This window comes from Sinohyriopsis cumingii, unplaced genomic scaffold (assembly GCF_028554795.1).
Source record: "Sinohyriopsis cumingii isolate HCF-2022 unplaced genomic scaffold, ASM2855479v2 utg001176l, whole genome shotgun sequence".
In the NCBI taxonomy this organism is placed as follows: domain Eukaryota; kingdom Metazoa; phylum Mollusca; class Bivalvia; order Unionida; family Unionidae; genus Sinohyriopsis; species Sinohyriopsis cumingii.
This window is the reverse complement of record NW_028315968.1, coordinates 2,156,908-2,258,283: the sequence shown is the minus strand read 5'-3', so window position 1 is coordinate 2,258,283 and position 101,376 is coordinate 2,156,908. Positions and strand designations below refer to the sequence as shown.

At 33.2% G+C, this 101,376-nt stretch overlaps 1 protein-coding gene and 1 long non-coding RNA gene across 2 annotated transcripts; both read right to left on the bottom strand.

The window, feature by feature from the left end:
- Window positions 1-2,603: 2,603 nt before the first annotated feature.
- On the bottom strand, window positions 2,604-5,396 carry LOC149772768 (uncharacterized). The gene is made up of 2 exons (XR_016417591.1): window positions 3,745-5,396; window positions 2,604-3,695 (listed from the first exon to the last, which is right to left on the bottom strand). It is a non-coding gene; the product is annotated as an uncharacterized LOC149772768 (long non-coding RNA).
- A 3,760-nt stretch (window positions 5,397-9,156) lies between these two features.
- LOC149772767 (solute carrier family 2, facilitated glucose transporter member 3-like) lies at window positions 9,157-82,988 on the bottom strand. The gene is made up of 12 exons (XM_089947306.1): window positions 82,886-82,988; window positions 77,356-77,454; window positions 72,651-72,811; window positions 62,125-62,249; window positions 59,477-59,647; window positions 41,244-41,351; window positions 36,892-36,980; window positions 34,911-35,009; window positions 31,494-31,706; window positions 17,839-17,914; window positions 14,414-14,541; window positions 9,157-10,496 (listed from the first exon to the last, which is right to left on the bottom strand). The coding sequence occupies exons 1-12, from the start codon at window positions 82,982-82,984 to the stop codon at window positions 10,314-10,316; spliced, it is 1,551 nt and encodes a 516-aa protein (XP_089803432.1). The 5' UTR covers window positions 82,985-82,988; the 3' UTR covers window positions 9,157-10,313.
- Window positions 82,989-101,376: the final 18,388 nt, after the last annotated feature.

Genomic DNA, 101,376 nt, shown 5'->3' with positions numbered 1-101,376 from the left:
GGTAATTTAGCATGCAGTCAATACATAAGGGAATTTTACCTGGGACTAGCACTCTGGATCCAAACAGGAATCTAACATGCAGTCAATACATAAGGGAATTTTGCCTGGGACTATCACTCTGGATCCAAACAGGAATTTAACATACAGTCAATGGGTTAAGGGACATTTAATCTCGGACTGGCACTATGGCTCCAAACGGGAATTTAACATGCAGTCAGTAGCTTAAGAGAATTTTATCTGGGACTAACACTCTGGATCCAAACGGAAATTTAACATGACTTCAAGGGCATAAGAGAATTTTAAACTGGGACTAACATTCTGGATCTAAACGGGAATTGAATATGTAGTCAAAGGCATAAGGGAATTTTACCTGTGACTAGCACTTTGGAGCCAAACATGAATTGAACATACAGTCAGGGGTATAAGGGACATTTTACCTGGGACTAGCATTCTGGATCCAAACAGAAATTTAACTTGCAGTTAAAGGCATAAGGGTATTTTACCTGTGACTAGCACTCTGGAAAAAAAACGGGAATTTAACATGCAGTTAGAGACATAAGGGTAATTTCACCTGTGACTAGCACTCTGAATCCAAACGGAAATTTTACATGCAGTCAGGGCCATAAGGGAATCCTACCTAAAACTAGCACTCTGGATACAAACGGGAATTTAACATGCAGTCAAGGCATAATGGAATTTTACCTGGGACGAGCACTCTGTATGCAAACGGGAACTTGAGAAACAGTACGGGGCATAAGATATATTTTACCAGGGACTAGCACTCTGGATCCAAACGGGAGTTTAACTGGTAGTTAAGGGCATAAGGGAATTTTACCTGGGACTAGCATTCTGGATCTAAGCGGGAATTTAACATGCAGATAATGGCATAAGGGAATTTTACTTGGGACCAGCACTCTGAATCAAAACGGAAATTTAACATGCAGTCAAGGGCATAAGGGAAATTTGACCTCATATATTTTACCGAATATACATTTTGTGTTAGCTGTGATATTTTCACCGATTTAGTAACTGTCAAACAGTTCGTCCAACATAATTTCAACCATCAGTATATCAAAAATATGTCTGAACCGTGTTGCGTAAAGGAATGGCTTTGTTTTTTTTCATCCTTTTACTACTTGCTACAGCGTGTTTTCAAATGATAGATTGCAATTTGCAGATTTTTCGTTCAGTGTTTTTTTTATTCTTTATAAAACATGAAGTGGAGCAGAAAGGACTATTTTTATACTACTTCCCTATCAATGAGTGCCTCTTTTTAGTATGTCTGTAAGGATGACTGTTGATCTATATGCATGTTGGTTTTGTTTGGTTTCTATGAAATAATCAATAACAAAAACTGATGTCATAACATAACCCCCACTTCTCTTCTCACTTTGCTGGTAAGTACTGGTGTTTGTAAAGATGAGTGTTGGTCTGTAAGAAAATGTATTGGTCTTGATGTGGGTATTGTTCTCTAAATGTGAGTACTTATACCTATGGATGTATAATGGCTTATAATGACAAGCATTTGTCCATCTCAACCTCCCCCAGCTCTTTTGGGGCCCTTTATCAAATATACAAAAATCCCCCTGGGCCCAAATGTTGCTAATTTTTTGGCCCACTTTGATGTCCTTTATCATTTACACAAAAATCCCATAAGCTCCAAAAGTGGATCAATTTGTCTTGCCATGTTTGGAGCATGTTTGAAAAACACATAAAATACCATTACACCTTAAAGTAGCCAATCCTGGCCCACAAACATGCCTAATTCAGGTGACTAAAAGGGCTTGGTGGACATGTAATCCATTATACAAATGATATGTAGAAGCAACAGATGCTAAAATATGAAAGCAACACTTTCAACCTCAAATAAAGCTAAGATTTATTTGTATAGTTTTGGCTATATTCGATGATGAACTGCAAAATTTTCTCAGAGATTCTGGACAACTCCATCAACACAAACCGATCATCAGGCAGGATTGCCCGACCCTGCATCACAAGAACCCTTGTAAGATTCTGGACAATTCCATCAACACAAATCGATCATCAGGCAGGACTGCCTGACCCTGCATCACAAGAACCCTTGTAAGATTCTGGACAACTCCATCAACACAAATCGATCATCAGGCAGGATTGCCTGACCCTGCATCACAAGCACCCTTGTAAGAGTCAGCTTAATTTCTTTCAGGGCAGTAGGCCAATGGCAAAGAACAAAAGGAAACTGTTAAATTAATCTAGCAAGCTCAATGAACCAACGTCAAATCTGGATGGTAGACCTCTTGTTAAATAGTTGGAAAAAATGACTGGTGTGACAGATTACTTTATGTTATGGGCTATACTCATAGATTTTTATTTTAACGTTTTTGATTTTAGCTTAAAAGTTGTGGATACATTACAAATGATTTGTTTCAAATTATAAATATAAGCTTGGGTGAAAAGCTCATTGTCTTTAATGTTTGATTATAAAATACTTTTGGTCAACCTATAGAGTAATCTTTCACCATAGATGTGTGTGTGTGAGATGATCATTTTTGCCAGAACACAAATGAAACTGTTTTCCAATCTGTGTACTTCTATTTAAAATAAGCAAAAGTAAAACGTTCATAAACATTTCACTGAGTTTAATTTGAATTTATCATGAAAGAATGGAAACCAATGAAGTGTTTACAATACTGCTACCTATCGCACAATAACAGTGATTTACCATATCATTAAATTGAAAATATCATTTTTGTTTGGCACAACACTAGACAAGGACAACAAAATGCAAATGCCTTTTGACCATCAACACAAACTATCTTTAAAATACCAGTAGTAAAGAAAAGTAATTCTGCAAACAAATCTGACAAAATATATAAAAATTCATTTATAAAACTGAAATAAAATTTGATAAGAGCTCAAATAAAATTGTCCAAAAACAACCATTTTCTCCTTCTGCATGAATGAAAATAATTCATTTTTATTGTGTGTATAAACATTATATGTCCATATCGCCATAATTAAAACAAATTTACAGCTTATAGGAATATCAAATATTGTCATAAAATGATTTTCAGTAAATGTGTGATTCACTATTACCGAGAAAAATGACTACTGAATCGTATTTTTATATATAGTGGCTCCTCATGAGAAGCCCCTCTCAAGACAGGGCACCCAATTATACCAGGGCACCCAATTATTACAGGGCACCCAATTATACTGGGGCACCCAATTATTACAGGGCACCCAATTATTACAGGGCATGTTAACATAAGTTTGTTATCAGCACTCCTCCTAAAATAATTCCACCAAAAATTGATATAGGTCTAAACCCTATATACAGACCATGGCAGTAATCAAATGATACTAATTTAGATACAGAAAGAATTCACTAACTTCACATGCATCAAATAATGGATTAAATCTATAATTATTGTCACTGTTGGCATAACTATAAAGATTCTCAGAGGTACATCTATGCAAGTGGGTAAATTCTTTCCTGCATTCTTCATACCCACTAAAGTGTAATGAAGGTTTTGTACATGTTCAAACCTTCTACATGAGTAACATCATGTTCTGTTCCTGTGGCAACATACATTAAATACATATCTATATTATGGTTTCAAATTGTTTCTTTTGTATACAATACATTTTCAATTAAAGACATGAATAATGGCACTATATTGCTGTAACTCACATATGAATTAAAGAGACATAACCTAAGGCACTATATTGCTGTAACTCATGTATGAATTAAAGAGACATAACCTAAGGCACTATATTGCTGTAACTCATAAATGATGGCACTATACTGCGGTGACTCACACATTAATTAAAGAGACATAACCTATGGCACTATATTGCTGTAACTCACACATCAGTTAAAAAGACATAATGGCACTATATTGCTGTAACTCACATGAATTAAAGAGATCTAACCCATGGCACTATATTGCTGTAACTCACACATCAGTTAAAGAGACACGACCCATGACACTATACTGCTGTAACTCACACATGAATTAAAGAGACATAACCCATGGCACTATATTGCTGTAACTCACACATCAGTTAAAGAGACAAAACCCATGACACTATTACTGTAACTCACACATGAATTAAAGAGACATGAATAATGGCACTATATTGCTGTAACTCAACAGAAGATTTAAAGAGACAAAACCTATGGCACTGTACTACTGTAACTCACATCATTACAGAGACATAACCCATTGCACTATATTGCTGGAACTTATAAATCAGTTAAAGAGACATAACCCATGGTACTATATTGCTGTAACTCAAACATCAGTTGAAGAGATATAACCCATGGCACTATAGTGCTGTAACTCACATATCAGTTACCAAGAAAAAACAGTGATACAAAATGTTGTTTCAAAATATCCCAAAAAATGAAAATTATGGTAAAGGAAGTTTATGTTTTATGCAAATTAATAGAGATATTCTAAATATTCTATAGATTAACAACAACACAATTAACTGTGATGCATCTCTGACAAGTGTAGATTATTGGAAATGATGAAAAACAAGCTCCTAATTATGAAGTGTAGCAGTTATAGCACTGGAGCAGAGACATTCAGTTGGTTGAGTATCTGATATGCAGCTGACAGTTCAATGTTGAGACCTTGGAAATGCTTGCTTATTTAAACCAACTCTAAATATGGTAACAAGTCCCAGCTTAACGCATTAGGTTGGTTGTTTAGAGCCAAATAACTAACTGATTACAGCTAATGTTACTTGTTAATAAATGAAATATCACATTAGGAAGATTAATAATTAGTAATATTACTAAAATAAAACCTTTTTAGTGGACACATCCATAAGAAAGACACATATTTCTTCATTTCACTTTCATACTCAACCGCTGCAAAAAGACATGTCCATAACAGACAAATGCTTCGCTTCCTAGAGTGCCATTAATAGACTGGTTCAGTGTGTTTATATTAGACTGTGATTAATTTTAATTTTATTATAGAGAATGAATGACAACAAGTCTTGCAGCAAATGATCAATAAACATTTACATCACATTTAACATATAAACAAGAGTTGTCTCCCTTTTATCACGTCTGTCTGTTATTTAGCCAGATATAAAACTTTTACACTGAACTTTGTCCAACAAAATTTAACATTGGTTTTAATTTATGATATTGACACAGATATACATTCATATGGATGTACAGAAATACAATCAAATGGCAAAATAACTGCCATATTGATCTTCTGCCAAAGCAGTTCTTGACCAAAACAGCAATTCTATTTTTAATTAAAACACTGTACAGTCGTCAGACTACCATTCTACATCTAATATTATACAAACTCAATGGCAGAATCAAAAACTGATTCAGACTATAAACAATGAAGCATAAATATCCATTTTGCAAAACTAAAAGAATTTTTAAGTTTGAATTTTGTTGAAAGTTTAAGGACACAACATAATACATACATACATAGATACATATATAGATACATACATACATATATTACATACATACATGCATACATATATATAAAGAAGAGAAACAAGCTAAAATACACATATTAATTAATTCTAGTACATAAATTTACAAGAAATTCCTAAGTAAATTTCTGATGAAATAAATAATTGAAGAAGGACAACAAAACATTTAACTGCATGGAATAAGTTTCATATAGCTTCAACTAATAATGGGGAACTGACCTCCCTGTTATAGCACACTCCATTATGACATGAATTTGGATATAACATGATCATGGCACAACTCAAAATGTCATATTTATGAATTTCTCTCTACATGAAAAAATATATTTTCCTTCTTAAAAGTATGAAAAATAATGTAAAAAGTTTATCATTTTGGGAAGAGACTGTGAATTCAGTCAATTGTGGTGTGGCTCCTGAAATTTCATATAGATGTATTTTTCTCATCGTGAAAAAATATTTGTTTCTTCTTAAAAGTGCAAAATAAAAGTACAAAAAGTTTATGTAATGAGAGTGCTGGGCTTTTTCAATGTCACAAATTAAGATTTGTTTCCTTCTTGCTGACAGAATATACCATCTGCCAATTTTTTTGGTGGCAACAATATTGAATGTTTAAACTTCTATATATAATATTGGATTTGGAGTGGAGAAATTCAAAGGCAACATGAAAGGAAGTGGCAAACATGGATATAAAATGCACTGGAATCTATCTATTGTTACATAAACAAATACTTTGCTCATACTGACAAACCATCTTAACTGTGCATTGTTATATCATAATCCACTTATGCCGACATCTGGCCTAGGTACTGCATGCTGTGGTACATTCAGACAGTCATGCTACCAGACTAGCTACAACTGACCAAATGATGACCAATTCATATATTTTTAAACATGCACCCTGAAAATATAATCCTGATGAAACTTCAAAGAAAACTGATTACCTTTGAAGCACCGATCATTCTGTTTAAGCACTAAGCAAATGGAAAAAGAGTCAGTTTCAATCAAAGTTCTACAATTATTTGATAATGCTGCCATAATAACAAATGGGCATTTGTTTGGTCCTCCAAAGTTGGCATTTTGTGGTGACTTTAATAACATATGCACTGTTCATCAAAGCAAGCCAACTACGATCTTCAATAAAAACAAAGCATCTTTCATCACTGGAAGTCAGCACCAAACTTAGATAAAAGCAATCAAATCTGATGGATTGTTGCAGTCTCAAAAGAGACTACAATATCTTTATTGTACAATGCAAGTTTCCTTTTTGCTGGAAAAACAATTTATGCTGAAGATTGCTACCAACACCGGTAGGAAACAAATTAAATTTTCAATATTTTAAAACCATAGATATCTACTGGCAATGATGAATATCACAGTAAATTGTGATATGTGTATTTTGACAATATGATACAGATCAAGCAAGGACCACCATTTTTTATACATGTGTTACTTGTGTTTTACAACAGGATGTGACTGATACATGAATTTTATAACACGTGAGCTATATTCAAATTCATGGGATTTTCACATACATGCACAGGACTTGAAACATGATGTATTGTACCACACAAATGTAATTTGTCAATATACAAGTGTACTTCAGACAAGTTTTGTCTATATTTAATCAAAAGTATATATTTTTGTGCCCAATTTTATGCCCCCAAGCAGCCATTCTTTTTGTACATGCATCATTTTCTTCAACTAACTGACTTGGTTGGTTATAACAAGGTTTGGTTTTGAACACGGTCAGGTTCTATGGACCCTAATCATTGTGTTATAGAGGGGTCACATTGTATATATATATATATATATTCAGTACAAGTTTTCTGAGACCTACAAAATAAATAATACTGTGTTAACATTTTATTAAACATGCCAGTTGACAAAAAAAACAACAAGTCAATTACTACAATATAAATATAATATAAGGAAGTTTAAAAACCGGAAACTTATTTATCAATAATTTCTGTAGAAGTTATATTTTGTATATAACTGCTGCTAATTTAACATAACCAACAAAACTAATTGCCTGTACATTCAATGGAAAACTAAAATAAGTAGTTGCCCTACACTTACTGTATATACTCACTTATAAGTCGAGTCCAACTGCAAAATGCACAGACCCATATCTGCCAACATATAATGTGCTGGCAGATCTGGGTCTGTGCAGTTTGTTAGGAGTAATCAGTAGAACAGACAATATATACCCTGGTCTGCAGGCACATAATGCTATGGCACATATGGGACTGTGGAGTTTGTTTGTTGGCAATTAGACTCCACTTATAAGCAAGTACGTACAGCATTACTGGCAAGGCATGCACACTTCTTTTGCATAAATAAACTAGTGTTCCTGAATATTAAATTATTTTCTCCATATTCATTTTGATTTTCATACAGAAGAAGAAAGTCAATCAGGATCACACAAAATGTTTTGAAAACTTCACCATGACCAATGCTACAACATAAATAAGCTTGTATTTCCAGACTGCTTGATTTAAGGAAGGCATGGTAGCTGAGCATTGTACTCATATTACATAGGTTGTGGGTTCAATACCCACCCTGGCCAAATTGAGCGTACTTGGGAATGGCACTTAGCTCCCATTCCTTTGCCATAATCTAGACAATTATGAGTTAAAAATGCCATTAAAACCAACAAAAACATAATTAAAACAAAACCAACAAAAAGCCCAAAGTACATGGTAAGATATATCACCATCTGGACAGTGGATACATAACTGGATCTATTTAAAGTATTCAACAATGTCAACAGTTAATCACCAGTTATGTCTTAAAGAAAACTCTAATGAAACAACAAAAACATTATTGGGTAAAAGTTAACTCAAACTTAACAACAGTGTCAATAAGCAAGTCTTGTGATGCAGTCTGTCAATGTGGCTAATTTCAATGATGATAGAAATAATGTGTTGATTACACATTAAATTAATGTGATTATCACACTTGATTAATGTGTTCATTACAATATAAATTAACGTGTTAATTACACTTAAATTATTGTGGCAATTACACTTAAATTAATGTGTTAATTATACTTTATTTAATGTGTTGATTAAACTAGATTAATGTGTTATTTAAACTAGATTAAGGTGTCGATCACACTATAAATCAATGTGTTGATTACAATATAAATTAATGAATTAATTACACTTAAATTAATGTGTGAATTAAGCTAGATTAATGTGTTAATTAAACTAGATTGATGTGTTGATCACACTATAAATTAATGTGTTAATTACACTGTAAATTAATGTATTGATTACAATATAAATTAATGTGTTAATTACACTTAAATTAACGTGTTAATTACACTTAAATTAATGTGTGAATTAAACTAGATTGATGTGTTGATCACACTATAAATTAATGTGTTAATTACACTGTAAATTAATGTATTGATTACAATATAAATTAATGTGTTAATTACACTTAAATTAATGTGTTAATTACACTTAAATTAATGTGTGAATTAAACTAGATTGATGTGTTGATCACACTATAAAATAATGTGTTAATTACACTGTAAATTAATGTATTGATTACAATATAAATTAATGTGTGAATTACACTTAAATTAATGTGTTAATTACACTTAAATTAATGTGTTTATTATAATGTAAATTAATGTGTTGATTACACTGTAAATTAATGTATTGATTACACCAGATTAATATATTGGTCACACTATAAATCAATGTGTTCATTAGACTGTAAATTAATGTGTTTGATTACAAAATAGATTAATGTGTTAATTACAATTAAATTAATGTGTTGACTATAATGTAAATCTGAGATGCAATAATTTATCAATGTCATCAGTATCAATATTTCTTTCTGTCAACACATTTACTGGCTTCAGTATGTAATGTTTTATTCATCGCAATGAGTTATAACAATGAAAATCATAAAATATCATGCACTATTTTTCTGTCCTTTTTTCATACAAGCAGAAAAATATAATAATGAGAACAAGCATACACTGTGAACATATCCAAATAATGTTAAATGAGGTATGAGACTGTGTTACAATGTGGAGTAAAGAAGTAAAACCTGCTCTCTGAAGATCATGTACCAGTCTAAGGTCTTCAAGTTTTTATTTGTCTTGGTCACTAAAACATTTGCCAAGCTTGCAAGCACAAAAGTCTTCTGCACTGTGACGTGCACCACACTGCAAGTTTACCACCACAGTGTACATCATGTTGAAGTCTCCAAACTAACACATATTGTGATATGTACTGTGTGTCATGATGCACATTGCACCTCAGCCTTTACAGATGTACTGTAAATATTTTAAGAAAATAAAATAAGTAATTTTTTTTAATGCTGGTTTGTACTTCATTTAATGGACTAGATAAAAAAAATATACAGTAAAGTTAGTCTTGAAAGACCACTCTTTCTGCTAACACAGAATGACCTCTCAAGACAAGTGGCTTCTCATTAGAGGTCTTCCTGAACAGTGGCATTTCAAGTTAGTTTTTACTGCAATAACTTCAACAATATTCAGATTTGGTAACGGTCAGTTTCATCATGTCCATCAAATTAGGCAGTAACCTCATTAGAAGACAGTCATTATATATACTAAATATACTCACTTATGAGTCCAACTTTAAAATGCACAGACTTGATTTTGATGTCCAATAATACACTGACAGATCTGGGTCTATGCAGTTTGTTAGGAGTAATTAACAGAACAAATTCAGACCCTGATTTGCCAGAGCATTATGTGACAACAGATCAGGATCTATGTTGTTTGCAGTTAGACTTGACTTTTATCAAGCAGATAAGGTTTCTGCACATTTTCTTTGCAGAGTTTAATGAAAGGTCAACAGCAGGTTAAAACTCTAGTTATTTATTGCTAGGGGTGAATAATTTATACATTTATTGTTAATTGCCTTTTCTTGGAATAAAGCAGTTATCTCCTCAATAGTCTTTCCTTTTGTCTCAGGTACCTTCAGTAGTGTGTACAACCAGAACACAGCCAGCAGCACCACAAATGGGATGAAGGAATACTGGGCATATATGTTCTGAAAGAAACTACATTATTTTAGACAAAGAATCAAAGCTGTAGATAAAGATTTATTAAACTGGGTATTTGACTCACTGGTTTGGAATTAATTGCAAATGTTTTTAATTCTAAGGGGTATTTTGTGAACACCACAAACCCCAAACTTGTAACACCAGACTGATAAATTCAGAACATGTAAATGACATAGTGACCCTTTATGACTCTATTTGAGTGAGTGTCCTCACAGTCATTGAGTACCATTTTTAGACATAACATCCAGAAATTGTCTAGAAAGCATATCAACTGAATGGGCTATTATAAAACATGGACAATCATTTTAACATGAGAAACAACCTGACAGCTTTGGACTAAATGCTTAATATAAAGTGTGTACTGTAATTTGGACTAATTATTTTTAAATGCATTTTTAATCACTATGTTTGTGTAAAATACACAAATATGTTGCTTAATGGAAGATCTGAAGGAAATATGAAAACCTCATTTTTATTCAACAAAGTAATGAAATATCATGAATCCAGTACTTAACTACACAATTTGTTTTCAGTCAATATAATAAACTTAGCTCAAGTTCTGCCATGAATGTAGATTGAATTTACTATAACTGGACATTTTGGGAATTTGAATAAATGGATATACTTCCTGCCATATCATTCATAAAAAAATTCCATTAGTTTCTAATTTAAATTATAAAGGACACCTTTAAGTATGCAATGTAGTCACAATAGCATCCCCAGATGACTTGTGGACCTACTTATAACGTAAAGGTAGGCGTGGATCCCATTTTTTCTTACAGAAAATGCCAACAAATTGCCCAGTTTGTTAAACATGAATAAAAATGTGATCAAAATTGGCAAACAAAACCTTGATCAATTGTTTATAGATAAAAATAGTAGCTAATGCCCAACAAAGATCATGAAATTCACAACTTTTAATAAGCAGTCATACAGTTGTTAAAGTTTCCTTAGAAAAACTCATTATACTGTAAATAACAATATATAATGAAATTCCAATCAATTAAAATGTAAGTAAGGCCTACTAATGGCAATACTTTAAGAAATAAATACAAATGAAATAAGTTTTGTCAATTAAATTTAATGTTTTATCTGTCTATCTTTTAATTCTATCTCAGCGTAATCATCATAAATGTGACATGCCCTCTTGTATTCAAAGGTGAAAATTTCAGTGGACTGCCCTAAGCATTTCTGTGAGGCCCTAATTAAGTACCAATGGTGTTCTGATTTCCAAAATGTTTTGGCTGTACTGTTACAATCAATTAAAAGTTAAGTGTGTTATGACAGTGATTACTTATTGTACAATGTTATGTTTAGGCTCTTACAAAACGCAACAAGAGTGAAGACTAGAAGCTTTGTAAAAGTCAACAAATAATTTATTTCCCTAGAAAAATAAGGTAAAAATGAGAAAAAGAATTTATGTTTCTATGAATGAAATCCAAAAATATTCCAAGAATTAAAAAATAGAAGTCCTAGTAATAAAAACTTCTAATGAAACTGAGTTTGAATCCTGATGAAATCCAAACTGGAAGGTGATGACGTATGCTGTGGTCAGGGTCATACTGATGTGTCAACAGTTCTTTGTTGAATCACAGAAAAAAATATTCCTGTGTTTGAATTCTACGTAAATTTTGATAACTGTCTTTGTCCAAGAATTAATTTAAAGCACAAGTATTTTCAGGGAAAAATAATCTCTTAGAATCCAAATAATTTGAAGAAAAATTACAAATTCGGCTCATACTGGTCACAACAAAACCCCTTTAAGTGTCAATGGTTTAAAGCCTGACTGCCCAAATTCTCTGTAGAAAACAGTTATACACTAATTTAAGACGCTAAACAGATTCATGTATGAGGGTCACATGATCATGTTTCTAGAACAACATAGAAGCTTTTACATGACTAACATACTCCCAGTATGGCCTTGACTAAAACCAATAATTTTTACTCTGGAAACGAATTTTTAAAAAAATTAACAAGTTGTTTACTTTAACTCTAACTGATTCTGAATTAAGGTCAGAAATTAGGTCAGCATTAAATACAAAATTTCTGTTATTATTTGTTTATGAAAAACAGTCAGGTCAAATAGAACTAAACAGAATTTCTGGAAAATGTCAAATCCAGTAAATAAAGTTACATTATAATAGCATGTAACGGAATATAAAATTTTTTTTTTTCCAAACAAACAATTATATTAAATCAAATATACAAAAAAAAATCAAATCAAATCAAGAGGGTAAAATAAAAACGTTGAAGGGCATGCAAAATCCTACCTTAGTAGGGCCAAGCAGTAATGACTGTGTTAAGTCAACTCAATTCAATTGAATATGTGAACACTGAAAACACTAAGCAATGTAAAAAATATCCAACATTAATTGGTATTTTATCATCCTCAATGAGAATGGCATCAGTGACTGCAAAGGAATCAAATGAAAGAACCATGAAAAACACAGATAAGATTCATTATGGAGAAATGAGTTCCAAAGTTTAAAGTGAACTTAAAATTCATGAAATGCTACCCCGAGGTTTGCTAATAGGCAGAAAGAAATTTCTCTGTAATTTGCAGTGAAATCAAAGCTTTAGTATTCTACTCCTAAACTAATTTAAAGAAATAAAGTTCTGATGTTATCATTTCTCTTAAAAATATCCCTCTTTTTAAATAAAGAATCTTATTTTAATCTGAGTCTACAGTATTACTAGAATGTATCCAATTCAGACGTATAAAGCAGTGAAGTAATCCACAACGTTTTTGCTGGTAGATGGTATGATGTGCTGGTACATGGTATGATGTGTGTAAAATTCACTTGGAGTTGTTTCAAGCAATCAATCTTTCAGTGATTTATGCAGAAAAGTGAAGAATGTCAATAGAAGAAGATAATTATTAAGAATTATTTACAATGCAATTATTAAACAAGTATTCAACCTCTTCCTGCCTCCCATTTCTTTATGTTCATGTCCATCACTTCATAGGTCCTGCAGAGGTTCTGCAGTGAGATTGCTAACTAGTGCTTTGCTTACACCATATTCTGTTCTGGACCCTGTTGTATTTGCAAGTTATTTAAACAGAGGTGTGCTCATTTCAAGATGAGGAAAATGGGGCAATGTCACTATATCGCCTGAACATAAGTGGTCAAATTTAACTCTTAAAGAAATTACTGTGCCACTTCTACTAGTGATCTGTTACCAGCAAGAAATCATAATGACAATATATCTCTCTGATTTGTTGAAAAGGTTCTTAACTTTTATATTTTTCAAAACAGATCTTGACAGTTTTCTTTTCTCATATCAACACACATAGCACTTTCTCACCATAATGCTTTTAGCAGACATAATCTACACCACCTTACAGCATAATGCACTAGCAGATCTGGGTCTGTGCAGTTTGTTAGGAGTAATCAGTAGAACAAACAACACAGACCCTGATCTGCGGACACATTATGCTATAGCATATCAGGGTCTATGTTGTGTGCAGTTTAACTCTACACGTGAGTATATACGGTATTAGTGCATGGCATTAAAAAAGATTCAAGTTCTTATAAAACAAATTTTGGTGTCTGTTAATACCTAGGCATAACTGTTTAAGTTTTGAAGCTGATAGGCTGCTATTAAATATTTCGTGCATTTTAAGATAAAGAGTCTGTTTAGAAAAGTTTAATTACTTTCAACTATCAGAATAGATAAGAAATACCATATCATTTTCAAGACTGAAATACCCTTAAAATCCATTGGAAATAAATAGCTTTTTTCTTCTTTGTTCTGAAGTTCTCTTACTTTAATAAAACTCTGTTAAGCAAAAGCACCTAATAAGAAACATTTATACTGAAACTATAGCAACCCTGATCAACTTGGTTACTTTGTGCATTAAAAAGAATGTATTCCATTTCTTCACATTTCTGAGTATTTTTACCTGCAGAATAGGGAAAACCAGTCCTACGATGAAGTTGGAAAACCAATTGACAAGGACTGCTACACTGACAGCTGCTGTTCTTGGACCCTGGGCAAACAACTCTGCCACAAAAAACCAAGGAATTGAACCTAGGAACAAAAAGCAAAGTTTCAATACTTAAACGCCTTCTGAAATAGGAGTACCACTGAAGTAAAATGATTAATTTTAATTCAAAAGTGAATAAGATGCAGGAATATTTCCTTTCATAAGGTTGAAAAAAAATCAAATGGTGTTACGACTCTAGGTCTTAAATTATATAACACAAAGAAGTGAAACCAACAATTCAAGTAAAATCAACAAGTTACATGTATTTATTTCTTTACAATACAAATTGAAAATTCAAGAGACATTTACTGTATTGTGCATCAAATCCCAAATAATTCTTAATGTCCTATCACAAGTCCAAAAAAAGAATGTTCTGAATGATTTCCAATAGTCTTGATTGTTCTGAAGTACCACAATCATACAATCCAAAATGTCTCTGAATAAGTTCGCAATAATTTAAAATAGTGTATTAATCCAATGGTCAATGAGAATTTAGTAATTCTAAGGAACATTTTAAACTGATAATTCCTCTTGAAAGGTTATCTGTAAACTAACAATAAAATAAATTTCAGAGACTGATCATAGATAGGAATTATTTATTTGTTTGTCAAGTCCCTATTCATACACATTTTCACTTGACAATGACACGAGTCATTCCAATGGAAAATTCCAATCAAATTGTTAAAAAGTTGTTTCTAGAATGTTCTGAATTCAAAAAACTATGTCAGCATCTTATTTAAAACATCTGTTCATTCATGGACAAATGCTAGCTATGTAAACAATTTGTTTACAAATGACCATTATCTTAAAGTACTATCTACAATCATGGACAAAAGTCAGGCACACAATATAGACATATATAACACAATCATGTCCATGATATTTAGAGCCATCTACATATCTTGACATGTCCATGATATTTAGAGCCATTTACATACCTTGACATGTCCATGATATTTACAGCCATCTACATATCTTGACATGTCCATGATATTTAGAGCCATCTACATACCTTGACATGTCCATGATAATTAAAGCCATCTACATACCTTGACATGTCCATGATATTTAGAGCCATTTACATACCTTGACATGTCCATGATATTTAGAACCATCTACATACCTTGACATGTCCATGATATTTAGAGCCATCTACATATATTGACATGTCCATGATATTTAGAGCCATTTACATACCTTGACATGTCCATGATATTTAGAGCCATCTACATACCTTGACATGTCCATGATATTTAGAGCCATCTACATACCTTGACGTGTCCATGATATTTAGAGCCATCTACATACCTTGACATGTCCATGATAATTAGAGCCATCTACATACCTTGACATGTCCATGATAATTAGAGCCATCTACATACCTTGACATGTCCATGATAATTAGAGCCATCTACATACCTTAACATGTCCAGGATATTTAGAGCCATTTACATACCTTGACATGCCCATGATATTTATGACTTTGTATGTCCATGATATTTAAAGTCACACTCATATTTTGACATGTCCATGATATTTAGAGCCATGTTCATATTTTGACATGCTCATGATATTTAGAGTCATATTCATTACTTGGCATGACCATGATATTTATAACAATATACCTACCTAGACATGTCCATGACATGTAGAGCCAAACATACCTCAACATGTCCACAATTTTTTACAATCCTATACACATCTTTACATGTCCTTGGCATTTAGAAATATATAGATACCATGGAATGTTGAGTACATTTAGAGCTATATATATATATATATATATATATATATATATATATATATATATATATATATATATATATATATATATATACATACATACATACACACTGACACATAAACATATGTAGAACCATATATAAATACACTGACACACAACCATATGTAGGGTCATATATATACATACATGCACTGACACATAACCATATGTGTGTGTGTGTGTGTGATTTGGATTTTTAACGTAGGTTTTTAAAAAAACGATGTCTTTGTGGCAGTTTATAGTGATGTCTAGCACTGGGGCATCATGCCGAGGACATATAGCATGATGTCCCACCCAGTCACATTATCCTGACACCAGGCCGACCAGTTCTAACACTAGCCTCTTAACGCTGAGCGCCAAGCGAGGCAGCTGTTAGTACCATTTTTGTAAGTCTTTGGTATGACTTGGCCGGGGATCAAACCCACGACCTCCCACATCCGAGGCATAACCATATGTAGAGTCATATATAAATAAACATGCACATCCACTATTATAAGCCATATTCATACCTTGCTAATATCAATAATATTTAGAGCCATATCTATTCCATGACATGTCCATAATATTTATAAACAAGAGTACTGTTAATGGTACATTATATGCCCTCACAAGTTTTAATATTTCTGTATGAAGACATGAACAGGACATGACTTGAACACTAAGCTGTCTAACCCAATATCTGAAGCTTATTTCCTTCCCATATCAGCAATTCATGTGCAAATTATGGTGACATTCAGTTGTGTGTAACTATAGTGGTTATTTTACGCTTCCCTTATCTGTTTCATAGTTATGTTGACAAATTGACCCAAAAATCAAGAGATTGTAGCTCTCAGTACCCGTAGAGCAACTCATCTAAAATTATGAAAGCTCGAGCAGTCTAGAACCAAATTTATTGTGCTGAAAGGGTTTTCATTTTAAGAGACACCGTGACTGTGATCTTGGACCTTTGCAAGTTTACTTTCCCCTTATTCAAAAGAGTTTGGCCATATTGTGTGGTTTAGACCAATGAAGAGCTTGACAACATCATTGTGATATAACATGCTTCTTGATGTGGAAATTCTTTTTGAATAAAATATTTTAAAAAATCCCTCCACTTTTCTAATGTTGTATAAATATATATACAATGTTAAAACATCAATAAACTTTACCAGCAATTTTGTAATTTTGAAAATTAAAAAAAAATATCTTTATTCTTGGTTTTAACTTGTCAGATTATGCAAATTAAATATAAGAATTATTGTATAATCAAGAAAGAAGTTAAAATCCTGTCACAGAAATCATGCATGGCATTAAAATTTACCTGGTCCTGAAGCAAAGATATCATGCATGACATTAAAATTTACCTGGTCCTGAAGCAAAGATTTCAAGCATGGCATTAAAATTTACCTGGTCCTGAAGCAAAGATTTCATGCATGGCATTAAAATTTACCTGGTCCTGTAGCAAAGATATCATGCATGGCATTAAAATTTACCTGGTCCTGTAGCAAAGATATCATGCATGGCATTAAAATTTACCTGGTCCTGTAGCAAAGATATCATGCATGGCATTAAAATTTACCTGGTCCTGAAGCAAAGAATATGATGTAGACTATGACAGCTACAATACAGACGTACTTGAACCATTCTACATCAGGCTGAAAGAAAGAAAGAAGGAAGACTATTTTGGTTTGTACTTTTCATCTGAACAAGCTATAATCACATAAAATAGTTTGATTTATAATGGCAAAAGCACCAACAAAATTCTGGTACTTTCGTCCATATAAAATTTGTACTATTAATTTTAATAGTAGCTCATTTAAATTCCTCTTTTGCTTGCAAATCATGGATGTAAAATGCACTATCTTTGAAACACAATATAACCAGAAAAAATGATTTAGCCTTACATGCAATAGAACTTCTCAATCGCAATCTTAACATGGCATTGTGTCTTATTTAAACTGAAAGAAGTAACTGCAAAATTCTTTCAGCATATAACCTTATAAACTGCAAAACTTTAATGCTGATCTCAGGAAGAGTTAGAACAATATTAGGCTGGGTTAAACTCTAAAGATATAATTACCAACAAAAAAAATCTCTTCTGTAGCTGAAAAAACTCTTGTCCTGCTGTTCATATTTAAAACACAAAAGACAAACAAACTTAGAAGCTATCTGTTAACTATATATTTTTATGTGACTGGGCATATCTGTAATTACATGCCAGCTACTCTAAGGTTCTATATGAGTGCTTAGATTAGGGTCTCATGTGAATGTAAAAAATAACTGTGCAGAAAAATTAACCAAATGAACAAAAATTTCACATTATATCTGAAAATACTACCTTTATGTCTTTATAAAATCTCTAGTTAGATAAATCCCCTCTTTGTAGCTCACCCCTATATTTACAACTTCACTGAACCTCATTGTTTCTCCTAGGTCCTTGGCAACAACTGGAGTGGATTTCTAAGCACCTACCCTCTTGTGGATAGGAGATAATACTTTATTTTCTTTTACATTTAGCTCAGTTTCGCATGGTTTAAAAACTGTTATAATAGAAACATACAACTTGACAAGGGTATGCATCTTAAAGAGTACTAAGCACTCACCACAAAATTAGGTAACTGTGATGCGTATTTCATGTTTTGCTGACCTGAGTTACATTGTGTGTTTTAAATTTAATTTTTGGAGATATATTCATGATAGGCTCATCCAATTAGATAACTGTATGCATCACTTCTAATACCATACTCCTTGCAAAAAGGTCACTATATGTCTATCTATCTATCTATCTATTTATCTATCTATTTATCTATCTATCTATCTATATATATATATATATATATATATATATATATATATATATATATATATATATATATATATATAGATAGATAGATAGATAGATAGATAGATAGATATAGATATATATCGATAGATAGATATAGATATAGATAGATATAGACATAGATATATAGATATATATATATATATATATATATATATATATATATATATATATATATATATATATATATATATATATATATATATATATATACTGTGGTACCATACATTATATACATTGTTACTACCATACATTGTATAGCAGAGATTGACGACGCGTCATATAATTTTGTTATGCGTATCACGTGATACAAAAAAGTGTAGGGCAAACAATGACAGCGGCTGGGAAGATATATTCAATAATGCTAGAGCAAAATGATGTCCCAGGAGCTAAATTTCGTTGTTCTGAAATATCAGAACATTCAGTTTGTGAGTTGAAGTGATGGCTTGAATGTCGTGGATTGGCAGTTGCCGGACAAAAAGAAGCAGGAATTAGTCAAAATGTAAATCGATTCTTCCTTACAATACTGCAATAATTACTGTAATGTTACTAGGAGTTTGTTATTTGAACATTCTTTTAAGGATAATAACAAACTGCAATCTTTAACCAACCATATTCACTGCACAAACAGCAAACTAAAACTATTCCAGTCCATGTTGACTTCTGTATGTATTTTGTCATGGGGGTGGGAGAAGTGTGCAAGGATAAGTGTCGCAGTGTCTTTGATTAACTACTGTACTAATATTACAGGTTCAATCATTTAGATATCTGTAATTTTCATAGAATATTTTATCACAGTATTGTTCATAAATATACAAATATACAGAAATATGTACATGCAAGTAAACAAAAAACAAAGACATCAATAATTACAAGGATATACACAATTATCCATCCTGGTACGAACACAGATGACATTACTCTAATTATTAACAGGTTCTAATATTCCTGGGGTCACAGTGTTTTGAAATGTTCAAAAGAAGTTTTGTTGTTTTAACAGCTTATTTTCTAAAACTTTTGTTACTGCACACAATTATTATTGTGCATTAATACCTGAAAACAATTTTATTTTAAGTATTTGGAGTGTATAGAATCAAACAACACATAGTTATTCATGTTGATGGAGGAAAATGATGTGAACAAAAAGTAAGTTAGGTGTTATCTTCTCTCAGGACCAAAAAGTCTACAAAAACTGTACCTTTTCTTCCTACATGCAGTTGGAATAGTTTCCCATCTGTTAATATTCCAAAATGATTTTGTTACAGGAAACTTATGAACATATTATTTCAACTGCTAAGGTGTACATTATTGTTTAAAATCATATGTAACAGCATCATACCTACAGCAAGTTGTGTATCATGTATATGTGACTCTAGCAACACTCTCAGGAAAAGTAAGGGATGCATCATGGGACTGTAAAGCATCCTCCACGGGCAGATGCACTCATATTGCTTCTTTACTTTTTGCCTTGGAAGATTATACTCTTTAGTTTGGATATAAGCCATGTGCATCTCCCATCAAACTTTGTACATGGAATGTTGGGAAGAAGTATAAATGACAGCCACAACCATGCCATTCAGCATCATATAGCAAGAAATTAAAAACATAGATTCAGAAACTATGATCAATTATGTGACATTAAAATTAATGAAACAAAGTTTGTTAACAACTTGATTGCTACATTACCCAATTCAGGTTCAGACAGCATGTTCCGCCAAATATTAGAGCAGACTACCCCGATTATGAAGTTGACATGGAAGTATTATAGGATAGAACTAAGTCTGCCTTACACTTAATGGAAGTATTATAGGATAGAACTAAGTCTGCCTTACACTTAATGGAAGTATTAAAGGATAGAACTAAGTCTGCCTTACACTTAATGGAAGTATTATAGGATAGAACTAAGTCTGCCTTACACTTAATGGAAGTATTATAGGATAGAACTAAGTCTGCCTTACACTTAATGGAAGTATTATAGGATAGAACTAAGTCTGCCTTACACTTAATGGAAGTATTATAGGATAGAACTAAGTCTGCCTTACACTTAATGGAAGTATTATAGGATAGAACTAAGTCTGCATAACACTTAATGCAATTCGACAAAAACACAGTCCCCTTTGAAATGCCAAAATAAATGATCAGACAGTCAGAAATGTGGCACAGTAGCAGATTCTATAGAATAATTGCTTTGGTAGCAAAGATGTAGCAGTTGTCCACAGTAAAAAGGGGAAATGTAATGTTCTGAACAAAATTCTATTGGGCACAACAACAAAAAATATGGAAGACAAAATGAAGAGAAAGCTTTTTGAAACATGGCTGAAAATACTGGAAAGATATTACATCACAAAAAGTAGATTTTGGATCAATCCTCTATATCCAAGACTTGGATGTAGTCCTGATGGCATTGTCTACAATCAAAACAACAAACTAATAGGCATAGTTGAGATAAAATGTCCATTTGTTTTAGCAGGAAAAGACCCATTATGTGTAGATGAACTTAGTGCAAAAAAAAGAAACAATCCTTGTTATAATGTTATGAATGGTAGGCCATTTTTAAAGAAATCACATAAATATTACTACCAGGTACAGATACAGATTGCACTTTGTGATGTAGACTTTTGTGACTTTGTCATTTGGTCCTCAAAAGGAATGACTGTAGAAAGAGTATTGCCTGATATTGAATTTTGGAAAGATTTATGCTCAAAACGGATAAACTTTCATCGTAATAATATTGATAGGTGACTTGTGCCAGTTGACATTTAGATTAAGGATTCCAAACATTGTCTGTGGTTATAATGGTGCTCCACATTTTCAATTTAACTTGTATTAATTGAGAAAGTAGGACAATAAAAAACATAATTATACAAATACTGAATGAACAATTTTACAATGACCTGTTTTATTTATAGTAGGTCCATGTATTGTAATGACTTGTTTAATTTATAGTAGGTCCATGTATTGTAATGACTTGTTTTATTTATAGTGGGTCCATGTATTGTAATGACTTGTTTTATTTATAGTGGGTCCATGTATTGTAATGACTTGTTTAATTTATAGTGGGTCCATGTATTCTAATGACTTGTTTAATTTATAGTGGGTCCATGTATTCTAATGACTTGTTTAATTTATAGTGGGTCCATGTATTCTAATGACTTGTTTTATTTATAGTGGGTCCATGTATTGTAATGACTTGTTTAATTTATAGTGGGTCCATGTATTGTAATGACTTGTTTAATTTATAGTGGGTCCATGTAGTCTAATGACTTGTTTAATTTATAGTGGGTCCATGTATTCTAATGACTTGTTTTATTTATAGTGGGTCCATGTATTACAATGACTTGTTTTATTTATAGTGGGTCCATGTATTCTAATGACATGTTTAATTTATAGTGGGTCCATGTATTCTAATGACATGTTTAATTTATAGTGGGTCCATGTATTCTAATGACTTGTTTAATTTATAGTGGGTCCATGTATTCTAATGACTTGTTTTATTTATAGTGGGTCCATGTATTCTAATGGCTTGTTTTATTTATAGTGGGTCCATGTATTCTAATGACTTGTTTTATTTATAGTGGGTCCATGTATTCTAATGACTTGTTTTATTTATAGTAGGTCCATGTATTACAATGACTTGTTTTATTTATAGTGGGTCCATGTATTACAATGACTTGTTTTATTTATAGTGGGTCCATGTATTACAATGACTTGTTTTATTTATAGTGGGTCCATGTATTACAATGACTTGTTTTATTTATAGTGGGTCCATGTATTACAATGACTTGTTTTATTTATAGTGGGTCCATGTATTACAATGACTTGTTTTATTTATAGTGGGTCCATGTATTACAATGACTTGTTTTATTTATAGTGGGTCCATGTATTCTAATGACTTTATTTATTTATAGTGGGTCCATATATTACAATGACTTGTTTTATTTATAGTAGGTCCATGTATTGGAATGACTTGTTTAATTTATAGTGGGTCCATGTATTGTAATGACTTGTTTTATTTATAGTGGGTCCATGTATTGTAATGACTTGTTTAATTTATAGTGGGTCCATGTATTCTAATGACTTGTTTAATTTATAGTGGGTCCATGTATTCTAATGACTTGTTTTATTTATAGTGGGTCCATGTATTCTAATGACTTGTTTTATTTATAGTGGGTCCATGTATTCTAATGACTTGTTTAATTTATAGTGGGTCCATGTATTCTAATGACTTGTTTAATTTATAGTGGGTCCATGTATTCTAATGACTTGTTTTATTTATAGTGGGTCCATGTATTCTAATGACTTGTTTTATTTATAGTGGGTCCATGTATTCTAATGACTTGTTTTATTTATAGTGGGTCCATGTATTCTAATGACTTGTTTTATTTATAGTAGGTCCATGTATTCTAATGACTTGTTTTATTTATAGTGGGTCCATGTATTACAATGACTTGTTTTATTTATAGTGGGTCCATGTATTCTAATGACTTGTTTTATTTATAGTGGGTCCATGTATTACAATGATTTGTTTTATTTATAGTGGGTCCATGTATTACAATGACTTGTTTTATTTATAGTGGGTCCATATATTCTAATGACTTGTTTTATTTATAGTGGGTCCATGTATTCTAATGACTTGTTTTATTTATAGTGGGTCCATGTATTCTAATGACTTGTTTAATTTATAGTGGGTCCATGTATTCTAATGACTTGTTTAATTTATAGTGGGTCCATGTATTCTAATGATTTGTTTTATTTATAGTGGGTCCATGTATTACAATGACTTGTTTTATTTATAGTGGGTCCATGTATTCTAATGACTTTTTTTATTTATAGTGGGTCCATGTATTACAATGATTTGTTTTATTTATAGTGGGTCCATGTATTACAATGACCTGTTTTATTTATAGTGGGTCCATGTATTCTAATGACTTGCTTTATTTATAGTGGGTCCATGTATTCTAATGACTTGTTTTATTTATAGTGGGTCCATGTATTATATAGTTTGCTGTCAGTTGTTCATGTTTATGAACAGTCATAAGAAAATAAGGTTCTTGATAATATAGCATGTGTAGGGAAATACAAAACAATGTTATGGAACTGCATATTTTTAATGCTTTTATCTTACAGCCTTCCACAATAGAAAATTGATATCCATAGTGTACAATATATATATATATATATATATATATATATATATATATATATATATATATATATATATATATATATATGACAGAAAAAGATATAAATATAATGAAGTAATTGACATGATTCTGTTTCGATTTAGTCTATACTGAAGACAGTTTTAATTCATGTTTTTCGAACATTTTGAGGAGTTAATCTACATGTATCATTTAAAATAATAAAGTTGTATATTCTTTTAGTGATAGTACACTTGTATACACAAGAAGTTTTAAAATTGATGACAATGTAGAAATTATTATCATTTAATAAATAACATGCCATCCTAAAATATTCATGAAACATTTTACTTTTAGATAAAATATCAAAATAAAATCTATTGGTGAAACAACTTTTGTCTTTTTTAAGGAAGTTTCCACCATTTTGGAATCATTTTTTTCTTTATAGTTTTATTGCCAAACACATCACTGCCATATTAGGTGGTTTGTGTCCCAGCATAACAAACGAGTTGCTCTATACATGATGGCCTCTTCTGGTATCTACAAAACAAATCAGAAGACATAAGTTAATATGTTACATGTCACAGCTGAATTTTAAAAGTGTGAGATTTATAAGTTTGTTTACTCTTGTTTTTATTTTTACCCATAAAAAGATATATCTGAATAAAGGTTCCTACATATTAAATAAGCTGCTATCTGAACATTAACATGGTCTTTCTATGTAATGTACAAACTGCAAATTTTGGTAATACATAATTTATGCCCCATGGGTCCCACTACTAGTTTATTTTTTTGTTGGACATAACAACCTTGTACAGTTTTGTATATCAAGCCTGTAGTAATATACCATTATTTAGACACTTGCAAGGATAACATCTGAAAATTTGTTGTTGTTGTTGTTGTAGGATTTAACGCCATTTTTCAGCACACGATAGGCTATACATGATGGCAAGTATTAATGATGGAGGAAGAACCTGGGAAAACCCTGGAAAGAACCACCGACCCACAAGAAGCTACTGGCAAGCTTTCTCACATACCCACATTGGCCGAATCTGAGATTTGAACCTATGCAGACAGAGGTGAGATGGCAGTGATCCATAATGGAGAGCGCTTTAGACCACTCGAGGCCCCGATCTGAAATTTTTTTGCAAAGATATTTTTTCTTCTTCTGATATATCAGTTGATGCAGGATGCTAAGTACACCCACTTGTATATAATTCTTAAGTATGCAAATGAGTGAGGATGGAAGACTCCACCCATATATATATATATATACTTTAAAGTTTGAGCTCTTGTGTACTTTTTTATTTATTTATTTATCTAGACTCCTTCTGTTTCATTCTCAAATCTTCCCCTATGTCATGGAACTGAAAGACTTTGCATTACTAGCACATCTATTGATTAAAAACATCCCGCACCCCGATGTTAATTGAACATGTTCTAGTTTCTAAATAGATGTAAATGACGAACCTGATTTGGCATAATTGTTGCTGGAATAGGGTTGGGATGATCCGTCGTCGGTCTATTCCCACCTATGAAATGTTTACTGCAGATATATGTCCATCTTGTGATTTCGTCAGTAGTAAAAGTTCCCCTTCCACAGGCACATACCTAACGCCTGCACTTCTTGAGATTTTTTTCAGTTTTGGAAATGGAATCCAAAATACACACGTCATATGATCACGATCTGAATATCTACCATCGCTGGTACAAAGTCAAAAGCAACAATGTCTTGTAGCACTGCAATTTTTTCGCTTTTCAGGGATAGATGCAATGTCCTCAGTATGTTCTGCCATTTATATTGTAGTTTATTTGTCCTACATTCTGCAGCTGAGTCTGCGAGCTATAAACAGGGGTGCTATTTTTAGCAATTAACAGTGTTAGTCAATCTCTGCTATATACTGTGATAGGCTATCATAAGAGGTTAACTGGAATTCTACATGTAAATGAGTACTGGAATTAGATAATTGGATTGCACTGGTCAACAGTGAAATCATTACTGACTTGAAAAGGCCCTAATCTGTAGTATTTTGGTGTGCCGAACACGAATATAACCGTGAAAAATTTGTATTGGCTCTCGTTTTGAAGATATTCATATACCTCATTTTCTATGTTTCACTGTGTAAATTTCTCCAGTAGGACTGCAGCAACATCCGGAATAATGATGTAACATTGCATAATACCATCATGCTCACATCATCCACAGTTGATTGCATCATTTTCTGATGCAATGCAATACTAATGCCATGCGGCTGCTGAAGTAAGTTGACGTCAGCAGTGTACTATACATGTGTAGGCCTATTATACTAATGCCAGGCGGCTGCTGAAGCTGACGTAAGCAGTGTACTATATAAAGCCCAATCAGATAGGTTCAGCATTTAAAATATTTTAGACGTTGTGCGAGACAGTTCAAGCTACTGTTACATAAAACTTATTATTTTATCCATTTACGTACAATAAAGAACAGTAATGCCTCGAAAGTGTGTTAATACCGCGGACAATTTTTGCTATATTTGTGGGGAAGTGACATTTGCCAACCAGAAGAAAAGTATCAATTCTCAAGTGAAGAAGGCATATCATCTTTACTTCGGATGCAAGGTTGGTGACCAAGACAAGCCTTGGGCTCCGCATATATGCTGTGCTACATGTACAACACAGCTTTCACAGTGGTTGAATTGCAAAAGGTCATCAATGCCGTTTGCAGTCCCAATGGTGTGGAGAGAGCCAAGCAACCACCTAAATGACTGTTACTTCTGCTTGGTTCCTCCTCTTTCCGGCGGAATAACGAAGCGAAAGAAGTCGAGAATAGTCTACCCAAACATTCCGTCTGCATTGAGACCAGTTCCACATGGTGAGGGACTTCCTATTCCAGAACCTCCAGCAGAATATTCTCTTGATTCATCTGACGAAGACAAAGGTGAGTCGACCTGTTCTTCTCCTGGTCCATCAGCATGCAGTGATCCAGATTTTCACTGTGGTGCATCATCAACCCCACACAGAATAACACAGGAAGAACTAAATGACCTGATTCGTGATTTGGACTTATCAAAGAACAAGGCAGAATTGCTAGGATCAAGACTCCAACAATGGAATCTTCTAGAAGAAGATGTCACAATTACTGCATATCGAAAGCGCCACCAGCAATTGGAGCCTTTCTTCAGAAAGGAAAGTAATCTGATATTCTGTTCCGATATTGAGGGCCTCATGAATGCTTTAAAAATCACTCATGACCCACAAGAATGGAGACTATTTGTGGACTCTTCGAAACTGAGTCTCAAGGCTGTGCTTTTGCACAATGGAAACATTCTTCCATCTATTCCAGTAGCGTATGCTGTCCACATGAAAGAGACATACGATAACTTAAGGCAGCTACTTAATTCCATTGAGTATAACAAGTACAGCTGGCACCTCTGTGGTGATTTGAAGGTAGTTGCCCCTTTAATGGGACTGCAGCAAGGATATACAAAATACATGTGTTTCTTATGCGAGTGGGATAGCCGAGCAAGGGAAATGCACTACATGAGGAAAGAATGGACTCACAGGCAGAATGTAGCCATTGGAGAGAAGAATATCCAACACCCAGCTCTGGTTGAGGCTCAGAAAATCTTGCTACCACCCCTTCACATCAAACTAGGTTTGATGAAGAACTTCGTGAAAGCCATTGACCGGACTTTGCCAGCATTCCGATACCTGCATGAAAAATTCCCTCGACTCAGCGAAGCAAAGATTAAAGAGGGAGTTTTTGTGGGTCCTCAGATTCGAGAGCTTTTCAAAGATGACCGGTTCAACAACTTGCTGGAAGGTGACGCGAAACAAGCATGGGATGCTTTTCGCCTAGTTTCTACAAACTTCCTCGGAAATGTTAGGGCAGAAAACTATAAGGAACTAGTAGAAGACATGTTGATGAAGTATAAGAAACTTGGCTGCAATATGTCTCTAAAGATTCACTTCCTTCATTCCCATTTGGATTTCTTTCCTAGCAACTGTGGTATTGTTAGTGATGAACACAGCGAACGTTTTCATCAAGATATCGCAACAATGGAACAAAGATACCAGGGAAAATGGTCCACTACAATGCTGGCTGACTACTGCTGGACACTCCTCAGAGATGCTCCCGAACAGCTGTACAAGAGACAGGCGAAGAAATCTAAGATGTAGTCAATGACTTGATTTTTTATAGGTAGGCTATTACAGTTGACCTTTTACTATTGGAATGCATTTCGTTATGTAAACATTAATTTCTTGCAGATTACAAAAAAACTAGAGCCAATTTTGCAATTTGACTGTCATATTCGTGTTCAGCACATAAAAATTGATAAGAATTGACTAATTTTATTTCAGTAACATGACTTTTGTAAAAATTTGTTGTCCAGTGTTGTAAGCTGCATGCTTTTTGTGTGATTAACATCTGTAGGGACTAGTCAATGTAATTATTGATGCATAAATAATTCTAGCATTAATGGCTGTCACTGTAAGGTTATGTGAGACCTAGGACTTTCACCCACTAAAATCTTGCTTCTAGGGGTGGGCAATAATAAGTGCCTCAGAACAAGGATTTTAAATATATTAATACAAAACAAAGAATATCAGCCTGTTATTTTACCTCCACTTTGATATCATAGAAAAGATTTTTTTTTAAAATAGCATGTATGAAGGTAAGTAGGTAGTTATTAATGTAAGCATGCATGTGATTCAAATGTATAATACTGGCTATATACTGCTGACTGAAAGTTAAAATTTTAAATTTTAAAATTATTAAAGGTTAAAATGAAATGAGGAAAAAAATATTTCATTAGAAAAGGAGCCAACATTTCATTTTCAAGACTGCTTTAGTCTAAACTTATTTTGTCACTGGTAACTAATGTTTACAATAGCTAGTGGAGACTGTAGAAGGGATCTACAAAAACATTGATTACACTCTGGTTTCAATGCAAGGGAGAATTTCCCACCCTCCACTTTTAATTCCTCCATTTTAAGTTCTAGAATATATCCTGCAATGGATGCATTGCATAGCAGCAACTGTGGTAAGTTTAAGAATATACCCTGCAAGGGATACATTGCATAACACCAACTGCAGGAAGTTCAAGAATATACCCTGCATGGGATACACTGCATAACACCAACTACAGTAAGTTCAATATACCCTGCAAGGGATACATTGCATAACACCAACTGCAGTAAGTTCAAGAATATACCCTGCAAGGGATACATTGCATAACACCAAATGCAGGAAGTTCAAGAATATACTCTGCAAGGGATACATTGCATAACACCAAATGCAGAAAGTTCAAGAATATACCCTGCAAGGGATACATTGCATAACACCAAATGCAGGAAGTTCAAGAATATACCCTGCAAGGGATACATTGCATAACACCAACTGCAGTAAGTTCAATATACCCTGCAAGGGATACACTGCGTAACACCAACTGCAGTAAGTTCAAGAATATACCCTGCATGGGATACACTGCATAACACCAACTACAGTAAGTTCAATATACCCTGCATGGGATACACTGCATAACACCAACTGCAGGAAGTTTAAGAATATACCCTGCAAGGGATACATTGCATAACACCAACTGCAGTAAGTTTAAGAATATACCCTGCAAGGGATACATTGCATAACACCAACTGCGGTAAGTTCAATATACCCTGCAAGGGATACACTGCGTAACACCAACTGCAGTAAGTTCAAGAATATACCCTGCAAGGGATACATTGCATAACACCAAATGCAGGAAGTTCAAGAATATACCCTGCAAGGGATATATTGCATAACACCAAATGCAGGAAGTTCAAGAATATACCCTGCAAGGGATACATTGCATAACACCAACTGCAGTAAGTTCAAGAATATACCCTGCATGGGATACACTGCATAACACCAACTACAGTAAGTTCAATATACCCTGCAAGGGATACATTGCATAACACCAACTGCAGTAAGTTCAAGAATATACCCTGCATGGGATACACTGCATAACACCAACTACAGTAAGTTCAATATACCCTGCAAGGGATACATTGCATAACACCAACTGCAGTAAGTTCAAGAATATACCCTGCAAGGGATACATTGCAGAACACCAACTGCGGTATTCACATTTGTAGTAGTTGTACTTGTCACTTCAGCTATAATGGTAATGATGGTCGTACTTACTGTACTATTGGTGATATAACTGTAGTAGTAATAGGTATATTAGCAGTAGTAATAGTACTTGCACTTGTTGTTGTTATTATGACAATAGGTATATTAGCAGTAGTAATAGTACTTGCACTTGTTGTTGTTATTATGACAATCATAGCGTTAGTAGTAGGAACACGAAAAAGAAGCATTACTATATATAAGTTATTTGAAACAAGTGAATAATGGATATATTTCATCGAGTGGGTGAAAAACTTAATATTTTCACAAGTGGTTATGCCATGAATGAAAATATTTAAGTTTTTCACCCATGAGAATTATACCCATTATTCACTCATAGCTAACAGATTTTCTTTTTATTTTATGCTTATTGTATTGGCTAGCAAGATGTACTGTATAACACATTTAAATAGAAGATTTCTTACTGGAACCTGCATGATGTCAGTGCTTTAACATCTATGTTCTGCTGTGTTTTGTGATTATTAACAAAGAAAATATAAACAGTTAAATACATCTCCTTCCCAATTTAAAGTAAAATAGCATGTTAAGAAAGAAAAAATGTGTGCCTTGTTGGATGTGAACTCAAAGTCATCCTTAATGGGTAGCGGTCATCTTGACCACTGGGCCCAGTAAGCATCATGGAATAAACTTCAAATTTCATGGTCATCTTGTTATCAACATAATAATAATAATAATAATAATGAGGACTTTGTATAGCGCCTAATCTTTAGAAGCTCTAAGCGCTTTACAACATTAGACAACACCTATAAGATAAAAAAACATATAATAATATTATTACAAAAACAAACACCATGAAATTAGAAACACATTAAAAAATAAAAAACATAATGAGAATATTTCAGGTAGGAAACATTATTAGGTCTTTAAGTTTGTTCTTGCAGTCGAAATAAGTGAGTTTTGGCAGTGAAATTAATTCACTCTAGTGAATTATCACAATTATATTACTTGGAAAATCTAGTAATAAAGTGATAGGAATAGTATCCATCATAGTAGTTATAACTAAGCAGCAGAAGCAGTAATAATAGTAATTGTACTGTAAGTATTAAGCAGTCTAGCAAAAGAACCAGCCAAAGCAGCAATACTTGGAATATTAATCCTAAAGCAAGAAAGCAGCTGCCAACAAACATCCCTCCCAGTCCGATCAGATGGAGTGATCTTCTACCTGCCCGATCCATTATTAACGCAGACACAAAAGTCATACACACATTGACGGCACCTGTTGTGACTGTAGCGATCTGAGCCAGACTTAGAGACAACCCAGCATGCTCAAATATACTTGTAGAATAATATACTACCTGAAACATGGAGAAATAATTTGTACATACCCTAGTTATATACAGCACTATTACAAGATATTTCAAACTGAATTTCCTCCTTGTTTAAGATAATCACAAAAACTGATAAGACAGGACATTTCATGGGATCCCATTTACATGTAAGCTGTCTTATAATATATTGAAAAGCATTAGTAGTTGCCATGATCAATGTAGAAACCACAATATGAAAGGTTAAAATGTAAAATTACATATTTCAATGAATTATCATAAATCAAGAAATAATTTAAGTGAAATTAATTAAGCAGCAATTTCAGAAAAGGGTAAAACGTAAAATTACATATTATAATGAATTGTCATAAATCAAGAAATAATTTCAGTGAAATTAATTAAGCAACAATTTTAGAAATGAAAATTAAATTACCTAGTCTCATGGAATCCATGACTGTGTTATATCATGGATCGAATCATAGTGACACAACTTAAAATAAAGACTTTTGCATTTGATTCACCTGGTATCACGGAATCCATGACAACATCTGTTCTCTCAGAGACTGCATTATTCTTAGGCATCTTACTTCAGATTTACCTGTTATCATGGACTCCATGAAAACATGAGTAATCTCAGGGACTAATTTATTCCAAGACAACTTAAAATGATGACCACTGTACTTCAGATTTACCTGTTATCATGGACTCCATGAAAACATGAGCAATCTCAGGGACTAATTTATTCCAAGACAACTTAAAATGATGACCACTGTACTTCAGATTTACCTGTTATCATGGACTCCATGAAAACATGAGTAATCTCAGGGACTAATTTATTCCAAGACAACTTAAAATGATGACCACTGTACTTCAGATTTACCTGTTATCATGGACTCCATGAAAACATGAGTGATCTCAGGGACTAATTTATTCCAAGACAACTTAAAATGATGACCACTGTACTTCAGATTTACCTGTTATCATGGACTCCATGAAAACATGTGTGATCTCGAGACTTAATTTATTCCAAGACAACTTAAAATGATGACCACTGTATTTCAGATTTACCTGTTATCATGGACTCCATGAAAACATGAGTGATCTCAGGGACTAATTTATTCCAAGACAACTTAAAATGATGACCACTGTACTTCAGATTTACCCGTTATCATGGACTCCATGAAAACATGAGTGATCTCAAGACTAATTTATTCCAAGACAACTTAAAATGATGACCACTGTACTTCAGATTTACCTGTTATCATGGACTCCATGAAAACATGAGTGATCTCAGGACTAATTTATTCCAAGACAACTTAAAATGATGACCACTGTACTTCAGATTTACCCGTTATCATGGACTCCATGAAAACATGAGTGATCTCAGGGACTAATTTATTCCAAGACAACTTAAAATGATGACCACTGTATTTCAGATTTACCTGTTATCATGGACTCCATGAAAACATGAGTGATCTCAGGGACTAATTTATTCCAAGACAACTTAAAATGATGACCACTGTACTTCAGATTTACCTGTTATCATGGACTCCATGAAAACATGAGTGATCTCAGGACTAATTTATTCCAAGACAACTTAAAATGATGACCACTGTACTTCAGATTTACCTGTTATCATGGACTCCATGAAAACATGAGTGATCTCAGGGACTAATTTATTCCAAGACAACTTAAAATGATGACCACTGTACTTCAGATTTACCTGTTATCATGGACTCCATGAAAACATGAGTGATCTCAGGGACTAATTTATTCCAAGACAACTTAAAATGATGACCACTGTATTTCAGATTTACCTGTTATCATGGACTCCATGAAAACATGAGTGATCTCAGGGACTAATTTATTCCAAGACAACTTAAAATGATGACCACTGTACTTCAATGAAAACATGTGTCATCTCAGGGACTAATTTATTCCAAGACAATTAAAATGATGACCACTGTACTTCAGATTCACCTGTTATCATGGACTCCATGAAAACATGTGTGTGATCTCAGGGACTGCATTATTATGAGGCATTTTAAAATGAGAACCTCTTTATTTCAAATGCAGAATAACAATACTCTAATATGTTTTGTATAATTAAGACAAGGAATTGTACATTTTGAGAACTAGATTTACATTTTTGTATAACATATATGCTTCAGTCAAAAACATCTGTGTGATCTGACGATCCTACAAGGTTTCAAATATACCTGAAAAAATCTGAATATTTGCTAATAAAGCCATGAAAATGTTAAACAGGTCATCGATAAATGCATGCCACATTTCATTATCTGCCTCATGTATTATCCTTCTAAATCATGCTAACAAGGTTTCTGTCAAAATTGTACCAGTCCAAAAAGTGACAAAATGTGAACAAAACTGTAAATATGCTTGCAACAGCCTGAAAATCTAAATTGTTCATTTACATATAAATATAAATAAGCCTACCCAAGTATAATTTATCTACCTGAATTGATTTTTGCTTAATAATGCTAAGAGTTTGTTTTTTTGTTTACAAAATAAGTACATCCCAAAAAGTTTTTTAGAAAATGTGTACAATAAATCTTCAAAACTGATGATACAGCCTGAAAATCTGATCAAGCCATCTATGTACGTATAAAAGCATGCTAAATATGATTTTTGTGGTTTTGTGCATTTTTGCTATAAAGTTTCTTTGGCTGGCTGGCTGGACAGACAGGATCAAATCATCAAGAAAACATATAAAAATGTATATATTAAAACACAGCCATCTACTGAAATAGATCTTTTACATACATGTTGCTTATGCTCAGTTCTGAAAAACTAATTAGTGCTAAGCTTGAATGTTTGCAGTAATTAATATTCAGCTGTTTGTCAGAGTAATAACTCAACACAGTAAATGCTACTAGTTTCAAATACCTCATTTTAAAAAAACATTTTTTTGTCTTATCTCATTTATTTTACAAGTCTTTATAAGGCAATGTTATAATCTGCAATGAACAATGCTAAACAAATTGGAGTAAACATTTTTCCATCTATATCTAACATAAAAAATCCCAAAGACTCAATAAACTTTATTTTATTTACAATAATGTCTGTGTTGTTGCATATTTACTTGCATATTTGGGCATAGTAGGGACTGTGTAAAAAGCCAGGCCTATAATGAAAACAAACAAACAAACAAACAAAAACAAACAAACAAACAAACAAACAAATAAATAAATGTACTGTTTGTTTCACACTTACAGCATTAATCCCTGAAAACTGATTGGATAACTGCATTACAAGACTGATAATCAGGGGGGCCTTTAATGATGGGTTTCTCAGTAAATCTCCAAAGGAAAACTGGAAAAGTAATATCACACATATTAATGATAGAAACAAGTACATGCAGATTCTGTGCTAAGCAAAAGCAATAAGAACAAAAGCAAACTTTTCTATCATGACACATTCATGATATTGTTTTATGCACAATTTACTTATGCTGATTAAATAATAGTAACAATAATAATAATATAAATAATTTTGATAAAAATAAAAGTTATTTTACAATGTTAGATCTCACTGAGGTCAACAAGATAAACAAACTATTTCCAGCACAAATTAATATAATGATAAATCACGCTTACATGATCCAGTAATACTATATATGATGTTTATTAACAAAATAAATGGAGTACATATTTACAGTGAAACTCTTATAATGGTCACTTTTGTTTCAATTTACATTTGTTTCTGATTGAAAGATTTGGAGTTCATTCCAAAAGAATAGCACACAGAAAAGACTGATGGTTTTTATAAAATAATTTCTTTCTGAAAGTGGTGTTCTGAAATGAACATTTGACTGATCACAACTTGGGTCTTTGGAACTGTTAATCTTCCTTGAAATGAAATATACCATGCAAATATTGTGGACAAAGTTCATTATTTACTTTCTACATTAATATGGACTTGGGTTAGGCTAATCCATATTTCAACCGCATAAAATCAAAGAATTAGAATTTTGAATACTCTAACTTGTTTATCATAAGGTAAATTGAGTATAGTTATTGCCCCCATTGTTTTAAAACTCATGTGGATCCTACCAGTATTGTTTTCAGTTATCTTTTCCCAAAACGTCCAGCAGCCATCTTAAAGAGGAAGCATGACTGCATTGTGAAATACTATTTGATTGGTAGATAAATTTTCATTCATTACAAAAGAGAAATTCCTGGTCTTAGACCAGATTAAGCCTGCTTCTTTTGCTTACACTAGTCTGGATGTGCAATCATGTCAACATCTTACAAAAGGATATGAGAGATGTTCACTTATCCTTTTTATCTGTTATTATGTAAACTGGCAAAATAGATGTTTAGGAATTTGGTAGCTTGATGAAAAGTTTTCTGACATCCTATAGTCCCCTCATTAACTTTATGTCTATCTTTAAGGCTGTTTTTAAGAGTTTTGTGGGTTTTAATGGTACTTTTAAAATATCACTGGCTATATCATGGTAAGTTGTTGTTGGGTTAACGCCATTTTTCAGCACATGATAGGCTATACATGGCGGCCAGTATTAATGGTGGAGGAAGAACCCGGGAAAACCCCGGAAAGAACCACCGACCCACGAGAAGCTACTGGCAAGATTTCTCACATACCCGCATTGGCTGAATCCGAGACTCGAACCGCGCCGCAGACAGAGGTGAGATGGCAGTGATCCATAACGGAGAGCACTTTAGACCACTCGGCCACTCGGGGCCCCTATCATGGTAAGGAAAAGGGAGCTAAGTGCCCTTCCTAAAGGACACATTGAGGCAGCTGACCTAGGACAATGTGAGTGGGTACTGAACTCACAACCCTTGGATTACACGTCTGATATGCTACCAAATGAGTTAGCTCTCCTGTTTCAAAAGCAGAAACAACAAAGTCCTTATGATCAGATGAAACTTATTTGTAAAATATACTGCTATCTTTATGTTAGTTGCTGACAAGTCAAATAACGAATGTAGTGGATTCTTCCAACCCCAAATATACCATTCTTTTATTTCTGAAATAACTCGTGTGTATAAGGACAACTCACTGTGATAATGACTATTTAATAGGTTAATTGAGTTATCTCCCTTCCACTTTGCAACATGCAAGCAGAGAACACAAATGTGTACCAAAATGAAGTGTATTTTAACACTTTACATACAGAAATGCATAACTTCTGTGACAAACACGGTGACAAATCAAAACAGAGTTGATTTACCTTTTTGGATTTACTCTGTGCTAGTTTTTCTGAAGCCATTTCATCGATTTCATCACTGACATCAACTGACTTTCTCAACCACTGCAAAGCTAAATGAATAATGATGTTATATGGAATCATGCATTTCAGGCAATTAATCAATGTTAAATAGTGGTACAATGTTGGACTTGGTTTTCAGTCAGAAACCTTTCAGTATGTATGTATTAGGGTTTTAAAAAATATCAGCAAAATGATAGCTACATGATGCCAATTAAAAGCAAAGTTTAAATCATGTAATATTAAATTCTATTATGTGTAATATTAAATTCTATTATGTAATATTAAATTCTATTATGTAATATTAAATTCAAAACTTTTACTGATAGTCTGACTTCCTCATATATAAAAACAAACATTAATATAATTTTATTATGAAGTATGAGATGTAATGGCTAATATTATTTATTTAATATTATTTATTAAGGTATAGGAAATGTAAAGACTAAAATTTTATTCCAAGGCATGTCAATTTAGAGGCTGATATTGTATTCCAAAGTATATGAGATGTAATTGCTAATAATGTATTCCAAAGTGTATGAGATGTAATTGCTAATAATGTATTCCAAGGTATATGAGATGTAATTGCTAATATTGTATTCCAAAGTATATGAGATGTAATTGCTAATAATGTATTCCAAGAGATGTAATGGTCAATATTATATTCCATGGTACAGGAGATGTAAAGGCTAATATTACAATAAGATAACAAGATCAGATTAGTAAGAAAGAGCAATTTTGATCATGACAACAAGTAAATAAGAGATAAATTTCACTATGGTAAGAACTGTGAGAAAAATGGGAACACATATGAAATCTTAAGTTTTGAAGTTTGGCCACTCTGAACATAAAAATAGGTTCCTTGTCTTAATCAAAATTTTCACACATAATTATAAATACCTTAACAATGATTTAAAAAAATAAATTCATGTTATAAGGAAAGCATCATCTAAACCATAAATGAAATGAATTTGCAGTGTGGAAAAATTCACATGCAAGTATTCTGTCAATACCATCAAATAAATCTTGAAAGTATTTATATTTTAAAAAATAAATCTCTTGCTTCAATCACAATAAATTTAAATATCATTAAAGTACATACTTCTTAAACCAAATGGGAATAAACTATTCAAAATTTATGCCATGGAACAAAATAAAAATCAGACACATTACTGTAGGTGCATTTTTACTCTTAAAGTATAGAAGCAATTACTGGAGACTAAAGGATGAGCAAAATGAAAAGCAACAAAGCATGTATTCTCTTTAAGCATGTTATGCCAAAAACCGTCAGATCAAAATAAGTCTTTAACTTCTTTTAAGACATTAATATGGTCTCCTCTTCAAGTGTTCATTCAAGAGCAGTGTAAATGCACACTACTTCTTCAAGTGTTCATTCAAGAGCAGTGTAAATGCACACTACTTCTTCAAGTGTTCATTCAAGAGCAGTGTAAATGCACACTACTTCTTCAAGTGTTCATTCAAGAGCAGTGTAAATGCACACTACTTCTTCAAGTGTTCATTCAAGAGCAGTGTAAATGCACACTACTTCTTCAAGTGTTCATTCAAGAGCAGTGTAAATGCACACTACTTCTTCAAGTGTTCATTCAAGAGCAGTGTAAATGCACACTACTTCTTCAAGTGTTCATTCAAGAGCAGTGTAAATGCACACTACTTCTTCAAGTGTTCATTCAAGAGCAGTGTAAATGCACACTACTTCTTCAAGTGTTCATTCAAGAGCAGTGTAAATGCACACTACTTCTTCAAGTGTTCATTCAAGAGCAGTGTAAATGCACACTACTTCTTCAAGTGTTCATTCAAGAGCAGTGTAAATGCACACTACTTCTTCAAGTGTTCATTCAAGAGCAGTGTAAATGCACACTACTTCTTCAAGTGTTCATTCAAGAGCAGTGTAAATGCACACTACTTCTTCAAGTGTTCATTCAAGAGCAGTGTAAATGCACACTACTTCTTCAAGTGTTCATTCAAGAGCAGTGTAAATGCACACTACTTCTTCAAGTGTTCATTCAAGAGCAGTGTAAATGCACACTACTTCTTCAAGTGTTCATTCAAGAGCAGTGTAAATGCACACTACTTCTTCAAGTGTTCATTCAAGAGCAGTGTAAATGCACACTACTTCTTCAAGTGTTCATTCAAGAGCAGTGTAAATGCACACTACTTCTTCAAGTGTTCATTCAAGAGCAGTGTAAATGCACACTACTTCTTCAAGTGTTCATTCAAGAGCAGTGTAAATGCACACTACTTCTTCAAGTGTTCATTCAAGAGCAGTGTAAATGCACACTACTTCTTCAAGTGTTCATTCAAGAGCAGTGTAAATGCACACTACTTCTTCAAGTGTTCATTCAAGAGCAGTGTAAATGCACACTACTTCTTCAAGTGTTCATTCAAGAGCAGTGTAAATGCACACTACTTCTTCAAGTGTTCATTCAAGAGCAGTGTAAATGCACACTACTTCTTCAAGTGTTCATTCAAGAGCAGTGTAAATGCACACTACTTCTTCAAGTGTTCATTCAAGAGCAGTGTAAATGCACACTACTTCTTCAAGTGTTCATTCAAGAGCAGTGTAAATGCACACTACTTCACAACATTTACACTACTCAAAGAAAATTTTTATCAAACACAGGCCATGGGCAAGTGACTTTAAAAAAGTCACAAACCCCAACTCAAATTCCATTAGCCCTAACAACAATTCTATCTGTCTCAAAGAGCCATATTTTTTACTCTAAAACTGACATAATGTTGACATTATTGTACTTTAAATATGAATGAAATAAACAAAACTCACATTTACTTGACTTGTGTTTATTCACCACTCAAAATATTTATAAAAAAGTAATGCTTTCCTCAAGATTCTGATGTCAACCATTGCCCAATTGCTCCAATGCTCAAAGAATTTTTCAGACAAAGGCCCATGACAATTCTTTAAAAAAATGATTACTTGCCTTGACTTCAATTCCACATCTACAAGAAGGGTATACTTGTTACTTTTATTTAACACACCCACCCATTAAAGAATAATTAAATAATTCGACACTTATGCTTCTGATATGATCAGTGAACATTTGTTCACATTCTGCTGAAGAGTGAACCAACCATAACCAACCAGGCTTCCATGTCACAATTTGAGCAGAGAATTCTGAATAAATGTGGTATAAATCTCTGCTCTTGTGATTTCTGACTGTATGCCTTCAGCTTTGCCTTTCTGTCAATGTACAGTTTGCATTTCATCATGACCTTGACAGATCCTTACAATGATTACTGTTTCTTGATCAAAGTTAAAAACATCACAGAAGCATTGATCTTTCTTTAAGATCATTAAAATATGTAACTTCAAGTTTGTAATTACTTCATTCAATAGCACTGTGAACATGTCTAGAATTACAGAAAACACTTAATTACTTCATTCAATAGCACTGTGAACATGTCCAGAATTACAGAAATCACTTAATTACTTCATTCAACAGCACTGTGAACATGTCTAGAATTACAGAAAACACTTAATTACTTCATTCAATAGCACTGTGAACATGTCTAGAATTACAGAAAACACTTAATTACTTCATACAATAGCACTGTGAACATGTCTAGAATTACAGAAAACATTTACTGCATGTCAATAAAATCAGTGACTACCAAGTCTATGAACTAAAAAGACTTTAATATAATGTAATTATCACAGTTTCTTAAGGTTGATAAGCACCATACAAGCAGCTAATCCCAATCTTAGCTTAACTGTCAAACAATCGCATAAATACTGCTTGATATATTTATCTAGCAATGCATTACCAAGCCTGTGTAAACAAGGGACAACTTATTCATACCATACAAATGAACACTAAATATCAACAACCAGCGAAATATGGAAAACAGAAATAGGTACTGCTCACCTTTTAAAGGTCATGTGCTTCACACTGAACACACAGTTGACAGCTTTTGATACATTTAAGCAGGCAATCTTCATTATGTAGGGGGATTTACATATGTAGTACTGCAGGGAGCTGAATATTAAATTATTATTAGCGACCTTCAAAACCTTCAAAATGAAAATGCAATATTTCATCAGCAGGCTGAAGGTCTCTTTCTGACAGGGCAGATTATATAAGTTTTTTGGGGGGACCAGGAGGATGGGCAACTCAAATGTAATACGAGAGGGACCCAAACTAGAATTAGAGGGGCCCTGGGCATTGGGTTATCTGATTTTTATAGCTGTGAGTCAGACATTTTACAAAGGTTAAAGGAATGCAAACAACCAGTCTACTAGAGGTTACTAATACCATCAGAACCATTCTAAACTCTACCTATCTCAGCATTGTCCACTTCATCTTTTGTTAAAAACAGATATCTGGGACTCTCAGGGCAACAGCTTAACATACACAGCTGAAATATCACTGGAATCACTGAGAAACCTGAAAATAAGTAAACATTGATATAACTATTTAAGGCAAACTTGCATTTGAATTGATTATGCTATGATGATTCCGGTGTACATCTACATCATTTTCTTTTTAGTCTTGTCTTATTCATCCTTTTCAACCACTGACAATTACCAATAGCCAAGTTAAATTTCATATGAATCCTCCCTATGTGTGTGTGTGTGTGTGTGTGTGTACATGTATGTATGCATGTGTGTGTGCATGTTAGAGATGAACAGGTAAGCAAATGTTGCCAGTTACTGGGCACCTGGCAGAGACAAATATCAATAGCCATGCTGAAAGTTAAATTAGATGATCAGACTAATGACTATTTAATATAAATCCTCCTTCTAACTCTGTGTGTGTGTTTGTGTGTGTGCATGCATTCATACATGTGTGTGTGTGTTACAGTTGAACAGGTAAGCAAATGCTGCCAGTTACTGGGCACCTGGCAGAGAGCTGCCCAGCCTGGATTCTCCTCTGCCATTTTGTCCAGCTGGAACCCTTCACCCCCATATCCGTTTTTAGGGTTTTTCTGTCAAGACCAAATTTTTAACTTAAAATATATGCAGTTCCAGGTAGTACAAATCCCCGCGGGGTCTAGGTACAAATCCACACACACACACACACACACACACACACACATATATATATATATATATATATATATATATATATATATATCTTTGGACATTCAATATATGGTCCCTTTAATATCCCATTCAATTATTAGATCATTTTGCTTTTATAAATGCAATGCAAAACACAACTGGGGTGTGAATGCTGATTTCACTGATTTATCAAAATCTTATAAGTAAACAATTTGTCCCCAGGGCTGTAGTGCAGACAAGTCTGAAATAAAAAATTCAGAATAACAATGTCATCAATACATGTACAAACTAGACCAGTTAGCTCCCATTGTCTATGTTGGGAACTATACACTCTGGAGGTTGTTTGTTTGTTATTTTTTTATACAAAGTACTTTCAACACCTTATTAACTACACCATCAGAGCTACAAGCCTTTCCTCTGACAGGACAAAAACAGGCAGGCAACCTGGGCTGGCCTGGGTGGGCAATGAACCTATAACCTTTAGATTAGGAGTTAAATCTTTACAAACTCATCTACCACACTCTATAGATTCAAATTCTCTCTCAAAATGTGGTTGCATCAAATAAAATACATAAAACATATATACCTGCCTATAAGTTGAGTCCAGCTGAAACTCCAACAAACAACAATGACCATCATCATCTGACAGCGCAAGAATGAAGACACCTGCAAGTCTAGAATGAAGACACTTGCATGTCTAGAATGAAGACACTTACAAGCCTAGAATGAAGACACTTGCTAGTGTAGAATGAAGACACTTGCTAGTTTAGAATGAAGACACTTGATAGTGTAGAATGAAGGCACTTGCAAGTCTAGAACGAAGACACTTGCTAGTCTAGAATGGACACTTGCTAGTCTAGAATGAAGACACTTGCAAGCCTAGAATGAAGACACTTACAAGCCCAGAATGAAGAAACTTGCTAGCCTAGAATGAAGACTTTGCTAGTCTAGAATGAAGACACTTACAAGTCTAGAATGAAGACACTTACAAGCCTAGAATGAAGACACCAACAGTCTAGGGCAGCAATTCAAGACCTGAAAAACGAATTGGAATTAATTGATCCCTGGCGAAATTCCAACCAAGACTTAAAGATGTATACCTGGAGGCAAAAATCTCCCTTGAAACAAAGTAGACTAGATTACTTTCTTGTATCAGATGACATTCATATGAATACAGCAGATGCATGTATCTTACCAGGGTACAAGACTGATCATTCAGCTATTGTTTTGAGTGTGGCGTTTTCAACTTCAGATTTTCAGACTCAAGGAGTCATCACCTGTCTACCAAAGGAGGAAAAAGACAGAAGATATTTTAAAAACTGGAGACCTATATCACTTTTAAATACTGATTATAAGATTGCTTCGGGAGCAATTGCAGCTAGGATTAAAAAGGTTCTTCCATCAATAATCAGCGATACTCAGAAAGGATATATGAAGGGTAGATTCATTGGAGAAAACACCAGACTATTATATGATATCATGGACCAACTTGAGAATGAAAACAGATATGGTTTATTATTGTTAATAGATTTCGAAAAAGCCTTTGACTCAATTAACTGGATCTTTGTAGAAGAAGCTCTACAATCTTTTAATTTTGGTGATTCCGTTTGTAAGTGGTTTAAACTGTTTTGTAATGACTCTAATAGTTGTGTTATAAATAATGGACATATGTCATCTTTTTTCAGACTTGAAAGAGGATGTCGTCAAGGAGATCCCCTTGCACCTTATTTGTTTATCATTGGAGTTGAGATTTTAGCTATAACTTTAAAGCAAAACGTGGATGTACAGGGAGTAATCTTTGACGCCAGTGAATATAAATTGGGTCAGTATGCCGATGACGCTTTTATTCTTCTTGATGGATCTAGTTTTTCTCTTGAAGCAACTATGAATATCTTGCAAGGTTTTTCTCTATTATCGGGACTTAAATGTAACATAACAAAAACAAAAGCTATTTGGATTGGAAACAGGAAATTTTCTAATGAAAGAATATGTCCCGAAATGGGCCTAATTTGGTCCTCTTCTAACTTTACACTCCTTGGCATAGAATTTTCTCCAGATTTACAACAGATGGTGGAAATCAATTATATGAAGAAACTAACAAAGGCAAAACGAATACTGGCAAGCTGGAGTCAAAGACATCTATCAATAGTTGGTAAAGTAATTGTTGTAAAGACTCTTGTTCTGCCCATATTCATACATCTTTTTTCAGCACTTCCTAACCCATCAGCAAAAGTTGAAGCAGAACTAAATCGCATGTTATTTAAATTTGTATGGGGTGGAAAAGTAGAGAGAATAAAATGTGATATACTAGTTTCCCCAGAAAACGAGGGAGGACTAAATATGATACACATATTTTCATTCATTAGGTATATTAAGATAAGATGGGTTAAAAGATTGCTGGAAAAGGAAAATGGAACGTGGCAGAACTTAGTCAATACAACTATACTCAGAAATAAAAAGGATATTTGGAATTTAGGGAGAAGGAAATTAGAAGAATTTTGTAAGTTCATTAAAAACAGTTTTTGGAGAGATGTAATTTTGGCAGTATCTAAATGGAAAGAAGAACCGCAAAATCCTAACGAGTATCTATCCATGAGTATTTTAAATTTTGTCCCCCCTAAAATGATCTATCATTACAAATCCTGGACAGAAGCTGGTTTTGAAATTCTGAACGATCTAGTAGATGTTCACGGTAATTTAATACCTTTTGAGATAATAAAACAAAAAACTGGAAGCGATGATTTCTTGAAATACTTCTCCTTAATATCCAGAATTCCTAAAGCATGGAAAGATGCCATAAAAAACCACCTAGTACATAATAATTTTGATAAGCAGGAGGATAAAATAACGAACTTGCGAAAACAAGATTCACTCAAGTTTATTTACAAAGATCTTTTACAGGAAGCTAAAAGGCAACACACTGCGAAGCAAGAAACTTGGATGCAAGTATTAAATAAAAATATAAGTAGTGAGGAGTGGTCTGATATATATAGCCGGGCAAAATGCTGTACCAAGGATACCAAGTTGATCTCTTTTAACTTTAAATTAATCCATAGAATAATCGCTACTAATGATTTTCTTAAAAGAATTAACATATTTGATGACAACAAATGTACTTTCTGTAAGAGTGAAACTGAAAGTATTGAGCATCTCTTTTATGACTGCAGTATTACTTCACAGTTTTGGTACCATTTTATTGAAGTTTTTGCACCTTTTTGCCCAAATATTGTACATCTGTCCAAAAAAGAAACATTTTTAGGAAGTGAACAACTGGACAGTTTGGGTAATTTTCTGCTTATTTTGGCAAAATATTATATTTATACTTGCAGATTCAATAGGGGCCCCGAGTGGCCGAGTGGTCTAAAGCGATCTTCGTTACGGATCACTGCCATCTCACCTCTGTCTGCGGCGGTTCGAGTCTAAGATTCAGCCAATGTGGGCATGTGAGAAAGCCTGCCAGTAGCTTCTCGTGGGTCGGTGGTTCTTTCCGGGGTTTTCCGGGTTCTTCCTCCACCATTAATACTGGCCGCCATGTATAGCCTATCGTGCTGAAAAATGGCGTTAAACCCCACAACAACAACAACAACAAAAAGCAGATTCAATATGAAAAATCCTTCTATTTTTGCTTTTAAGCAAATAGTTGCAATGCATACGAACATTGAAAATTACACTGCCAAGGTAAATAAAAAAGAGGACCAATTTCTTCAAAAATGGACCTCAACAATGAACATTTAACTTGTCTCTGACTTGAGGGTAAACAGGAACAAAATACTGTAATATCACAAAAGCCATGTCACCTAGATTTTGTGCCATATGCATGTGTATATGCGTGTGTGTGTGTGTGTGTTTTTCTTTTTTACTTTCTCTGTAGATTATATTTATTATCCCTAGATTATCTGATAACCAGAAATGTTTGATTGTAAGGTGATCCTGGGATGGTTCCCCGACCCAGTGGTCAACCTATTACGGGGTTAATAAAAAAAAAAAAAAAAAAAAAAAAAAAGTCTAGAATGAAGACACTTGCATGTCTAGAATGAAGACACTTACAAGCCTAGAATGAAGACACTTGCTAGTGTAGAATGAAGACACTTGCTAGTTTAGAATGAAGACACTTGATAGTGTAGAATGAAGGCACTTGCAAGTCTAGAACGAAGACACTTGCTAGTCTAGAATGGACACTTGCTAGTCTAGAATGAAGACACTTGCAAGCCTAGAATGAAGACACTTACAAGCCCAGAATGAAGAAACTTGCTAGCCTAGAATGAAGACTTTGCTAGTCTAGAATGAAGACACTTACAAGTCTAGAATGAAGACACTTACAAGCCTAGAATGAAGACACTTGTTAGTGTAGAATGAAGACACTTACTAGTGTAGAATGAAGACATTGCAAGTCTAGATTGAAGACATTACTAGTCTAGAATGAAGACACTTAGAAGCCTAGAATGAAGACATTGCTAGTCTAGAATGAAGACACTTACAAGCCAAAAAATGAAGACAATTGCTAGTGTAGAATGAAGACACTTGCTAGTCTAGAATGAAAACACTTGCTAGTGTAGAATGAAGACACATGCAAGTCTAGAACGAAGACATTGCTAGTCCAGAATGAAGACACCTGCTTGTCTAGAATGAAGACTTTGCTAGTCTAGAATGAAGATGATTACAATTCTAGAATGAAGACACTTACAAGCCTAGAATGAAGACACTTGCTAGTGTAGAATGAAGACCCTTGCAAGTCTAGAATGAAGACACTACTAGTCTAGAATGAAGACACTTACAAGCCTAGAATGAAGACACTTGCTAGTGTAGAATGAAGACACTGCTAGTCTAGAATGAAGACACTTGCTAGTCTAGGATGAAGACACTTGCTAGTGTAGAATGAAGACACTTACAAGTCTAGAATGAAGACACTTACAAGCCTAGAATGAAGACACTTGCTAGTGTGGAATGAAGACACATGCTAGTGTAGAATGAAGGCACTTGCTAGTCTAGAATGAAGACACTTGCTAGTGTAGAATGAAGACACAAGTCTATAATGAAGACACAAGTCTAGAATGAAGACACTTGCTAGTCTAGAATGAAGACACTTGCTAGTGTAGAATGAAGACACTTGCAAGTCTAGAATGAAGACACTTACTAGTCTAGAAGGAAGACATTTGCTAGTCTAGAATGAAGACACTTACAAGTCTAGAATGAAGACACTTTCTAGTCTAGAATGAAGACACTTACTAGTCTAGAAGGAAGACACTTGCTAGTCTAGAATGAAGACACGAACAAGTCTAGAATGAAGACACAAGTCTACAATGAAGACATTTGCTAGTCTAGAATGAAGACACTTACAAGTCTAGAATGAAGACATTACTAGTCCAGAATGAAGACACTTGCTAGTCTAGAATGAAGACACTTGCTAGTGTAGAATGAAGACACTTGCAAGTCTAGAATGAAGACATTGCTAGTCCAGAATGAAGACACTTGCTAGTCTAGAATGAAGACACTTACTAGTCTAGAATGAAGACACTTGCTAGTCTAGAATGAAGACACCTACTAGTCTAGAATGAAGACACTTGCTAGTTTAGAAAGAAGACACTTGCAAGTCTAGAATCCAGACACGTGCTACAGTTAAGACACTTGATAGTCAAGAACAAAGACATCTAGTCTAGAATCAGGACACATGCTACAAAAAAGACACTTACTTGCCTATAATCAAGACAATTGCTACTATCAAGACACTTACTAGCCTAGAACCAAGACACTTACTAGACTAGAATCCAGACAAATGCAACAATCAAGACACATGCTAGTCTAGAATCAAGACGCTTGCAGGAATCATAGACACTTGTTAGTCTCAAATTCAGACACTTGCTACTCTAGAATCAAGACACTTGCAGGAATCATAGACACTTGTTAGTCTCAAATTAAGACACTTGCTAGTCTAGACTCAAGAAACCTGCTAGTCTAGAATCAAGACACATACTATAATCAAGAAACCTGCAAGTCTAGAATCAAGACACATACTATAATCAAGACACATGCTAGTCTAGAATCAAAACATGTGCTAGTCTAGAATCAAGACACATACTATAATCAAGACACATGCTAGTCTATAATCAAGACACATGCTAGTCTAGAATCAAGACACATACTATAATCAAGAAACCTGCAAGTCTAGAATCAAGACACATACTATAATCAAGACACATGCTAGTCTATAATCAAGACACGTGCTAGTCTAGAATCAAGACACATACTATAATCAAGACACATGCTAGTCTATAATCAAGACACGTGCTAGTCTAGAATCAAGACACATGCTAGTCTAGAATCAAGACACATGCTAGTCTAGAATTAAGACACACACTATAATCAAGACACATGCTAGTCTAGAATCAAGACACATGCTATTCTAGAATCAAGACACGTGCTAGTCTAGAATCAAGACACATGCTAGTCTAGAATCAAGACACATACTATAATCAAGAAACCTGCAAGTCTAGAATCAAGACACATACTATAATCAAGACATGCTAGTCTAGAATCAAGACACATGCTAGACTAGAATCAAGACACGTGCTAGTCTAGAATCAAGACACATACTATAATCAAGACACATGCTAGTCTAGAATCAAGACACATGCTAGTCTAGAATCAAGACATGTGCTAGTCTAGAATCAAGACACATACTATAATCAAGACACATGCTAGTCTAGAATCAAGACACATACTATAATCAAGAAACCTGCAAGTCTAGAATCAAGACACATAATATAATCAAGACACATGCTAGTCTAGAATCAAGACACGTGCTAGTCTAGAATCAAGACACATACGATAATCAAGACACATGCTAGTCTAGAATCAAGACACATGCTAGTCTAGAATCAAGACACGTTCTAGTCTAGAATCAAGACACATACTATAATCAAGACACATGCTAGTCTAGAATCAAGACACATACTATAATCAACAAACCTGCAAGTCTAGAATCAAGACACATACTATAATCAAGACACATGCTAGTCTAGAATCAAGACATGTGCTAGTCTAGAATCAAGACACATACTATAATCAAGACACATGCTAGTCTAGAATCAAGACACATGCTAGTCTAGAATCAAGACGTGCTAGTCTAGAATCAAGACACATACTATAATCAAGACACATGCTAGTCTATAATCAAGACACATGCTAGTCTAGAATCAAGACACATGCTAGTCTAGAATCAAGACACATACTATAATCAAGACACATGCTAGTCTAGAATCAAGACACGTGCTAGTCTAGAATCAAGACACATACTATAATCAAGACACATGCTAGTCTAGAATCAAGACACATGCTAGTCTAGAATCAAGACACGTGCTAGTCTAGAATCAAGACACATACTATAATCAAGACACATGCTAGTCTAGAATCAAGACACGTGCTAGTCTAGAATCAAGACACATGCTAGTCTAGAATCAAGACACATACTATAATCAAGACACATGCTAGTCTAGAATCAAGACACATGCTAGTCTAGAATCAAGACACATACTATAATCAAGACACATGCTAGTCTAGAATCAAGACACATGCTAGTCTAGAATCAAGACACGTGCTAGTCTAGAATCAAGACACATACTATAATCAAGACACATGTTAGTCTATAATCAAGACACATGCTAGTCAAGAATCAAGACACATACTATAATCAAGACACATGCTAGTCTAGAATCAAGATGCACACTATAATCAAGACACTTGCTAGTCTAGAATCAAGACACGTGCTATAATAAAGACACCTGCTAGCCTAGAATCTAGACACTTGCAGGAATCATAGACTCTTGCTAGTCTCAAATTAAGGCAATTGCTAGTCTAGAATCAAGACACTTGTTAGTCAAGAAAAAAGATATGGACTGGTCTAGAATCAAGACACATACTATAATCAAGACACCTGCTAGTCTAGAATCAAGACACATGCTATAATCAAGACACCTGCTAGCCTAGAATCAAGACACATGCTATAATCAAGACACCTGCTAGTCTAGAATCAAGACACATACTATAATCAAGACACATGCTAGTCTAGAATCAAGACACATACTATAATCAAGACACCTGCACATCTAGAATCAAGACACATACTATAATCAAGACACCTACTAGTCTAGAATCAAGACACATGCTGTAATCAAGACACCTGCTAGTCTAGAATCAAGACACATGCTAGCCTAGAATCAAGACACTGGCAGGAATTATAGACACGTGTTACTCTCGAATTAGGGCACTGGCTAGTCTAGAATAAAGATGCACGCTAGTATAGAATCATGACACATGCTACAATCAAGACACTTGCTAGTTGGATCAAGACACTTGCTAGGCTAACTTCAAGACATGCTACAATCAATAAAATTGCTAGTCTAGACTCAAGACTATTGCAACAATCAAGGCACTTGCTAATCTAGAATCAAGACACACGCTACAATTAAGACTCTTTTCAGCCTAGAATCAAGACACTTGCCAGTCTAGAATCAAGACACATGCAACAATCAAGACACTTGATAGTCAAGAACAAAGATACCTGCTAGTCTAGAATTAGGACACATGCTAGAATCAGGACACATTCTAGTCTAGACTCCAGACACATGCTAGAATCAGGACACATTCTAGTCTAGACTCAAGACACATGCTAGAATCAGGACACATTCTAGTCTAGACTCCAGACACATGCTAGAATCAGGACACATTCTAGTCTAGACTCAAGACACATGCTAGAATCAAGAAATTTGCTAGTCTGAATCAAGACACATGACAGAATCAAGACATTTGCTAGTCTTGAATCAAGACACTTGCCAGTCTAGAATCAAGACATGTGAAAGTCTTCAATCAAGAGCTAGAATCAAGGCAAATGCTAGAATCAAGACACATGTTGCAATCAAGAAATATGCACTAAAATAAAAAAGAAGCTGGGATCAATGCTAGAATTAGAACAAATGTTAGAATCAAGACACATGCTAGAATTAAGATACATGCTGGAATCAAGAGGCATTCTATAATTAAGAAATATGCTAGAAGCAATGTTAGAATCAAGACACTTGCTAGGATTAAGATACATGCTGGAATAAAGAGGATTTCTAACATTAACAACTATGCTAGAAAGCAGTGTTAGAATAAAGACACATGCTAGAATTAAGATACATGCTGGAATCAAGAGGCATTCTATAATTAAGAACTATGCTAGAAGCAGTGTTAGCATCAAGACACTTGCTAGGATTAAGACACATACTAGAATCAAAACACATGCTTAAATCTATGATATAGGCAAGACACATGACAGAATTAAGACACATACAAGAAACAAAAGCCATGATAGGAGACAGATAAAGGCTGCAATGAAGAGATATGCTATAAGTAAGACACATCCTAGAATCAAGATATATGCTAGATTCTGTATTAGAATCAAAAACACTAAAATAAAGATACATGACTGAACCAAGACCACTGCAAAAATCAAGACACATGTTAAAATCACAATACATACTAGAATCTATGACACACTCTAGAATCAAGACAAATGCTTAGCAATCTATGCTAGAATAAAAAATAGTACAATCAAGACACATTACAATCTATGCTTGAATCAAAACACATACTAGAACCTATGACAGATACTAGAATCAAGACATACTTAAATCAAGACACATGCTAAATTCCATGCTAAAATCAAGGCATGTTAAAACATGACACATGTTATGATCTATACTTGAATCAGGACACATACAAGAATCAAAACACATACTAGAATCTATGAATAAATGACACATACTTAAGTCAAGACACATGCTAGGATCTATACTAGAATCAATGACATATACTTAAGTCAAGACACATGTTAGAATCTATAGTAGAATCAATGACATATACTTAAGTCAAGACACATGCTAGGATCTATAGTAGAATCAATGACACATACTTAAGTCAAGACACATGCTAGAATCTATACTAGAATCAATGACATATACTTAAGTCAAGACACATGTTAGAATCTATAGTAGAATCAATGACATATACTTAAGTCAAGACACATGCTAGAATCTATAGTAGAATCAATGACACATACTTAAGTCAAGACACATGCTAGGATCTATACTAGAATCAATGATACATACTTAAGTCAAGACACATGTTAGAATCTATAGTAGAATCAATGACATATACTTAAGTCAAGACACATGCTAGAATCTATACTAGAATCAATGATATATACTTAAGTCAAGACACATGCTAGGATCTATAGTAGAATCAATGACATATACTTAAGTCAAGACACATGCTAGAATCTATACTAGAATCAATGACATATACTTAAGTCAAGACACATGCTAGAATCTATAGTAGAATCAATGACACATACTTAAGTCAAGACACATGCTAGGATCTATACTAGAATCAATGATACATACTTAAGTCAAGACACATGCTAGAATCTATAGTAGAATCAATGACACATACTTAAGTCAAGACACATGCTAGAATCTATAGTAGAATCAATGACATATACTTAAGTCAAGACACATGCTAGGATCTATACTAGAATCAATGACATATACTTAAGTCAAGACACATGCTAGGATCTATAGTAGAATCAATGACATATACTTAAGTCAAGACACATGCTAGAATCTATACTAGAATCAATGACATATACTTAAGTCAAGACACATGCTAGGATCTATACTAGAATCAATGACATATACTTAAGTCAAGACACATGTTAGAATCTATAGTAGAATCAATGACACATACTTAAGTCAAGACACATGCTAGAATCTATAGTAGAATCAATGACATATACTTAAGTCAAGACACATGCTAGGATCTATACTAGAATCAATGACATATACTTAAGTCAAGACACATGCTAGGATCTATAGTAGAATCAATGACACATACTTAAGTCAAGACACATGCTAGGATCTATACTAGAATCAATGACATATACTTAAGTCAAGACACATGCTAGGATCTATAGTAGAATCAATGACATATACTTAAGTCAAGACACATGCTAGGATCTATACTAGAATCAATGACATATACTTAAGTCAAGACACATGTTAGAATCTATAGTAGAATCAATGACACATACTTAAGTCAAGACACATGCTAGGATCTATACTAGAATCAATGATACATACTTAAGTCAAGACACATGTTAGAATCTATAGTAGAATCAATGACATATACTTAAGTCAAGACACATGCTAGGATCTATAGTAGAATCAATGACATATACTTAAGTCAAGACACATGCTAGAATCTATAGTAGAATCAATGACATATACTTAAGTCAAGACACATGCTAGGATCTATACTAGAATCAATGACACATACTTAAGTCAAGACACATGCTAGGATCTATACTAGAATCAATGATACATACTTAAGTCAAGACACATGTTAGAATCTATAGTAGAATCAATGATATATACTTAAGTCAAGACACATGCTAGAATCTATACTAGAATCAATGATACATACTTAAGTCAAGACACATGCTAGAATCTATACTAGAATCAATGACACATACTTAAGTCAAGACACATGCTAGGATCTATACTAGAATCAATGACACATACTTAAGTCAAGACACATGTTAGAATCTATAGTAGAATCAATGACATATACTTAAGTCAAGACACATGCTAGAATCTATACTAGAATCAATGACACATACTTAAGTCAAGACACATGCTAGGATCTATAGTAGAATCAATGACATATACTTAAGTCAAGACACATGCTAGAATCTATACTAGAATCAATGACATATACTTAAGTCAAGACACATGCTAGGATCTATAGTAGAATCAATGACATATACTTAAGTCAAGACACATGCTAGAATCTATAGTAGAATCAATGACATATACTTAAGTCAAGACACATGCTAGGATCTATACTAGAATCAATGACACATACTTAAGTCAAGACACATGCTAGGATCTATACTAGAATCAATGATACATACTTAAGTCAAGACACATGTTAGAATCTATAGTAGAATCAATGATATATACTTAAGTCAAGACACATGCTAGGATCTATAGTAGAATCAATGACATATACTTAAGTCAAGACACATGCTAGAATCTATAGTAGAATCAATGACATATACTTAAGTCAAGACACATGCTAGGATCTATACTAGAATCAATGACACATACTTAAGTCAAGACACATGTTAGAATCTATACTAGAATCAATGACACATACTTAAGTCAAGACACATGCTAGGATCTATACTAGAATCAATGACACATACTTAAGTCAAGACACATGTTAGAATCTATAGTAGAATCAATGACATATACTTAAGTCAAGACACATGCTAGAATCTATACTAGAATCAATGACACATACTTAAGTCAAGACACATGCTAGGATCTATAGTAGAATCAATGACATATACTTAAGTCAAGACACATGCTAGAATCTATAGTAGAATCAATGACATATACTTAAGTCAAGACACTTGCTAGGATCTATACTAGAATCAATGACATATACTTAAGTCAAGACACATGCTAGAATCTATACTAGAATCAATGATATATACTTAAGTCAAGACACATGCTAGGATCTATAGTAGAATCAATGACATATACTTAAGTCAAGACACATGCTAGAATCTATAGTAGAATCAATGACATATACTTAAGTCAAGACACATGCTAGGATCTATACTAGAATCAATGATATATACTTAAGTCAAGACACATGCTAGAATCTATAGTAGAATCAATGACACATACTTAAGTCAAGACACATGCTAGGATCTATACTAGAATCAATGACACATACTTAAGTCAAGACACATGTTAGAATCTATAGTAGAATCAATGACATATACTTAAGTCAAGACACATGCTAGGATCTATAGTAGAATCAATGACATATACTTAAGTCAAGACACATGTTAGAATCTATAGTAGAATCAATGACATATACTTAAGTCAAGACACATGCTAGGATCTATACTAGAATCAATGACATATACTTAAGTCAAGACACATGCTAGAATCTATAGTAGAATCAATGACATATACTTAAGTCAAGACACATGCTAGGATCTATACTAGAATCAATGACATATACTTAAGTCAAGACACATGTTAGAATCTATACTAGAATCAATGACATATACTTAAGTCAAGACACATGTTAGAATCTATAGTAGAATCAATGACATATACTTAAGTCAAGACACATGCTAGAATCTATACTAGAATCAATGACATATACTTAAGTCAAGACACATGCTAGGATCTATACTAGAATCAATGACATATACTTAAGTCAAGACACATGCTAGGATCTATACTAGAATCAATGACATATACTTAAGTCAAGACACATGCTAGGATCTATACTAGAATCAATGATACATACTTAAGTCAAGACACATGCTAGGATCTATAGTAGAATCAATGACATATACTTAAGTCAAGACACATGTTAGAATCTATAGTAGAATCAATGACATATACTTAAGTCAAGACACATGCTAGAATCTATACTAGAATCAATGACATATACTTAAGTCAAGACACATGCTAGGATCTATACTAGAATCAATGATACATACTTAAGTCAAGACACATGCTAGAATCTATACTAGAATCAATGACATATACTTAAGTCAAGACACATGCTAGAATCTATAGTAGAATCAATGATACATACTTAAGTCAAGACACATGCTAGAATCTATACTAGAATCAATGACATATACTTAAGTCAAGACACATGCTAGAATCTATACTAGAATCAATGATACATACTTAAGTCAAGACACATGCTAGGATCTATACTAGAATCAATGACATATACTTAAGTCAAGACACATGCTAGAATCTATACTAGAATCAATGATACATACTTAAGTCAAGACACATGCTAGAATCTATACTAGAATCAATGACATATACTTAAGTCAAGACACATGCTAGAATCTATACTAGAATCAATGATACATACTTAAGTCAAGACACATGCTAGGATCTATACTAGAATCAATGACATATACTTAAGTCAAGACACATGCTAGAATCTATAGTAGAATCAATGATACATACTTAAGTCAAGACACATGCTAGGATCTATACTAGAATCAATGACACATACTTAAGTCAAGACACATGCTAGAATCTATAGTAGAATCAATGACATATACTTAAGTCAAGACACATGCTAGGATCTATAGTAGAATCAATGACATATACTTAAGTCAAGACACATGCTAGGATCTATACTAGAATCAATGACACATACTTAAGTCAAGACACATGCTAGGATCTATACTAGAATCAATGACACATACTTAAGTCAAGACACATGCTAGAATCTATACTAGAATCAATGACACATACTTAAGTCAAGACACATGCTAGGATCTATAGTAGAATCAATGACATATACTTAAGTCAAGACACATGCTAGAATCTATAGTAGAATCAATGACATATACTTAAGTCAAGACACATGCTAGGATCTATACTAGAATCAATGATATATACTTAAGTCAAGACACATGCTAGAATCTATAGTAGAATCAATGACACATACTTAAGTCAAGACACATGCTAGGATCTATACTAGAATCAATGACACATACTTAAGTCAAGACACATGTTAGAATCTATACTAGAATCAATGACACATACTTAAGTCAAGACACATGCTAGGATCTATACTAGAATCAATGACACATACTTAAGTCAAGACACATGCTAGAATCTATAGTAGAATCAATGACACATACTTAAGTCAAGACACATGCTAGGATCTATAGTAGAATCAATGACATATACTTAAGTCAAGACACATGCTAGAATCTATAGTAGAATCAATGACATATACTTAAGTCAAGACACATGCTAGGATCTATACTAGAATCAATGACATATACTTAAGTCAAGACACATGCTAGGATCTATACTAGAATCAATGACATATACTTAAGTCAAGACACATGCTAGAATCTATACTAGAATCAATGATATATACTTAAGTCAAGACACATGCTAGGATCTATAGTAGAATCAATGACATATACTTAAGTCAAGACACATGCTAGAATCTATAGTAGAATCAATGACATATACTTAAGTCAAGACACATGCTAGGATCTATACTAGAATCAATGATATATACTTAAGTCAAGACACATGCTAGAATCTATAGTAGAATCAATGACACATACTTAAGTCAAGACACATGCTAGGATCTATACTAGAATCAATGACACATACTTAAGTCAAGACACATGTTAGAATCTATAGTAGAATCAATGACATATACTTAAGTCAAGACACATGCTAGGATCTATACTAGAATCAATGATACATACTTAAGTCAAGACACATGCTAGAATCTATACTAGAATCAATGACACATACTTAAGTCAAGACACATGTTAGAATCTATAGTAGAATCAATGACATATACTTAAGTCAAGACACATGCTAGGATCTATACTAGAATCAATGATACATACTTAAGTCAAGACACATGCTAGGATCTATACTAGAATCAATGACATATACTTAAGTCAAGACACATGCTAGAATCTATAGTAGAATCAATGATACATACTTAAGTCAAGACACATGCTAGGATCTATACTAGAATCAATGACACATACTTAAGTCAAGACACATGCTAGAATCTATACTAGAATCAATGACACATACTTAAGTCAAGACACATGTTAGAATCTATAGTAGAATCAATGACACATACTTAAGTCAAGACACATGCTAGGATCTATACTAGAATCAATGATATATACTTAAGTCAAGACACATGCTAGAATCTATGGTACATACTAGAATCAAGACATTACAAAATCTATGCTAGAATCAAGACAAATGAAAATCATGACATATATAACAATCAAGACATGTGAAGGAAATCAAGACATGCAAAACACAAGACACATGTTACAATCTATGCTATAATCAAGACATGTAATGGAATCAAGACATGTGATGGAATCTAGACATGCAAAACTCAAGACACATGCTACAATCTATGCTATAATCAAGACGTGATGGAATCTAGACATGCAAAACTCAAGACACATGTTACAATCTATGCTATAATCAAGACGTTATGGAATCTAGACATGCAAAACTCAAGATATATGTTACAATCTATGCTATAATCAAGACGTGATGGAATCAAGACACATGATGTTATCAATATGCACAGAATCAAGACACATGCTGGAATCTATGCTAGAATGAAGACAAGCCAGAATCAAACTAAAGGACAGAATAAGGACAAACTAGAATCAAGATGTGAACTAGAATCAAGAAACAAACTAGAATCAAGATACAAACTAGAATCAAGATACAAACTAGAATCAAGACAAAACTTGAATCAAGACACAAACTTGAATCAAGACAACTAGAATCAAGACAGACTAGAATCAAGACAAACTAGAATCAAGACACAAACTTGAATCAAGACAACTAGAATCAAGACAAACTAGAATCAAGACAAAAACTTGAATCAAGACAACTAGAATCAAGACAAACTAGAATCAAGATACAAATTATAATCAAGGCAAACCATATTAATGACAAACTAGAATCAACAGAATCAAGACAAACTATAACGAAGATATATGTTAGAATCAAGCCATGTACTAACATGAAGACAAGCCAGAATCAAACTACATGCTAGAATGAAGACAAACTAGAATCAAGACAAAACTAGAATCAAGATAAAACTAGAATCAAGATACAAACTAGAATCAAGATATTAACTAGAATCAAGACTCACTAGAATCAAGACTCACTAGAATTAAGACAAAACTAGAATCAAGATACAAACTAGAATCAAGACATTAATTAGAATCAAGACTCACTAGAATTAAGACAAAACTAGAATCATAACAGACTAGAATCAAGATACAAGCTAGAATCAAGGCAGACTAGAATCAAGATACATGCTAGAATCAAGAAAAAAACTAGAATCATGACAAAACTAGAATCAAGACTAGAATCAAGATACAAACTAGAACCAAGACAAACCAGAATCAAGATACTAGAATCAAGAATACTAGAATAAAGACATGTACTACAATCAAGTCACAATGTTAGAAGTGGTTATTTTTATTCAATTTTTAACCCAAGTGAAAAAAATGTGCTTATTAAAGTGTGTACTGATATTACACTAAATATAGTAACTACTGTAAAGTAAGGTATTTGACTAAAAGTCTGAATCATTTAACTTTCTCAAAACTGTCTTTGGCTTTCCTTTCCGCAACCAAGCTCAGCAACCTTCCTGAGAAAATTTTTCTATTTGATGGATACATACATCCTAATTTCATATGCACCAAATACTTTCCAACTAATAAATTTACACTTAATTAACGCATGCATCAGTGAGATTGCATAATCCCCCATTTCCTAGAAAAAAGCAGAATAGTTATGATTACAATACATGTTTATAACGACATACCAACAGCAAACTGCCACAGATCATCAGTCCCCAGGACATAACTCAGGCCAAGAATTTGTGATATCATAACTCCAGAACAGATTGCTAACTGGTTTAATGTCCCACAAAATCCACGCAGAGAAAGAGGTGCAATTTCTGATAAATACAGTGGTGCAATCCCAGTGTTAATACCTGAAAGGTGATACAAATATTTTATCATAACTGTTAACTTCATTTACAATACATTCATCTATAATACTGCAAATTGCCATACACATCATATGGTAACTTTCAGTGTTTTATACATCTCCCCAGTTATAATTAAATTCACATATAACAAAAAGGTCTTTTCTCCTTGTGTTCCTTTATACAAAGCTTCTAATGTACTCTATATACTCGCATATAAGACAAGTCCAACTGCAAACTGCACTGACCAAGATCTTCTGGTGTATTATGGTTCTGTGCAGTTTGTTAGGAGTTGTCAGTAGAACAAATAATACAGACCCTGATCTACAGGTGTATTATGATATGGCAGGTCAGGATCTTTGTTGTTTGCAATTTGACTTGACTTATAAGTGAGTATATATGGATATGTTACAAGTGCTGTCTGGGGACAGCAAAAAACTCACCTGTACGGGGTGGCCAGACTAAATGGTGGAGGAAGAACCCAGGAAAACCAAGAACCACTGACCAATGGCAAGCTTCATCACATGCTTACATTGGCTGAGCCTGAGACTCAGACACACATGGACAGAGAAGAGATGGCAGTGGTTGGTAAAGGCAAACACTTTAGTTAGTCTCCACTATGAAGAGTATTCAAAGGAGTAATAGAAGGCATAAAACTATTGGAAGACTGATCTTTCATGGGTGTATATTGACCAATCAGTAAATACCTTGAAAAAGCAACAATTCACACTTAAGTTAACAAGGGTGATAAAACAGAGATTGTCCATATTTTCAGTCTAAAAGAATCAAAATCTTCCCTGTTGGGCCATTTCAGAAACACAGTATATAACCTGACCAAAGTCCAAGATTCATTAAAAATGAAAATATGCGAAGTCCTTAGATCTCTCCTTATCCATACTGAGAACACAACAATTATGCATACCCATGTTACTTGATGTCACACTAAAAGTTTAAACTTAAAGTGAAGTTAAGATCTGAAACATATTAACACATCAGACCTAGTCAAACTAAAACAGCTTAAATATCTGGAAGTTAAATAAATATCCAGCTAACTCCCAACAAGCTCAGCTAATTAAATGCTAGTGAGGAATTTTCAATGCTTCTGATGAGGCTTCTATCAACAGTTGATCACAGTACTTCGTACAATGCATTTCTCTAAGCACTACTTCTCAGCTTAGAAGTATTAGTTTGTTTAAGCTGACTAAACAAGTGAACTATTAAGTTGATAACTAGTCTTACTCTTCATTAAACACCTGTAGTTCTTTTGTTCCCATTGTTTGACATTTTCTAGACAGTAATCAGCAAATGAATTCCACTAGATTTCACACTCCTACTTGTATATTTGATCTAGTCATGAGTCTATATATTGACTGTAGCTTAGATGAAGTTTACTCTCTCACAAAGATATACATTGTAATTGGATTAAATTCAATGCATTATCATGAATATAACTGGAAGTGCCAAATACATGCAACAAGTGTGGTACCCACCATGAGAAAATGCCAAATTTACAGTGCTGAAAAAATTGAGAAATAAAAAGTCTAACTGTCCTAAACTAGTGGGTTACAAATGTTCCAACTGTTGAGTGTAACAAATAAATTAAACTTTATCAATTGGGCATATATATGTTAAGTATATCTATACTGTATTCTTAACTTTTGTCCATGAGTAAATAATGTAATTTAAAATAATGGTCTTCTGTAAACGTGTTTAGATGACTAACTTTTGTTCATGTCTGTAAATAATATGATGATAAAGCTTTTTGATTTCATAATATTCTAGAAACAGACTTACTTGCAATTTGATTGGAATTTGTCTTTGGAATGACTCACATCTAAGTCAAGTGAAATAGGGATTTGATAAACTGGGATTTGATAAACAAATAATTCATTACTCTTTTAAGATCAGTCTGTGCAAATCCTTTACAGTTGTGACTTGAGTGGAATTATTTATTTAATTACTCACTGGAACTACTAAGTGCCCACTGAGTTTGGATTAACACAATGTTTTGAAATTATTGTGAACTCATTCCAAAACATTCTTGATTATATCATTGTCATACATCAGGACATTCAAGACTACTGAAATTTATTTGGAACATTCTAAACTTCTGGACAAGTGATATGACATTTAGGATTATTTGGGATTTAATTCACACTACTATAAGTGTCTCTTAAATATTTGCTTTGTATTGCAGAGAAATAAATAACTTGTTGATTTAACTTAAATTGTTTGTTTCTGTCATGTGTATTAAGACCACAAGTCATAATAATATCTTTCCCTAGCCTAAATTTTACCTTCAAATATACTTATTTCATAAAAGATACATGAAAACCACTGAATACCTTCAATATTTTATTTTTCAAGGTATGTAGAATATAAAAATCATTTGGAATGATTAACCGTGACATGGGTCTTTTTTTCCTTCTTATGAAGTCCTGAAACCCAAGTGCAATGTTTTCAATTGTCCATTATAGTGTTACCTGCATTCAGACCAATGATGAATCTCCCTCCAATCAGCATTTCATAGGACTTGGCATACTTGGAAGAAAACAAGACCATGGCTCCAATCACAGCCAGGACATTGTTCCTCAGCAAAGCTCCACGCCTAACACCATCCAAAACAAATTAATAAACAGAAACAAATAAAAACTAGTCAATATTCAAACACAAAATAATCATAACTGAAAAATGGTCTCATTTTAATAATTTAGTTTTATGTAGATGACTTCTCAAGGAATGATATTTCATTTATCTTCACTCACATGTTGCATGTTTCTTTCATTCTTTGCTGTAAACAGTGTAAACACAATTAAATGTCAAAGAGTCATCACATAGAAAAATTCCCATCATCACTCTGTTAGACAGACAAATTCCCATCAACATTCTATTAGACATAGACAAGTTCCCACCAACACTCTGTTAGACATAGATAAGTTCTTATCATCACTATGTTAGATATAGACATATTCCCATCAACACTCTATTAGACAAAGACAAGTTCTCAACATCACTCTATTAGACAAAGACAAGTTCTCAACATCACTCTGTTAGACATAGACAAGTTCTCATCATCACTCTGATAGACATATGCAAGTTCTCAACATCACTCTGATAGACAAAGACAAGTTCTCATCATCACTCTGATAGACAGACAATTTCTCATTATCACTCTGTTAGACCTAGACAAGTTCTCATCATCACTGTTAGACATAGACAAGTTCTCATCATTACTACGTTAGACAGAGAAAAGTTCTCAGTATCACTCTGTTAGACATAGACATATTCCCATCAACACTCTATTAGACAAAGACAAGTTCTCAACATCACTCTGTTAGACAAAGACAAATTCCCATCATCACTGAGTTAGACAAAGACAAGTACTAACCATCACTCTGTTAGACAAAGACAAGTTATAACCATCACTGGTAGACACAGACAAGTTCTCATAATGACTCTGTTAGACATAGACAAGTTCTCATCATCACTCTGTTAGACATAGTCATGTTCTTATCATCACTCTGTTAGACACAGACAAGTTCTCATCATTACAATGTTAGACTGAGAAAAGTTCTCATCATCACTCTGTTAGACATAGACAAGTTCTCATCATCACTCTATTAGACAAAGACAAGTTTTCATCATCACTCTGTTAGACATAGACAAGTTCTTATCATTACTATGTTAGACATAAATATTCTCATCATCACTCTGTTAGACATAGACAAGTTCTCATCATCACTGTTAGACAGACAAATTCCCATCATCACTCTGTTAGACACAGACAAATTCCCATCATTACTCTGTTGGACATAGACAAATTCACATCATCACTCTGTTACACATAGACGAGTTCTCATCATCATTCATTAGAAATTTAAAAAAATCCCATCATCACTCTGTTAGACACAGGCAAATTCCCATCATCACTCTGTTAGACATAGACAAGTTCTCATCATCACTATGTGTGACAAATTCCCATCATCACTGTTAGACATAGACAAGTTCTCATCATCACTCTGTTAGACATGCTCTCATCACTCTGTCACAAATAAAAAAGTTCTCATCATCACTGTTAGACACATAAATATTCTCTTCATGACTCTGTAAGATATGGACAAGTTCTCATCATCACTGGTTAGACATAAAGTATGAACTGATGAATAAAATATGTTTGCCATCAAATCTGCACAGTAAATGTTCTCAAATCATAACCACTTAGGAGATAGGGAATCAACCAAAACCTAGTTAATTTTAAGGCATGTTTTTTGCAGTATGGACACTGGATGTATTTTATTACCCATCATGCTTATTATGTGTACCAATTAGATACTGGATGTATTTTATTACCATTATGCATATTCTGTGAACACTGGATGTATTTTATTATCCATCATGCTAATTCTATATACTGGTAGGATAGTTATTCTGAATACTAATTGAACACAGGATATATTTTATTACCCACCATGTTTATTTGGTGTACCAGTTGGGTTCTCATGTATTTTATTACTCATCACGCTTATTCTGTCGTTGTTGTTGTTGTTGAAAGGTTTAATGCCATTTTTCAGCACATGATAGGCTATACATGGTGGCCAGTATTAATGGTGGAGAAAGAACACGGGAAATCCCCGGAAAGAACCACCGACCCTCGAGAAGCTACTGGCAAGCTTTCTCACATACCCACATTGGCTTAATCCGAGACTCGAACCCACGCAGACAGAGGTGAGATGGCAGTGATCCATAACGGACAGCGCTTTAGATCACTCGGCCACTCAGGGCCCCCTTATTCTGTCTAAATTTTGGATACTTGATGATTTTATTACCAATCATGCTTATTCTGTGTACCAATTGGTCATTGGATGTATTTTATTACCCATCATGCTTATCCTGTGTACAGGTCGGATACTGGATGTATTTTATTATGCATGTCACTGAATAAGACAAGAAATAACTTGGTTTTGCCTTAAAACGATTTGATCATTTTTTTGTCGTACATGCGTAAAACATTAGCTAAAGTGGATAATTGTTTTTCTAGCTAAGCAACTGAACTAGCATGTATCTTGTTGTAGATCACTTGCAGCGAGACACAAAAAGCACGGTATGCACGGGTATTTTACCCTTACTAATACTCATTCTCCTGTAGATTTAAGACAAGTTTCTTCTCTAATGGTCTTTTGGATCTTGTCAAGGAGTGTACATTCTCCTTTTTTGTTCTACTGCCATAGGGGTAAGTATTACATTTTTATTTTATTTGATATGTGAAGCATATTCAGTTTTTAATTGTTGTAGGGTGAAATGTTGCCTTTTTGGAAATGTTACAAGTTGCTATTAAGAGTTTAATTTAGTAGCATGTACCTATAGATTTTAATCCTGTACCTGTTATTACGACCAGTTTGGTTTTATTGTAGCTATATGTGCATCATGTGTGTACTGATATATCAAGCTGTGGGCCTGGCTGTCTGTATGTCTGTATGGGGTAGCAAGCTGGTGTGACCATCAAGGCCATACAAGGACGGAACTGCTGATTTGTAAACTTGTGCACATGGTGGATCCATGAAGGGTGTCTGTGGCCAATACAAGTGTGAGCCAACCCAAGAATTCAGGAGAACTGTATGATTTGACAATGGACACGTTTGCAAGTTTTTACAAGTATTGAGTGATACAGCTCTACAAATCACTGAATCACAAGTCAAATGTTTGTCAAGAGTCATATGTTTGTTTCAACTGATCGTTTCAATTGAGTACAATTGAGTCATTTTCATTACACGAGATTATTTGAATTTTAATTTCATTACATGAGATTATGTGAATCTTACTTTCATTACATGAGATTATGTGAATCTTACTTTCATTACATGAGATTATATGAATCTTACTTTCAATACATGAGATTATGTGAATCTTACTTTCATTACATGAGATTATTTGAATCTTACTTTCATTACATGAGATTATATGAATCTTACTTTCATTACATGAGATTATATGAACCTTACTTTCATTACATGAGATTATTTGAAACTTACTTTCATTACATGAGATTATGTGAATCTTACTTTCATTACATGAGATTATTTGAATCTTACTTTCATTACATGAGATTATATGAATCTTACTTTCATTACATGAGATTATATGAATGTTACTTTCATTACATGAGATTATTTGAATCTTACTTTCATTACATGAGATTATATGAATCTTACTTTCATTACATGAGATTATATGAATCTTACTTTCATTACATGAGATTATGTGAATCTTACTTTCATTACATGAGATTATGTGAATCTTACTTTCATTACATGAGATTATATGAATCTTACTTTCATTACATGAGATTATGTGAATCTTACTTTCACTACATGAGATTATGTGAATCTTACTTTCATTACATGAGATTATTTGAATCTTACTTTCACTACATGAGATTATATTAATCTTACTTTCATTACATGAGATTGTATGAATCTTACTTTCACTACATGAGATTATATTAATCTTACTTTCATTACATGAGATTGTATGAATCTTACTTTCATTACATGAGATTATATTAATCTTACTTTCATTACACGAGATTGTATGAATCTTACTTTCATTACATGAGATTGTATGAATCTTACTTTCATTACATGAGATTATATTAATCTTACTTTCATTACATGAGATTATATGAACCTTACTTTCATTACATGAGATTATTTGAAACTTACTTTCATTACATGAGATTATGTGAATCTTACTTTCACTACATGAGATTATATTAATCTTACGTTCATTACATGAGATTATATGAATCTTACTTTCACTACATGAGATTATATTAATCTTACTTTCATTACATGAGATTGTATGAATCTTACTTTCATTACATGAGATTATATTAATCTTACTTTCATTACACGAGATTGTATGAATCTTACTTTCATTACATGAGATTGTATGAATCTTACTTTCATTACATGAGATTATATGAATCTTACTTTCATTACATGAGATTATATGAACCTTACTTTCATTACATGAGATTATTTGAAACTTACTTTCATTACATGAGATTATGTGAACGTTACTTTCATTACATGAGATTATACGAATCTTACTTTCATTACATGAGATTATATGAATGTTACTTTCATTACATGAGATTATTTGAATCTTACTTTCATTACATGAGATTATATGAATCTTACCTTCATTACATGAGATTATATGAATCTTACTTTCATTACATGAGATTATGTGAATCTTACTTTCATTACATGAGATTATGTGAATCTTACTTTCATTACATGAGATTATGTGAATCTTACTTTCACTACATGAGATTATGTGAATCTTACTTTCATTACATGAGATTATTTGAATCTTACCTTCACTACATGAGATTATATTAATCTTACTTTCATTACATGAGATTATATGAATCTTACTTTCACTACATGAGATTATATTAATCTTACTTTCATTACATGAGATTGTATGAATCTTACTTTCATTACATGAGATTATATTAATCTTACTTTCATTACACGAGATTGTATGAATCTTACTTTCATTACATGAGATTGTATGAATCTTACTTTCATTACATGAGATTATATTAATCTTACTTTCATTACATGAGATTGTATGAATCTTACTTTCATTACATGAGATTATATTAATCTTACTTTCATTACATGAGATTGTATGAATCTTACTTTCATTACATGAGATTATGTGAATCTTACTTTCATTACATGAGATTATATGAATCTTACTTTCATTACATGAGATTATGTGAATCTTACTTTCATTACATGAGATTATGTGAATCTTACTTTCATTACATGAGATTATGTGAATCTTACTTTCATTACATGAGATTATGTGTGAATCTTACTTTCATTACATGAGATTATGTGAATCTTACTTTCACTACATGAGATTATGTGAATCTTACTTTCATTACATGAGATTATGTGAATCTTACTTTCATTACATGAGATTATATTAATCTTACTTTCATTACATGAGATTATGTGAATCTTACTTTCATTACATGAGATTATATTAATCTTACTTTCATTACATGAGATTATATGAATCTTACTTTCATTACATGAGTTTATATGAATCTTACTTTCATTACATGAGATTATATGAATCTTACTTTCATTACATGAGCTTATATGAATCTTACTTTCATTACATGAGATTATATGAATCTTACTTTCATTACATGAGATTGTATGAATCTTACTTTCATTACATGAGATTGTATGAATCTTACTTTCATTACATGAGATTATATTAATCTTACTTTCATTACATGAGATTATATTAATCTTACTTTCATTACATGAGATTATATTAATCTTACTTTCATTACATGAGATTGTATGAATCTTACTTTCATTACATGAGACTGTATGAATCTTACTTTCATTACATGAGATTATATGAATCTTACTTTCATTACACGAGATTATGTGAATCTTACTTTCATTACATGAGATTATATGAATCTTACTTTCATTACATGAGATTATATGAATCTTACTTTCATTACATGAGATTATGTGAATCTTACTTTCATTACACGAGATTATGTGAATCTTACTTTCATTACATGAGATTATATGAATCTTACTTTCATTACACGAGATTATGTGAATCTTACTTTCATTACATGAGATTATATGAATCTTACTTTCATTACATGAGATTATATGAATCTTACTTTCATTACATGAGATTATATGAATCTTACTTTCATTACATGAGATTATATTAATCTTACTTTCATTACATGAGATTGTATGAATCTTACTTTCATTACATGAGATTATGTGAATCTTACTTTCATTACATGAGATTATGTGTGAATCTTACTTTCATTACATGAGATTATGTGAATCTTACTTTCAATACATGAGATTATGTGAATCTTACTTTCATTACATGAGATTATGTGAATCTTACTTTCATTACATGAGATTATATTAATCTTACTTTCATTACATGAGATTATGTGAATCTTACTTTCATTACATGAGATTATATTAATCTTACTTTCATTACATGAGATTATATGAATCTTACTTTCATTACATGAGTTTATATGAATCTTACTTTCATTACATGAGATTATATGAATCTTACTTTCATTACATGAGCTTATATGAATCTTACTTTCATTACATGAGATTATATGAATCTTACTTTCATTACATGAGATTGTATGAATCTTACTTTCATTACATGAGATTGTATGAATCTTACTTTCATTACATGAGATTATATTAATCTTACTTTCATTACATGAGATTATATTAATCTTACTTTCATTACATGAGATTATATTAATCTTACTTTCATTACATGAGATTGTATGAATCTTACTTTCATTACATGAGACTGTATGAATCTTACTTTCATTACATGAGATTATATGAATCTTACTTTCATTACACGAGATTATGTGAATCTTACTTTCATTACATGAGATTATATGAATCTTACTTTCATTACATGAGATTATATGAATCTTACTTTCATTACATGAGATTATGTGAATCTTACTTTCATTACACGAGATTATGTGAATCTTACTTTCATTACATGAGATTATATGAATCTTACTTTCATTACACGAGATTATGTGAATCTTACTTTCATTACATGAGATTATATGAATCTTACTTTCATTACATGAGATTATATGAATCTTACTTTCATTACATGAGATTATATTAATCTTACTTTCATTACATGAGATTGTATGAATCTTACTTTCATTACAAGAGATTATATTAATCTTACTTTCATTACATGAGATTGTATGAATCTTACTTTCATTACATGAGATTATATTAATCTTACTTTCATTACATGAGATTGTATGAATCTTACTTTCATTACATGAGATTATATTAATCTTACTTTCATTACATGAGATTATATTAATCTTACTTTCATTACATGAGATTGTATGAATCTTACTTTCATTACATGAGATTATATTAATCTTACTTTCATTACATGAGATTGTATGAATCTTACTTTCATTACATGAGACTGTATGAATCTTACTTTCATTACATGAGATTATATGAATCTTACTTTCATTACACGAGATTATGTGAATCTTACTTTCATTACATGAGATTATATGAATCTTACTTTCATTACATGAGATTATGTGAATTTTACTTTCATTACATGAGATTATGTGAATCTTACTTTCATTACACGAGATTATGTGAATTTTACTTTCATTACATGAGATTATGTGAATCTTACTTTCATTACACGAGATTATGTGAATCTTACTTTCATTACATGAGATTATATGAATCTTACTTTCATTACATGAGATTATATGAATCTTACTTTCATTACATGAGATTATATGAATCTTACTTTCATTACATGAGATTATATTAATCTTACTTTCATTACATGAGATTGTATGAATCTTACTTTCATTACAAGAGATTATATTAATCTTACTTTCATTACATGAGATTGTATGAATCTTACTTTCATTACATGAGATTATATTAATCTTACTTTCATTACATGAGATTGTATGAATCTTACTTTCATTACATGAGATTATATTAATCTTACTTTCATTACATGAGATTATGTGTGAATCTTACTTTCATTACATGAGATTATGTGAATCTTACTTTCAATACATGAGATTATGTGAATCTTACTTTCATTACATGAGATTATGTGAATCTTACTTTCATTACATGAGATTATATTAATCTTACTTTCATTACATGAGATTATGTGAATCTTACTTTCATTACATGAGATTATATTAATCTTACTTTCATTACATGAGATTATATGAATCTTACTTTCATTACATGAGTTTATATGAATCTTACTTTCATTACATGAGATTATATGAATCTTACTTTCATTACATGAGCTTATATGAATCTTACTTTCATTACATGAGATTATATGAATCTTACTTTCATTACATGAGATTGTATGAATCTTACTTTCATTACATGAGATTGTATGAATCTTACTTTCATTACATGAGATTATATTAATCTTACTTTCATTACATGAGATTATATTAATCTTACTTTCATTACATGAGATTATATTAATCTTACTTTCATTACATGAGATTGTATGAATCTTACTTTCATTACATGAGACTGTATGAATCTTACTTTCATTACATGAGATTATATGAATCTTACTTTCATTACACGAGATTATGTGAATCTTACTTTCATTACATGAGATTATATGAATCTTACTTTCATTACATGAGATTATATGAATCTTACTTTCATTACATGAGATTATGTGAATCTTACTTTCATTACACGAGATTATGTGAATCTTACTTTCATTACATGAGATTATATGAATCTTACTTTCATTACACGAGATTATGTGAATCTTACTTTCATTACATGAGATTATATGAATCTTACTTTCATTACATGAGATTATATGAATCTTACTTTCATTACATGAGATTATATTAATCTTACTTTCATTACATGAGATTGTATGAATCTTACTTTCATTACAAGAGATTATATTAATCTTACTTTCATTACATGAGATTGTATGAATCTTACTTTCATTACATGAGATTATATTAATCTTACTTTCATTACATGAGATTGTATGAATCTTACTTTCATTACATGAGATTATATTAATCTTACTTTCATTACATGAGATTATATTAATCTTACTTTCATTACATGAGATTGTATGAATCTTACTTTCATTACATGAGATTATATTAATCTTACTTTCATTACATGAGATTGTATGAATCTTACTTTCATTACATGAGACTGTATGAATCTTACTTTCATTACATGAGATTATATGAATCTTACTTTCATTACACGAGATTATGTGAATCTTACTTTCATTACATGAGATTATATGAATCTTACTTTCATTACATGAGATTATGTGAATTTTACTTTCATTACATGAGATTATGTGAATCTTACTTTCATTACACGAGATTATGTGAATTTTACTTTCATTACATGAGATTATGTGAATCTTACTTTCATTACACGAGATTATGTGAATCTTACTTTCATTACATGAGATTATGTGAATCTTACTTTCATTACACGAGATTATATGAATCTTACTTTCATTACATGAGATTATATGAATCTTACTTTCATTACATGAGATTATATTAATCTTACTTTCATTACATGAGATTGTATGAATCTTACTTTCATTACAAGAGATTATATTAATCTTACTTTCATTACATGAGATTGTATGAATCTTACTTTCATTACATGAGATTATATTAATCTTACTTTCATTACATGAGATTGTATGAATCTTACTTTCATTACATGAGATTATATTAATCTTACTTTCATTACATGAGATTGTATGAATCTTACTTTCATTACATGAGATTGTATGAATCTTACCTTCATTTTTGAATATATGAATCACATTTTTGTTTTCCAATTTGTAAATTTTTATGTGAAGTAACTGAATGAGTCATATGTTTAGAGCGTGAAAGAATCACACGATTTTTAGAGTATATACATATTTTTGTTAATTCATTTCATAAACTTTCATCTTTCATCACATTGTGTTGCATTGTCATTTAATCCAAGCATCCATTCAGGTCAATTCCTGTTACAATGCACCATGCTTATTCTGTGTACGTGTTAGACATTGAATATTAAAGGAGCTGGCAGAGCCTGATAAAACTTTGCTAATATGTAATTTATAACTTGATTTTTCATTATGTGACCTTATGTTTCATGGGAGACAACCAAATAAAACAGGAAGACTTATACTGGTGTTTGTAACAGTACCTTTGCATCACATATCATTAGTACAAAATTCAACCTTATGAAAACTGGACTTAATCTATTCAGCAAGAGATTGCCAAAACATGTACAGAAACTGATTTTATTATTTTAAGGACTTAAAAGTGTGTATAGATAAGTATTAACACATTCTGTGGCCAAACCTTCCAAATCTGTTTGCCCAATATCCAGCGCTGAAACCTCCAATCATGCCTCCCACTGCAAAAATGGATACTGTGACTGCCCATAGCAATGTCAAGGTGTTGTTACTCATTATGTCACCAGTTCTACTAATATAGGTCTCATTATAGAATGATTTTATTACCTAAATAAAAAGGAAAATAATAATAAATATAATATTCAAATAATAATAATAATGTTGATGACAATGATAATCATAGTATTATAATTATTACTTTTTTAATCAATATCAACCATGTTGAGATTATTATATTAATCATAATCATAGTAATAATAATAATAATAATAATAATAATAATAATAATATTAATAATAATAATAATGAGGACTTTGTATAGTGCCTAATCTTTAGAAGCTCTAAGCGCTTTACAACATTAGACAACACCTATAACATAAAAATATAAAAAAACATATAATGATATTATTACAACAAAAAAAACACCATGAAATTAAAAAAACATAAATAACATGCTGAAAATATTTAAGGTAGGGAACATTATTAGGTCTTAAAGTTTGTTAAAATAAGTCAAAATAAGTGAGTTTTAAGAGCACTCTCACTCTCAATATCATACAACTGGGAGTACATGTTCACATAAAAAATAACTGAAATAACTATAATACCATTTCCAAAACCATTTCTAAACATAAAGCAATAACTAAAATTCTTAATATTTTTCTTCAACACCACAAATCATCCTTTAAGCTAATTTTTATAAAAAATGGTATAGAATCTGCAACGAGATATTCCCTTATCATCAACAAAGCAAAAAGTGCATATCTGACACTTTCCGTATACAGCAAAATCACCACAATATTTTGGCTTAGTGACCAATCTAGCCAATATTTTTATAACCATTTCTATGGCCAGATAACACATTTTCCTTTGCAACAATACAGTACTTGACAACAGTTGACATATGCAGTCTCAAGTTATTTAGGTAGCAGGTATGTACCAAGGTTAATTCAGCTTTACTACTGAGCCCACACTTTATCTTTATTTCTTACAGCCCACACTATATTATATCTCTATTCCTTACAGCCCACACTAAATTATATATTTATTCCTTACAGCCCACACTATATTATATCTTTATTCCTTACAGCCCACATGAAATTATATATTTATTCCCTACAGCCCACACTATATTATATTTTTCCTTACAGCCCACACTATATTATATCTTTATTCCTTACAGCCCACACTATATATCTTTATTCCTTACAGCCTACACTATATCTGTATTCCTTACAGCCTACACTATATCTGTATTCCTTACAGCCCACACTCTATTATATCTTTATTCCTTACAGCCTACACTATATCTTTATTCCTTACAGCCCACACTATATTATAACTTTATTCCTTACAGCCCACACTATATCTTTATTCCTTACAGCCCACACTATATATTTGTTCCTTACAGCCTACACTATATCTTTATTCCTTACAGACCACACTATATTATATCTTTATTCCTTACAGCCCACACTACATTATATCTTTATTCCTTATAGCTAACACTATATATTTGTTCCTTACAGCCTACACTATATCTTTATTCCTTATAGCCTACACTATATCTTTATTCCTTACAGCCCACACAATATTATATCTTTATTCCTTACAGCCCACACAATATATTTTTTCATTGCAGCCTACACTATATCTTTATTCCTTACAGCCCACACTAGATATGTGTTCCTTACAGCCTACACTATATCTTTATTCCTTACAGCCCACGCTATATTATAACTTTTTTCCTTACAGCCCACACTATATTATATCTTCATTCCTTACAGCCCACACTATATCTTTATTCCTTACAGCCCACACTATATTATATCTTTATTCCTTACAGCCCACACTATATTATATCTTTATTCCTTACAGCCCACACTATATATTTGTTCCTTACAGCCTACACTATATCTGTATTCCTTACAGCCTACACTATATCTTTATTCCTTACAGCCCACACTATATTATATCTTTATTCCTTACAGCCCACACTATATATTTATTCATTACAGCCTACACTGTATCTTTATTCCTTACAGCCCACACTATAACTTTATTCCTTACAGCCCACACTATATCATTATTCCTTACAGCCCACACTATATATTTGTTCCTTACAGCCTACACTATATCTTTATTCCTTACAGACCACACTATATTATATCTTTATTCCTTACAGCCCACACTACATTATATCTTTATTCCTTATAGCTAACACTATATATTTGTTCCTTACAGCCTACACTATATCTTTATTCCTTATAGCCTACACTATATCTTTATTCCTTACAGCCCACACAATATTATATCTTTATTCCTTACAGCCCACACAATATATTTTTTCATTGCAGCCTACACTATATCTTTATTCCTTACAGCCCACACTAGATATGTGTTCCTTACAGCCTACACTATATCTTTATTCCTTACAGCCCACGCTATATTATAACTTTTTTCCTTACAGCCCACACTATATTATATCTTCATTCCTTACAGCCCACACTATATCTTTATTCCTTACAGCCCACACTATATTATATCTTTATTCCTTACAGCCCACACTATATTATATCTTTATTCCTTACAGCCCACACTATATATTTGTTCCTTACAGCCTACACTATATCTGTATTCCTTACAGCCTACACTATATCTTTATTCCTTACAGCCCACACTATATTATATCTTTATTCCTTACAGCCCACACTATATATTTATTCATTACAGCCTACACTGTATCTTTATTCCTTACAGCCCACACTATAACTTTATTCCTTACAGCCCACACTATATCATTATTCCTTACAGCCCACACTATATATTTGTTCCTTACAGCCTACCCTATATCTTTATTCCTTAAAGTCCACACTATATATTTATTCATTACAGCCTACACTATATCTTTATTCTTTACAGCCCACACTATATTATATCTTTATTCCTTACAGCCCACACTATATATTTATTCATTACAGCCTACACTATATCTTTATAGCCTACACTTAGAACATTTAATACTATTTACTAATTAATATATTTATTTGGAATTCATTTTTTGCACGCATGTTGCTTAGCATATTTTTCCATTCCTTCTTGTTTCATTTAATCATGGTAAATTACTTTTCCATATATAGTATAGTCAATGTTATGTGTTTGCTCATGTAAGTTTCTTTGGTATGATTGGACATGTTGTTTTACTTATATTGAGAAAACAACACAGCATTCTAAATGATCATTCTAGGGAACTGAAACTAACTACAGATAGCCACCTGCCAAGTGAGTTAATCTCTTATGCAAGGTTACCATGACCAGAGAGGCGATTTGACACTTAGATTGGCACAGGCTTTAGATCGAGTGACTTCCCACCTATGTGTTACAAAGATCAGAGGAATCCACAAGGACGGGGATGTGTTCCAAATTCACCCCTACATGGACAGACAGTGAGCAGGACATTGTCCACTAAGTTTGATTGGATCGAACCAAAGAGACATCCAATTGGAATCGAGATGGAGTGTGTGATAACAATTTTGATCCAAATTATAGCTTCTAACTAGCAAGTGAAAATTTAGTTCCCCATGGGAAGATTGCTGAGCAAACAGGATTACTCCGAGAAAGCCGCTTGTAATTTGGCAGGAAAACTTAGGAGATTCTAAGGAAAGACATGTTTCGTAAAGGTCTGTATGTTATTTGCTCAATTTTTGCAGAATATTACAGCATTACAATTGTAATTACGTGTAGTATGTATACTTAGTTACTAGGATCGTTTAGTATGGAGAATTACCTTTGTAGTGTTTAATTTACCTGCATATTTAAAAAAGGAAGCTTTTTAGGGGACACAGAACTTCGCATTCAACTGAGTCCCGAGTCGGAAGTAAGACTAGCAGAGCAGTCGAAGTAAACAAGTCTAGTCAGTGGAAAGAGTCAAGGAGGAGAAAGTATAGGAGGAGGGGCATAGAGAAGTCAAGAAGAAGGAATTTGGAGAAAGTCAGGAGGAAGAGAAGAAAGAATTGTAGGAACAGGAGAGAAGAATACACGGATGAGTAGAATACAAGGACAGGTGGAAAGCTATCTCACACTACAAATCAAATGATGCAATAGGCTCTAACAAGGTAGAGTGGAAGGAGAGTACTTGGGAAATTTTAATCATTTGATTATTGAATTGTCATTAAATTGATATTAGTTGAATTTCACTTTTTTGTATATTCAATCATTTAACCATCGGCATTGCTGACTGGGGGCTTGGAGCTTTACATCTATCTTTTACTAATTTAACTTCCAACCGAAATCAAGCATGGGTCAGACTTCTACAATAATGTTAATAAATATTGGAAGCACCCCACCCCACCCCACCCCACCACCTACCACAGTATCTGCATAACAATCCCATCAAGCCACATCATGTAAACCCTGACTTGAATAATAAAAAAAAATTAAAACTAATTCTTAATGCATGGATCAATTTTGCTGCATAATATTATCAATTGAGTTTTATCTCTATTAAGATACCACCCATCTAGAGTCGATAATTTATGTTGTGAATGGGGTGGTTTATCAAAACTGATTATATAACAGAAACAAGAGTAATCTATAAAACAAAATCCCTTCATTTTTAAATTCAACATTGGGATAGCTGATAGATGAATTTTTACCTTTGCTGGTGAATTCACAACTCCAGTATTGTAACCAAACTGGAAGGACGATCCCAATATACATGCCAAAATGGCCAGTGCAAGGTTACCCGTAAAATCCTAAAAGTGAAGAAAAACAGTTGACTGAACGTTAACATGGTGATCACCATTATTCATTATTTTACTGAGAAAGACTGAAAGAGAGAGAGAGAGAGAGAGTGAGAGAGAGATTTGTCAACTTTAGTGCTCATGTATGCAGAAAATTCCAACACACAAGGCCGAGTCTTATTCCCTTTAACAGCTTTTCTTATAAATGAATTTAAGTTATCAACATCTATGTAGCCTGGAACAGTGATAAAAAGAAAATAAAGAGAAGAAATAATTAAAGCAGTGATGACTCAAAAAGAAAGCACAGGATGGCCAAAACCTACAATGAAAATATAGTAGATATAATTAAAATTATTGCAACAAAAATTACTTACGATAAATATTTTGACTACCATATGTAAACACTTTTATAGTAAGCAAAGCCACCAAAGACCTGTTTCCAATGCAAAAGACCGTATTCTGACTAAAAGGACCTGTTTCCATCACAATAAGACATGCTTCTGACTCATGGAAATGTGTTTCTCACCCATGCGACAGAGATATCTAGCTGTTTTGCTAACCTTACTTTTCTTATCCCAGTCTAGTCATCTCATACTAGTCGTTTCAGTGCTGGTGTCCACGCGCTCAGAACTACTTTTAAAAAAAGAAACCCTTGTTGTCTTCTGCTGTGCCTGATGTAGTTGTTCTAAAATCAAACAACAACAACAACAACAAATATATAAGAAAAGATAGTATCTTAATGTTAATCATTGAGAACACACCATACAATAACATTTCGAGAGAGACAAAGACAGACACGCATAAGATGTTGAGCTTTTTGGTATTACGCTAGCTTGTTCCATACAGAATGGTCAATTTTATCCTATATGCAGGCCTAGCTCAGTACATTTTCAGGTCAGCGTCATGAAATGTAGCTAAAGCTACCTAACTAGTTTTAAATACTTCGTGTGAAACAAATTATAGCTACATTTAATGACGCTGACCTGAAAAATGACTGCTACAGATAGGATAAAATTCTCAATGCTGTGTTAAATTAACTATGACAGAAAACACTGATCGATGCACATAGACTATAGGGGCTATACACTTCATAGCTTCCCAACTCTCCTAACAACAAACTTATTAACAGCCAGAAATGTTATGTCAAACATGCTTTATTCTAATTTTGTTAAGCATCTCCATTGTGCCCCAGTTGATAAAAAAAAAATACCTACAATATTTAATGACAAATAATGCACTTCCAGCCAGAAAGAATCATTTATCCGTCAACACATTATTCCATAAGCAAATTTCACTGTAGCACTTGCCATATTTCCAAGACAGAAAACTTAATTTTCAAAGAATCCGTGAACTTGAAAGTTTAGCAATGGTTATCTGCTAGGTTCCGTATTTGGAGGGTCTTTTATACACGGGGGTAATTTTACAATCAATATTAAGGACAACACAAGTATGCCACAAACAGTTTCACCTCCTCCAAAGAAAATGAGAGCTATATAGGATAGCGACACAGATCACCAATTACCCATTAATAATCCAATGCAACATCCTACTCTTCGTTACAGCTTGTACTAAATATAACTATAGTAGAGCTGAGTCCCCAATATTATTTCATTATTTACAATTTAACTTTTCAAAATTGGAACTGATGAAAATGAAAGTTTCTTGTAATAATATTAATTATTTATTCTCAATTTCATATAACATTCATATATTAAATGTGATAATACCTCATTACTATACGATATTTTATGTTGTTATTTTTCTTTGCTCATGCATATAAGCCCTCATTAACATATTTGTATTTATGAGCCGCACGAAAACATTTGCACATGAACTATATTACACTAGTGAAGAGTTCTTTTTACTTTAAAGGAAAATATTGGGTGAGAAAAATAATCTATGTTGGGGTTTGGACCGAGACAAGGAAATCCCAGTCACGGTGTTACATTATTTGTCTCACCATGAGGCCTGGCTGGGTTTTCCTTGTCTCTGTCCAAAGCCCAATATAGATTCTATATATCATTTGTACAGTGATCCAGTTTGAAAAACCTTTGCTTCTGGTTCTTTATTTCAAATTTCTCTGTAATTCACTCTGTAGAGTACTATGACAGAAAGCAATTTCAGGCCAGATCAAAGAAAACAGATTACATTTGTGCTATTACAAATATATACTTTTACTAATTATGGAAGACAAATATGCAATGTACCATTGATTATGTATTTTATTACATTTTGACACAGAAAATTATTGGTAGACAAAATATGATCTGTTTCTCAATACAACATCTAAGTTTTCACCTTTGTGTTAATTACACAGTTGTAAGTGCATATATGAAAACTTTAACTAAATTTTGTCACTGCTTTGAATGTAAATATTGTTGCATGATCGGATGCCCTGGGCATTGTCAATGAGAAATCAACAAACCAGCATATATATTTACAAAAATAAATTATGTTAACATTTATCAATAAACAGATGCATATCAATAATTATTTTAGATTGCATCCACCATAAAGGCAAATACTGAAACCCAATGTGTTCTCTAGGCTTCTGCTTACAGCATATTGAGCCTGTCCATTTCGTTTTCAGTGCCCTCTGAGGCAATTCACATGCAACAACATTTATATTTGCCATCAGTCACCCAACTGTCAAGACAAATTTAAGTCACCCATCAGTCATGATAAATTTAAGTCACTTTCCTTGTCTGAACGACTACGTTTGGTCATGTTCTCTATAATAACTCTCTGTCTTGATGCACTTTAAGTTCAAATTTATCTGGGCGGAGTTATGTGCGCATATATTTAACATAAACTAATTTACAATTGTGTAATTAAAATAAAGTTTATAACTGCATTACACCTATTCAAACTAATATTTTGCATTTAACTTTCATTAAAAAATTTCTTTATAAATACATAAACATTCCCTTTAAACTGATACTGACACTGTTATAATTTAAGTGTCTTGAGGTCCCCAAAAAGGTCACTGTCTGACCAAAAAGTGAAGTTGTCAAATTGAGAATCAAATTATATTTTCATAAAAGCATATATCAGTTTAACTGAAAATTAAATCTGATAAATAAATACAAAATAGCATGCATTCTTTGAAGAATCTGATATACATAAAAACAAAGAATTGCTGGTTTCAACCTTAAAAATCCATCTGACAGAGGAGTATTTTCTTAATTAGATGCAGTCTTTGCTGCTCTCAATAGTTTGGGGTGGGTGGTGAAGGTAATACAAACATCATTTGTGTTCATCTGAAACTGGATGGTACCATTGAAGAAAATTCCTGAATATCTTTTTAGAGTTTTAAAAATTGATGATTCTGCATCTGTATTGCTGTAAGGGAGTGGCAGACATAATGGGTGGTGTTGCTACGTCAACTGATGACTTATGTCAGTATGTTGTTTGCAGTGTACACAAAAAATAAAATCCTCCCCATAACTGCTGCACATCATCAAGTCAAAATCCATCCAGGAGTTCTGTAATTAAGTTTTCCTGGACATTACTCATTTTTCTGTAATTCAGTTTTGCTGGACATTACTCATTTTGCTGATGTTAATCATTTCCATAATCAGAGCAGAAAATTCCCTTAATAAATGAACTACACATCTACAATGTTCTGACTAATGCAATAATCATATCTTGCAATTTGTATATGGAGTAAAATCTAACTTTAAAAAAATATTACCACTGATCAAAGTCATATGAACAGCGTTTTTTTGCACATGGTACAGGGCCCAGTAACGTGGAATGAATTGCCCACTGAACTTAGACACAAAGACACAGTGATCACATTCAAGAAGGAACTAAAAACTCACATATTTCGACTGCAGGAACAAACTTAAGACCTAACAATGTTTCCTACCTTAAATACTGTCAGCATGGCTTTTTCTATGTTTTCTAATTTCATGGTGTTTGTTTTTGTAAACATATCAATATATGTTTTTTATCTCATAGGTGTTGTCTAATGTTGTAAAACGCTTAGAGCTTCTAAAGATTAGGTGCTATACAAAGTCCTCATTATAATTATTATTATTATTACACAAATTTGGCAATAAGCTTTAATAAAGATGGCTTAACAATTCTCATTTAAGGTAATGACATATAATAATTTTTATTCTTCTACACACATGTCTGTGTACTATCACTCAAACAGCGTAGCTAACTCAAATAAATTGGGTTGTTCCACTTAGTGTACTTTGCCAATAATTATTTACACAAAGTTACTTTGTGAAACTGACCATAATTCCTCCAAGAAAAAAAAACAGTGTTAAGGTAAATAAAATCAATCTGAAAATTAACAATGTACCATTAAATAATTTAATTGTTCAAAACAAGTTAATAAGGGTAATCAATGCATAATTCCTAATGTGTTTGTTCCTTTTGCTTTAGTATAACTTACTTGTGAGATAAAATAAAATAAGTACACATTTCATGAAGAAAATCAAGTTTATTGACTGTGCAATCTAAATTAAACTGAATTTATTAACATCATTTATATATATATATATATATATATATATATATATATATATATATATATATATATATATATATATATATAACAAAGCACTGCCTCACCTGAAAATAAAAAAGAAAGAATGTTAATGAACATTAAAAATGCCCAATATGTTTTGTGATGGAACACACCATAGTACTCCCCATTTACATTCCTACACTGTAAGAGCACACACCTGAAATCAGTTAAAAGGATTGTATGTACACTGAAGGAAATGAAGCTATAATCTAAGCACATTCTTCATTATTAGTATATATATATATTTGTTTCGTTAATAAAATATACTTCAACTTAATCCAGCATTTTCTGGCTTCCATCACATTCCAGCAAACTGAATGTAAGTCTGTGGAACTTGAAAACACGTCTATTTGCTTCTGTGAGAATCTGAATTTATTAGAAACAAATACATCAGAATAGGTTAAGTCCCACTAAAGCAATATGACCTGAATTTGTAGAAATGCGTCGATATGTGCTGCCAAGTGTATGAGATGTTCCTGAAAATTCCGCCTCTCGTTCCCATGTCAGTCGCTACACAACACCGTTATTTAAGAATTAATACATCGCACCCGAACATAAATATCAGGGGAAACGTCTCACATTGTAGGACTATGATCTCCATCGATTTTGTCCTCACAACGGATATCTTTAATCAGCACATTAACTGGGTATTTGTCCCGGTAATAGAAAAAGAAAAGAAATTCAATTCGGAAATGAACGCAAATAAGTATATTCAAGCAATGACGTTAAAAAAAAAATACAGTTTTAGGGTTGAAACTACCCTGGGCCTGGGACCAAACTACCCACTCGTTGCCGTTAAAAGTGGGAGTCATAAAATTATGCGTGAAAATATCTCCGAAAATCAGTGATATCGATCCATTTGAAATATCCTTCCAAAATAAAACATACAACTTAATTTACCCGTTTCTTTGAATGTTCTGTCATATCCACACCATCTATCTCCTCATCAACATTGTTTTTCTTACGTAACAACGGACCATCTTCTCTTGCCACCTCCATTTTGACCAAGAAGCGATCACATGACTATCGTCGGGTAATAGGCCAGCTGATAACCAACACTGTCGCTGATAACCAACTTGTGATCGAACAATCGTATTTTCTTAATTTAAGTGCGTCCTTATACATCGGTGCCGACATTCCTAAAGTAAGCCGAAGAAAAATGAGCAAATTTTAAGGATTTTTGTGTGTGCAAAACTACGAAACTTTATTTTTAAAATCTTGAGAAGGAATGAATACGAGTACAATATGCGATTGATTTATAGTTTAAAATTTAAACATAATATATTGTCACAGCTGGATACAATGAAATTGGACACAAGTTCTAACAACTTAAATTAGCCTTCTTCATACATGATACAAGTGTTACAGCAATGACAGAAGTATTACAACATTTTCAACATCGTTCAGTGTAATATATTTGCAAACATGATGTAGAATTCTATATTTTTCATTTACATCGCCATTTCTACCCAGAGAAGTAAATCTAAGCAAGCCAATCCATATGGAATATAGAGTATTTTTCTCATCAGTTTAGTTCGTTATCTACTGTACTTTGGACACGAAGAAATGCATGATGGTTTTGATCCCACCACAAGAACAAAAATGGGTGGCAACAAGATGAAACAGTAAAAATCAGCTTTAAATTAACTTACATCGTTACTTTTATTCACACTCATCATGATTTAGAATAACCATTCAACGTAAGCTCTACAGCGCAGTTTATCGACATGACATAAAACAATAAAGACATTAAATTAACAAGATCTGAAAAAGACACATCAAAAAAGCATAATACATAGCACATAACTTAATATACAAGCTCGCAAAGCTTTTTATCAAGGTAGTAATTAAATATTTTTTAAATAAATGCCAAAAATACGGGTTACGATCTGAAAGATGCTTAAAAGAAGTCTAGGCATTTTAAATTATAAGTTAAATATTAAATTAAATTACATTCCGAGTGACACATCAGTTTAGGACCAAAACACATACTGAGATACAAATTAATAGGACCAAAATTATACTGAGATTCAAATTAATAGGACCAAAAGCATACTGAGATACAAATTAATAGGACCAAAAGGATACTGAGATTAAAATTAAGCTTAATTTAAAAAAAAAAAAAGTAAGGTGCTAACAGTACCACATTTGATGTTATTTAAAACAAAACGGTAACACAAACAAGTATTTGTCATCATTGTGGAGTGGGTGGGTATGAATTATTTACATATATTACGTTTGCAGTCTTTACCTCTCCAGAAGTAACAATGAAGTTTGCGGACCCCTTGCAATCCCACCCCAACATTGTCCGAAAAAGGGGTCAGCTGTCAAAAATATAGCTTGCAAAGTCTAGCCCAGCAATCACCGCGCCGAGATAAAACAACTTGCAAAAACATTACTTCGCGGACAACGATGGTATCAGTAGTGGCAGCAGCATCACGGGTTATATCAAAAAAAGACAAATGCATGATCGTATATGTGAGTAACAATTAAATCGCGAACAACTCAATCAGATTTAAACACGTTCTCAAGTCCAGTTGGGTACAGTGAGGTGGGATCAGGAAGATGACAGGTCCATGTGGATGTTTTTGAGCGTGTGGAAAGAAATTTCTAAACCTGTTGAAATAAGATGAACTGGGATGGGGTCAGATTAAAACGAAGACACTAAGAATGATAAACGAAAATACTATGTTTATTTATTGATGATTATAGGTAGAAAAAAATCATTTATTGTATGCTCATTTTTTTCCCCGTTAACTTTACATTGTCAGAATCGTTCAATATTCCCCGATACTGAACGCGCGCGACAATACACATATAGCATTCACGTGAATAAAGAAAATACTTTCTATTGTAAACAAACAATGACGCAAACGCCAGCACTTTTGATTTGTAAACAAATCATATACACTCGCGTAAGACGCTCTTTACGTTGTGGTTGTTTAAATTTGTTTCTGAAGGAACTAAAACATGTTTCGTGGACTGCAACAAACCCCAGCTGTTTTGGCACATTCCGCGTTGATACAATGTTACGGATTTAGGCTAGCTACATTATATAAAAGACGGAATATTAGGTCCTTACAAATAACATACAAGTGCCAAGGCATATACTGTCTTCTTTATCTGGTGATAAGAATGGCAAAATAAAATATACTTACAGTTTTACATCCTGAATTTCCTCAAAATGTTCTTTCTTAATTCTGCAAATCCGAATTACATGAGCCGTGTCATAGGTTTTCAATCTGGATTACACATTTCGAACTTGTGCTGTAATTTCGATGATAAGTGCAACTGCATCCTCCTTACTGCACTCAAAATGAAATAAACATTACATTCCATAGGGTCTTTTTGATAATTGCAATTGAAAGACTTCATATTTTTCCCACGTTATGATTTCAAACATTCAATTACAGAAACAGAAACACATTTGCAGACGTAAACACGCTTCCCCCGCGCCACTTTAATCCGATGTATTATTTCATGCATAATTTGCACAGATGAATCCAGTCCAAAATCACAAACTTTCGTCGAATCGAAACAAAATACCAAAATATATTCATTCCAGATCAAATGGAAAAGTTGTTGCAATGCGCATTCATTCACAATATGACTGCAAATTTAAATTTTAACTAGACACGCCAATTTCTGTCGAAAGTTATGTCGAGCGCGCGACTAAGTTCAAATTTATCTGGGCGGAGTTATGTGCGCATTAATAATGATGTCGTTGTGTAATGACAAATCTGCGCTTTTGTATTTAGTTTGGAATACGGTATTCATTCATTTACTTTGCTTTTGTAGTGTATTTTGTTTATATAATTAAACCTTAGGTAGAATAAAAAAATGAGCATATAATAAAAAGGTTACTGCATTTGTGTGGGAAAATATGAACTCGTTTTTTCGGAAGGATATACTGCACTCACAAGTTCGTGCAGTATTTCATCCCAAAACTCGTTCATATTTTCCCATACAAATGCAGTAACCTATAAATACCAAACTCGTGCGCATAAATTACAAGACTCTTTTTAACACATTGACGAGCACTTAGTTAAATAACTGAACGATAACTGAAACAATATAACGAAAAAATGATACGGTTCCTAACTGGAACGAATTGTAAGATGTAACATAAAACGAACAGTTAGCAATAATAGATTAAATTATATATATATATATATATATATATATATATATATATATATATATATATATATATATACACACATACACACACAAAGAAACAATTAATCACTCAGCCAATGATAAGTTAATTTAAAAACAATGATATGGTTTCACTCAAAGAGTGATTAGCTGGTTTCATGTACACAGTGGTAATGTTTCACTCAAAGAATGATGACTGGTTTTATATTTTTAGAAAATACAAACTGTTCACTCCAGTAGTGACAACTGATTTAATATAAATTCGGACATACATCTTGCGACGTTGGATTCATAACGACAATGTAATTTTAGCCCCACCGCTCAACCGGATGGTCAGGAAACTCGCGATGCAGCGCGTGTCAAACGGGATGTTTTTGCCGATTGATTAACGCAGCAGGCTATATCCGACCTGGACACGCTGCAATACATCATAATCAGGCAACTGTCGAACGATTTAATCGAACGCTTGCCGAGCGTTTGGACATCAATATGCTTAGGAATTGTTGATGTGCTCAGATATGATGTAGCCTGCTAGCGGACAGCCATTATAGCGATCTTGTGAATAGGTTGCAAGATAACCCAGTGTGTGTGATCCCCGGACGAGTCATACCAAAGACTTACAAAAATGATACCAACAGCTGCCTCGTTCGGCGCTCAGCATTAAGAGGTTAGTGTTATGACTGGTCGGCCTGATGTCAGGATAATGTGACTGGATGGGACATCATACTACATGTCTGTGACATGATGCCCAAGTGCTAGACATCACTATAAACTGTCACATTGCAGAAATCGTAGCGATAAGACTGAAAAATTGTTAAAGATACGTTAAAAATCCGAATCACACACACACCTTCAGGTAAATACGCTGTTCCTGTTTCTGCACATGTAACATTTTTTGCTGTTTCTGCGGAAATAAAATCTCATTCACCGCATCCGATAAACCTAGCTGGATAACGCGCTACAATGTCGATCGATACAACGTCGGCAGGATTAAACTTGGGGTACCATAAACCTCCATGTCCGTATTCGGTGCATAACCGAGCAACATCTTGTTCAAAGCAGTAACATTCCCTGGACGGCAGCACAAACTGATCGGTGTCGCTTAGAATTATCCACACAGAAACTAGATCGTGCAACGTAATATTGTGAATCGCTTGACATATATTTCCCTGATAATATCGAACTCGCCGTTGCACAAGAATAGGCATCTCTGGCAACCACGCATGTGGCTTATGCTCGATTATTGGTATTGCTTTTTTCTTACTCATATAATAGCCACAGGGATGCAGACCCCACTGGTTATCGAATTGACCGGAAGTATACTAATACTTTCCAGCAACGTCAACCCGCGTACTGCACTCAAATGTTCGATAACACGCTTCCCCGAGCATTTCTTTATATATATATATATATATATATATATATATATATATATATATATATATATATATATATATATATATATATATATATAAAATCGAATACATTGATTAAATGTATCTGATTAATATAATGAATCGAAAGAACGTCAATAAGATTCTTTTAAAGATTGCTGAATTAAACGCATGCATGTATATGCTACATTCTTGATCTTGACAAACACATGATCAACGACAAATGTACGCGAGCAAAATAATCCGTGCATCAACGATTACAAATTTTTCTTTATCGCGAGACTCCATACCTCGCCGATGACTTTACTGGGGTGGGCCAGCGAAGATTCAAATACTGTATTTTGTCCTAGTCCTTGTTTAACTCAGTTCGGACCAGGTCGACATTCAGCAGCTTTTGTTCCACTTGAGGCCGTGATCGAGCGTGTCTGCGACTCAGTCACCTTTACCAGTAATTACCGTGCGATTACCGAGATGTATAAAATAAGTCTGGATTTTTACCATGATTTATCGGCTTTTAGAGATTTCCTCAATCGCAGACAGCATTAACTTGACTCTGATATCATTCTTTTTAGCATGAGCTACGTGAACTTGACGTTTAGTCAGCGCTAAAAAAAATGCCTCATCGTAATTGTGGGTGTTTTAGCAAAATTTTTACAGAGCGTTCGTTTACTGAGACTGATTTTAATTGTTATTTATCTCACCCTGTGTTAGGTTAACATTAATGTGCTTGTATGCCATTATTGTATTGTGTGTGATTACATTTACGATTCGTCGTCGACTAGTCTTTCGTGAATCGATTACGTTTTCGACGGAGGAGTCAATGATCTTAATTTGCACATCACCACTATCAATAATCATCATTTTGTCGGACAGCAGTACCGCGATGTGTTCGAAAATTCATATCAACGATGGATTGTCTGAATAAATCCAGATGTTCCAGCGACAAGTAGTAGAATGGACGGTGTTCTTAAATCTCGTGGAGAAATCTGCAATCCAGTGTCCACGTTTTGGTCGGAGCCCGTAAATGATAGCAGCTGGTATTATACTCGTGGGATGTGGCTTTCTGTGAAGTTAAGCGACACCTGTTCAGATGGTTCTTGATGTCCGTTTATTCGCAGTGTTACCTCAGATACATCAAGCGGGTCAAACACCAATGGGGGTTTCTGACCTGTGAGTTTAACCGCATTGTATCCTGAAACGCAACAAACACGTGTCGGGGTGCTGAACTCCTTGTTGGGACGAGATCTGCCACATGAACAAAGCGCAGTTGCACTTGAAACAGTGCATGTCGTCATTCCCAACTACGATAGTGTTGATTTACCACCCTGGTTCATGAAAGAGAGTAACTGTCCTCGTGGGTATCCACAACGCCAGTTTTTACAACATAACCGTTCCGTTATGCGTCACAGTTGCATTTGCGTCAGGACATTTCTTGTGCCAGATAGTTTCGTCGTCTGTATCACGTCGAACAAGTACAACTGTGTGTTTGGCTCTAAATATGACTTTGCGGACATTTCTGCAAAACCCAAATATGCATGACAACGGTATCGCGAACGAGAAATAGCCTGGTGTGTCAACTTGTCCTCGACGGGCTAGGAATCCGGTTATGAGTGTGTTATTAGCTCCATTGATTACAGACCAGATGACAGCGACAGCGGGGTAATAGTTGTTTCTGGTCTCCAAATGTGAAATTCACGGTTATGGGCGTTGTTCGTAGTATTCTTGGATAACATCATTGATGTGCCGGAGGGCCACGGATAATCATCGAAATATCTGGCTAATTCGAGCATCGGGGTGGCTTTGTCGACGTTGTTGTGACATACTTCGATTGGATTCCTGTCAGTGGTGTACAGTGCGTTATCAAATAGCGCCATGACGCCGTTTGTGACAAAACCACCTCGTTTACCATCCACGTATGCATTTTCATCGCTTTTTAAATGTCTAACTTCAACTTCGACGAATGCCTTGGCGGGGAGGAACTATCAGATTGTCTCTTAAACTTGTAGTTGAACGCTTCCACGTTGTTTGCTGCACGTGCATCATAAGAATAATACTGATAATCATGCACCAATTATTATTTGAACGCCTGTTCGTCCATGCCAAAGATCTAATATACGTTTGAACATTATATTGGTCGCTATTTTGTTTTAAACGCCGATGAGTTAGCTCGTTGCGAGGTAGCCCACTGCCTAATATTGTATTTTCAGCAATATTTTGTGCAAACTTCACAAGTTATGGTGTTTTTTTAAGACGATCATTTCTATTTAGGCATTATGGAATGGCGAACTACAAGCAATATTTAACTACCTTCGAAATGGAAGAGCTTTACAAGATGCAAAACTACGCACCTTCAAAAATGAAGATTTTACAATGGAAGTGCTCCAATAAGCATAGAAAAATTTACGCTTTGCAAAGACATATTAAAACGCTTTTTTTTAAATAATTGTGCTCAGTTAAAATTACTTCGAAGAGATGTATTAGAATGACTTCAGAATGTCCGGGGGGGGGGGACACGTGTTTGGAACTAAATTGTTGCTCTTAACATACAGACGTGACCTCAGAATTGTTCAGCGAAGAGATAATATCCAAAACAGGATAACGAATCACCAGATAGCAGAGTCTTGCAGAGAGTATTTTGAGCTCTTAGTTCTTCTTCTCTGTCCGACAATGACTGCTCTGGTGGCTCATTTATTCTTTCAATCGTTGATTTGCAGCTGCATTTATGATTTTGCTGACGCTCGCTGTCATCGCTGATAGCGCTATTGGCTTGCTTGTTTAAGATAATAATCGTGCAAGTCTATGCTGGATATTTTCGAATGCTCGCCCAGCAATATAATCGATTGTTCCAACGGCTTTGACTCAGCCAATGTAGTTGGCTTTCCCTCCTATCTGTTTTGCGATCGGAATTGCCATTGGAGCTAGGTATCGAAACAAACCCTAAACAATACCACCAAATCCATCTCCGTAAACAGCTAGGTAAACCGGATGTCACGAATTTATCACTTTGACCTCAGTGGGAATTTGGTGCTGATTGTGTATGATCATTATGTTGTTGTGTGTGATTTTATTGCTACATTGATTAGTCGCTGTAGTATATGTCATCGATAGTTCATCGACGAGTACTCGATATAAGCGTTGGTCCATTATTTTGTTGCCGTGTGACCGTTGACAAATCACTGTTGCTTCATTGAAATGTTCATTGGAATTATTACAGGCTGTACAAGCACTTCTAGTCGATTAACGTGTGTGAGAATATTTTCGGGACTTGCATGAATACCGCGTACCAGTCCCTGCCGGGTCGTGTTTGGTCATCGTTGAGCAGTGTTTGTGATTGTTGTCTCGTTTATCAAGAAAATCGCTGTAGTTTTGGGGACATGATCGCTCTTCCTGTAATTTGGTTTGTAAGTATGGGGGTGGGGTGGGGTGGGGGATGGGTTGGTACTTTTTTTGTTGTTGTGTGGAATTCCAATAAATTCTTTCGACACCATAGGGATCCACTTATAATTTTTTTTGGAACATTATGAACTTCTGCTATCCTGCATAGTATATTGTGCCTCAGCAATTGCAGCTGGATCACCCTTAACTTGTATGTAGCCGTTCTCGTTAAAATACATGGTTCTTAATACTGGTTTGGACGTCCTCTCAACAATATCTTTAACATCCTGAAGTTTGCGCGTGTCTCGTCATGACACCAGTCTGAATTGGTAGTGTTGCAACAGTTTTTGTGTCGCGCGTGTTGCGGCGGCCTTCTCTTTGGTCTGTTTGATAATCAGAGTAAACAATGCTTTTGATTCCACAGCGAGATCTTCTCTAGCTGCTGGTGCTCTTGCAATTGTTGCTTGACCGAATCTTTGACGGGTATATATCGTTGGATTGCTTCAAGTCGTTCCCGAGCTTATCTTGCTGTGCGTGACTCTAGAGGGATTGTTCGTTTGTTAGTCAGTATTGAGCTGTTCGCGATATAATTGTTATGAACCTGCACGATCAAGCATTGTTGTTTTTTTTTTCGTTTGCTTTTTAAACTTTTAACCTGTTGTGCGGTGGGAACCATTGACACCATCGTGGTTGTCCGCGAAGTCATGTTGTTTCGAGTTTTGTTCGGCGCGGTATGATCAAGTAGTGTCAAATTCCGGTGAGGAAAATTACATCGACATAATTTCATAGAATCATATTTAATGAAATAATAACTATCTCTGATAAAAACATTCAAAGGTAAAGATCGGAGTATTGACCCCCTGATGAACCCATTTATTGAAATTTCAGTCCACTTACCCAAGATCTTGCAGCGTACAGCTTACGATTGGACTGATATCTCACCAGAAGACTTAACGTTTTACTCAAATACAAATCGAGTCCAAATGCAAACTGCATAGACCCAGATTTGTCGTCAAATAATGCAACGGTACACATGGATCTATTCAATTTGTTAGGAGTAATCAGTAGAATAAACAGCATAGACCCTGATCTGCAGATACATTATGCTATGGCAGGTCAAAATCTTTGTTGTTTGCAGTTTAATTCGACTTATAAGCGAGTACTCGCGGAACTGAATCATCCAACATATCATGAGTCCTTAGCTATTAAATGAGAATATGAGAAGGGAGACAACCAAAAATATTACACAAAGCCACTAGAATTGCAGCTACATTATTTTTCATCAAGAACCGTCTTCCAATCTTCGAGTAAACGTAAAAGATTGGTCTGACATCCATGTTCGTTTTGAAAAGCACCAAAATATTTGTTAAACAATGTTCTCACAGAATGATGCTAACTGGGTCTCGGTTTATTTCTCAAACAGATGGGATATGATGGGTAGACTGCTAACTGGTCAATCATTTCTTTAATCAGAAATATTATTCTTTTGTGAACTAGAACTACTTATGCTTAATTTAGCGTTTAACAGTTTTACAGTATGAAAAATAATCTTTGGTATCACTAACGAATTTATACCTTCATTAGTTGTAGATAAACAACATCTAATTGCAAAATGTGTTTTATCAGTTAGGAAATTAAAACCATACCACACTCAGAATTGGTTACTTCCGTTTTTTAACGATTAAATTTTGTTGACTAATATGGAATTATGTTTAGTGTGATTAAAAAACGTGTTTGTACCTTTAATTCTAGTAAACTCGTGACAGCATGTAACCGTCTCTGATAAAAGGTATGCGTTTGAGAGGTGGTCGGATTTAAATGTAAAGAAGAAAGAAAGACACAAAAAGAAGAAAAGAAAAAAAAAAAAACAGTCCCTGCCGTTGAAAGGTGGCAAGAAACTTACTTCATAGTTAACTAAATTACCGTAATATTTCACTAATGCTTTGGTATTTCACTATATTTCATGACAAAACTCACAAGAATTCATCCATATATAGAAAATGGAAAGCATATTAAAAGTGAAAAAAATATAATAGAAAAATATCGGGAATTTTTCATTTGATTTTTCCCCGTTGAAGATTCGTTAATTGAAATCTAAAATTTTATATACCATCTTTTAAAAACTTAATCTACTAATTAGTTTCCCCAAAATGGTTTAGAACAGATAGTCTAGGGTAATACATCGACTCGAGTGCAAAGAAAAGGAAAAAAAAAATGTCCTCTTCATTCTGAACGTGTTTTGTTGCTTTCCCTTTTTTTAAAAACGCATTCTGTTAGTTCTCCTACCATATGACATGTTAATACGTCCACACATCTGTTAGTTTTAATCACATCTGTTAGTTTTAATTCTGTGTTGAGTATTTCCTCAATTATGATTGAAGATCCTTCCGCAAGCAATTTTCTCAGTTATGGTTGAAGACCCTTCCGCAAGAATATCATGATTTGTTTTTCATATATTGGCTTTCATAAAGTTAAATTCATCTTTGATATCAGAATCCTGGAATGCATGTGTACTTTTCGATATCAAAGTCCTTTTTCAAGAGCAGGAATACTAAGTATGCTATTTATTCTCATTTTAAACTTTATTTGCTTATAGTTCCTAATCGACTTATTCATTGCATGCATGTTTTATTTCATTATATCAAAACTGGCGTATTACCTCGAATTCTAAGACGTATTTCAACTAGCAAAACTATATAATTCTATGTTAATTGCTCGTCCTCGGAAGGAAATAAAAAATTTCTTTTACAAAATTAAAAATTAGGATGAACGAGTTTAAAAATTAGGTTTGAAGATTTGGGATGTCACTGTAAATTTCGAACTCGCGACCACTTGTTTGAACATTAAAATACCAAAAAAGATATATAAAAATTGTGACGCCGCCGCGACTTTCGAACTCGCGATCTCTTGTTGGCAGCCAGATTGCCCGTACTAAGACGGGAGTGATAAAAGACAGCTACTTTGTAATTGGTTGTCTCTATTTTTCTTTATACAGCTTTGCGAACCTAGATGTAACCATTTTTGTCTTATCATAGTTTTGTCTTGGAGTTATTTTCGGTTTTCTTTTACGATAAACCCTCTCCTTGGAATTTATTGGCAATACATTGTGTGCGGTATCAATTTTGGGAAATGTTTACTCCACATTCTTTTAGCAATTTAAAAAAGATATAGTATGTGCATCAGGCAAGGCGGAACACCTAATCATTCAAGACTCACGGTACTAATTCAACTCCAATGGTAAACATATGGAAACACTATCATATTCAAAATTCAATAACTTGAAATGTATGGGTGCTGATGATGAGACTTATAATGCACATCTAACCTTTGTGCAAGCTTATGTGTGGAGAACACCATATGAGCCGCGGGATTTGGTTTATCTACATGTGCATGAAACACATGTTATTGATTCTGCACCAAATGAATCAGGTGCTGCTTTCATTATTGAGTACTCATGAGTCAGGCCTGTAAAAATACTAAAACTGCATCATTAGAAATTTGTCAATATTTTTTTACATAAAGATATTTTTACTAATATTTTAATTTTTATCATTAACCAATTATGGAGAACCAAACCCGTAAATACTCTATTATTTCTTCACCCATTTCTACACTGGTTAACATTTCTTCCGTATAATTAGTACCGTGTGTCCTTCAGTACCCATCGCGTATGCGGCACTTGTTCTAAATTGTAGAACAGTTGAAAAAATTTGTTATAATATGACATGATGAGCAAGAAAGGAAACACCTTGGACATCAATCTTTAAAAAGAAAATCACCAGGCTATATCCAATATTCGGTATTACTACTACAATTACTACAATAACAAATAAGTTGGCAGAAGTTTTCAAAGCCAAACTTTTATTTATCAAAAAACTGATTCGTTTGGAGTAAAGTAGGAGGAGATGGAGATTACTGGAATCGAGTAGAATATACGGAGGTAGTGATTGATGAAATGGAGTAGATTAGGTGAAAGTGGAGATTAATGAAAATGGTTAGAATAAAACGAGATGGAGATCACTTATATGGACTGATGAGATGGGGTAGAGTAGGAGGAAATGGATATTGCTGAAATAGATTAGAGTGGGTGGAGGCGGAGATTGATGAATGGAGTAGAGCAGAAGGAGAAGATAGAGATTGTTGGAATGGAGTGGAGAGGGAGAAGATAGTGATTGGTGAAATCGAGTAGCGGATGGAGGTGGGGATTGGTGAAATCGAGTAGAGAGGATGGATATGGATATTGATGATGGAGTAGAGTAGGAGATATTGATGAAATGGAGTAGTGTAGGAGGAGGTAGAGATTGTTTGAATGGAGTAGAGAGGGTGGAGGCGGAGATTGATGAATGGAGTAGAGTAGGAGGAGATATTGATGAAATGGAGTAGAGCAGGAGGAGGTAGAGATTGTTGGAATGGAGTAGAGAGGATGGAGATGGAGATTTTTGAAACGGGGTTGAGTAAAAGGAGGTGGAGTTTGGTGAAATGGAGTGGAATTGGTGACTATTTCACGAGTAAAACTTATCAGCATACTAGCCATTACAAATTTTGCAAACCACACAATTGAACTGAAAGGGTGTTTTGATGCTGTTCGTAACGAATGGATACAGTTATCTAGAGATGTTTTTCATACTCAGCAATTTAACTTTTTTTTGTGATTATAAAAGGTCTGCCAGAAATGGTTAATTCCTAGTTTTCAATTGATGCAACAGTTTAACCAACTGACATTATTTGAGAAGTAAATAGTGATAACAGATTGCAATGCTGGTAGTATAATATCTAACATTTAACAAGGTATTCATTCTCAAATCAACAGAAAATAAAATATAACCACACACACACACACACATATATATATATCTAAACTGGGATGGTTAATTTATTTTTATTTCAGCTGATCAGTACTACATCTAGGGAAGGTATTGTTCTCCTTGCATGTGACATATCCTTGTGTCATTTTAAAAATTATTTTCATATATTTTTACTCATGATCTCTACCCAAGTATTTCCATGTATTTACTGAACACACCATTATTCAATTTTAAACAAAAACAAATATATTAAATTTAACACCGTTTTTGTCTAAAATTTGCATTCTGCATAGTGTAAGAAATAAAAAAGGCTGAAAAAATTTAACATACTATACGTAAAGTGTTTGTTTCTTAAGTTAGTGATATATTTCTCTTTGTTTTACTATTTATATAGCAGTTTAGTTACAATTAATTTTTGTAATCATTTAACTTTTCCATAATTCCAATAAATCATTTTCGTCTGGTACTAAACTCTGTGCAACGTGATTTTGAAATAGTTGTGCAAATATAATGAATCTCCAATTCACTTCTAAAATGCAACCCATATCATAGTTATTTGATACTTTGACCGTATATTTTTCTACACATCTAAGTTTATCATCAGCGTTACATGTCATGTCATGATATGTTTAATGACATTTTTTGTACCTCAGTGCCATGTCAGAGGGATTGTAGTCATATAGGTACATAATAAGCAGCCATATACTTTTAATACCCACAATCATACTTTATCTTACCAGCATTGTACAATCAGTATTCGTAATTTTTATTTGCTTCAGCTTATCTTTGCAGCATCATGCGTATTCCACCTCTTATTTAACTTACCATCAGAATCCTCTCATAATACATTCAGAGTTCTAATTCAATACTCCATATTTAATGAAGTATTATAAACCAGTCCCAGTGCGCTATAATATCATCGTATTATTATCGTTATTTCTCTTTGCTTTTTGACACTTCATCCGGATAATTTTGTACATGTGTCTTGATGAACTGATGATTCTTATCATTGGACACGTTATGAATAAACAAATAAACAATTTTACAGAGCTAATTATTTTAAAATTAAAACGGAATGCATTATTTGCTGGAGCACTGACATTGCCTGCTTCAAGATGGTAATGGTAAAGTACTTTATTACCTGTTTTGTCCCCCTCTCACACATTTAATAACACGTCTGTTGAATTCATGTCTTTGACCTTCTCCTCGATACACCATAGGTTTGGCCATAAATGCTTTTACTCAGTTTACCATATATCAGTTGTGCACTCTTATCCATCGAATTATAAAATACTTTGATACAATATGTATCTGTTGAAATTACTCATTTGTATCACCTGTGGATTGATCTGAGGTGCAAACAAAATTCCAATTTAATGTATCTGGCTTTTCGGACAATCCAGGATTGTGTCAGACATTATGTGTCCACCTTTCATGTTTTACCTCTGAGACACTCCACTAGTATCATACTTTCAAAATCATTGTCTAAGAGAGGCAAAATAAAGTGCATTGACCATAGACACGGTCTGGTAGCGAATCAAGACTCATCTGATGGCTAATACATCATTATGTTTTTCCATACAATATATGATAATGTTTATCCATACATTATATCATAATATTCATACATATATTATCATACATATATTATAATGTGAGCTTTAATTAGATAAGTCTAGCAACAAACAACAATGTGGCAATATGGTAGGCATCAAATTTAATTTTAAAGAAATAAATTACCATTTTCAAAGTGCAACAAGCCCACAATCAATACTTTACCAATGTCTGACCTTGACCCCAACATCAAACGGTAGAAGTACAATGTTGCAAAGTGAATTGTCTTAGCTTCATATGGATCCATCCAATGGAAATAAAATATAAGGAAATAAAAAAAATAACCGAAACTTGGACACATATTTTCCTTGATTTTGTACTTAATTCTAATATCAACAGAGGAATGTGTTTGGTTAAATTGCCTTAGTTTTATAATGATTAATGTGGAGCATTAAGACAATCCATTAAATGGAAATGGAATGAAATGGAAAAACTTTAACTAAAACCTTAATGCAATTTTTGTATGACTGTGACCTTGACCCCAATGTCACAGGTACAACGAAGTGTCTTGTAAAATGAATTGTCTTAGTTTCATAATGATTCATTACAAGTACTATGACTATCCATTCAAGGAGATTTTAGGAAATATTTGCAAATGAATAAATTTGAACCTAATAATCATGCAATTTTTCAATTAATTTGACCTAGACCGCAAGGCAAAGGAGGCACTCACCAGTTTTTATGTACTTTTTTTGAGAGAGTGACATAAGTAAGGTGAAGTTGTTTGCATTTGAAACATGCACAGTGGAGAGAATGATGACATACTGCTATGCTAACTTGATGTAATGTGGATGATATTTCTTTGCATATTGTACTTAAGGAAATTGTACATGATCTAGGCACACTGCTAACTAAAATGACTGCTCCCTTGTGCTAAAAAAAATCAGCCCAAATTAGTCTAAAGTACACTATAGTTAATACCTATTAAAAAAAGGAAAATGAATTTTCCCTGACTAGACAATGCCAGTTTCAGAAAAGTGCAAAGAATCAATTACCAAATATATAAAATGTAAAAAATGTTATTGGCTCTTTTTATTTTAAATTTACCTCTGAAGTCAGGAAGTGAAATGAACCAAGAGGAGCTAGCAGCTTTTTGAAAAGTGTACATCTGAAGTAAGGCCAAGCTGCATACTCTATAACCCATATTAAACCCATCAATCATACACCAAAATAAAGGGGATTAACGTTTCTTTAACAATACCTCAAAGATGTACAATGTCTTTTTACAAACAGTACAACCAGTGAGGACACAAATGGAAATTCTTTTTCTTTAAAATTCTAATCCTATGCAAAATACAAAACTGTAAAGTACCACCAAAAGGAGGAAGTCAGCATGCAAAGAGTGAAGTATCTTCATGATATGTGCCAAGTATAATAAGAATCTATTATCAGGTTTACAAAATATATGCAAATGATAAACTTTAAGCCAAACATGTAACAGATTGTTTATGCCACTGCCACCATAGGAATAGTACTATACTATATCTTGCTTCCTAATAATCTGGGTTTGAATATAAGAAGAAGAAAAAATCCTAACACAGCAATATAATAATAAAAAAATGGACAGCAAATCTATTTTTAAACAAGAAAATTATTCCTCCTTGATAAGAGGAGGAATACCAAAGGGAATTAAATCTTGCTTGAATAAATATATAAGGAATTCCTCATAAAACCAATATGGTGAGGGGGGGGGCTGTAATCATCGTGTTCTATCTGCATGAATAAGATATGTCTAAGGAAAAATTAAAAATGTCAACAGCAATGAATAATTTATAATTTATTTAGCACTGAAATTCAAAGATGACATTCCACTCCAAAGCCGCAAAATTATCTTGAGGTACTGCATCAATTGATTTGAGCATTGTTATGCAGAATTAATTTAATAACTTTTCCTTTTATCGCCATATATATATATATATATATATATATATATATATATATATATATATATATATATATCACTGTAAATATGTTCAAACAAATCAACAAAATTGAGATTTTCATGCTGAAATATCATTTCTTCATACAGAAAAATTGTTCATAAATAAATTTGAAAAATAAAACATGTACGTCAGGCCACACTGTCAATGCCAAAATCGGTTTATCAAAAATTCCACATATTGTTAAATATGGAAAAAACAAAACACTGAGAAGAAATGCTTAAACAAAAAAAATAATAGAAAAAGTATAAAACTGAAATCCAAAAATAAGTTTAAGTCTACAAAAAAGCTTTACACTTTAAAACTATACATAAATTATTACTGTAGCTTTACAACTTTGCAGTAGCCATCATTATGTAATTAATGGAATTTTTTTGCTGGCTTCATTTCTTCTAATGCAATTCGAAACATCTTTCTTCTAAATGGTTAGATACTGCAGTGATCTTCAATGAATGACTCATCTGATGTACATATAAACTATGAAATGCTCAAGCAAATCTCTTGCTTACCAACATTACAGTACCCCTTCACTGTAATGCACCTCATTATAACACCTTTCCCAATATAAGGCAGGTGTGGCCATGTCTGTACAACTTGTTACGATGTCATTTATAATCAAAGTATGGATCATTTTGATAATCGGCACTCTCATGAGTAACTACTTGCTGAATGCAGTAAGGCTAAATTCATATTTTAAAAAAATCTCTACTTGTTTACCATTTATATGTATGACTGGTTAAGTTTTTCCATTTTAAATATAGAATTTGTTAAGAAAAAAAAGATTATTATTAAAAAGTTATGAATACAAGCACAGCTCAATCCATAAAAAGTAACCTTTGTGAGACTCTTATATGCTAAATTATTACCTTTATAACAGAGGTAGCTTGAATACAAATTACATATGTATAAGAATACCAAGCACATAATGTGACAGCAACTCAATGTCCACATTAGCAACTCAACAAATAACATACATTATATACTGTATCAACTAATAACATACATTATATACTGTATCAACTAATAACATACATTATATACTGTATCAACTAATAACATACATTATATACTGTATCAACTAATAACATACATTATATACTATATAAACTAATAACATACATTATATACCGGTACTATAACACTGAGTTCTCTAAACCTTTTAAGGAGTCTTTGGCTCAATATCAAAGTCACAAAATTCTAACAGTCTGTAAATTTAATTGGAACTCAATAAGAATCATGGAACTTTGACGACTTTCTGATATTGATTTCTTCCCCCAGACAGCTCCGTTTCACTGAATGAGATGTTCTCCATGTATCATATTTGACTTCTGTGTTTTGATCATGTTCCTAAACACAGTGATCAAGAGCATGATATTAAACCTGGTCTTGTACCAGCTATGTAATTATGTGGAAAATGTTTTTTTCTGGGGTTTAATGCCATTTTTTGCAACATGATAGGATATATTTGGTGGAGAAAGAACCAGGAAAGGCCCCTGAAAAACCACTGACCCTCAGGAAGCTACTGGCATGTTTTCTTACATACCCATGCTTGTTAGGCCAAAACTGAAGCCCATGCAGATAAAGGATGTGTGCAATCTGTAAAGGCAAGTGCCTTAGACCACTCCGTCACCTGGAGCCCCATGAGGTGAATGTGTCCAAACAAAAGTTTCTATTGTCTAATATTCAAATGAAAAAAAATCTGAAATTAAAAGACTAGAGAGTTTAGACATATATCATATGAACAACCATTCAGCATTTTTGTTATTAGATTTAGAAATGATGAGACATTCCAGGGTATAAATGCAAAAAGAACCTAAATACTCATGGAACTGAAGACAACATTTGTCACATAGGCCTCTGGAGATTTTACAAATTAAAATTTATAATTTTAATTTCTATTAATTTAAATTACTAAGGTAAAATGAAAACAATATCTAAAGTCATTTAATAACTTTTCAGTACCCACAAAATAAGAGCAGTTCTTTGAAATAAACAAACATGAACTGCTCAAAATGGACCACTTAATGTACAAGTATATGGGATGGCATTTTTATTTTAAAAGCAGGACCGAATTCAATTTGTACATAGAGTATAAAGAAAAGTAT

Coding starts and splice junctions, on each gene's coding strand:
- LOC149772767 (XM_089947306.1), bottom strand. CDS start 82,984: ATGGAGGTGGCAAGAGAAGATGGTCCGTTGTTACGTAAGAAAAACAAT. Junction 36,981..41,243: donor AGTGGACAATGCTGAGATAG/GTAGAGTTTAGA, acceptor TTATTCATTTAG/CTTTGCAGTGGTTGAGAAAG. Junction 31,707..34,910: donor AGTTTTCAGGGATTAATGCT/GTAAGTGTGAAA, acceptor TCCATGTTTCAG/GTAGTATATTATTCTACAAG.